The sequence below is a fragment of the Lotus japonicus genome, chromosome 1, assembly GCF_012489685.1.
Source record: "Lotus japonicus ecotype B-129 chromosome 1, LjGifu_v1.2".
Lineage (NCBI taxonomy): Eukaryota > Viridiplantae > Streptophyta > Magnoliopsida > Fabales > Fabaceae > Lotus > Lotus japonicus.
In genome coordinates, this window is record NC_080041.1 from 106,594,506 (window position 1) to 106,738,283 (window position 143,778).

At 37.0% G+C, this 143,778-nt stretch overlaps 9 protein-coding genes, 1 long non-coding RNA gene and 3 pseudogenes across 22 annotated transcripts; 4 read left to right on the forward strand and 9 right to left on the reverse strand.

Annotated features, from left to right (window-relative positions):
• Positions 1-8,467: 8,467 nt before the first annotated feature.
• Positions 8,468-11,512, reverse strand: LOC130728839 (heat shock 70 kDa protein 18-like; annotated as a pseudogene).
• A 180-nt stretch (positions 11,513-11,692) lies between these two features.
• On the reverse strand, positions 11,693-18,251 carry LOC130728832 (heat shock 70 kDa protein 18-like). 12 transcript variants are annotated; one of them, XR_009015799.1, is made up of 8 exons: positions 17,937-18,251; positions 15,040-17,752; positions 14,087-14,242; positions 13,243-13,297; positions 13,043-13,081; positions 12,862-12,934; positions 12,465-12,774; positions 11,693-11,971 (listed from the first exon to the last, which is right to left on the reverse strand). XR_009015799.1 is itself a non-coding variant. In XM_057580414.1 (3 exons), exons 1-3 carry the CDS (start codon positions 18,154-18,156, stop codon positions 14,155-14,157), a joined length of 3,021 nt encoding a protein of 1,006 aa, XP_057436397.1. In that variant the 5' UTR covers positions 18,157-18,251; the 3' UTR covers positions 13,997-14,154. The 12 variants fall into 12 exon arrangements, 1 of the variants encoding a protein (XP_057436397.1); XR_009015800.1 differs by having other exon boundaries at positions 13,243-13,307; XR_009015796.1 differs by having other exon boundaries at positions 12,862-13,081.
• Positions 18,252-24,289: 6,038 nt separating this feature from the next.
• Positions 24,290-27,616, reverse strand: LOC130717461 (heat shock 70 kDa protein 18-like). Its single transcript, XM_057567692.1, has 2 exons — positions 27,293-27,616; positions 24,290-26,895 (listed from the first exon to the last, which is right to left on the reverse strand). The coding sequence occupies exons 1-2, from the start codon at positions 27,504-27,506 to the stop codon at positions 24,290-24,292; spliced, it is 2,820 nt and encodes a 939-aa protein (XP_057423675.1). The 5' UTR covers positions 27,507-27,616.
• A 1,592-nt stretch (positions 27,617-29,208) lies between these two features.
• LOC130717472 (uncharacterized) lies at positions 29,209-31,778 on the reverse strand. Its single transcript, XM_057567707.1, has 4 exons — positions 31,436-31,778; positions 30,859-30,998; positions 30,513-30,774; positions 29,209-30,338 (listed from the first exon to the last, which is right to left on the reverse strand). Exons 1-4 carry the CDS (start codon positions 31,776-31,778, stop codon positions 29,209-29,211), a joined length of 1,875 nt encoding a protein of 624 aa, XP_057423690.1.
• Positions 31,779-51,877: 20,099 nt separating this feature from the next.
• Positions 51,878-58,592, reverse strand: LOC130728852 (heat shock cognate 70 kDa protein-like; annotated as a pseudogene).
• Positions 58,593-71,168: 12,576 nt separating this feature from the next.
• Positions 71,169-73,805, forward strand: LOC130728888 (uncharacterized). The gene is made up of 6 exons (XR_009015809.1): positions 71,169-71,387; positions 71,481-71,519; positions 71,710-71,750; positions 72,058-72,145; positions 72,978-73,027; positions 73,562-73,805. It is a non-coding gene; the product is annotated as an uncharacterized LOC130728888 (long non-coding RNA).
• A 1,267-nt stretch (positions 73,806-75,072) lies between these two features.
• On the reverse strand, positions 75,073-79,908 carry LOC130728833 (heat shock cognate 70 kDa protein 2-like). 2 transcript variants are annotated; one of them, XM_057580416.1, is made up of 3 exons: positions 79,570-79,908; positions 76,780-79,375; positions 75,073-75,383 (listed from the first exon to the last, which is right to left on the reverse strand). In XM_057580416.1, exons 1-3 carry the CDS (start codon positions 79,787-79,789, stop codon positions 75,293-75,295), a joined length of 2,907 nt encoding a protein of 968 aa, XP_057436399.1. In that variant the 5' UTR covers positions 79,790-79,908; the 3' UTR covers positions 75,073-75,292. The 2 variants fall into 2 exon arrangements, with proteins under 2 accessions (XP_057436399.1, XP_057436400.1); XM_057580417.1 differs by having other exon boundaries at positions 75,073-75,340; positions 79,570-79,906.
• A 16,947-nt stretch (positions 79,909-96,855) lies between these two features.
• Positions 96,856-101,328, reverse strand: LOC130728887 (heat shock cognate 70 kDa protein 2-like; annotated as a pseudogene).
• An 11,846-nt stretch (positions 101,329-113,174) lies between these two features.
• Positions 113,175-115,670, forward strand: LOC130728842 (heat shock cognate 70 kDa protein 2-like). The gene is made up of 2 exons (XM_057580426.1): positions 113,175-113,512; positions 113,721-115,670. The coding sequence occupies exons 1-2, from the start codon at positions 113,299-113,301 to the stop codon at positions 115,454-115,456; spliced, it is 1,950 nt and encodes a 649-aa protein (XP_057436409.1). The 5' UTR covers positions 113,175-113,298; the 3' UTR covers positions 115,457-115,670.
• Positions 115,671-119,044: 3,374 nt separating this feature from the next.
• Positions 119,045-120,906, forward strand: LOC130728865 (uncharacterized). Its single transcript, XM_057580452.1, has one exon. The coding sequence runs from the start codon at positions 119,872-119,874 to the stop codon at positions 120,679-120,681; it is 810 nt and encodes a 269-aa protein (XP_057436435.1). The 5' UTR covers positions 119,045-119,871; the 3' UTR covers positions 120,682-120,906.
• A 3,507-nt stretch (positions 120,907-124,413) lies between these two features.
• On the reverse strand, positions 124,414-128,344 carry LOC130728860 (geranylgeranyl transferase type-1 subunit beta). Its single transcript, XM_057580447.1, has 12 exons — positions 128,076-128,344; positions 127,643-127,866; positions 127,456-127,531; positions 127,245-127,303; positions 127,015-127,154; positions 126,756-126,811; positions 126,594-126,670; positions 126,394-126,439; positions 125,732-125,856; positions 125,454-125,521; positions 125,275-125,362; positions 124,414-124,739 (listed from the first exon to the last, which is right to left on the reverse strand). The coding sequence occupies exons 2-12, from the start codon at positions 127,781-127,783 to the stop codon at positions 124,590-124,592; spliced, it is 1,026 nt and encodes a 341-aa protein (XP_057436430.1). The 5' UTR covers positions 127,784-127,866; positions 128,076-128,344; the 3' UTR covers positions 124,414-124,589.
• A 5,494-nt stretch (positions 128,345-133,838) lies between these two features.
• LOC130728862 (uncharacterized) lies at positions 133,839-137,762 on the forward strand. Its single transcript, XM_057580449.1, has 9 exons — positions 133,839-133,995; positions 134,117-134,178; positions 134,374-134,464; positions 135,013-135,099; positions 135,301-135,354; positions 135,837-136,018; positions 136,459-136,541; positions 136,628-136,728; positions 137,303-137,762. Exons 1-9 carry the CDS (start codon positions 133,948-133,950, stop codon positions 137,522-137,524), a joined length of 930 nt encoding a protein of 309 aa, XP_057436432.1. The 5' UTR covers positions 133,839-133,947; the 3' UTR covers positions 137,525-137,762.
• A 1,165-nt stretch (positions 137,763-138,927) lies between these two features.
• LOC130728843 (heat shock cognate 70 kDa protein 2-like) lies at positions 138,928-141,754 on the reverse strand. Its single transcript, XM_057580427.1, has 2 exons — positions 141,464-141,754; positions 138,928-140,837 (listed from the first exon to the last, which is right to left on the reverse strand). Exons 1-2 carry the CDS (start codon positions 141,675-141,677, stop codon positions 139,108-139,110), a joined length of 1,944 nt encoding a protein of 647 aa, XP_057436410.1. The 5' UTR covers positions 141,678-141,754; the 3' UTR covers positions 138,928-139,107.
• Positions 141,755-143,778: the final 2,024 nt, after the last annotated feature.

Sequence of the window (143,778 nt, forward strand, 5' to 3'; positions counted from 1 at the left end):
CCATTTGATGCGCAGCATTGGCAACATCCAGCAGCGGAATGAGCATCTACAGGCTCAGTTAGATTTCTACCGTCGCGAGCAGCGAGATGATGGAAGCAGAGAAGCAGATTCCGTGGCTGAGTTCCGTCCGTTCTCGGAGGATGTGGAGAGTGTGGCGATTCCGGATAATATGAAAACGTTAGTTCTGGATTCTTACAGTGGAGATTCCGATCCGAAGGATCATCTTCTGTATTTCAATACGAAGATGGTGATAATTGCGGCGTCAGATGCGGTGAAGTGCAGGATGTTTCCATCGACGTTCAAATCGACGGCGATGGCGTGGTTCACAACTTTGCCGCGCGGATCGATTTCAAATTTCAGAGACTTCTCATCCAAGTTTCTAGTGCAATTCTCGGCGAATAAGAATCAGCCGGTGACGATCAATGACCTATACAATATTCGCCAGCAAGAGGGGGAGTCACTGAAAGAGTACATGGCAAGGTACAGCGCGGCGTCGGTCAAGGTAGAGGACGAGGAGCCTCGAGCTTGTGCTCTAGCATTCAAAAACGGTTTGCTACCGGGAGGGTTGAACAGCAAATTAACACGTAAGCCGGCGCGCTCGATGGAAGAGATGCGTGCTCGCGCCAGCACTTATATTCTTGATGAGGAGGACGACGCTTTCAAATGAAAGCGCGCGAAGTTGGAAAAGGGCGACACGTCGCCCAAGCGCGCGAAAAAAGATAGAGGCGGCAAAGATAAGGGGGATGGCAAGCAGCAGAGACCAGATAAGGGGAAGGCGGTATTCAAACCGACCAAGGAACAGTTGTATCCACGGCGCGATGATTATGAACAACGTCGGCCTTGGCAATCTAAGTCTCATCGCCAGCGGGAGGAAACTGATATGGTGATGAACACAGATTTATCGGATATGCTCCGAGGGGCGAGGGACGCAAATCTAGTGGATGAACCGGAGGCCCCAAAATATCAGCCACGGGACGCCAATCCCAAGAAGTGGTGTGAGTTCCACCGGTCCGCCGGGCACGATACGGATGACTGTTGGACTTTGCAGCGGGAGATTGATAAGCTGATTCGGGCGGGGAATCAAGGAAATCGCCAAGGTCCGTGGCGCAACGGTGGCGATCAGAACAAAGCGCATAAGCGGGAGGAGGAGCGAGCGGACACTAAGGGCAAGAAAAAGCAAGAATCAGCGGCTATCGCCACCAGAGGGACTGATGACACGTTCGCTCAACACTCAGGACCGCCCGTCGGGACCATAAACACCATCGCCGGAGGATTTGGCGGCGGTGGCGACACCCATGCGGCGCGGAAACGCCATGTTCGTGCCGTTAATTCCGTTCATGAGGTCGCTTTTGGATTCGTACACCCTGACATAACAATCTCGATGGCAGACTTTGAGGGGATAAAGCCTCATAAGGATGACCCGATCGTGGTGCAGTTAAGGATGAACAGTTTCAATGTTAGAAGGGTACTCCTGGATCAGGGTAGTTCGGCCGATATTATCTATGGTGATGCATTTGACAAGTTGGGACTAACTGACAATGATCTGACTCCATATGCGGGAACCTTGGTAGGTTTCGCGGGGGAGCAAGTAATGGTGCGAGGATACATTGATCTAGACACGATATTTGGGGAAGATGAGTGTGCCAGGGTTTTGAAGGTAAGGTATCTGGTTCTCCAGGTGGTGGCATCTTACAATGTCATCATTGGGCGAAATACATTGAATCGCCTTTGTGCTGTAATTTCAACAGCCCACTTGGCGGTCAAGTATCCTCTAAGCAGTGGAAAGGTGGGAAAGCTGAAGGTGGACCAGAAGATGGCGAGGGAGTGTTACAATAATTGCCTTAACTTGTACGGCAAGAAGAGTGCGTTGGTCGGTCATAGATGTTATGAAATCGAAGCTTCGGATGAAAATCTTGATCCCCGGGGCGAGGGGCGAGTAAATAGGCCCACGCCAATTGAGGAAACGAAGGCGCTAAAGTTTGGCGATCGCACTTTGAAGATTGGGACCAGACTGACGGAAGAGCAGGAGACGCGCCTGACAAAACTGCTTGGGGAGAACTTAGACTTGTTTGCTTGGAGCTGCAAAGACATGCCTGAAATTGATCCAAACTTCATCTGCCATCGATTGGGTCATCCGCAGACGAACGGGCAGGTGGAATCTGCGAACAGGGTAATCCTACGAGGACTAAGACGACGGCTTACGGAGGCTAAGGGAACTTGGTTGGATGAACTTCCGGTGGTGCTGTGGTCGAACAACACCACTGTGCAATCCACTACAAGGGAAACCCCCTTTAGAATGACCTATGGGGTAGATGCCATGTTGCCGGTGGAGATTGACAACTTTACATGGCGGACTCAACCAGGTTTTGAAGGGGAAAACCAGGCCAACATGGCGAGGGAGCTGGACCTTTTGTCGGAAACGCGCGACGAGGCGCACATTCGGGAAACAGCGATGAAGCAGCGCGTGGCGGCAAAGTTCAACAGCAGGGTTCGCGTCCGAGATATGCAGGTCGGCGACCTGGTCCTTAAGTGGCGATCGGGGGCCCCTGGGAACAAGCTTACTCCTAACTGGGAAGGGCCCTACCGCATTATTAAAGTTCTTGGTAATGGGGCCTATCACTTAGAAGAGCTCGATGGAAGGCGGTTATCTCGGTCGTTCAATGGTTTGAGCTTGCGCTACTATTATAGTTGATTGCAGGCGAGAAAGTAAACAAGGCGGAGTCGCCGGAGCCAGATATCTTTAAAATTTTCTGAAATGTTTTCAAATTCTCCAATGTATTGCAATAACAAAGCGTGCTCTTTTTCTCCGAAAGGAGTTTTTTAATGAGGCGCTATGTCAATAAAATAAAACGAAAATTCACGAAATTCGTGTCCAAAAATTCCAGGGATTCCCTGACGATCGGAATTGCCGATCGACATAAAGAATTACGGCGATCACTAAGTGGGACAAGCTTGATCCCCAAAGGGGCTTGCTGGAACCCTGAAGGTGGCGGCGATTCCACAAATGGCCTTTGAGGCCTGGGAATCACCCCCCAGAAAGTCTGACGTGATCGCCGGTCCCGTAAACGATGTGCTGGGTAAGTCTCGCCAGAATACGACGAGCGCCGTTAACTAGGCAAAAGTCTTGGGACCCCCAAATGGCCATTGGGATCCAAGCATTGTAAGCCCCGAGCGGGCAAAGCCCCGGGCGAAGCCCTCGAGAATGGAGGCCGTTTTCTTCCTTTGGGGAAAACGTCTAAAGTCTTGGTGGTGGAATACCAAGCAACAAGTCCTAGTTAAAATTAATGCACGAAATCGTTAGGCGTAATTCAATCATATGACACGTGAAAAACAGCGCAAGATATAAGGTCGGCGAATGAATAAGGTGGAAGGCGAGTGCTTGGTCACTCAGGATGTTGAGTATTTTACTACTCCGGCGTGTTGGGGGGGTTAAACTATGAAACTCGTTCTTAAATTTTTTAAGCAATAAGAATACGGCGACCAAAAAATGTACGGCGAAGAGCATTCCAACATGGTTTACAAAATATCCAACGGCGATATAAAAAGCTATGGCAAGGTGGCGAGGTTGCTTAAACATAGATGCATGGCGGAAAAGTACGCTACAAGGTGGCAGTAAAAGCTAAAGTAATGTTAAAATTACATTATTCATTGTTTTCTTTCTCTTTCTCTTGTTCTTCTTCTTCCTCTTCTTCTTCAGTCGCTGTCCAGAGGTGTTGGTCAATCAGGGGAGGATCGTCGGGACCAACCAGTCCTTCAGCGGTTATCTCTTTCATTACTCCCATGGCGCTAAAGTCAAAGTTCGGGTACAAATGTAGGGCCTGATCTTTGGCGAGATAGAAACCGCGCTCGCGGTTTTCGAGGGCGATGTCAGCGGCTTGTTCCCTCGCCTCAGTGGCTTTGGTTTTCTCCGTCGCCAGCTCGTCCTCGAGCACTTTGATTTTTGCCAGTTGGGAAGCAATCTCGGCATCTTTCGAGGCGAGGGCCTCGGCGTGAGCACCAGTCGTTTTCTTGATTTCCTCAGCTGTGGCTTGCATCACCGCCTCCATGTCAGACCTCGCCAGGGCCAGGGACTCGGCAGACTTTTTCTCTTGCTCCGCCAGCGCCTTCTTCACTAACTCCAGCTCAGTGCGCAATATTGCGAGCTCCGACTCCTTAGCAACCAGCATCTCGCCTCTGGCGATCAAGTCCTTCTCAGCTTGCTCTTTTTCCTTTTTGCAAGCTTGAAGGCTTGCGTCAAGACCATTCGCTTCCTCCTTCATCAGCGCCAGCTGATCATCCAGTTCGCCGATTTTAATTCCCGCCGTGCCAATCATCTTGTCGGCATAGACCTTGTATTTTCCTGCCTGCGTCGCCAGTTTGTCGAAACGCTTTTCCCAAGCAGCGGCGGCTTCTTGATGCTTAGCACTCTCGGCCTTCAATCGCTCAGCTTCGATGGTGGCGACGTTGAACTTTTCAAACGCGTGGGCAAAGATGCACCCAGCGCGTAGGAGGCAAGCGAGAGTTTCCTCCTTGGTTTCATTAATACCCCGGCTCAAAACCTTTTTCTCTATGACTTCGCGGTTGAGGCCGGTAAGCAAGAATTCTGAAGGTTCAATGGCGTTAGGAAGCATGTTGAAGTAGCTGGAGGAACCGCTCTCTTTACCAGGAGCTTGCTCAATCTGGGTTGCGGCGACATTAGAAGATCCCTCTTCGCGGCGAGGTGGAGGAGACGCAGGGCGCCCATCATTTGTTGGGGGCGGGCTAGGAGGTGCGTCCTGGCGAGGAGGAGACTGGGGGGCTTCATTTTCTTTCCTTTTCTCCCCGGCAAGAGCATCAGAAGACGTGGCGGCTGTTGTGGCATTGACGGTGACAGATTTCTCAGCAGCTGAAGGTTGGGAGATGTTGGCGGTCGAATCAGCGGTTGGTGACGGATCAGCAGAGGTAGTTGTAGCACCAGCAGAGGTAGTTGTGGCATCGGTGGAGGCAGCTGTGGCACCTACAGTAGTGGACTTGGTGGCGGCTGCAGAGGCCACGTCCGCGGTAGCAGATTTGGGGGCCGGGACAGTGGTTGTCTCGGTAGCTGCGGCGGCGGAGGCTTTAGCAACACTTTTACCTTTAGACGCAGCGGCGGTGGTGGGTTGAGCGCCAGGGTTGGAGGTGCCGGCGACGGAGGAGGCTTTGACCAATTTTCTCCTTTTGGGAGCGTTGGCGCCCTCACCTTGGTTCTCGGCACCGCCCCGCTTTTTCACGTCGCCCTCAGTGTTGAACTTTGGGGAAAAGCGGGCCATTCTCCTCTCACGAGCCTTCAGGAGCTCGGCGTTTGTAAAGTTCATATCTTCTGCAACAAAGAAAAATATCAGTAACAACATAAGAGGCGAGAAAGAAGATGTCGATAATAGAAGTAAGCCATGGACGACCTAGGTATTTGGGAGTCCTTGAGGAGCCAGCGCCCTCAAGGACTGTTGAGCAGTCAAGGATGGGGAGTGGGGCAAGGAGATGCAGAAAAGCTTTGTCGTTAGCGGACAAGGATTCCTCGGAAGGATCAGTAATCCCATTAGGCTTCTCCGTCCAGTAAAGAGGGAAAAGGGCGGTCCCGTCTCTAAGGGTGAAGGCCTCTGGGTAGGCGGGATGAACCGCCACACGGAAGTACTTCCGCGCGAAGGAAGACTTCGCATTACTTTTGTGGGGATGCAAGCACTTCCGGCCGGCCCGGGCCTTCAAGGAAATCCATCCTTTGTTTTTGATGAACTTGGGGTCGACGTCGTAGAGGTAGAAGAAACTGGTGGGGGATGGGGCGATGCCAACAGCGGCGCTTAAGATTTCAAAGCACCGAATGAAGGCCCAGGCGTTGGGGTGGAGTTGGCAGGGAGCCGCGTTGATGTCGCGGAGGACGATTTGAACAAAAGGCGAGAAGGGAAGCCTGATTCCAAGCTCGCTAAACATGTATTCATATGCAAAGAAAAAATGGGATCTCTTTACGTCGCCGTCTGGCTTATGAAGCCAGGGGCGATCCCCAGGACTGCAAATCCAGATCCTGAGTTTGGCGTTAAACTCATCGTCATTAGACAAACCACCCAAGGAGTTTACGAACTGCACGATGAGATCGCTATCCTGGAAAATAGAAGGTTGGTCTATAGCCTCGTGAGTGGGGGCTATTTGGACTGGAAGGGGCAGAGTGGCGTAGGTTTTTAGTCGGTAAGGAGGGATCTCCGGGACCTCTAAACGGAGGCCGCCGGCAGCGGTGGCGTCGGGGTCGCTTCCGGAAGAGGATGAGGAGTGATTAGGGGAGGTAGGGTTTGAAGCCATTTTTAGAAGACAGCGAGGTGAAAGAAAGGAAAAGACGAGTATGTGTATGATGCAAAGATAAAGACAGTAGGACTCACCGGAGTAAGATGTGAAGAGTGGGTAGCGGAAAGGGTGGTACGCAACGGCTCCGGAACGGAAGTGGGCAGAGGGGGTTTGGTAAGCGATTAGGGAAGTAAAGAGAGGTCTCGGAAAGGGGTGATTGTGGGGAAGAAGGGTTTTTATAGGAAAAGGGGGGAAGCTGGAAGGGTGACGCGTGTTGGACGCGTGTGGAAGGTCGGAAGTCATGATGGTTTTGGGAAAGTGGGTCGCGTGTAATGGGGAGTTACTGCGCACGATGGGACGGTTATGAAAAGCGAAGTGACGGTTCCGGAGAAAGAGGAAATTGATGTAACTGACACATCACGTGGGGCAGTCACGTGGGGCAGTTTGGGATTTGAAAGGGTTTTAAAATAAGGGAAAGCGCGAAAAGCCTCGCCACTTTAAAAATCAAACACCATCGCCTGACAGGTGACACCAGCAACAAAGTTTAGTCGCTCGTCGGGGATACCATCAGGCAATGATTGAATGATCAGCACATGACCCATGCCTGCCACCAATGATTGAATGATCAGCACATGACCCATGCCTGCCACCTTTCCCGCCGGCGAACGGTCATACACCTGCTCCAGCTAATCGCCAGTACGAAGGGATCGCTCTCGCCGCTTGTGGACTTGTGGACTCGCCGGCTCGGGTTGCTCGCCGAGCCAGTGCACGTGGACTTGTGGACTTGCCGGCTCGGGTTGCTCGTCAAGCCAGTGGACTGGGTAACTGAAAATGCTAGTTTCCTTTTGCTCACGCCACGTTGGCGACGTAGTTTGCTTTTGAGTAAAGTACACTCACCCCCCTCAAGGTTTATTAGAATTACACTCCACCCCATTCTTATCTAAAATCTACACCCCACCCCATTTTATATAGAGGCAAATTTAGTGACGAAAAATATTCTTCATTAGTAATTAGTTATTATTTAAATTGTTAATCAATAATTTCAAAAAATATTTTCAATATAATCCAATAAATTTAAAAATGTAAACATTACAGTCCCCCTCACTCTCTCAATCGTGTTCTTCTTCCGCAAATTCACAATGCAAATTTTGCAATAGCACACCTGACCGGTTGACAAACCATATCTCAAACACAGTGAAACATGCTTGTGTTTTCATATTTGGTAATAATTCAATTTGAATTAAAATAATCTCTTTATACCTCTAATTTTCAAAATTGGATTGTAGACCCTAAAAGCAACACAAATGGGTGAAGAAAATTGAGAAACAAAATTAAGAAATATGAACTGGATCAGAGGTTATTAGAACCCTCAACGGTGCGGTGGAGCACCGTTTTTAACAAAATCCAACAACATCTTAAACCAACAGAGCGTTCACTCACAACTTAAAGGGGTAAAGTTCACAAGAAGTAGTTGAACAAGTGGCTTTGGGGATGTGCGATTCACGTTCTGGGGTTCAGGTCGCAACAAAACTTTGAGGCATGGTGGTGCCATGGGGTTTCACATTCTGGGACGGTGGCCACCGTGTTAAAGGGAGAAAAGGCTTGGTGGTGAGCGTTTGTGGTGAGAAATATGATTTGGAGATAGATAAGACGTGGACTCAACAGACAGAGTTGATGGTTTTTTTAAATTTAATTCAGTAAAATTATTTTCATAAATTAATGTATGATATTGTATATGCATTAAATTTATTTAAATTTTAACTAATTAGTAATTATTTTTTATTAGTGACGAATTTGTTTTCATCACTAAATTTTGCCTTTATAAAAAATAGGGTGGAGTGTAGATTTTAAAAAAGAATGGGGTGGAGTGTCATTTTTGCAAACCTTGAGGGGGGTGAGTGTATTTTATTCTTTGCTTTTCTTTTCTTAAGCCATGTTGGCAGCTCAAATCCCAGTGTATTATAGCACATGTGAAGGCATTTAAAAGACACACTTAGCTCTCATACTTCGAGCTCGGTGTCTTGTGGACTAGTGGACTGGGCGAGCCCCTAGAGGGGCAACGCCCAGCATATAGCCCGCCCCGAGGCGGGGCCCTGGCCTTAAATTGGGCCTTGATCTTGGAGGCCCAATTGGCCCAATAGGTAGTACCCGAGCTCTATAAATAGGAGGTAGTTATCAGTTGTAAGGGACTTTTGGCTCATTTGATGAAATCACGCATAAAATTCAGCATTCTCTCTCTCATTCTCATTCTCTCTCTAGCACAATCCACCACTCTCTAGGTACTATACCTTTCTTTAATGTTCATTGCTAGAACAAGTTGTTTTACCAGAACCCTTCTTTCCATATAATCCAATTACACAACAAGTATCATCTTTTAGTGCCTCTATAATTTTTTTCGAAGCCTTCTTTGTAGAGTTGAAATAATACCCAAAGTTTCCGGAATGGAAGGAGTGGAAACGTTGGGTTGGTAGTGTAATCTGATCTAAAGTATCATGCTCTACTTGCATCTCATGCACCATCTTCTCAATGGTGGCAGTATTGGCACTGACCTTCTTCTTGTCCTCCTCATCCCCAGGCTTGTTCTTTTCCATCTCTTGCACCATCTTCTCAATGGAGACATTCTTGGCATTGACCTTCTTATTATGCTCCTCATCCTTAGCCTCGTACTTTTCAGTCTCCTGGACCGTATTCTCAATGGAGGCATTCTTGGCATCGGCCTTCTTCTTGTGCTCCTCATCCTCAGCCTTGTACTTCTCTGCATCCTGCACCATCTTCTCAATCTCCTCCTTCGAGAGCCTGCCCTTGTCATTTGTAATAGTGATCTTGTTCTTCTGCCCAGTAGTCTCATCCTCAGCAGACACATCTAAGATACCATTGGCATCTATTCCAAAGCAAACTCTGATCTGAGGAACACCACTTGGAGCAGGAGGAATGCCAGAAAAAATGAATTTACCCAACAAGTTGTTGTCCCTGGTCATGCCTCTCTCACCTTCGTACACCTGGATCAACATATTAGGCTGGTTGTCTTCGACGGTTGAGAAAACCTTCTCCTTCTTGGTTGGGATTGTGGTGTTTCTTTGAATGAGTACAGTCATAACACCGCCGGCAGTTTCCAAACCAAGGGAAAGGGGAGTAACATCCAACAACAGAAGATCCTGAACCTTCTCATTACCCTCACCAGTCAAGATAGCAGCCTGAACAGCAGCTCCATAAGCAACAGCCTCATCTGGATTGATACTCTTGCAGAGCTCCTTCCCATTGAAGAAATCCTGCAACAATGACTGCACAATGGGGATCCTAGTAGACCCACCAACAAGGACAATATTTTGGACACTGCTCTCATTTTTCCCTGCGTCCCTTAAACATTTCTCAACAAGTTCCATGCACTTCATGAAGAGGTCCATGTTGATCTCTTCAAACCTTTCACGAGTGACTGTGGTGTAGAAGTCAACACCTTTACACAATGAGTCAATCTCAATGGTGGTCTGTGCGGTGGATGAGAGAGTTCTCTTTGCCCTTTCACATGCGATCCTCAACCTTCTTAAGGCCCTCACATTCCCACTAATGTCCTCCTCATGTTTTCTCTTGAACTCCTTAACAAAATGACTCGTCATCCTGTTATCAAAGTCTTCACCTCCAAGATGAGTTTCTCAAGTAGTGGCCTTTACTTCAAGGATGCCATTTTCAATGGTGAGAAGAGAGACATCAAAAGTACCACCACCAAGGTCAAAAATCAAAACATTATCCTCACCATTGCTGGTGGCCTTCGTGTCAAAGCCATAGCCAATGGAAGCAGCAGTAGGTTCGTTGGTGATACGCAGGACCTTAAGGCCCGCAATGACACCTGCATCCTTGGTGGCCTCGCGCTGAGAGTCATTGAAGTATGCTGGGACAGTCATAACGGCCTCATTCAGCGATCTTACGCATCTTCATGAGGACCATGGAGGAAATCTCCTCAGCAGTGAATTGTTTCTCCTCATTCTTGTAGTTAACAACAATCATGGGCTTGTCGCCAGGACCAGGAATGACCTTGAATGGCCATACCTTCATGTCACTCTGAACGGAAGCATCAGAGAATCTCCTTCCAACCAAATGCTTCGCATCTACAACCACGAATTAATTCGATTAACCGATAAGCATCGAATTCAAGGGAACAAATAACTCCGACAAACAACTGCTGCATAATATTAATAGATTCATATATTAAATTGAATAGAATCAGGAAAAACAAAACAACCAGAATCATGAAGCTAAACATAAGTTGAATAGAATATAATCAGTTGTTAACAACTTGTGTACTAGAAAAAATAGCAAATACCATTTTTACATATACTATCATAAATATTAAGTGACATAACAAAGCTAGAAGTCTGTGAAATTTAAAACATATAAATAACATTAAATAAGGATGGGGATGCTACCAAAGACAGTGTTGATGGGGTTCCTGGTGACCTGGTTCTTGGCGGCATTGCCGATCAAGCGCCTGTAATTGGTGAAAGCCACGTAAGAGGGGGTGGTCCGGTTGCCCAATTCATCGGCGATGATTTCGACACGGTCATGCTGCCACACTCCGACACAGGAATAGGTGGTGCCGAGGTCAATTCCGATAGCGGGAGCCTCTCCTGTTCCGGCCATAGATATCTGAGAATGCAGTGGCACAGAGAGAATGAAGAAAAGAGAAGAGCAAAGGAATGGTTAGTGTAATAGTGTGGTCAAAGAAATCAAGCCTTGGAGTTGTAGTCTAAATCTGCTACTCTTAACTTAAGCCAAGTTGAATTAGAATATTAGCTTATACTCTTAGCTTACTCTCATATAATAAAATGCAGCCACATAATTTGAATAGTAAAAAATTAGTTGTTAAGTTACTGAAGAAACAAAGACCAAAAAGAAAGACTGAATAAACTAGCTATGCTACTGTGTACAAATTCATTGAAGTCGTAATATTATATTAGAAGTGTCCAGCTGATCACGTTACTTGTTCAAATGCAACTTGATTAGCCAGCTTTCTCCTCTAGCTAGTTCCTCTGTAAGAGACAAAGTATCATTTTCAATTACTTCTCCTTCTGCAATCATACTTTTTTAACTCAACAACTTGGTCTGTATTTTCATTTTAGTAACTAGTGATTGTATCAACTTCCTTTTGCCATCGATAAACTATAAGTATACTTTTTTATTTTCTCAATTATTTGCATTTGATCTATGTAGATTGCTTACGACTGTGATACAAATTGCACCATTTGCTTACGACTGTGATACAAATTACAAGCAGAGGATCATAAAATTCTGAAATTACTCAACCCAATAATCTACGAAACCTGGTGCTCCACGAGGGATAAACAATACCATTGTCTATTAATTATCTAAACTATTTCCATAAAATGGTTAGGCACCCAAAGTGTATAAAACAGATCAAATACTTGTAAGATTGAACAGTAAGAAATGCTCATTTCACTCCATGAGTTCACAAACTACATAGCAGATAACACTAACGCCATCAAACATGTAGTGATTCATGTACAGCCTAAGATATCATAAACCAGCTTACTAAGAGTCCCTGGCTTTATGATGTCAACAATCTCTTCCAAGGAACAGTTTCCTTTTGCCTCCACAAACAGGGCCCCCTATCCTGTGCAGTCTAATATGTGTTTACCCTCTGAGCTGATACTCAGCCTCCCAGCGTTGTAAAGTCAATTATGTTAGCATCCTATGGATACAATAAGAAAGCAAATGCACCTATAAGAAGCTTGTAATCAAATAGGTGAAAAAAGACAACTCATAAGGAGTCATAGGATATAGGAATTACTTTATAGAAATTAAAAAACCATTCATAACAGATAACACCAATCTTTCCATATATGATAAAACTTAAAGCACCAAATATAAACTTTTCGATCAAATTCACATTTAAAAGTAAACACAGAACACTTTCCCTACAACACAGAACTTTGAAATTCTCACATGATTGTTTCTCTTACATATCATTTTCACTTATTTTTCTTCCTATCTCTCTCATCTATTCTATCACATCACTTATCATATCACTAATTTCTCTCTCCTCTATTTCTACATCTCTCTAGAGGTGGAGAGGTGTGTAAGCAACATTTTCCCTACAACATATCATATCTACAGTGTTAACATCATTCTCATATAAACCTCGCTTAAAATCAACTGTGCTCAGAAAAAACTCAGATTCTTACTTTTGCTAACCCCTGGAGTCCTTCTTGTAGCTACTTCCGATAACAACCTCCTATCCTCTTCAGAAAGCTGAGTGCTAACACTGTCCAAGGATATAAATTATCACATCTTTGACTGAAGATGAAGTCTGTTGGGAGAACAAGTAATTCGTTTAGGAACTGGCCTTGTGCCAATATTATTATGTATGTATCCCAGAAAGGTAACCAAATGGTGAGGCTGAGTCAACAATTCCAAGATGTAAAAATCCATCTTCTGCTTATCAGCGTATTAATCAGGTTACTTTCTTTGCCTGTCTTTTGGCCAAACTCATTTCTGCAAAACCACAAACTAAATTTATCACAAATACTACTCCTACACTACATCTCAAATCAAATATAGGGAAAAGGTTATCTAACTAACCAATTACAGGGAGAAGCTTCTATAATTAACCAATTACAGCCAAAACTCAACAGCATAGTGACTTAAGATTAAGCTGGTTGTCAAAATAAATAATAATCATGTAGAAATGAGAGAATTATTCACAGATGTGGTAAACAGTTAACAGATATGATTGGAAGAAAATAAGGGAAGAGATACTCACAATCTTCATCCATCCAGAACTGATTTAATGTTCTGTCTCCTATTATCAAACATGGAAGATGCAACCAAGGGCATCCAAAATTGAAAAATCACAATGAATTAAGGAATGGGGAATCGTACACAATAACATAATACAGTCATCAAATGAAAGATAACTAAAACCTACAATGTACACCATAGAGAGGAGAGTTGCAACAAAACCTTGCAGTTATCTTCAATGGTTAGCGAGTAGGAAGAAGAGACTTGCAATGGAAACCTACAACAAGCTTTGGTGATTTGGGATTAGGGAGAAGAAAAGAGAGTTACAACTCACAACATTATAGACTTCAAGCTGGGCACCTTCTAAACCTCTTAGATTAATGAATTTAATGTGGATGGTATTGCAAAAGGAAATTTGGCCTCATTGTTATTGGTGGCGTTATTAGAAATGATAAAGGTGTGATTCTTGGTTCCTTAATTCCTTTTCAAAACATTTAGGGTGGTCAAGAGCTTTTGATGCTGAGGTTCATGCTATTTTAAATGCTTTGCTTTTTTTTGTTATGATTTTGAATTCGGCAATGCAATTATTAAAAGTGATTCCGCTTTAGCGGTTAACTGAGCTAATAATGATAATATTAGACATCAGAAATTATTAAATATATGTGCTCAATAGGATTGTTGTATTGCGTCAAGAGGTTTGTTGCCTAGCTGTAAAACATATCTTTAGAGAATAAAATCATATTCCTGATTGTTTGGCTAAAAGAGGATGTATTAGAACAACTGATTTATGAGTTAGGTGGTGATTTATGGTCTATATCATCCTTTCATGTATTCTCACCTATTTGGGAAGGCTGTTCCCAGTATAATTTAGTGAAACATATTTTTATTTCCAAAAAATAAAATCAAACAAACATATAGCAGAAAAAACAAACATATAGCAGGTATATTATAAGTTTGCTTATTTAAAAAAATGCACTTTAAAAAACTACTCATCTCCAACAAATTTATTACTCATGAGTAAATAATATTAAAAATGTGTAAATTACAACCAAAATCCATTTCTGACCTAAAAACCATGTGCAGCAAGCTCTGCCTTATGTTGCACTCGCTTGAAGAGAAGCTGAAGTCTTTCATCTAGTTCATGTACATGCTTTGTATATGCAAGCGGTGTTTGTTATTATGGGCAAATCTTATGATCTTTCCAATAAATTGATCTCTGTCCCTGTAAAAAGTATATGCAACACCTCATCACTTATGTTTTGCATATATATTACTTATTGAAAGGCCAACAATATATACCAATAATAAAAGTGACTACAAGATGTACCCAAAATAAGATACAAAAATAAGGTCATGAAAATAGGAACACGGCTAAATGAAATAAATAAATAAAAAACACTAAAAGTCTCCAATGAGCTAGTCAAGCTCCTATTTTTCAGCCCATACATCATTCTTTTAATACTTCTAAAAAACATATATTATGCTTTGATTCCCAACACACAAAAGGTAAACAAAATCTTGTACCTTGACCTCAGATTTTTTAGTAAAAGTAATATTATTGAATTCTCCAAAAATCCTGTACCTTTCTTAGGTCAAGGTACTTTTTTTTATTCAACATGAAATGTAATTATTGATCGTATAATTTTTAAAACACATACATCTAATTAAGTTCGAAAATATTTGGTGAACATGAATATGGTGTAGACACTTTGAGTGAGATAGGAAGATAATAGAAATAAGTGATGATAAATATGATATGTGATGTGATAGGAAGAGGGAATAGAGAGGAAGAAATTGTGAGTGGGTCTAGTTATTGTTTTGGTGTGCATGAATCGAGACTCAATTAAGCTTTTCAATTTTACCACTTCATAACTTAATTAAATTAAAAATATAAAAAATGTAAATAATAAAATATAATTAGCTGTTTGTGTAAAAAAATTACGTTTAAAATTTAAACATAACTTGTACAAAATTTTAGTATGGAATTTAACTAAAAGTGATTGAAAGTTTACTACCTACCTTTCGTAATGCTCTCGTTTGAAGTTAGAAATGTAGAAATGTTCCCCTTTCAATTGGGAAATATCACTCAAAGCCAGTGTCCATTCCAGTACTGTCTTAGAATCTTTTGCTAACTTTTTTTCATGTTCAGCCATAGCTTCACCATACCTCCCTTTTAGATGCCTTATGTCGGTTGGTTCCACTTCAACAAAAATTGGCAAAACCAATTGTTTCTTCCTCTTCCGGCAGTCAAGAATCTTGACTAGTTCTTTAAGACACCATTTAGAGTCTGCAAAGTTTTCCGACAAAACAACAATTGCAAACCTTGATTCTTCAATGGCTTCAAGAAGTTTCTCAATTGGGGCTCCACCCTCCAATGCTTCATTATCTTTGAAGGTCTCAAATCCCTCTTTGCATAAAGCATCATAGAGATGATTTGTGAAAGTCTCCCGAGTATCCTTTCCTCTAAAACTGATAAAAATTTGGTAGCGGGCTGTTGAGTGGCTTAGACTGACTAATGATTCTTGCCACTTCTCAATAGACTTATTTTTCAAGGAAAACGCCACGTCTTTAATTAAACCCGGTAAGCCATTGCATTTAAAAGCAACATCCTGTACCACTTTAAATAGATCAATCTGGGAGTCAACGCCTGAAAGTTTTTGTAGCAGGGAAAAAGCTTCCTCATTAGATAAGGGCTCGAGAGGAATCAAATGATCACATCCCATCAAGATGCAGTCTGTCTCATTACGTGCAGTCAAAAGGAACTTGTACTGTTTACTATTATAAGGAACACCTAATTCTTGCAGTTTAGACTTCGACGGAAAATTATCCAAGATAACAAGAGTAGTTCGATCCTTCCTTTCTAATGCCAAAATTATTTTCATTATTCTCGCACCATCATTGTCATCTTTTTCAAACACGTTCAAGGAGCTAGCAATTCCCACTCGAATGCTCTTGATATCTTGATTCTCAGACACGGTGAGAAATACCACTCTACGAAAAATCTTTTCATACTCTTCTATCTCAGCTTTCAGTAATGCTGTTTTACCAGAGCCTCTCTTTCCATACAATCCAAGTACATAGCAATTATCATCTTTTAGTCCCTTTATAATTTTCTGTGAAGCCACTTTTGTGGAGTTGAAATAATACCCAAAGTTTCCGGAAGGAAAGGATTGTAAACTTGAACTAGGAGTTGGTAATGCAATCTGATCATGGCAAGTATCATGTTGTACTTGTGCCTCCAAGTGTTGATATGGACTATCTTTTGAAGAATTGTACTTCTCCCCCTCCTGCACCATCTTCTCCAAGGCTTTTTTGGCATCGACCTTCTTCTTGTGCTCCTCATCCTCGACCTTGTACTTCTCCGCCTCCTGCACCATCTTCTCAATCTCCTCTTTCGAGAGTCTCCCCTCGTCATTTGTAATAGTGATATTGTTTTTCTCACCAGTAGTCTCATCTTCAGCAGAGACCTTCAGGATACCATTCTCATCAATGACAAAGCAAACATTGATCTGAGGAACACCCCTTGGAGCAGGAAGAATGCCACAAAGCTCAAATTTACCTAACAAGTTGTTGTCGCTGCTCCTTGTTCTCTCACCCTCGTACACCTTGATCAACACACCAGGCTGGTTGTCTGAGTTGGTTGAGAAAACCTGCTCCTTCTTGAATGGGATTGGACAGTTCCTTGGAATCAGGACAGTCATGACACCACCAGCAGTTTCCACACCAAGTGAAAGGGGAATGACATCCACCAACACAAGATCCTTAACCTTCTCATGACTCTCATGACTCAAGATAGCAGCCTGAATAGCAGCTCCATAAGCAACAGCCTCATCTGGGTTGATGCTCTTGCAGAGCTCCTTCCCGTTGAAGAAATCCTGCAACAGCTGCTGCACTTTTGGGATCCTAGTAGACCCACCAACAAGAACAACATCATGGACACTGCTCTTGTCCATCCTAGCATCCTTCAAACACTTGTCAACTGGCTCCATGCACTTCGTGAAGAGGTCCATGTTGAGCTCTTCAAACTTTTCACGAGTGATATCAGTGTATAAGTCAACACCTTCATACAACGAGTCAATCTCAATGGTGGTCTGTACAGTGGATGAGAGAGTCCTCTTTGCCCTTTCACATGCGGTCCTCAACCTTCTTAAAGCCCTCGGGTTCCCACTAATGTCCTTCTCGTGCTTCCTCTTGAACTCCTCAACAAAATTGTTCACCATCCTGTTATCAAAGTCCTCACCTCCAAGATGCGAGTCACCCGCAGTGGAATTAACTTCAAAGACACCATCTTCAATGGTTAAAAGAGAGACATCAAAAGTACCACCACCAAGGTCAAAAATCAACACATTGATCTCATCATCACCGGTGTCACTCTTGTCAAGGCCATACGCAATGGCAGCCGCTGTAGGTTCATTAAGTATACGCATGACATTGAGGCCTGCAATGACACCAGCATCCTTGGTGGCCCGGCGCTGGGAGTCATTAAAATACGCCGGGACAGTAACAACAGCATTCTTCACAGCAAAACCAAGATAAGCCTCAGCAATCTCACGCATCTTGCTAAGGACCATGGAGGAAATCTCCTCAGCTGTGAACTTCTTCTCCTCATTCTTGTAGCTAACAACAATCATAGGCTTGTCGGCTGAACCAGCAATAACCTCGAATGGCCATAGCTTGATGTCACTCTGAACTGAATCATCAGAGAAACTCCTTCCAATCAAACGCTTAGCATCTACAACCACATATTCAATTCAATTCAATTCAACTAACCAATAACTCCATCACACAACTACTTACTGCATAATGTTAACAGATTCATACATTCATTCAAACAGACATTTCGTCGAACAATTCGAGTGCATTATCAAAACAAGCAAAATGTGAAGCTAAAACAGAGGAAGGGGATGATGCTATACCGAAGACAGTATTGGTGGGGTTTCTGGTGACCTGGCTCTTGGCGGCATCACCGATTAAGCGTTCGGAATGAGTGAAAGCGACGTAAGAAGGGGTGGTACGGTTGCCCTGGTCGTTGGCGATGATTTGGACGGCGTCGTGCTGCCACACTCCGACGCAGGAGTAGGTGGTGCCGAGGTCGATTCCGATGATAATAGGACGCTTTGCTTTACCGGCGGCCATAGATATCTGAGAATGAAGAAAGAGAAGAACAGAGAAATGGTTGTTAGTGTGAGAAGAGAAGGAAGAAGAAAAGTGAAGTGAAGAGAAGAGACAGAGTAATGGTTAGTTATTTAATTGAACTCCTGTGGGGTCTGAATCATTTCACGCCACAATCGTTTTGTTACTTTTAAAAGTCTAATGAATGCAACACGGTTTGCCAGCTCATCCCGTTACTTAGTTGACATTTGGGTTTGGGTTTTGGTTAACTATATGGAGACTACACTCTACATAGCTTTATTTATACCAATAATGATTCTTTCACACCTCTAAGAGAGGTGGAAAGAGGTGGAATGAGGAGAGAGATAGGAAGAAAATAAAAAGTAAGAGAGAGAAAGTATGAGATGTGATAGATGATAAGAGGAGAGAGATAGAAATAAAAATAGGTGGAAATGAAGTGTTTATAAAATGAGGTGTGTACATATCATTACTCTATCTATACAAGCAGCAGTAATATGTAAATAGTATTGACCACATTCAAACACCTCATTTTTGTGGTAGTTTTTTAGTTACTGTTACTAAATGAAAAGCTTTGTTGAAAATGCTGAAATGTTTAACTGAATTTAGTACAATTGATAATCTCTCTATTTATAGAGAGCTAACAAGCTTGCATAAGAAGCTAACTAATTCTGTTATGCCAGCTCAGCTTAACAACTAACTCTGTTATACTAACAACTAATCTTGATAGCTAGAATAACTAACTTCACAGCAGTAACTTATCAGTTACTTATCAGAAACTATATAGTATACTCTAATAAGCTTTGATAAAACATGTGTTTCTTCTGCTTTCTGCTTTCTGGCGATTAAGAATCATGACAAGTTCTTTATGAGACTATTTAGAGTTTGCCAAGTTTTCAAACAAACAAAAGTTGCTAATTAACCTTGATTCTTCAAGGGCTCCAAGAAGTTTCTCAAGTGGGGTTCCGTCTTCCAATGATTGATCGATCAACTTTGAAGACCTGGAATCCCTCATTACGCAGAGCATCATATAGATAGATGCTTTGTGAAAGTTTGACTGTTGTGTTGGGGATTTGTTGGGCGACTAGAAAAAACAGAAACATAGACTGAACAGAACATAAAGTTCCACAATACACTTGACTGATTAGAAAAAACATAAAATTTGAATTGTTTTCGAGAAGTCTCTCAAGTGGGTAGGACACACCCACAATACAGTTCCACAATACACTTGACTGATTAGAAAAAACAGAAACATAGACTGAACAGAGCATTGCTACACAACACGGGTAGCACACAGCTTGGAGCCTGCTAAAACCCGAATCACAAACCAACCATATTCAAACAATTCTTTCTTTCATCAGAGAAGAGATCCACGCATCCTCCAAGCAAGCAATTTATCCACAACTAAATTCAACAAGCCAAGGTACATTATATTCAAAAACATCCCAGGCAGTACCGTGCATGGATTAACGCTCATTTGAATTGTCTGTGTCTTGCTCTCAGCCAGTTCCAGGACCTTAGTTGGGCCAACTCAAACATCCTTTCTGAATCCTGTTGACCATTGCTAAAGATAATACAATTTCTTGTCAGCCAGATGGTCCACGCCATTACCAACCAAATAGTTTTAGCACCTTGTCTCGATTTGCTTGTCAAGAGCTCATTCCCAAACTGAACGAAATGCAGGGTACACGTCTCTGGATCTGCTGTGAGGATTCCCAGCCATCTATGACAAAGCTGCCAAATATAATTAGAGATCGGGCAGTGAATGAGGAGGTGCTGTAAGGTTTCTTCCCCGATTGTGCATAATACACAAGTTAATGAATCAGTACTGTTAGGCAGCATCCCCCTTCGTAGTAAGTTATCCTTTGTTTATAATCTCCCCCACGGCACTCTCCAGTCAAAAGCAAGGATACTTGAAGGCGCTGCGCCTCGCCACAGAGATACAAACTTTAGAATTGGCTCTTCATCATCCTCCAAACCCTGCAGGAGGTTAAAAGCAGATTTCACTGTGTAAGGCCCTTCAGGATTTGCCAACCAAATCCAGCTTTAGTCGGTCCTTTTGTTATCCTTTCTATCTTGTGTTGCACTCACCGAAAGAGAATCTGAAATCTCTCTTCTGGTTTATTTTTTTTAAGTAAAAAATTATTGTTATAGTAATATAGAGGCTTAAAAGCACATTTGGTCTCCCACGAATGAGATTTGTGCAAAATGAGTCCCTAAACAATTTTTTTAACATTCTCAGTCCCCCACGTTAACTCCCGTTACCAGTTTTGGTCCTTATTGTTTTTCTGTCAAAAATCTAACGATTTCTGGAAAATCCAGAAACATTCATGCACTATTTTATCTTCTTCATACATCATTCTATGCTCTTCATACGTTCTTCAATATTTTTCAAAAAAGAAGGGAAAAGTGGAAAAGAAAAAAAACAAAATTCATAAAGCCATAACCCCACCCAAAATCTCCAACAACGTCAAAACCCCAAACCCAAAACTCCAACAACATCAAAACCCCAAACCCAAAATCTCTTTCTCAAGAGCCACCACCTCATCTCCAGATCCAAAATCTGAGCTGCCAACCTCAACCACCACAACACGTCCTCTTCTCCTTCCTTCCATAGCAGCCTTCTAACATCCAACCTTCAAAGCTCCTGCTCCTCTTCTCATAAGAACCACGACCACTTCTCTCCCCCGAATCACCACCACAGCCGCTTCCTCTATCCAAATCGCATCGCCGCTGCTCTGTATTCCCCTTTCCAGCGCCGTCGAGACCTCACTCAGCCACCTTCGACCCAAATCGCGGCCTTCTCTCTCGTTAATGGTGTTTTATTTCGAGTTTTCTTTTCAGATCTGGATGGTGGGTTTGGTGTAGGTTGAGGATGGGTTTCCAGATCTGCTTTGTTGGCTCGTTTTTTGCTCCATTACGAGGATTTGCTGTTATGACTTTTGGTGACAATCTCACTTGGCATCATCTTTTGGGATTTGGATGCTTGCTGATTTGTTTTTTGGTTGAGTTATGATTTTTTTGCTGCTGTTTGTGTCCATGAATTGGGAGTTGTGATTTGGGATGAGGAAACCCTAGATCTGGTTCTGAGCATGAGTTTCTGATCATTGATTTTAAGGTTTTTGGTGAATTAAATGGAAGAAAGGGTTGTGATGATGAATTATTTTATTTTCTGGATTTAATGTTGGAGAAGATGATCAACATAAAGGAGGATGGAGATGAAGATTCAAGATTATTTTAATTTTAATTAAATTTATCAATTTAAATATTATTAAAAAATTCCACGTAGGCAAAAACCGTTAGTTTTCTAACGGAAAAGATAAAAGGGATCAAAACTGATGACGGAGTATAACGTTGGGGATCAATAATGCTATTTTTGAAGTTTAGGGACTCATTTTGCACGAAGCGCATTTGTGGGGACCAAAAATGCTTTTAAGCCTAATATAAACTTACAAACAATATCAGAAAATGTATGATATGGTCACCCCTTACAAACAAAAAATGTCAGAAAATATATCCCCACCATCATAAGAACATCTTACAACTGAAATAATTATTGAAATAGTCTTCAAACCATTAAATCACGATTCCACCAATAGATTAGAAGCGATCTGATTGATTTCTATATACACCAATCACACTTGAATTAAAGCTTAACCCTTACCAAATCATTGCCTGCTGATGGGATCCAGAAGGAATAGCAATCTCTTTTCTAGTTCATATACATGCTTTGTATATGCAAACGATGTCTGTGATCACAGGCAAATTTGACAATCTTTTCAATAAATTGATCTCTGGTCCTGAAAAGGTATATAATATTTTGTCAATTTATTATAACCCAAGTGATGCCTGTTACATGCTGCCCATTTTATAAAACGTATATACAGTGGCGGAACTTCAACAAAATTACTGGGGGAGCTCAAATAAATTTAAATATATAAAATTCGAAATATTTTGTTAACAGCAAAAAAGTATTTCATAGTGAATCAAAAGTCATTTAGTCTAAGTATATATGTATTTTAATTTATATATTGATATCATATACTAAAATCCAAATCACATAAAGTGTTGTTAATCATAATGAAATAACTAAATTTCCTTACATAAAGTAGCATAATCAAAGTCCAAGTTCAGCATAATCAATGTCAATTGTATTGAGAAAGTACTAAAATATTAGTATTTTATTTTTTTTATAAACTTGTTGGGTAAGTCCCCTACTTTTTCTCCTTTTTCTGGTACTATGAGTCTATGACGTTTTTTTTAAAGAATTTGGTACTTGAGTCTGTAACATTGACATAAGTTTTATTAGTTTTAAATTTTTTTTTATGTGTATTAAATTACTCTCACAATTTTAACCCGTGTGTGGTGAAAGTTAAATATATTTTCAAAAATGAGGCTCCTAAGGATCAAAGACTCAACATATAATTTAACAACAACTTTTTACCACTGCAACTTACACTTGTTAGATATTATATATATGATTTTATAGACTATAATATATATCCTATATACTAAAAAAAAATTGGCCAAATCTGTGGGGGAGCTACAGCTCCCCTGTGTCAACCTTAAGGTCCGCCACTGCGTGTATAAAACTAAGTTTGATTAGATTTCACAGAAATATATGCTACCACGTACACAAGATACCAAACTGCATTGAAGCTAGATAATTGTAAAACTTTGATTTTTAAGTTAATTAAGAAGTAAAACTTGAACATCACACTTGCAATATAGCATGTCCGACAAAATTCTTTGTTAACAAAGTCGCGTTAAATAAATGAAAATATAAAAATTAGAGAAGTGCTTGCAACTCTTTTTTTTGAAACACTCTCTACAACAATCTTTTATTAATTGGTTGAAATTTAAGTGAATTTTATATTATTAGTGGACCATCCACAAAATTTAATCAATGAATATATGAGAGTACCGAAGAAAATGTTAAAAAAGTGTTATTAGCCTTTTCCATATAAAAAATGGGTTAGTATTAAACAGCTTGTGTCAGTAGATGAGACACCATTTATGAAATTTAACTAAGAATGATGTATTTGGGTAATAGATTTTAATGGATTAATGTATTAATTCATAGGATTTTTTTTCTAAAAAAAGTGTGAAATCCAGTTTTTTTTTTTAAATCAAAAGAATATACTACAAATTTATCCACAAACAAAAAGACTATAGAATATTAAAATTCCCCTGCAGCTACTTTTACCAGATAATTTTAGTGCAAAATAAATTATTTCAAATTCTACATTATTACTTAAAATTTAAAAAATCTACCATCACTACCAGAAAACAGTCTAGTAGCGACCATCGATTTATCCTCTCTCTCACTAACACCTTCATTTTAAAATATTTCTTCAAACAGGTTTTATAAATGATACTAATAAAAAGTCATAAATTTTATTTTTCTAAATTTTAAAATAACTAATCCAAAAATAAACTGATATTGTAAACTATAAATTAGTTTCAAAAAAACCTGCATTTCACCCTATATATTTTTTTGGAAAGTGCATTTCACCCTATATTAATTACCTAAAATCTAGTGTTTGGGTCGATAAGGTAATTTTTGAGAAAAAAAATTAAATCGTTGTCATATGAAATATAATATTGAAGGACTAAATTTAATGAAAGAGAAATTTAAAATAACTAAATTTGATGAAAGAGAGTTTTTATAGACTAAAAATCATGTGAAAAATATACGTGGACACCTATATGTAATTAGGATTGTCACGTGGGTTGATGATTGGATAAAAAATATTTCAAAAGTAAGATTATACTGATCAAAAAATTCCAAGAACTAAAAATTATGAACTATTTTTATATGGACCGTTTTACATTATGGTGTGTAAGTAAGGGACCAAATACATATTTAATCCAAATTTTAAAATCACTCGTTAGAATTATTTTATATATCCAAACAAAGTATTTCATAATTTAAAATTCCTTCAACAGACACCTAACCTAGTTAAAATTAACTACATAATCACATGCTAAATTTTAAGTTATAAAACAATTCATTCAACCGATAAATTATTCGTGAAGTCTAATTAAAAGTGTATCATGTATTCATGTGCATGGTCTTTTTTCTGTTTTTTTTAAGCTGCTTTATACCCAAAAAAAAAAGTATATAAAAGTATACTACTTACCAATCGTGAGGCTTTTCAAATCCCGTCAGCGCACAAACATCATACAAAGCCTTCTTCCATGCTTTGATTGCATATAAATCTTTTCCATTATTTTCATGTTTGGCCATAGCATCAGCATAACTGTTTCTTACATGCCTTACGTCTGTGGGTGGCACTTCGTAGAAGATTGGCAAAACTAGCTGGTTTTTCCCCTCTTTATCCTTGCACTCAAGAATCTTGATAAGTTCTTTAAGACACCATTCAGAGTCTGCATAGTTTTTAGATAAAATGACAATTGCAAACCTTGATTCTTCAATATCATCAAGAAGTTTCTCGATTGGGACCCCACCCTCCAATGACTCATCATCTTTGAAGGTCGTGAACCCCTCCTGGCACAAAGCATAATGGAGGTGCTTTGTAAAAACATGTCGAGTGTCACTTCCTCTAAAACTGATAAAAACCTGGTAGCGGGCGGTTGAGTCGTGGCTTAAACTAACTAATGATTCTTCCCACTTCTTTAAGGACTTCTTTTTCAAGGAAGTCGCCACCTCTTCAATAAATCCAGGTAAACCATTGCATTTGAATGCAACTTCTTGTGCCACTTCAAATAGAGCAGATTGAGAATTAACACCAGAAAGTTTCCGTAGTAGTGTGAAAGCTTCATCATTAGATAAGGGATCCAGAGAAATTGAATGGTCACATCCCATGCAGATGCAGTCTGTCTCGTCACGTGTGGTCAAAAGGAATTTGTATTGTTTGTTGTTATAAGGAATACCTAATTCTTGCAGTTTAGACTTTGCCGGAAAATTATCCAAGATGACCAGAGTAGTTCTATCCTTCCTTTCTAATGCCAAAATTATTTTCATGATTCTTACAGCATCAGTGTCATGTTTTTCAAACACGTTCAATGTCCTTGCAAATTCCTCTTGAATGCTCTTCGTGTCTTGATTCTCGGACACAGGGAGAAATATAACTTTATGAAAAATAGTTTCATACTCTTCTATCTTATCTTTGAGTAACGTTGTTTTACCAGAGCCCCTCTTTCCATGCAATCCAATTACGTTGAAATTATCATCTTTTAGCGCCTCTATAAGTTTCTCTGAAGCCTCTTTTGTATTGTTGAAATAATACCCAAAGGTACCAGAAGGAAAAGACTGTAAATTTGGGGTTGGTAATATAGGGCAAGTATTATGTTCTGCTTGTGCCTCCAAGCGTGAATATGGAGTATCTTTTCTAGAATTGTACTTCTCTGCTTCCAGTGCCATCTTCTCAATCTCCTCGTTCGAGAGTCTGCTCTTGTCATTTGTAATAGTGATCTCATTCTTTTTTCCTGTTGTCTTATCCTCAGCAGTGACATTCATGATACCATTGATATCAATACGAAGGCCAACAGTGATCCGAGGAACACCCTTTGGAGCAGGAGGAATGCCAGAAAGCATGAACTCACCCAACAAGTAGTTGTCCCTGGTCCTAGATCTTTCACCCTGGTACACCTTGATCAACACAGCAGGCTGATTGTCTGAGGATGTAGAGAAAACCTGTTCATCCTTGACCGAGATCGTAGTGTTCCTTTGAATCAGGACAGTCATGACACCACCACAAGTTTCCACACCAAGTGAAAGGGGAGTGACATCCACCAACAGAAGATCCTTAACCTTCTCATTACCCTCACCACTCAATTTAGCAGCTTGAACAGTAGCTCCATAAGCAACAGCCTCGTCAGGGTTGATGCTCTTGCAGAGCTCCTTACCGTTGAAGAAAACCTGCAACAATGACTGCACCTTGGGGATCCTAGTAGACCCACCAACAAGAACAACATCATCTATGTCACTCTTGTGTATCTTAGCATCACACAAACAGTTCTCAACAAGCTCCATACACTTCATAAAGAGGTCCATATTGAGCTTTTCAAACATGTCACGAGTGATTGTGGTGTAGAAGTCAACACCTTCACACAATGAGTCAATCTCAATGGTGGTTTGTTCGGTGGATGAGATAGTTCTCTTTGCCTTTTCACATGCGTTCCTCAACCTTCTTAAAGCCTTCGGGTTCCCACTAATGTCCTTATTGTGCTTTCTCTTGAACTCCTCAACAAACTTGTTGACCATCCTGTTATCAAAGTCTTCACCTCCAAGATGGGTGTCTCCGCCAGTTGCCATAACTTCAAAGATACTGTTTTGATCAATGTTGAGAAGAGAGACATCAAAAGTACCACCACCAAGGTCAAAAACCAACACATTATTCTCATCGTTAGTGGTGGTTCTCGTGTCAAGGCCATAGGCAAGGGCAGCAGCGGTAGGTTCGTTGATGATGCGCATGACATGAAGTCCCGCAATGATACATGCGTCCTTCGTGGCCTGGCGCTGAGAGTCATTGAAGTATGCTGGGACAGTTACAACAACTTTCTTCACAGTGGAACCGAGGTAAGCCTCAGCGATCTTACGCATCTTCATGAGGACCATGGAGGAAATCTCCTCTGCAGTGAACTGCTTCTTGTGATGCATGTAGCTGACAACAATCATGGGCTTGTCGCCGGGACCAGCAATGACCTTGAATGGCCATAGCTTCATGTCACTCTGAACGGAAGCATCAGAGAATCTCCTTCCAATCAAACGCTTCACATCTACAGCCACAAATTAATTCAATTAACCAATAAGCAAAACTGTCTCATTAATTAAGCATAAATATGATACATCCTGTTCCATCAAAATAAAGAGAACAAGAACTCCAACACACAACTACTGCATAATATTAATATATTCATAGATGAAAACACACGAACAACGTTTATGCAAAGCGATTTATGCAAAGTGTAATGATTTCATGAAAGCTAAGTTGAATAGAATAAGTTAATTAATTAGTAACAACGTATGTACTTGTAAGTTGCAAATAACAGATTAATTATGATATAGTATGATCGCAAGTAAGTGACGTAACAACGCTAAAAGTCTATGAAAATTTGAAATGAAGTAGTGGAACTTTAAACATATATTAACATGAAATAAGGAGGGGTATGCTACCGAAGACGCTGTTGGTGGGGTTCCTAGTGACCTGGTTCTTGGCAGCATCACCGACCAAGAGCTCGTAATCAGTGAAACCGACGTAAGAGGGGGTGGTCCGGTTGCCATGGTCATTATGGATGATTTTGACACTGTCATACTGCCATACTCCGACGCAGGAGTAGGTGGTGCCGAGGTCAATTCCAATAGCAGGACCCTCTCCTTCTCCAGCCATGGATATCGTGAGGATTAATGCAGCAGCACAGAGAGAACGAAGAAAAGAGAAGAGCAGATGAATGGTTAGTGTGGTCAACTAAATCAAGCTTTTGAGTTTAAATGATTAAATCTAAATCTGCTACTCTTAGCATGGGCCAAGAATCCAAGATGAATTAATTAGAAGATTTATAATGTATCAGTTGAATGAGAGAGAGTGGTGAATAAAAAGTTCACATACACTTTAGACTCTAAGAATCAATTGAAGAGCGAATTAAGTAATTGTGCGCACGTGAGAATGAAAGGCATTTTATGGCGAGTTGTTTCTCGAGCTAACACCGAGAGTGAGAGAATTAGTTACTGTTGTCGATCGTGAATATCCTAGTTGCACAAAAAAGCAATGGTTAATGTGGTCAAATAAATAAACCAAGCTTTTTGAGTTGAAAACTTGAAATCAATGATATCTACTACTCTCAGGAAAGGACAAGTTGAATTATAAAATGAGGCTTCTTTCATGTCATCTTGGAGGCAAAAATAAAAATTAAAAATTTAGGACCCTAACCTCGTCTACCGACTACCATTCCTAAGAGAGTCTTCCCCGAAACCATTAGTTCTAGCCGTTTGTTCTCTAGGTTCCCCTAGATTTTAAAATGTTTTAAAAAAAAGAGAGGGATTTCGTGAGATCGAAAAGCTGAGTGAGGTGTTAATTTAAAAAATCCGTTAAGTAACTAATAACGGTATCTGCGGGGTTTATTGAAACATCACTAAATAAACCCCATTAAGTTACCATTTTTTAAGTGAAAGTATTAATAAGATGTAACACAATTGGTAGATAAATGAACTCTTCAATTATTTATTTTAAAGTTCGATTTCTGGACGGCAGGCCTATCCCATTTAACGTGATCTCCAAGACTCGATGAATTAACCTCATAATTGTCGGCGATGAGAATACCTTAAAATTGTGCAGTTGATTATTTGCGCCCTTTTGTCTCTTTGCAGCTTATGTAGTTAATTTATATGTCAAATTATGGATTATACAGATCATCATATATTAGCCTTAATCTTTTTTACATTGGCTTTTGCCGTCTTGGGTCTCAGTTCAAATTTGAAAGCGAACACACTCCTTTGTATATGCTATCTTGTACTTAGGTTCGGTTAGTTAGTTTTGTTTTTCTGTAATAAAAAATAATAAAAACTCAACTACTACAGCAAAAGTCCACCAATAACCTCTTAAAACCCTCCACAAGCCAAAAGCATATATATATAGACACACACGCAGGGGCGTAGGCAGGAATTTCAGAAGGGGTGACTAGGATCTAAATAAATATAATTTGTACGAAAATTTCAATTCTTATCAAATAAAAAATTTGCTAAAAAAACACATAGGTATTTTGGTGTGAACAAAAAATTAGTTTGAGTGCAAGAGATATTTAATAAAAGCATAAGAAACATAAGATTAATTTGGGTGCAAGAGATACTAACCGGCTCATAAGTATTTTGGTGAGAACAAAAAATCATGATCAACAAAAAGACTATCTTGTAGATAATTGAAGAGAAGAACCACAAAATATCTCTTCCACACCAAAAAATTATCAGCACAAAAGTGCGTCTACCTTGTAGATAAAGATGAAACCTGCAAAGTATAAACAATTTATTAAGATACATTCATAGTTAATATTCTCAAACATATAGTAAGATCAAACATATACCTTCACACTTGAAGGCTAAAGTTGTGCTCGTCGTTGTTTCATAGAGTAAAAATCATCAATTATCATATCGCTGGTATATTTTTCAGCAATTTCCTTTTCAATATAAACAACCATGTAATCAGTGAGAAAATCATCTTCCATCTTGTTGCGCAACCTTGTTTTTATAACTTTCATAGCTGAAAAAGCACGTTCAGTGGTTGCTGTTGATACAGGAAGAGTCAAAACAAGTCGCAACAATCTATCAAGTAAAGGATAGACAATTGATTTTTCACTCTCAACTAACTTTTGACACAATTCACCAATAGTGGACAAATTCTGAAAGTTGACATCTTTGATCACATCAAATTCATAATGTTGCAATTCATATGGTAACTGAATCTTTTCTTGGCCAGAAAAATCCGAAGGATAGAATTTCTCAACAAGACTGCAAATATGCTCAACATTAAATGACTTGAATGAATCCTTAGGATCTAAAGCTGTGCTCAATTTAAGAAGTTCAGTTGCTTGCTCACTGAACCTGCTATTCAATTTTTTCAACTGATAATCGATGACAACATTAAATACATCAATACGGTAATGGTGCTCTATTGTCACTTTATCCTTTTGACGACGAGATCGAATTATGTCAGAGAAAGAAGAGCTCATGTCTGGAACTTCAATAGATCGACTATCACAAAAAGATCTAACATTTTGTAGAAGAGAATCCCAACCAAAATCCCTTAACTCTCGAATTAATGATTTTGTGGTAAACACCAAACAAATAGCATTCAAGATGTCTTGAGTTTTTTTTTGTAAAGCTTGACAAAGTTTGTCACAGATTCCCGTAAGTTCTTTCATCAAGTGTAAAATGAAAACAAATTCAAATGACATTAATGATTTGAAAGCATAAGTGGCATCACCTCGTTGAGAATAAGTAGATCCTTCAATGGCCAAGTCTTCAAGAACCGTAGTTGTTGCATTATACAATCGTAAAAGATGGGTTATTGAATTTAAGTGGGAACTCCATCTAGTGTCACCGGGTCTTTGTAGTGTGCTAATTTGATTTGCCCCCCTTCCTGTTTCAATCTCATCATTTGCAACTAAATGTGAAATTTCATTTGCATAAGCAGCTTGCAACTCATCATTGCGTTTACAAGAAGAACCTACAACATTGACAATCATATTCAAGTTTTGATAAAAAGCATGAACATCAACTACTTCTTTAGCCGAAGCAACGAGAGCAAGTTGTAACTGATGAGCAAAACAATGTACATAATATGCATAAGGACATTCTTTAAGGATCAAAGCTTGTAAACCATTCCACTCTCCACGCATATTACTAGCCCCATCATATCCTTGGCCCCGAACACTTTTAATGTTGAGATTATGGTGAGATAATATAGAACAAATTCCTTCCTTAAGAGTATGTGAAGTAGTATCTCTCACATGTATCATATCCAAGAAACGCTCCTTAACATATCCATTCTTGTCAACAAATCTAATGACAAGAGCCATTTGCTCCCTCTTAGATTCATCACGAGCTTCATCAACAAGTAAACAAAATTTTGCATCACCAATCTCTTTACGAATATCACTTTGCACCTTCCTTGCAAAAACATGTAAGATTTCTTTTTGAATAGTGGGTGATGTGTACTTTGCATTTTGAGGGGCATTTTCCAAGACAACTTCATCTACTTCTCTATTATAAGAAGCCAAAAGTTTTATCATCTCTATAAAATTTCCCCGATTTTTAGATCTCACACTTTCATCATGCCCTCTAAAAGCACAAGCTTGAAATGTCATCCATTTAACGGCATCCACAGAAGCTTTAAGACGCATGCGATTACATGAAATTTGTTGTGAAGTTTGCTTTGATAGAATTTATCAATATGACAATACTGATTTTTGAAATCTTCACAACATTTAAGAGCAACATTATGAGATGAATTAGGACCGTCTCCTACATGAGTTAAAAAAGAACAATCTTTTCCACTATTTACTTTTCTCCAATTTCTAAATCCTTTTGAAGTGAAAGGACTTGATTTTTTAGAAAATAAATAGCAAGGAAAGCAATAACAAGCATCCATTTCAGGCGAGTACTCTAACCAAGGAAAAGTTTCAAACCAACGAGCTTGAAATCGACGATGTTGATCTTGAAAAACTGTAAGAGAGAATAATAATAGTTAATTACTAAAAATATAAATAATAATAGATGTTCATATGATATTAATAAAAAGAAAAATGGATAATGTAGAGTACATACCAGAAAACGGATATTCATCCATCAAAAATTGATACGGTCCAAACTTTATGTATGCTCTTCTAATTTCATCTTGTTGATTAACAAGATAATCCAAAATTCTTGGACGCTTTCCAGGATCACGAATCAAAGCATCAATATTGATTCTTTCTTGTTCAATCCTCAAAGCTTTTGAAGGAGGTGGTTGGACAAGTTGCTCTACGGTTGATTGTGTTGGTTGTCCAACTTCAACGATATTTGAAACATTAATATCTATTGAAGTTGGTGAAACAAGTGAAGGTTGTGCTTGTTCATCATCTCTCTCTTTTCTCTTAAAGAAAAAGTCAATAGTTTTCTTCTTCTTCATTTTTCAAGCTAATAAAATAAACAATTTGAGTAAAACAATAGAGTTTGAGTAAAACAATAGAATGTGCAAATAAAAAATGAATTATATAGTAAATTTATCACTAGTGGAATAAAATTGATTATAATAACACAATACATGACTTTGATTATAACTTCGAAGTTCTTTCTATATTTAATCTTTTTCTTAACATTCAAATAAACAATTAACACTAACAAATTCATCAAAAAACAACAAATTAAAGCAATAACATAACAAGAAGGAAGCAACGAAAGCAAAAACTCTTTATTGAAGGCTAAATCTTAAAGGGAACTTTTTACAAACACTTGGTGTGCATATATTTTTCACTTTTTTTTCAAGCAAAACACAAGCACCACAAATTCAATCTCATATAATCAGACCAATTAAGCAACAAAAAAGAGAATTGAACCAATAAATTTGAGTTTGAACACATGAAAATTTGAATTTCCATAAAAAGTGATATATGAAAAAGTAATAGCAAGAAAGAAAGTAGATTATAGAGAGGTTCTAAATGTTGTACCAGCAAAATCTCTTGTTCTTTCTTGCTTTGTTTGAGTTGTTTCTTCAATGTCATAAATCCAATTAGACAATGAAGTCTTATTCTCTTTGCCTTTGGCCTTTTCCCTTGTTTTTTTCCTTCTCTGTTCTTCTTCTGTTTCCTTAACCAGCAGTAACCACGCTTTTGTTTCTTTATTTTTAAATTGTAGTGTCTTTGCTTTAAATTGTACTAGTGTGTGGGACCCGCATATGTGTTATTAAAAGAAAAAAAAATAGAAGACTAGGTGCTCACGTGCAGACAGCAGTAAATGGAAATAAGAAAAGAAGAGGTGTCGTGTAGCCTTGCCCACTCACTCACATGCTATGTCCCATGGGGTGACTACATTCAGCTTCAATTTTTTTTCCCTTAGAAATGTTAGGAAGCCAGGGGTGACTAAGCACAGGGAAGTCACCCCTGTGCTTCCGCCACTGCACACACGCATTATGCATTGACGCCAAACCAACAACCCCTAACGTCTACATCCCTGGTAGGGGTCCCCATTTAAAATCGAAATAGGCGATAGGTACTACCAGACGGATCCTATCAATAGGGTTATGTATAGGCATTTTGGGGTCTAAGGCGAAAAATGTTAAAGTGACTTTCCTTTAACAAGAATCTTATAGAGACTTAAAGGAGTATATCATATAAATGATTAAATTTTTATATTAATATATCTTCTAGTTTTTTGAGCTGAGAAATCATTTATTAGAGTTTTACAATTAAGCAATTCTTACATTTCACATTCAATAAATAAGATAGTTAACTCATTCAATATATCTTTGTTGACCTTATATATATATATATATATATATATATATATATATTTGAAAATGTTGACTTTATATTTAAACAATTTTAATATTGAAAAACTTCTTTTAACAGTAGCTGAAGGAATAAGAATGAAAATCACAGTATCAGGGAAAAGAGAGAGCGTGAGAGAAGAATCAAAATGGGGAGAAAAGTGTTTCTATTATTCATTGTGAGAGAAAAATACAATAAGGTCCTTATATAGACCCATTCAACTAACTAGCTTACAAATCTGTTAAGCCTTAACTAATCACACAATTAACCCCGTGAACATTGGGATTAACTACTTAACACCCCCCCTTAATTCCAATTGTTCAACAGACAAACAGAAATCAAATTGCTGAAAAAGTAAACAAAAAACAGCAAATTCAGTAGCAAAAACACATCAAATTCTGCAGCTCTTCAAATGTTGCAATACTTCCGGAACATCAAGCTGCAGACTCTGCAGTCTTCATCAAAAGCTAACAACATTCAGCATAGCTCTCATGTTCCTGAACCTCTCAGTTTTCAAACCCTTAGTCATAATATCTGCCACTTGCAAATCAGTTCCACAGTGCTTCAAGCTGATCTTTCCTTTTGTTACTTGATCACGTAGGAAATGGTATTTAGTCTCAATGTGTTTACTACGTCCATGGGAAACTGGATTCTTAGCCAAGTCGATAGCAGATTTATTATCCACTTGCAATTCCACAACTTCACCAATATCCACATTCAATTCACTCAACAATGAGGATAGCCACAGTGCTTGACAGGCTGCACTACAAGCAGCTATGTACTCAGCTTCACAGGTTGAAAGAGCAACCACAGATTGCTTCCTTGAGCTCCAGGAAATAGGGGCACCGGACAAGAGAAAGACATACCCTGATGTACTTCTTCTATCCACCTTATCTCCACACCAATCCGAGTCTGAAAATGCTACAAGTTGTAGCTTAACCTTCCCTTCTTGATGTGGAAATAAAATGCCATAGGTCAATGTCCCTTTCAAGTATCTCAAAATCCTTTTCGCAGCAGCTAAGTGTGATTGCTTTGGCTGAGCCATGAATCTACTAACAAGCCCTACTCCATAAGAAATTTCTGGTCTGCTATGACAAATGAATCTTAGACAACCCACAAGCTGTCTAAACAAAGTAGCATCAACTGAAGCTTCATTCTCTGAAAACTCCAGTTTCAAGTTACCTTCAACTGGCACTGTGACTGGATTACAATCAATCATGTTGAACCTCTTTAGAATTTCAGAAACATACTTCTTTTGATGCATAACTACTCCTTTCTTGGTTTGAAGAAACTCAATACCAAGAAAATATGCTAATTCACCCAGATCAGACATCTCAAATTCTGATTTCAGATTCAGTTTCAACTTCTCTATCTCAGTTTCATTACTTCCAGTGATTACCAAATCATCAACATATAAACACAATAGTAAGACATCAGAGTTACTAATTACCTTGATGTAAACACCATGCTCTACTGTGCACTTCCTGAAGCCAGTTTGAGTGAGGAAAGAATCAATCCTTTTGTTCCATGCCCTTGGAGCTTGCTTTAAGCCATAAAGGGCTTTCCTCAATCTCAAAGCCTTTCCATCACTATCAGCAACCTCAAAACCAGGAGGTTGAGAAACATAGACCTCTTCTTCAAGAGGACCATTTAAAAACGCTGATTTCACATCTAACTGCCAAAGTTTCCATCTATGCCAACTAGCCAAAGACACAATTAATCTTACTGTTTCAAATCTGGCAACTGGAGCAAATACTTCACTGTAATCGAACCCTTCTCTTTGCATGAAACCCTTGGCAACTAGCCTTGCTTTATGCTTGGCTATACTTCCATCTGGTTTCAGTTTAATTCTAAAAACCCATTTTACAGCAATTGGAACTTTCCCTTGAGGCAGAGGTACTAGCTCCCATGTTTTGTTCCTTTCAATTGCTCTAAGTTCTTCTTTCATGGCTTCACACCAAGTGTTATCCTTTATTGCTTCATGGAAAGTCACAGGCTCAGCTTCAGCTGAAAGAGCCAAGTGAATCAATTCTCCATCATCAGTGATTGCACTATCTGGAAAAACATTATAATCATTGAGTCTTGAAGGCATGCTTCTATTCCTTGTTGACCTTCTTTCAGCTGCAACTGGAACTGAATTGTCAGCAGTTACATGCTCATTTACTTGCTGTGTTGTAGTATTATCTGAATCAAGAAGCAGCTTGAGGACTGGCTCACTTTCTTTGTTGAAATTCTTCCAAGTGCTAGCCTCATCAAAGTAGACATCCCTGCTGTAGACTACTTGCTTGGTTTCAGGATTCAAGAGTTTGTAGGAACCTGTTGGATGATATCCAACAAAAACCAACTGCTCACTCTTGTCGTCAAGCTTTCTCCTCCTTTGATCAGGCACATGTCGGTAACAAACTGAACCAAACACTCTCAAGTGTTTCACTGAAGGTCTCCTTCCAGTCCATGCTTCTTCTGGTACTTTTCCTTCAAGCTTGAGTGTAGGACATCTATTCAGCACATAGGTGGCAGTAACAACAGCCTCTCCCCAGAAACTGTTTGGCAACCCCTTACTTTTTAGCATACTTCTCACCATATTCATTATGGTCCTGTTTCTTCTTTCCACAACACCATTGTGTTGAGGTGTATAGGGAGCCGTCACCTCATGAGCTATTCCATTCTCAGTACAAAATCTTTCAAATTCAGTGGAAGTAAATTCACCACCTCCATCAGTTCTAAGCACTAAGCTGTTTTCCAGATTGCTTTTCAGTCAGAACTTTGAAGTTCTTAAAATTGTAGAACACTTCACTTTTAGCCTTGATCAAATAAATCCACATTTTCCTACTGAATTCATCCACAAACAGTACAAAATACTTGTTTCCACCAATTGAGGGAACCTCAAATGGTCCACAGACATCAGCATAGACAACATGCAACAAGTCACTTCCTGAAGCCAGTTTGAGTGAGGAAAGAATCAATCCTTTTGTTCCATGCCCTTGGAGCTTGCTTTAAGCCATAAAGGGCTTTCCTCAATCTCAAAGCCTTTCCATCACTATCAGCAACCTCAAAACCAGGAGGTTGAGAAACATAGACCTCTTCTTCAAGATGACCATTTAAAAACGCTGATTTCACATCTAACTGCCAAAGTTTCCATCTATGCCAACTAGCCAAAGACACAATTAATCTTACTGTTTCAATTGTATTTATTTGTGGCTTCCGTTTCTTTACCTCTTCAAATAGATTAATTGAGTTTTAAAGTTTTACCTTCAGTTACATACTCACATGAATTCAACCGTTAAATGTCTTGTGGTATTAGAATATTAGCTTTATTCCTCTTAATTGGACGATACGTTGGAGAGCACCAGTTTCATTTTGTACTTCAAGTTTCAATCATCCTTTTAATAACTTTAAAATGCTATATCTCCTGTTCAAAAAAAAATGCTATCTTTGTTGGGCTTGGAGAATAGCATAATGGTTGGAAGTAAAAAACGCTTCACCATCTTATAAGAGAAAAATGAAAGAGAATAGTGGGAAAGAAAAGGAAGTATCTTCCTCTCCCTTTAGTGATGGAAAATGAAATAATGTCTTCTTCTCATTTTCTTTTCTAAACATTGTTGTAGAGACTCCAACATGTTTAGATTATGAGTGCACACAATACCTTGCATGTGACTGTGTTAACCTTGGGAAGCAAACCCGACATTAGATTTCACCGAAGGTCTACCGGAAATTTTACTTTTTCAAAGCAATGGTTCTTCCACTTTTGCAACATTTCTTCCTAATTTTCCAAGAGTAGCAACTGTTAAGAATATATATATATATGAAAACGCAAATTTCTACCTTGAAATTTAGCTTATGTGCGACTTAAACTCTTACCTTTTAAAATGTCTATTTATAACCATAAACTTTTTTAAGTTCTCAAAATCAACCCTCTGTTAACATTTTTGTTAAATTTTGTCACATGAATTGCACATGACATTTTCTCTCCCAGAATTACCCCTCTTAATGAATAAATGAAAAAAAAATGCTTGGTTTCTTGCTAGATTTTTTTCCTCACCTTTTTTTCTTGTATAGCCATGTTTGGTAATTTATTGGTTACATACTAATAAAATAGCAAAGTAAATTCTAGTATAGTATTCTTCTCAATAGCACATCCCTAAATCTACCACATTCTTCTGCTTTAGCTTAGGAGTTAGGACTACTACTCCCAACAATACTTACATATCCTTCCTCTAATATCCTATCCAAACCAATATAAAAAATAGTCTTTCAATTTAATGATTGAAATTGAAATAGACCTCGATAACAAGCTTGTCTTCATTACCATTAGTCAGTTCATTATCAGAAATCGTCTCAGTAGATCTTATAGTAGAAATTGAATTATGTGATGAATGTTTAGGAGAAAAAAGCCTTTAACAAACTAGTAATTAATAACTCGTTAATAAGAAACGATAGATGTGTTGTCATAAATCTAATAAATTTCCAAACATGGCTAAATGAAAAAAAATGTAGGAAAAAATGTGGAAAGAAATTAAGCATTTATCACTGATTCATTTATAGAGGTAATTTAGGGAGAGAAAATGTCATGTGACAAATTTTGTTAAAATTTAACAAAAATGTTAACAGAAAGGTAATTTTGCACACTTAAAAAGCGAAAGGTTATAAAAATATCTTTTAAAAGTTGAGGGCTTAAGTCGCAGGTGAGTAAAGTTCAAGATAGTTTACTGCAAAATAAATAAATAAATTATGAACAATAGGGTGTCCACTAGGGTGGACTACCTAAAAGGTAAGGAATGAAACAATGAGAGATTTTACAACACATTGATATCAAGCATCTCCTTTGATGATTTAGTACAAGGTAGAAACATTGAAATTTTTTTATTTCTTAGGAGTGAATACCCAAGTTGGTCCTTGAACTTAGTGCAGTCTGGTCCCCTCTACTTGAAAAATAGCTCCATAACTCCTCCAACTTGCCAAGTCAATTCAGGTTGGTCCTTTTCACTATTTTCCATTCGTCCTTGGAACAACAAAGCACATGTGTCAGTTGATCCTCGTGGCACCCAATACATTCCCCCCCCCCAAATCTTTCTTTCAGATGAGTCCTTGATGCGGTGGCAGGCATGCTTTGATTTGACCATTATTCGGGCAAATACGTCCTTGCCACCTTTGGTACTTGAAACGAGTGGTTCTAAAAGAGGAAACTTCAGTCTCCATCTTCCTTGCCCGTTCCAGAAGCAACAAGCATTCCTTGGGAGAGCAAAGAGGAAATCTAGCGAATGGGGCTTGACATCGCAATGGAAGAGTCTTCGATGCATTATGGTGGTTGTAGAGGAGGAAGGAACGAAGACGGTTGCACTAGGTTCTTCGTCCTCGACGTGAAGGTATGCACTTGTTATTTTAAAGTCATTCTTTGTTGAGGTACGGTAGAGTCTAATTTCAACATTTTAGTGTGTTAGTTTAGCATATAGCTTTCGTTTAGGGTTTAGGAAGAAATGGTATAATGGTTGTGTTGGAGTGGTGGAAAAATTTTGGGTTTTGGGTGGTTATCATACATGGGAATGAGAAACAAATTCTCTTACAGTTTGTGAGGATACCATCAGTTGGTTTTGTGCTTCGAAGGTTATGATTGTGTTCTAATCAGAAAACCCCCAAATTTGTAATATTGAAACTTTGATGTTGTTACTTTTGTGCTTGTGTTATGTTCAATGTAAATGGATTACAAAATGACACGTATATTACACCATGGAGGAAAGCTTATGGTGGAGGAGGATACTGGAGGTGTGAGATATTATGGTGGTCAGATGTGTGTTTGGGAAGACATTGGTTGTGACACCTTTAACATATTTATGTTGGAGGACTTGGCTGAAACACATTGTTATCCCAGGTTTGAGAAAATTTGGTGGAGGAATACTTAAACTGATGTTAAGTTGATCTAATTCAAGTTATTGGAGATGATTTTATAACATACATATTTATAGTAGCTAGGTCAAACAACTGGGAGATTAATGTGTTCTTTGAGCATCATATTGAGAGTGATAAATATATTGTTGAACCTGCACCTGCACATGATGATGCAGGTACTGATTAGATGTTGGAAGGTGATGATAGTGAAAATAATAATGCTGACAAGGAAATGATGGATGAGAAAGGAAAAAAGGTTTGTAAGGGGACGAAGCCCAGTAGGGGGTAGAAGCCCATGCCAGAGGTTGATAGCATTGAAACAAAATCTCTTGATTGGGGGCGGAAATTATGAAGGTAATGCTAATTCTGAAACTGACAGTGGATATGAGCCATTAGAGGTTCAACAACAGGAGTGATCTTGTGAAAAAGGGGGCTTGAGTTATCATAGTGAAGAGCTACACAACCCTGCCAGCTCAGGTGCTGAAGAAAACTCAAGCAAGAGATCAGTTTTCCCTCAATATAGAGACGATGCTAGGTTTGGGAATGTGTACTTAGAGCTTGGGATGGAGTTTGCTGGCTTGGGGTCATTCATGCATGTTGTCAAATTGTCAAATACTACACTAAAGATGCAGAAAGACAGATCAGATGGGTGAAAATGACAAAGAGAGGGTCAGGGTTGTTTACAAATATGATGAATGCCCTAAGAAGATATTATGTGCTTGGAGTAAGCCACAACTAAGTTTTCAAGTGAAGACATTTTATGGAACACACACTTGTTGTAGAACATTCAAGAATAAGCAAGCAAACACAAAGTGGGTTACCCAGTGGACTGGGCGAGACCCCAGGGTCCCTCGCCTAGGAGCGCTAACCTCATACAGGGAGCGCGCCAGGGACTTGGGTCTCTCTCCCCGAGGCCCAACTGGCCCATTTAGATATATTAAAGGCGCGAAAGCCCAACTCAGCCTCTATAAATAGGAGGGGGACACCAATTGTAAATGACTCTTAGCTCATTGGAGAAATATTAAGATTGAAATTCAGTTATTCTCTCTCTCTCTAAGCGGTCAGAGCTTCTCTCTCTAAGGCATTCATACCGTTTTCCTCACACTTTGGGTACTCTACCCCATTCAATGTTCACAGGATAGAACATTTGGCGCCGTCTGTGGGGAACGGTAGATTTCGATTCCCGGACTACGTGGATCGTGATTCAGTTGCGTGAAGCTCGATTTTCTGTGCGATTTCTCTTCAGTTTTTCTTGGTAGATCGTGATTTGGTTCCCGCGCGATTCGCAATTTGATTTCGGGAAGTTCAAGTTTCTGTGAAAATTCGTGCGATTCAGAGGCTTGCGGTTGAATTCTCGGTTCATCAACAGAGCCTGATGGAGCCATCTCGCCAACGACGTGGCAGGGAACCGGAGCGAAGTTACATTTCTTCCCCGCGCACCTCGAGATTGGATAGACACCGCCGTGCAGAAGCACGTCGTGCTCTAAGCGGTGACTTACGGTTGCAAAATGAGTGCCTGCAGGAACAATTGAGGTACTATCACCTTCGGCAGTGGAATCAAGAAGAAGAGGAAGCTGAGGCCGCTGTTGAGGTCAAGCCTTTCTCGGCAGCAGTACGAGAGGTGACTGTGCCGGACGGTATGACACACCTCGCGTTGGAAGCGTCCGACGGGAAAACCGATCCGAAGGATCACTTGCTTCTTTTCAATGCAAAGATGGCGATGAGCGCGGTTTCCGACGCAGTAAAGTGTAGAATGTTTCCTTCCACACTCCGAGGAGCAGCTATGGATTGGTTTGTGGCTTTGCCTCAAGGATCCCTAGCCAAGTTCCGCGACTTCTCATGAAAATTCATTGACCATTTCTCCGCGAGAACAATCGAGGATCTGTTTGACATGCGGCAGCAGGAGCGTGAAACCTTGGAACAATATATGAAAAGATACAGTGTTGCATTCGCAAGGTTTGAGGAACTGGAGCCACGCATGTGCGTGTGCGCTTTCAAAGGCGGTTTATCCCGGGGAAAGTTTAGTCGCGAACTAAGTAGGGACCTGGCATGCTCAATGATGGAAGTCCGCGCCCGAGCGCAAGACTGCATCCTAGAAGAAGAAATTGAAGCACACAAAAGGAAGCAAGAGAGGGCGGTGAATGTGGCGCTGGCGAGAAAACGGGTACAGGATGAGGAAGCAAGTCGCGAGCAAAAGGTTAAAAAAAGTTGGTCGATCTGTTAAGAATAACAAGGGAGGACGACTCAATCGGCGTTCTCGCCGAACAGCCGAGGCGAACCAGCGAACGAGGCCGAAGGGGCGCTCAGGTAAGGAATTGACAAAATTACTCTTGAAAGCAGGAATTGAGGACATGAACAGGGAAGGCAAGTGCAGAATGGACCTAGGGTGCGAGGCGAAGAATCGGCCCAAATGGTGTGAGTACCACAACTTGGAAGGCCATGACACCACCGACTGTTTTACGCTTAAGGGTCAAATCAGACAGCTACTCAAGGCGAGACAGCCATGGGCGACGAAGAGGAAGGAAGCTGAGGAAGGCGAGAGCGGCGAGGGCGAAGGAACGGTGGAAACAGCTAACGTGATCATTGTCGGGGGTCGCGAGGGTGGCGATGGCGTATCAACAATAGGGCAAAGACAGGCAGGGGTAACAACATCGATGCCAGGCTGTCCAGCTCGGCCTGGATACGAACACCCAGACATAGTAATATCGTCCGCAGATTTTGAGGGAATCAAGACCCATACAGATGACCCCTTAATGGTAATGGTGAGAATCAGAGGTTTCAATGTGCAGAGGGTGCTATTGGACAAAGGTAGCTCGGCCGACATAATCTACGGGAACGCATTTGAGCAGTTGGGACTGAGGGACGAGGATTTAAGGCCATACACAGAAAATTTGGTAGGATTTTCGGGGAAGCAAGTTCAGGTGTGAGACCCAAGTTTTTAAGCTTAGAATAAATCGATAAAATTCCTATTCACGATTAGTTTCGATGTAACGTGAAGGAAAACTGAACAAGTGTTCATCAAATGGAATAAATTTATGAAGGAGAAAGTTCAGGAAAAGGCTAAGGATAACATTAGAATCGATATAAGTTATAGCGCAAGTAATATTCGCTTATACCTAGGACTAGAGCGTTAATAAACGACTAATTTACCTTTAAAGGCACGATAGAAACTAATTCAAAAAATCTTCAGAGAAATGTTAGAACTTCTCTTAATCCTTTCTATGACAAGCGTTTCGATACGAAACCCTGTAATGTATGAACGTCCGAATCTAATTCTCGGAAGTTTGCCGAAACTAAATCCCTGATAGCTCAAGAACCTTAAAATAAACTGTCGATGAAGACTTTTTCTATTCGGAGCTTCAAACGAAGATTCCACACGTGTGTACCTATTTCTTTCGATATTTCTAATCTTTCTTCAGAAAGAAGTTTTCTCATCCGACATCAACTGCACAAAGTAGTTTTTCGGGTAAAATAGATTTACACCGACTTTGGATCGTTTGCTTTAATTCTGAGAAACCTGTTTCGAGTTCTGGAATTCTGTCTCCAGAACCTATCTTAGAATTCACAGAGGAATGCACAGGAAAAATCGGAATCGCGAAATTTTCATTTTTCCCGCGTTTTCCATCTTCTATAAATAGCATGAAAAATAAAAAACTTCATCACCACCATCAACACTAAACCCGCGAGCTTGAGAGGAGAAGGGGAGGAAGTTATTTTCGCCGTTTCTTGCCTGATCGTTGCACCGACAGTTGCTACGCGAAGACCTCGAGGTATAGATGTTATTCCTTACCTCTGATCGTCAATTCTGTCGCTTTTCTCTATGTCTTTCTGTGCTCAAAGTTTCGAGCTTTTTGTAAAACTGTCCAAATAACTTGATTTCTCTGTCTAAACCTATTCTCTACTAACCCAAGAGTACTTCTAGCGGATTACATTTCGCCGAATCTCGCTGAATCGCCGCCGAGCTTCAATTCTGCTCAAAAACCCATTTTTCGGCTAAAGTTTCGCCCTTTAGACTTAAAACTCTCGACTGAGCTTAGCGCCAGTAGGATTAGTTGTCATAAACGTCATTGGTGACGTCCCCATCTAATTTGTTTTTCGAAATTCCAATTTTGAATTTCCGAGCTAAAAACACTGACCAAAATACCCCTGCGTCAGTTTTCGATCCGATAATTTTTCCGAGCTTTAATTTGCCTTAGTTACGACTAATGATAACCTAGGAATCAAGTTTGATCGAAGAAAAAGCGCCGGACACATTTGCATGTGTGTGGCCGAGAGCACCTCAAGGGGGGGAGGAAAATTTCTCTTTTTCGAAAACTCGTCTTATCGCGTTAGATTATCGTACTTCGGAGTTTATAATTCTTCGTGTAACCTTAGTAATTATTGTTTGCTGAGTTTCTGACTGATTGTGATTGAATTATGTGATTTCGCTCTAAGGTTCGTTTGAGGAATTCCGTGGAGCGGAAGGAGGAGATCGTGAAGGAACGCTGCAGGATCGCACTGGAGGAACTACAGGTGAGGGCTACTCACTGAATACTAGCTAATGCTTTAGGCGTCGACGAATTCGACTTGATTTATTGTTTATGCACTTGATTGTGATTGACTGGGAAATGTTTTCTAGAGGCTTCGGCTTAGTGAACTAATTGAGACGTGTGTCTCCGTTTTCTAAGGCTTCGGCTGACATTGTTGATTATTTATCGCTTGAATTGTTGTTGATATTGATTCACATGCTATGTGCTAAATGGTTAATCTAGGATGTGTTGATATATGTGCCATGACTGTTGGGTTGTGTTACTTTGATTACGCAATTACACATATATTTGTTGTACGTCAGAGTGAGGATAACGGGCAGTTATGCCACACTCATCATGAGATTTTGGGAAAGTTTGACGGGACGAACGGAGGTTCGGGCCTTGTTATTTTTTTAATGGATCAAGACCTTCTCTGGGAGTTACTTGGGATTATGGGATCTTTTAAACTCATAAGATTGGAGATAAAACTAAATGGAAACTATTTTACAAGGAAAATTCATAATACGCTAAACAACCTCTGAACCCTTTAAATAATGATAACAATCTCAGATGAAAGCTTAGGGTTTGAATATTAGTTTTGGAAAATGAGAAGTGTCGCCGAATCCAAGTTTCGGAGAAATTAATAAGTTTCTGAGTATGTTGATACTCTTTTTCTCGATGAGCGGTTTATTTGTTTGGCTATCTAAAGGATAAGCCGGGGAACTATAAGTCCCAAGCACATTAGTACTCTTTGCTCGCTGAGCAGTTTTTGACCATCGGAATTAGATGAGTCGGATGACTTGAGAAGTTATCACGAGTGATTGCACTCTTTTTATATTTAGTTGTCTTTTGTCACAGAATCGACATTTACCTTAGGGTATTCTTTTTAGAGACAATAAGTTAGCTAGAACACGTGACGACGTGATGAGTGAGGTCGGAGACGTTGTTTGGCTAATCACGTTGCATTCATTCACACATTTTGAGGTTTATACACGGTGGGATGCCGGACCTCGGTGGATTCCAAAATGGTCATAAGACCCGGATTTCCACATAAGAACACTGCGGTGATTCTTAGTAGCATACAGAAATGGCAGTCCTGCGGGTATACTGCTGATCTGACTACATTTTGTTTGGTGTAAGAGACGCCCGAGCGGAAATGGTCCCATTGTGGCCGGTGCTAGGATTGACTCGTTGGTGCCCATCCTTCCGGATTGCATCTTGTTCCTCGTCATATCATTCATGCACCATGCATACTGACTTAGTTGCCGAGTATGATTGTTACTTGTTAATCTTACTTGATATATGTTATTTGTCAGTAATTATCATTTACATTCAATTGGAAGATACACAATTTATAATGCTATCACAAACTTCTAAGCTTAAGTAGTTATCCCTTAAACTTTATCTACTGGGTGTATTACTTATGTAATTCCTTGAGTTGACCCTCGCATCTGCTGTTTGTGTTTTGGCGGACTACGCCCATTGTCAGATGTCCATGGCGGATTGGTTTACGATGGTCCACCCTTCGGGGGGGACTAGGTTTAAGATGCTTGATCAGGAGATCCCCGACTCATGGGTGGTCGACCCCGCTGGCCACAGAACGATCTACTCGGGGAGAATAATGGAGGATCGTGTCGACAGTCTGGGACATTTGACGGAGGGAGTACTGAGGCGTTACACTGTCAGCTTTAACCTGCCACCCGGCGTGCACTGTGGACCCGGTGTAGAAGCACCACCACCACCGTCGTCTTCCGACGACGAGGACCCCTTGGAGGAGGAGCCTGTGGGAGGGATTTCATCGGACTCTAGCTCACCTACTGTTGTTGTTATTGATGACTTTGGATCAGGTCCCGGACCCGCGAAACCAGCCCAGGAGCATGTTGCAGTAGCGAGAGAGGGGATGGTTGCAGACATTGACCTAGTCGTCCTGGATTCTGATTCAGACGACGATCATGCCAGTATGTAGTTGGGAGTGCTGGGGTGTACTCCTCTGGACAGGATTAGGGTAGGAGTAGCGTTATAGCTTTGGACGTCATGTTCATATTTTGGGGCAGGGTAGGTCCCCGACCGTTAGCTTTTTGTGTGGTTTTCTTTATGGAAATCACAGAGAGTTGGTCGGACTAGGAGGTCTTGTTTAGGCCGTTTTGGGCTGACATACTTTTGTTTTGGAGGACTGTATTACGAACACTTGACCTTTTATTTTGGTTTGTACATATTTGCCCACGGGCACTACTTTCTCGACACTGGAGGATACTCGTGACGTGGCTTACTACTTACAGCGGGGGCTGTAAATATATTTTACATTTGTTATGTTTATCTTTCGCTGTAGAGTCTTTATTTCGACAAGTCTTTATTTCGACAAGTCTTTATTTTATCATTTAAACAAATCGAAAAAAAAATATTCACATTTTTCCGCTTCATTTTCATTTTGGTTACTAAAGTGACGCCACCGAAATCAGGGTGTTACATCAGGTACGCGGCTATGTGGAATTGGACACAATTTTTGGAGTGGGCGAGGACGCCGAGCTTTTGAAGATAAGATATTTGGTCCTACAAGTCGTGGTAGCTTATAACGTCATCATCGGGCGAAACACCTTAAATCGCCTCCATGCAGTTATATCCACGACCCACCTTGCAGTAAAATACCCGCTACCCTACGGAAGGGTAGGGAGGATAGCAATAGACCAAGAAGGGGCGAGGAAATGCCGCAACCATTGCCTTAACTTGTATGGTAGAAGGGGAGCTGACGGCGGACACAGGTGTCATGAGATTCGAGTGGCTGGAGGCGAGCAAGGGCATCCAGCGGTACGGAGCCAGAGCACCTCGGGCGAACTAAGAAAGCAGGTCGGCAAGAAGATGAACGGGGCGAAGAAAGGGAAAGAACAGGACAAGGGGAATAGTGTACCCTCTACCCAAATAGACAGTGAGTGGTACAACGAGAGATGGGACATGAACGATACCAGTAGAGGTATATTGGCGATCGAGCCCAGGCTCACCATCGAGCAAGAGCGACGCTTAAGTAAGCTGGTAGAGGACAACGTCAACCTCTTTAGTGGGGAACAAGGAGGAACCATTTCCAGGGAGCTGCCCATATTAGACCAGCTCTCTAGGAAGGCTGGAGAAAAGGACAAACAACGGGAGAATCGCCAGGATAAGAGGAAATGCGAACAGTTAGTGGATGGAAGTGAGAGGTCAATGAAGTCAGCCCGGCACGCCGAGTGGGAGGACGAGCAACGATGGATTCCTTCCTACGACAAGAAAGTCAGGCAAGGCGACGAGGATGGAATACTGGGTGTAATACTCTGACCAAGGAAACAACCAGGAAGCTAGGACTAAAAATTAAGATGCACTCCTTTTCTCCGACACGGGAGTTTTTTAACGAGGCATCCCTTGATGTAAAAATTTAAACAAATCAAATACAAAAGGATATTCTTAGCAATACTCCTAGCTATCGAACTGAGACGGCAGCCTAGTGGGAAAAATTCCCTGAAGGTGGCGATCCCAACATGACCTTGATGTCTTGGGATCGCTCCGGAAAGTCCGACGCTGACCGTAGCCCCTGCAGACGACGTGTGCGGATGAGCTTCCCGTCGCCACTCGTTGGCGGCGTGCGCGAATAAAGCTCCTTATCCGAAGAACCTCCCCGAAATATGGGCGAGTCGAGTCTTCTTGAAACGCGGGAAGCATTTTTAACTAGGCCAAAAGTCTCGGGTAAACTCGTATGGTCATTGGGCCCCGAGCAATTGTAAGTCCCCACCTAATAAGGCTGGAGGGGCCGCACCTGCTCTTACGGGAAATATTGGTGCGAACAAAAGCCTCGGTAAAATACCGAGCGAAAGTCCTAGTTATACGTAGCACACTCTCGAAAATTACTCATACAAAACTGGGAGACTAGCACTGAAAACATGAGCTAGGCGACGAAGAACGAAAGGCGAAGATAAGTAGCGGGCCGCCCGCCTCGCCCGCTTAACTATCCTTCGCTCATTTAATTATTCCTTCATTTCTTCATTTATCTGTTTACGTCGTGACGATTTACTAACTCGGTTATTTTTTTACTCGCATGATTTGCAGCACAGAACATCCTTGGCGGGATATCCATGCCCAAAGATTGTAACAAGAACAGCATCGGCAGAGAAGATGGACAAAAGGAGAAATAGACATAAGATGCAAAAAGAATTTGGAATTCTCATTCAAGACAACAAGGGAACAAATTATCGGTACAGAATTGACCTATTGCTCTACATCTTCTTCGGTCAGGAAATGCTCGGCGAAGAAGCCTGGGGGATCCTCGGTCCCAACCAATCCTGAGGAGGTAACCTTTTTGAACGCCCCCATCTGGCGAAGGTCGATCAGTGGGTGGAGGTGTTCAACTTGGGCTTTGGCGAGGAAAAAGCCACGACCTCGCTCGAAAACGGCATTTGCAACAGCATCTGATGTCATCTTATCCTCCAAGGCCTTCACGTCAAGTTGGGCTTGAGTCTTCGCCAAGGATAAGGCCTCGTCTCTCTTCGCCATTTCAAGGCGAAGGTTTTCAAGGTCAGCCTCCAACAAAGAAAGGGCTTGGTCTTTGGAAGCTACCATGTCTGCCTTCGCGTTAGCTTCCAGTTGCACCTCCTGTCGCAGCTCCGCCAGGGCTTCTTCCAAATCGGAAATTCTCTTATCTCGGAACTTTAGGCTCACCGCCGCGCGGCTGGCCTGCTCGGCCCGCTCTTGGGAGCAGGAGGTTTCTTTGGCAATCAATTGAGCATGAAGCGCCTCGCCTTCTTCGGATAATTTAGCATTAAGAGCGCGGAGGCGAGCCACTTTCGATTGCAATCCATCAGCATCCTGGGCGGACCGGTTAAAGCAATGAAAGGCGTGGAGAATTGTCGCCAATGCACCTTTTAAAACTTTGTCTAGGCCATATCGCCTCGCTACCTCATCCATCCTCGCCACTTGAGCTGGTGTCATAATTAGGGACGGTGGAGCGCTGGTAGGAGGCGCAGAGCTTTGACCGAGAGACGGCGGGGCAACCGCTGAAGGGGAGAAGGGTTTGTCAGGTAAGTTGCTTTGGATGTTCGGCGGAGGGGCCGGTATCGCCTTCGAAGGTTCACTAGGGTGGTTTAACTTGGGATTAGAATCTTCCTTACCAGAGGACGATGCAGCAGGTGCGGTGTGTAGTCTCTTTGGGGAAGGGCAAGGGTCTTCCTCGCCAATAGGCTGTTTCCCACTCGCCTGGATCTTCAGCAGGGACGTCTTGTCGCTCTTTAAATTCACCCGTGGAGGAAACGAGACATTTCTCCTCTTCTTAAAGGAGGTCAGAAGCTCCCCGTTGGCATGATGTAATTGTCCTAAGGCAAAGAGAGCAAGGATAAGCTAGCAGGAAATGAAAAACACGAAATAAATAGGGAAGAAGGATTTACCAATCACGCGGGAGCAATCTAAAACCGGAAGTCTGGCCAGGAAGTCGATGACAGCTTTGTCTTCTGGGGTCAGGGAGTCCCCGGGTGGGTCGATTACTTGGCACACCTCCTGAGTCCAGTAGAGGGGAAAACGGGCAGTGCCATCCCTATGAGTGAAAACTTCGGGATACTCGTGGGACACTACGACCCTGAAGAACTTTCGAGCCAAGTCAACAGTAATGGTGGGCTAGAAAGGTTTAAAGCGTTGGCGACCCTCTCTGGCTTCCAGGGAAACCCAGCTGCGCGGTGGCGACGGCGGAGCGGACACGCGATAGAAGTAAAAGAAATGGGAAGGATGCATTAAATGAAAAGTTACCACAGTTAAAGCTTATTGGGCCAAATTCGGAACGACAGGCTTCACAAAGATTCGAGGGGACGTTTCAGAGATAGCGGGATAGCGGTTGGGATTCTAGGGATTTGCTGACCTTAACACTACGTCAGCGCTCAACACGTGTCTAAGTGTTGCGGATCAAAACACGTGCATGGCTACGATGGGGCGAGCGCGCCAAAAGCTATTGCCACAAGACCACTTGTAGACACTGTTCGCCCGGAAGGGGGAGACGCAGAAAAAAGTCTGGAATGTATAGATTTTAGATGCTTTATTCTCTAAGCCATGTTGGCTACTGTTCTCCATTTTATTAAAAACTTTAGGTTCTAGCATTGGCTAGTTTTTCTTACGGCGCTCGCCTTAGCTTTTCTGCTTAAAGACACACTTAGCTGTCATGCTTCGAGCTCGGTGTCTTGTGGACTGGGCAAGACCCCAGGGTCCCTCGCCCAGGAGCGCTAACCTCATACAGGGAGCGCGCCAGGGACTTGGGCCTCTCTCCTCGAGGCCCAACTGGCCCATTTAGATAGATTAAAGGCGCGAAAGCCCAACTCAGCCTCTATAAATAGGAGGCGGACACTAATTGTAAAGGACTCTTAGCTTATTGGAGAAATATTAAGATTGAAATTCAGTTATTCTCTCTCTCTCTCTCTCTCTCTCTCTCTCTAAGAGGTTAGAGCTTCTCTCTCTAAGGCATTCATACCGTTTTCCTCACACTTTGGGTACTCTACCCCATTCAATGTTCACAGGATAGAACACCTAGAAGCTTGAAAATAGATTCTAAACTCAACCTACCCTAACACACCATGAAGCCTTTGATATCATGAAGAGAGATTTGGGGTGCATTTGAATGACAGCAAGATTTTCAGATCATTGAAACGGGCAAGGCAAGCTGTGGAAGGCAGGAAACCTTAAAATCAGCCCTAAACCCTAAAATCAACCCTAAACATTAAAATCGACTCAAAATTCCAAAATTGGTCTGAAAACCTGAAATCGACCCTGAACTTTAAAATCATCGCTATAAGTGACCTCGGTTTGGATCATTGAAACGCAGTCATACAGTTTATGAGGTACTTACAAAAGACAAAAGATTACATGAGCATATAAGAAGTTAGAAAATTTGGAGATCATTAGGTATTCTAACTCTGATCTTACGGGTTGCCAAGGAATAAATGATCCACTTCTGGTTGTGTTTACATGCTATATGGAGAAGCTATATCTTGGAAAAGTGTTGAGTTAACACTTGTAGCTCTCTTCATTATGGCGGTATAATGCATAGCTTGTTATGAGGCAACCATTATGTGACATGGCTGCGAAATATTGTCACTAGGCTGTGCGTGTATGTGTTTTCTTATGAAGTTGAAAGACCAATAAAGATTTATTGTGACAATTTATTCACAGTCATGTATTCGAATAACAATAGAAGCTCTTCAAAGTCTAAACACATAGACATTGAGTTTCTAGTTGTTAATGAAAGGATTCAGAGTAAAATAGTGTCTATTAAGCATATTGGAACAAACTCAATGCTAGCAGACCCACTTACTAAAGGTATGACACACAAGGTCTTTCAGGAGTATACTGCTCATATGGGTGTTGTCATAATTGATAATATGAAGTTTTAGTGGGAGTTTGTTTCTATGATTGATAGTTTTCATTGACACTATTGTATTACTTTATGTATGATCAGTTTTTCTGCAGAGTTAAGTTGATGGTTTTATTATGTGTATTACTCTGAATGTTTAATCTTTCAATTGTGGTTTGACATCAAGTTTGAAAGACTAAGGTTTGATCTCACTCAAGAATAAAGGACCAATTGGAAATAGGCATGATTAAGATCACATTGCATGTAATTTCCAGTTACACATCCATACCTGATCTATGTCATTGAATATATTTGATATGGTGGTCATTGATGGATCTAGTTACGATAAATGTAATGAAGGTCGCTTTGGTCTCATATTGGTATAGGAGATGGACCAGATTGATTAAAGATGATGTTTTTTTTAGCAAGTTTAGTGCGCACCTAAGGTTGTCAAGCGTAATTGTCATTAGAATTAATTTGTAACCCAAGTGGGAGATTGTTGGGTTATTTTTAAATAAGGTTTACAAATTAAGACATTTACGCTTAAGCTAATAATAAGTATTGGGCTGATAGGGTGATCTAATTAAGAAGCTCAATTTACATCCTATGCCGGTATGGGCTTTGCAATGTATAACCTCCCAATAGTAAACCTAATTAGAGTTAATGGGGCTCTAATTAGATTTTTATATAAAGATCATAGGGTTTGGTCCCCAAGGCTAATCTTACAAGTCACTCATCTCCTCCATTCCCATCAGTAGAGAGAGAACCCATTGAGGAAGAGACTAGTCTGTGGAAGATCATAACCCACGACCAGTTCATCATCACATATCCAATGGAGACAGGTATGTCTACTGATTCCAATTCATTCCCTGATAATCTGACATGAGTATCTAATTAGGACCTTTAGTTATTTTTTCCCATCATAAACAATTAATTATGTCATAAAACAAGCTCAAATAAATTCTTCCAAATAGAGTACTTAAAAAGAAATAAAAAACTCGCGTTAAAAAAAACTTTTCTCCAATGAGTAAAATAATATTGAATAAATGTGTAAATAATTACAACCAAAATCTATATATGACACTAACCATTTACAACAAACTCTGTCTCGTGCCACACTCGCTGTAAGAGAAGCAAGAGTCTTTCATTCTAGTTTATATACATGTTTTGTATATGCAAACGATGTCTGTTATTATGGACAAATGTTATGATCTTTCCAATAAATTGATCTGTGGTCCTGTAAAAATGTAACACCATATCATTTATGATTTACACAAAGATTACTTATTAAAAGTTTTTTTTTTAACTTTTATAAAACATTTCTCCCATCTTTAAAATTTGATTTGATTTATATAAACAAATAAAAAATATTTGACTCTTTTCTGATGTATAAAAAAAAAAAGTATTTGACTTTAGTTCATAAATCGTTTTAAATAATGGGTTAAATACGTTTCTGTTCCTACCAAACAGAGAATTATTGGGTTTGGTCTCACAAAAATTTATTCTTTGAAATGCATCCCCAACTTATGAAAATACTCATGTTTTGCCCCCTAGAACCAACACCTAAAAAATGGGCATTGCTCCAGAACCCATTGAAAATAATAGGGTATAGTTTTTTTTGATAAGCCATGATTTATTATTAAAGGGCACAAGGGGTGCAACTCAATTACAAGATAGATAATTCAAAACATTACAGAAAAGTAGATAGAAAGCAGGGGATAGCAAAACAAAAAAGAAAGAGTTACAGTATAGGGGAAAAAGAGCAAAAACGTAAAAGCCAAGACTATCATCACTAATTCAAAGTAATGCTCCCTGCTTATGTGTGTTATGATCCTCCAAAGGACTATACTCTTTAGTTCATTTTTTACCATATAAAGGACTAATTTGTTAATCTTAAAAAGTTTATTATGGAGAAAAAATGACTAAAATGAATGAAACCCTTCACATTTAACGGGGTACTAAAGAGATTGTCAATTTTTTTTTAAAGAATTACTTCTTTAATATTTTGATTCCTCGAAATTGTATATGCATTTGAATTTTGGTTTTAGTCCCTTTGGAGGACTCAAACATGTGTATTTTCAAAATTTGGAATTCATTTCAAGAAAAAATATTTGAGAAACTAAAATCAACCAATAACTTATTTAACCCTTAAATATTTTATCTTTTATGATCAATTTTTAAACGATTTTTTTTTGAACTTCTTTAATCAACATGAAATGTAATAAAATATGATTTTAATAACTGATCATTGACCGTATAAAATTTTTCTTACACAAACATCATCTTAAAGTTTTTCAATTTTACCACTTCATAATTAAATTAAAATTACAAAAAAAAAAGTAATTGATAAAATATGATTAGACGTTTGTGTAAAAAAATTACACTGCAAAATCTATATTTTTTCGGTACAAAATGCTCAAAGATGCAAATCTATATTAAATAAACTCATCAAATATTTAAGTAAGATCATTTTTTAACATATTTATTATAACAATTTTTAGCATAAAAATAACTTTTAAGCTAAAACAAACAAAAAGCTCTTACTTAAAATTTTAACTTGAAAGTGATAAATTTTTAATTTAAAATTTGAAGGTAATAATTTTTTAATTGAAAATGAATTGGGTAAAACGGTAATAAAATTTAGGCAAATATGTTTTTGGTCGTTATAACATACCCACTTACCGTTTGTAGTCCTTTTAAAATATTTTTTTTTTTCATCCTCAACATATCAAACGTTCTGTTTTTAGTCCTTGACGTCAATTTTTTCATCAAATACTAACACAAGCAGATCCAAGATTAAACCCCTTCCATCTATGAGACTTTGTGTCATATCTTCCTTCTTAAACCTCTCAAACCTTAGTGTAGTAGAATCATCACCGTTCTCATCACATGCATCACTAAGAAGTTCTCCAGCTTGATAGTCATCATCAATCTCATGCACTATATAGACACTGACTGCTTCATCACCACCGTAAACATATACCTTGCTTTTATTTGGTTGTTGACTAACACTATTTGAACCTTATGGGCTCTCTTTTTTGGTGATATTTCCATTGTAACCTTCTTTTTGGATGAAAAACTTGACATTAAAGACTAAAAACAAAACGTTTGACATGTTAATGATGAAAAACGAAAAAAATATTTAAAAAAGACTAAAACCTAAAGATAGTATATTATAAGGACAAAAAACATATTTAAGCCTAAAATTTAATACTTTTTTGACGGGATACAATATGAAAATTCCATATAACAAACATTTAAGATGAGTTTAGAAAATTAAAGTGATAATTTGAATATAAAAATGAGATGATTAATCATTAATTTTAGTAAAAGCTTGTGCCCTAAGGAAGGTGTGGGTAAAAGAGGAATTTAAATGATTAATGTAAAATACACGGTTCAGGAGTTAAAATAAAGAATATTAAATATATCAACTATTTTTCTTGATAATTTTTTAACAAATGTTTTTTCAAATTTCAACATTATTAGAAGAAATTTCAAATAACATTTTTACTTGAGACAAATAAAAAATTAGTTTTTTTTTTTAATTTATGAGATGGCTTTTTCAAAAATTTAGTAATATAACTAAAAGTAATTGAAAGTTTACTACGTACCCTTTGTAAGGCTCTCCTTTTAGGTAGGAAATATCAATCAAAGCTTGTGCCCATTCTTGTACCATCTGAGAATCTTTTCCTAACTCTTTTTCATGTTCGCCCATGGCTTCACCATACCTCCCTTTTAGATGCCTAATGTCGGTTGGTTCCACCTCATAAAAAATTGGCAAAACCAATTGTTTCTTCCTCTTCCGGCAGTCAAGAATTCTGACAAGTTCTTTAAGACACCACTTAGAGTCTGCAAAGTTTTCAGACAAAATAACAATTGCAAACCTTGATTCTTCGATGGCTTTGAGAAGATCCTCGATTGGGGCTCCATCCTCCAATGATTGATCATCTTTAAACGTCTTGAATCCCTCCTTACACAAAGCATCATAGAGATGCTGTGTGAAAATATCACGCGTATCTTTTCCTCTAAAACTGATAAAAATTTGGTATTCGGCCGTTGAGTGGCTTAGACTAACTAATGATTCTTCCCACTTCCCAATGGATTTCTTTTTTAAGGAATATGCCACATCTTTAATTAAACCAGGTGAGCCATTGCATTTAAAAGCAACTTCCCGAGCCACTTTAAATAAATCAAACTGGGAGTTGACATCTGAAAGTTTTTGTAGCATGGCCAAAGCTTCATCATTAGTTAAGGGATCTAGCAAAATCAAACGGTCACATCCCATGGCCTCGCAGTCTCCCTTGTGACGTGTGGTCAAAAGAACCTTGCACCGTTTTCTATTATAAAGAATCCCCAATTCTTTTGGTTTAGACTTTGTTGGAAAATCATCCAAGATAAAGAGAGTAGTGCCATCCTTCCTGTCCAATTCAGTAATTATTTTCACTATTCTCATGAAATCACTGTCATCTCTTTCAAAATGCACATTCAACGAGCTAGCAATTCCCTCTAGGATGCTCTTGATATCTTGGTTAGTGGACACGGTGGGAAATATAACTCAAGGAAAATTCTTTTCATACTCTTCCATCTCAGCTCGCACTAAGGTTGTTTTACCAGAGCCCCTCTTTCCATATAATCCAATTACACAGCAATTATCATCTTTTAGGGCCTCTATAATTTTCTGTGAAGCCTTTTTTGTAGAGTTGAAATAAGACCCAAAGTTTCCGGAAGGGAAGGACTGTAAACTTGGAGTTGGTACTATATTCTGATCACAGGTATCATGTTGTAATTGTGCCTCCAAGTGTTGATCCTGCACCATCTTCGCAATCTCCTTCTGCCTAGTACTCATATCCTCAGCAATGACATTCATGATACCGTTGGCATCAATGTCAAAGGAAAAATTGATCCAAGGAACGCCCTTTGGAGCAGGAGGAATTCCAGAAAACTCGAATTGACCCAACAAGTTGTTATCTCTGGTCCTGGAACTCTTACCTTCGTATAACTGGATCATCATACCAGACTGGTTGTCTGAGGAGGTTGAGAAAACCTGCTCCTTCTTGGTTGGGATTGTGGTGTTCCTTTGAATGAGTACAGTCATGACACCACCGGCAGTTTCCAAACCAACTGAAAATGGAGTAACATCCAACAACAAAAGACCCTGAACCATCTCATTACCCTCACCGCTCAAGATAGCGGCCTGTACTGCAGCTCCATATGCAACAGCCTCATCAGGGTTGATGCTCTTGCAGAGCTCCTTCCCTCTGAAGAAATCCTGCAACAATGACTGTACTTTGGGGATTCTGGTAGAGCCACCAACAAGAACAACATCATGGACACTTCTCTTGTTCATCTTGGCATCCTTCAAACACTTCTCAACAGGCTCGATGCACTTCCTGAAGAGGTCCATGTTGAGCTCCTCAAACTTGGCACGCGTGATTGTGGTGTAGAAGTCAACACCTTCATACAAAGAGTCAATCGCAATGGTGGTCTGTGAGGTGGATGAGAGAGTCCTCTTTGCATTTTCACATGCGGTCCTCAACCTTCTTAAAGCCCTCGGGTTCCCACTAATGTCCGTCTTGTGCTTCCTCTTGAACTCCTGAACAAAATGGTACACCATTCTTTTATCAAAGTCTTCACCTCCAAGATGGGTGTCACCGCGCGGCAGTGGCCTTAACTTCAAAGATACCCTCTTCAATGGTTAGAAGAGATACATCAAAAGTACCACCACCAAGGTCAAAAATCAACACGTTCTTCTCACCGTAACTGGTTGCCTTCTTGTCAAGGCCATAGGCAATGGCAGCAGCGGTGGGTTCATTGATGATATGCATGACATTAAGGCCCGCAATTAGACCAGCATCCTTCGTGGCCTGGCGCTGGGAGTTGTTGAAGTATGTTGGGACAGTGACAACGGCATTCTTTACGGTGGAACAGAGATAAGCATCGGCGATCTTCCGCATCTTCCATAGGACCATGGAGGAAATCTCCTCAGCAGCGAACTGCTTCTCCTCGTTCTTGTAGTTGACACCAATCATGGGCTTGTCGCCAGGACCAGCAATAACTTTGAATGGCCATAGCTTCAGGTCACTCTGAACGGAAGCATCAGAGAATTTCCTTCCAATCAAACGCTTCGCATCTACAACCACAAATTCAATTAACCAATAAGCAAACTACCTCAACATTTAACGACAGCAAAGTCAATTCCAACCTACCATATCCTGTTCCATCGAACAAATAACTCCAGCACACAACTACTGCATAATATTAATAGATTCATAGATTCAAACACAGATTCAGACTAACAACACGAATTCTGTGTAGAAAAACAATAGTGCGGTAAGAAAAAATTCAAATCAAGAAGCTAAAACAAGAGTGAAAAGAACCGCATGAAAATCCAAACTCCAAATTAGATACTTAATAACAATCTAGGAGCTAGTAAAAACAACAAGGAACAATAACGTGCAACTTCTGCAAATTATAAGGCAAAGCAATTTTGGAGAGCAAAACAACCAAAGTCATGAAGCTAAACAAAAATTGAATAGAATCAGTTATTTAGTAACAACCTATGTACTAGACTACTAGTAAAAATTGCAAATAACAGTTTACGATGTAGTATCATAAGTAAGTGACATAACATAGCTAGAAGTCTAAGAAAAACTAACATTTAAAACATAAACATTAAATAAGGATGGGGATGCTACTGAAGACAGTGTTGATGGGGTTCCTGGTGACCTGGTACTTAGCTGCATCACCGATGAAGCGCTCACAATCGGTGAAACCGACGTAAGAGGGGGTAGTCAGGTTGCCCTGGTCGTTGGGGATGATTTCGACACGGTCGTTCTGCCACACTCCAACACAGGAGTAGGTGGTGCCAAGGTCGATTCCAATAGCAGGACCCTCTCCTTTTCCGGCCATCAATATCTGAGAATGCAGCGGCACAGAGAGAAAGAAGAAAATGGTTATTGTAATAGTGTGGTCTAATAAATCAAGGTTTTACGTTGAAATCAAAGTCTGGTACTCTCAGCTTGTGCCAAGTTGAATTAGAATATTACTAATTGTATTTCAAAATTCTAAATGAAACACTGTACGTAGTTTCACAGCCTAGGAAGTATCATTTGAATAGTTCAATTATCAGTTGTTAACTTCATAATTAGTTGTTAATTACTTCACTATATTAAAACAAAATAATATCAGTCACTATCCAATGTCAACTTCAGATTTCTTTATTTCCTTCCCATTTGTGCACTCATTCATTATTTGAAATATTTGCTTTCATGATCTTAACTCTAAGCTTCAATTCCCACTAAAAAAAATGGGGATTCACTCTTTCTATAATTCAGATTAGAAAATAAACTAAGTAAGGAAAATTGACTAATATACAACACAATCATCCAAAGCCCACTGATTAATATTAAGCCCCAAGAGACAACCTTAAAAAGAAACATAGGAATTGAAATGAGGTATTTCAGTAGAAATGGAAATCAGAGCGAACCCTTAATTGGCGGAAGCGTTCGAATTTGGGGCCGTGTTGGTTTGAAGCAGTTCGGAGGGGACGCCATGAGGAAGAGCAGAAATGAATCTTCAAGATGGTTGAAGAAGAGAAACGAGTCTTGGTCAAATCGTTTGTTGCAGAATGCGACCGTTTTCATCTATTGTATGCAAGCTCTACACAGAAATGTTGGAAACCATTAGGGACTGTAAAGTATCCACAATAACAGCAATTTTACACAAACACCCAAATAAACCATTCTTCGACATCCCACTTTTGTAGGGTTTTTTTTACAGCTAGTACACTTTATGACGGTTTCTAACCGTCGCAAAAATGAGTGTCTGATAGTGGTTTACACTACTTTTGTTTTACATTATTTTAGTGTGCACTGCCACCCCTCCGGCAGGGATGAAAACCAAACGTCGGCCATAGTCTGAGGCCTTGATCCGGAAGTTACGCTAGTGAGGGACGAAAACCAAAATTCAGCTAAAATTCATGGACCAAAAACATATTTAACCCTAATTTTTTAGAATGTTACCAAACATGCACATATAAATGCTTGGTGTCAAAATCCTGGCTCTGCCCTTGAATAGAGCATAATGTTTTGTTCACACTTCACTGTAAATGAAAAAGAAGTGGATGGGGGGAAGAGATATGATGAAATGAGAGAAAAAATGAGAGTGTGATTGATGATATGATTGAAAGAGAAAAGAGAAATAGTTAGAAAGTGAAACGAAAATGATGGGGAGATGTGAATTAATGATATCTTTGTAATAAAACATCTACATGGCAACTGCAGCCCAACTAGACCCAAAACCAACCAATTCCCTACTAGTTAATATGGTTAAATATATTTTTACTTCCTGTAAAATAAGGGTTTAGGGTTTAATATATTATAACCGTTGGGAAAAGTCCCTCTTTTCTTTAGCTTTCACATCGGTTATATTACAACCGTTGGGAAAAGTCCCTCTTTTCTTTAGTTTTCACATCGGTTATATAACAACCGTTGGGAAAAGTCCATCTTTTCTTTAATTTTTACACAAACGCTGAAAGCTTTCTTCCTCAGTCATTCACGAAAAAAACAAGAAGCTTTCTTCCTCAGTCTTTCTTCCTCAATCAGTCCTTCTTTCCACTGCGCGTTTGGTTCTTCTGTTGGTGGCGGCGTCGTTGGTTTTGGCCATCTTGACGGCGGAGTCGTCCACCACATCAAACAAACTCACCTTCCTCTTCCTCTCTGTACCCATCAAAACCCTAATCTTAAACCTCTTCGACTCTTCCGTTGGTGGTGGCGCCGTTGGTTTTGTGTTCCTGCTTCGACACTCAATTCCTCTCTGTACCCATCACTCACTTCAGATTTCTAAAGCGGGACATCAATTCCTCCTCTGTGGTGGCGTCGTTGGTTCTTCTGTTCGCTTGCACCAGGTTCCTACTTCTTCTCCTCCTCTGTTATCTTGTTTCCTCCATTGGTTTTGTGTTATTCACGATTTTCAATTTTCATGCTCTGTTTTTCTCATTTCGATCAATTAGGGTTTTTTCTCAAATCACTCTAGTTACAATTTCTGATAACAAATTGTTTTTTCTCAGAAACTGAATCAATTTCTAGCTCGCTCACATGTACGCTTGATTTGCATTTGCAGGAAGTGACAAGGTAATCAATTTGTGTTTCGTTCCTGCTCTTGTTCAGTTTCCGTTCCTGCTTTGAATCGATTTTGCACTGAGTTTTCGATCATGCTCTTGTTCAGTTTCCGTTCCTGCTTTGAATCGACGCTGCTCCTGCTGTGACTCGCCGCCGCTCTTTCTTTGTGGCTCGCCACCGCTCCTGCTTCGACACTATCAAGGTAATCAATGTTGTTGCCTTCATGAACATTCCATCAAAGACTGAAGGCAAGTTTAGAATAATCACTGATATTGCTCTAATTTTTAATTCAATTGTCCTGAGTTACTCTAATTTCGAATAATCAAAATGTTACAAAGTTTATGCTTGTTTGTTGTGTTGTTCTGTTCACCTAAGTTTATTCTTGTCTACAAATCACTCTAGTTATGTTCACTGATAAACACCCTATTTTTCTCTTTTTTTCACTCATGTTTGTGGTCTCTTAACAGAGTGGATATCCTCAAATCATTAATCTAACTGAAAAAATACGGGTGTTGCTTGAGTTAATGAGTATTAATGGTGCCAAACAAGCTTAAGTGTATCTTAAGATCAGTGCTTATCACAAACATCTGGTGATGACACTAATAAGTATCAAAGATTAAGTTATACTAAGTTAACTAATGGACAGAGAAATAGTGCAAGTGATCTGGTAAGTACACATTTCACATCGGTTATCTGGTATATATAAACCGATGTAAAATGCTTTTTTTTTTACACGATTTTTACATCGGTTATATCGGTTATCTGCTATAACCGATGTGAAATGTATACATTTCACAACGGTGTTTTTGTCTCACCCGATGTGAAATATGTACTTACCACATCGGTTGTATAACCGATGTGAAAAGTTGAGGACATACCACATCACCTTTTTTTACATCAGATGCAAACCGATGTGGAAAGTCAAAAATAACCGATGTAAAAAGTACTTTTTCTAGTAGTGCCTTATTCACTCACTCAATGGTTCGGAGGAACATTTAGTCTTAAGCAAGCAGTGCTTATGGTGTAGGGAAAAAAGGTGGATCATATTAAATGTTTCGTTTCTATTTAATTGTGATGCAATCAAGAACAATGATTTTAGTCATGTTTTGTATCCTCTTCTGTGATAATAATTTGGTTTGCTTTTGTCTTAATTTAGTATATTACTAGTTGCATTTGGTTAGAGTTGAATTTTTAGGCATAAAATATACACTTACACTTCGTTTGGTAGAGAAGAGAGATAGAGAAGAGAGAGTAAGAAAGAGAAAAGTTGAGTAGAGAGAAATATGTGAGAAATAAAGTAGATTTAGAGGTTGTTTGGTATGATAAAAGGAGAAGAGCGATAGAAAAGAAAGAATGAGCTGGAGGAGGGAGAAAAACTAATTTTTATTGTGTCAAAACATTTATGGCGGTTTTTGACAATTTTTGACAACTTGTAACCGCAAAAAATATTAAAATATGAATAAATGCAGCAACTCTCCTCTCTCTCTCCCCCCCCCCCCCCATTTCTCTTCATTTTGGGGAGACCCAAAAACCCACATTCTCACCTCTCTCCCCCTACTAAACAAGGGTGTTTTTTTTTTCTCTTCTCTAACTCTCTCCAACCTATCTTTCTCTTCACAAACTCACCTCTACCAAACAAAGCATTAGTGAAATAAGATTTACTTTGAAAAGTCAACCCATGCATATGTGTTAGGAATATTTTTAGTTGCAGGTGCAGATTCTAGCTCATAAACTAGACACAATGGCTGGGTCTTCACATACATCTCCAAAGTCCAAACTGTCAAGTTTAATCGGTAGCAATTTTAGACATGTCACTTGCAAATAGAATTAGATTTATTTTTGTTGCAGATGCAGATTCTAACTATTTTATTCTTCTATTCTTCAGCACTTGGACTCATTGAGAGGCCTGCTGAACTGATTTTCAGTCGTGGTGCTATATACCTAAAGAAGTCTTCTAAAAGTTGTATTATTGTAAAGAAAACATGTTTTTTGCTCTATAGTCACATGCTTGCAATGTCACTTCCATTCACTTTCTTAGATATTAACCAATGCTCATTTTGTTTTCCCTATAGAAATATATCTCGCGACTTAAAAATCACGAAATGAAATGTCCGTTGGTAAAAGTTTTTAGGGTTAGACCAACGGTTTTAAACTCTTTACCAACAATTTTCTGCCGTTGGTATAGGCAAATTTCTTGTAGTGGCACTATCTGGGTGGCTCTCCATTGTAGGTGTCGTGCGACTGATAGGACTATACTTGTCCTTATTTTCGGCTTTGGGCCTCCCCTAAGGGTGTAATCGTTACGGGTTGTTTGTTTGTGGGTTCTCTAGAGGTGTATGGGGTCTTTGATGTTGTGACGAAGTTTTTGCCGGTTTTTGTTGGCTTGGTTAGTGTACCCATGTTGAAAGGAGATATATCTCAACTTTATCTCTATATATATTGCAAAATCTCTCATTGTTTCATTCCTTACGTTCCAAGTTCTATTATTCACCATTTTTTATTTATTTTGCAGTATTATTTTATTTATATTTCTTCATTATTTTATTTATATTATTTTATTCTTATTCTTTGCAAGAGAAAATATCAAATAGAAATTATGAATATAGTTTTAAAAAATTGAAGAAAAAGAAAAGAAAAGATGAAAAACTGATTGAAACCGAATGTGTAGCGTTCATGATAAGTTTGTTATATCTATAATCTATCTATCTATAATCTATCTATAATATATATAAAAGCAAAGTTTTTGCAACCTTGGGGGTAAAACAGTAATTTAATACTTTAATACACATGGGTTGAAATTTTTCCATGGTCATATACGTAAATTTATGAGTACTTCAATATGAAATCAATTCTGGCCATTCATTGCTTCTAATCCTAACCGTTGATCATTTTCTTATGAAACTCTTTGTACAATCTTTTCATATTCTTGGTCGTTTTATTTGTTGCTTTTGTAACTCCTGATTATGGATTATGGTTACAAAATCACCAAGAGTTTCTTCCTTCATCTCCCATATATAAAACATTTTTCCATTCCCCTTTCAACTTATTTTCATCTCTCTCATTTTAACCTTCAGCATCTCCATTCATGGGCAGGTCATATCTCTTCGATTTGGATTCTCCAACAGCATCATTCCAGCACAAGAAGATTTTTCATCAGGTTAGAAAATTTTCTTTTGCGTCTTTTCTTCTCCATCAGTCACTTCTTCTTCATCAATTTTCATTCTCAGGCATTGAAGTTTTTCTCCATCATCATCTTCCATCCGGTAAGAGCTCTTCTTTTTTCGCCTTATTTATCCTTTTTGATTTATCTGTGATGATTTTGCCATTTCTTTTTCTTCAGATTTTCTTCTCATATTACGTTCTTCCCAAACGGTCTTATTTTTTCTCATTCGTTCTTCTCATTCTTCATCTTCCACTCCTGTAAGATTCAGTCTTTATTCGCAATATGCACGTTATTATCGCTTATTAAATAGATGAAAATTACAAATTTTATTTTACTTTTGTAATTTATGCATGTTTTGTTCTTTGTTGTTGATTATCAATATTATTATGATCTATTTGTAACTTCTATTTAATTTCAGAAGTATTTTATCTTCATAAACTATGAAAGTCATCTCCTTGATTATTTCTCTAATTGTGTTTCATTATTTTTCTTGCACAATTTTATGATGTTTACTTCCATTTCTTTGACAGTTTAATCTTCAACCAATGTAAGTTTTTTGCTTTCTTTTAATTTTGATTAATTTATTATCAACTTAGTTGACCAAATGATAATAGTTTCTTCTAATCCGGTACAATGGAGCCTCTTTTTATCTTTTACATTTCATTGATTTAATTTCAATTTGTTTCTTTTTTCAGATTTTCTCATTGTTGTTTTCCATTCTTCCATTGTTACATCTTAAAAACATGTAAGTTTCTTGCATTTTCCGTAATTTTTATTGTTTCATTATGAACTTAGTCGACTAAATGAGAGTCACCTTTATTTTATTTCATAACTTGGTGTTGTCATCTTCATCGTCTACCTTAAGCTTTATTCAATTTATGTCATTTTTAGGTGATATTTACACTATGAATGTGGTCACTAATTTTACATTATTTTTTCAGTTTTCAGTTTTGTTTTTCCTTCTTATTTATTTTTTCTATCAACTCTATTTGGTGAGTTTTGTTTCATTTTTGTTTATTTTTCGATTGAAAGTAAATTCCTTGATTTAAAAAAAGGTTTCATATATTTGTTTTTACCTATGAGATTTTAAGTAATTAATCATACATATTATTTCATATGTGATTTTTCCGAACCCGTTCGATATTCACCAGACTTTAAATTTCAGTCGTTTGATATTCCCCTTGAACTTCCTCCATCAATGTTAGTATATAACTTTCAACTATTAAGGTCAAAATTATTTTAAATGAAATTATTATTATTTAATTTATATGAGTTATGGAATGTCTTAGGTCAACATTAATATTAAATATGATATTAGTTATGAATTTCATAAGACGCATATCATTAGTTTAGGTTTGTTGAAGTATTAATCAATTAATATTTAATATTAATAATAAATCTTAAAAGTTAAAGGTCACTAAATAAAAAAAAACCCCTACCTCTTCCTCTTGAACTTCCTTCATCAATGTCATTCTATAGACTTCTACTATTAATTGAAATAAATAAATTTATTATTATTTATTTCATATGATTTATGAAATTTAAAAACAAATTTATATTTATTTATATATTGAGAAGTTTAGTAACCTCAAGGGCAAAATAGTCTATCAATAAACAATGTTTCATATATTTATTTTTATCTATGAGCTTTTAAGTAATTATATGTATTATTTCATATGTGATTTTTTAGAACCGTTCGATATACAACAAACTTTTAATTTCAGCCGTTCGATATTCCCCTTCAATTTCCTCCATCAATGTTAGTTTATAACATTCTACTATTAAGCTCAAAATTATTTTAAATAAATTTATTATTATTTAATTTATGAGTTATAGAATATCATAGGTCAAAATTAATATTAAATATTATATTAGTTATGAATTCTATAAGACACATATTATTAGTTTAGGTTTGTTGAAGTATTAATCAACTAATAATTAATATTAATAATAAACCTTAAAATTTAAAGGTCACTTAATAAAAAAAACTCCACTATCCCTTCCTCTTGAACTTCCTTCATCAATGTCATTCTAGACATCTACTATTAATTGAAAATTACTTTAAAACAATTTATTATTATTTACTTCATATGAGTTATGAAATTCAAAAAAGTATGCTTAATACTAAATAAGATCTTACCAAAAAGAAAAAAAGACTATCACCAACCCTTTTCTCTACAACTATATAAATTAATAAGTGTTAATACTCATTCAACTTGTGCACTTTACATAAGTTTTGTTGAAGCATTTGCTTTTGTATTTTCAAAGGCTCAAGCTTCAAGACATTTTTCCAGGTACATATACCCAACAATTAACTATTGATGTACTAGCCTAGAATGTTAACACGTATTCTAACATTCTTTTTATTTCATTATGATCTTCAACTTGATTTCATCATCTAAAATTGAAATACCTAAAGAATTATTTTCTCATTAATTTGCTCAACTTTTGTTATGTAGGATGACTCAAACAGTTTGTATGTTCCATGTGTGTGAAACAAGAGATTTCAAAACACCTCAAATTGTTAATAGTATTGAAGTGCTCTTAATCGTTGAAAATGTATACAATTTCTTTGTTATCCTCACTTTCATGGTACCTAATTCAAACTATTTATTGTTACCATAGCAAAGTGAATTTTTAAAATTGTAGTTTTTCAAATGCCCACTACAACAAAACTGCCATATACCTACGGATGCTTATAAATATCATATACTGACAGATATATTATAAAGTGTGGGTATAAGTAGTTTATAGCGACGGTACTTATTATGGTCACTAATTGTTTTAGTGACAAAAAGTGAAATTATAGGAATAGACATATCAAAAATGTTAGTTTTTCGCGTTCCCGCAATACATTTTATTACCCTCCAACTTGCTCTTCTTTCTTTCTCAAATTCTTTCTTTCCCCTCATCCTTCCAATTCTAGGGTTTAGTCTCATCTTATGAAAATGGTCCTACATTCTGCCCAACCCTTACAAGGGCTCCACTTGCGAGCTCTGTTGCGCTAGATCCCCTCAAAATGAAGTGATGGTGTGGGTCGAGAGAGAGAGAAGGAGAGTTGCAAGGAGGAAGATCCTCTGGGCCTAGATTTGAGACGAGGTGCTGTTTTGGGTCGTGCGGTGGCTCCTGGTGCAATTCAAGACATAGGGGAATCGAATGCGGTAGTGCGAGGTTGGGTTTGGTCTGGACTGTCAGCGCTTCTGGAAGCGAGGTCGATATGCGATGGTTGCTGGCTTGGTGGTCTGAATCATGATAGGGGTTGTTGGCTGACTCTCGAACGATGGTTGATTTGGGTCAAAGAAGGTTGGGTTTTGTGAATTGGTTGTTTCTAACTTTACGTTTGTTTTATACTCTTTGATTTCATTGTCTGTAATTTGCATTTTTACCTTAACAACTTTAAATATTTGGTCACAGAGAACATTGATTCAAGAAAATAGGTCATACTTTAGATTTGAGACAGTTGAATCCATATCAGGCAGATTAATTGAGGTTTTAGTTTTTATTCTTTATCCATTAAATTCTTCATTGATGTACTCTTTATTGACAGAATGGGCTAGCATTGGATGAAAAAAACTATAAAGAAGCAATGGATCTGTTTGGAGAAACCAAGTATATTCTACTGACAAATGTTTCATCAATGGGGAATGCAATGGTACGCAAGTTCATTTTTATTTAAGTGAAAAATATGACTTGTATTGAAGTTTTTTATTTGAATTCATGAGGTTGTATAATCCTTTTCCAGTCTGAAGATGCAGAGCAGTACTGGTTTGCTTTTATTTTATACGCAAGCAGGAGATTGACTTAAGTATTTTACTGACTTTTCTTTCTAGTATCTAAGATTGGGTTGGAAAGGCATTAAATTGGAAGGCTTGACAGAGACACATATCTCTATGGCATTGGAAGATCTGGTGAAAGTAGGAGAGTCTTTGAAAGTTTGATGTCACTGCTTATGGAATACATGCTCTCATGCTGCACTTTTTATGACAGATTGTCTTGGTTAAACATATGTCAGATTTTTTCCTTCTGTTCCATTGATCTCTGATACCAGTTAGTCTCTTTCTGCATGTTATAATAATTTCAACAATGAACCTGTTAAGTTGGAAGTCCTAGTTTTGCATGTTGAGCACACTTGTTAGAACTTTACTCCGATTTCAGAACACAGATCCATATTAGATTTGGTTCGTATAATTAATCTTTCTCTATGGAAGGTTGATTTGCTAGAGAAATTGGTAATGTATTGAGTCAGTCAAATAATGTGGTCTAAGGCAAATTTATAATATCTTTCTTCAAATCTAAGATTGCAGTTCACTAGCTTTTCCGTCTACTATATAAGTTTGTAGATTGTTATATTATTTGTTGTGATCATTTATTCTGTATTAACATTGCAGAATTTTTCAAATAGCTTTCTCAGTTTTTGCATTCAGCCACTCATGCTTTCTTTGCATTCAACGGTAATTCATTTTCCTTATACTCTTCCTAACTTAGTTATATTAGATAACTAGGCAATATCAGTTTCATCTAGTATAAAAAGATTGCTAGGAATTAAGGTGTATACAAACAAAAAGAGTGCATAATAGTATTATATGAGCAGGATTTATGTATAGGTTATTTTGGAAGTAACCATACATAAATAGTTTCCAATCATGATGATTAAGAAAGTTGTTTTTCCGAACATGAATGCAGGCACAACAGGATTTGGAGAATTGCTGCTATCAACGAAGCAGGAGGGTGGAAAGATAGAATAACAATGGAAGATACTGACCTTGTTGTTTGTGCCAATCTTAGGGGATGAATTTTTTGCACCTTGGTGACCTCCAGGTGAATACTGTTCTTTCTACTTCCTTACCAAATAGATTAGAGATTCTAGTAGTAAGAATAGTTCAAAGTTCAAACTATTATATGGTGTAAGTATAATAGTTTATGTATTAAGTTTATCATTCTCTGTTTTCTTTATCATTTTTTGTTCAGTTGCCTTTGATACAGCTTGGCTTTGGAATTTCCAAATGGCAACGGAATTGGATTCAGATTGAAATCGTCTACAAGTGTTTTCTTTAATTAGTTACCAACTTGTTTGTTAAAATCAAGTTGTTATTCATGCTATAGGGAAAAAAGAAAATGACCCTATCTTTTGAGTTACTTTATGTAAGCTTTGTTATCTTGTTTTATTTAATAAAGTAGTATTAAGTGTTATCTGATGTTACTTTCAAAAAAAATGAAGTGTTATCTGATGTTAAGATATTTTTATGTTTGGTTTAATTGTTAACTTTATTTTGATGTTGTAAATTACCATACTTGAATGTCGGTTTTGAAAACTTATGCAATTGCAGCGGTCAGAAACCGCTGCTAAAGAACATTTTTTTTTATACTACCAATACCTATACCGACGGAATAGAAGTTGTAGGTATATATGAAAGTGTTTTACCTACGGATTCATAACTGTCACTATAGGATATACCGACAAAAATTTATCCGTGGGTATAGCGAAATAAAAACCACGAAATGAATTGTCCATCGGTAAAGGTTTTTTGGGTTATACCCACGGTTTTAAACCCTTTACCAACGGTTTTCTGCCGTTGGTATATGGCAGTTTTCTTGTAGTGGCCACAGTTTATTGACACACTATGTGCAGGACAAGTTTATGCGATTCAAAATTTTATGGTTCAAGCACCTGCTAGAAAATATAGAGTCACAAAGCGCAAATACATGATTACTTGAATGAGCATCTCAAGAACTGAAGAGGCTACAAGTGAAACTACTTCTGAAGCAAAATATAATTTTATACAATTTAATATAGTTGACATCATTTTCATGTAATCGGTCATCTTTGAAGAAGCCAAGGTTTATAGGGCTAATTTGTTTTATAAAAGAAAGGACATATAATACCACATGGAAAATAATTGCATCTTCTAAACTACAATAATCCATATGGCTTAATCTCTAACATTGCTTCCTTAAATGAATGACCCTAATACTATGTTGTTTCTTACCTTTCTTTTTTCATTCTTCATTACTTTACTCTGCATATTGCATCGTTCTCCTCAATAGCCACTAATTAATACTCAATTTCCCCAAAATGCATATTGCATATATACAAAACTTCTTAGGATATAACTTTCAAATGTCCATGTTCATAAATAAGTATTCGTTGCTTACTACTTCTCTTATTTTTTTCTTGAAAAAATGTCATGGTCCAAATTTACTTAGATTGTGGAAATTTTATCTAGACGGATTTAACTTGATTTCATCCTACTTTATATTTGGTTTAATATGAACAAACTATGAATTATTTGTAACCAGATAAAAGACAACGAATTATTTATTTTTTACATATTTATTACTTTCAAGTTTATATATCAACGTTAATATAATTATAATTTTTACCGATACTTAATTTTAAAATAACGAATAGCAAAACCTAATATTAACAAATTACAATTTTTTATTTAAGCACATATATTGTTGAATTCGTATGAGTTATGAAATTTCATAGGAAAAAATTTACATTAAAACTTAGGGAATTTCATAAGACACACATTAATAGTTTAAATTTGTTGAGTCATTAATCAAGTAATAATTAATATTAACAATAAACTTTAAAAGTTAAAGATCATTCAATAAAAAAACTATATTCATTTCATTTTGGACTTCATTCATTAATGTTAATTAGTCTATAGTTTTCTACTATTAATCTCAAAATTATTTTAAATTAATTTATTGTTATTTAATTCATATGAGTTATGGAATGTCATAGGGGTGAACTTAATATTAAATATGATATTACTAAAAAAATATACATAATAAATAAATAAAAAATAACAAACATGTGATGCCAAAAAAATCCTCCCCTTGAACTTCCTCCATTAATGTTATCCTATACTAGCTTTCTACTACTAACCTCAAAATTATTTTAAATGAATTTATTATTATTTATTTTGTATGATTTATGGAATGTCATAGAGTACACTTAACATTAAATATGATATAACCCAAAAATATTATACATAAATACCAAAATAATATCACAATATCACAAATATGTGATGCAGAAGAAAAAATCGACTAATGTCAATAAAACCCCATTTCTCTCTCTTTCCCCTTGAATGTCCTCCCTCAATGTTAGTTTTTAACTTTCAACTAATTTATTATTATTTAGTGTATATGATTTATGGAATACCATAGCGTAAACTTAATATTAAATATGATATCACTAAAAAAAATATACAAAACTACCAAAATAAATATCACAAACATGTGATGCAAAAAGAAAAGGAAAACCATCTCTATCTCTTTACTTCCTTCATCGATGTTAGTCTTATAACTTTCTATTATTAACCTCAAAATTGTTTTAAATGGTTTTATTATTATTTAATTCATTTGAGTTATGGAAGGTCATAGGACAAAATTAATATTAAATATGATATCACTAAAAAAATATATATAGGGAATTTCATAAGACAAGTTTAGATTTATTGAAATATTAATCAACTAATAATTAATATAAATAAAAAATCTTAAAAGTTAAGGTCAATCAATAAAAAAACTCCCCTAACCCTTCCTCTTGATCTTCCTTTATCAATGTCATTCTATGAACTTATACTATTAACTTCAAATTGCTCACAAAAAAAAACTATTAACTTCAAATTATTATAAATAAATTTATTATTATTTATTTCAAGGGTTATAAACCTCGAAAAAACAAACTTAATATTAAATAAGATCTTAAAAAAAATACTACTTCTATCTGTAAAGTACAATAAAATCTATAAACTATATAAAGAGAGAGTTTTTGCAGCCTTAGGGGCAAATCAGTAATTCAACAATTAATTTTAAATACTATGAAAGTTGGGCATGGTTATTTTAGTAAAAATGAAATTTATTTCACTTGGATTGGATCTCAGCCATTGATTCCATTGCAAAGATTCAATCTCAGCCGTGTATTCCTTTCCAACCTCTCGCATTTCAGCCGTTACTGCATCCCCATTTAAAACGACTTTTTTTGTTGAGAGAAATTTAGTTTCACTTACTCACACTACATCACCATTGCAGTCGTTACTGATTTTTTTTCGTCTTCACGTCTTCCATCCGTTTTAGTTCTTCAACCTCTTTTAAAGGTGTCGCGCGTTTTTCCCTTCACAGCTTCCATTCGAGTTGCAGCGAAATTTCGAGACTGAGGCAGGTGCGTTAAGTTGAAGACTTGAAGCTCCCTTGCTCTCTCCTTGATTTGCTCACAGGTACCAACACCCTAGAGGAGATGAAGCATTGTTTTCCCTTTCTGTGTCATTTTTTCTGCTTCTTTTGCTCACTGAATTTTCATTTACTTGCAGAAACGATTTTCTTCATATGGATTGGCTAATTTCTCATAGGTATTTTTTATTTTAAAACTTTTGTTTTCTTTCAGTTTGGTTCTGTTCCAATTTTGGGAAAATTATTATGTGGGTTCATCATTTGGTTAAGGGATGTGTATAATTTTGTATTGCACAATTTTCTTAAATTGAAGGGTAGAGTGTTCTTTGGCAGATTGAGGAAAATGACTATGGGTTCATGATATTGCAGGTGAGACAAATGTTTTGAAGAGGGTTCATATGTTATCCCAGGTGAGAGAAGAAAGCTATTACCCTTTTCCTTTTATAATGCATGTCAAAGGAAGATCACCGTATTTTCCCTTTCTAAACTCTCTTCCTATATATATCTTTTCTATCTATTTCACTTTCTTGAATTTGTTTCAGAACTTTTTTAGCTAATTTAACCTGCTCGGTTTTATTTAAGAAGAAAGCCAATGTCAATTCCCAGGATTTTCATGGGGTTCTTGGAGTTTGATGTGTTCTCCATAACATTTATAAGATCGATAGAGGAAATGGATTTCTGCACTAATGTTACCGGTTCATATGGTTGTATTTCTAGGTGCAAGAAATAGAAATTGGGGTTCTCCACTTGCAGTTGTTATTTTCTTTTGTCCATTCACCTTTTCTCCCCCTTCCCTTTCTTCCAGGTAATACTTTACTTAGTATAAACCTCTTTGATATACATACTTAAAGGATTGAAATATTCTATATAGTTTAACTAGAAATCACGGCACTGATTAATAAATACGGAATTAATTCACATATAGCCAATATAGCAACATGGCTTGCATTTCACATAAGCCAGTATAGCAATTTCAGAGTTATATTAATTCACATATTGAATTCATGGTACTGATTATATTCAAAATTTACTATATATAGTTTAAAATCAGAACATTGGGGGAAGAGTTTACCTATATGCTTTACCGTTTCAATTCTATTATGGGTAATCTATTGTTTTATGAGGATTTGCTACTCATGACAGTTACAAAGAATGATAGACTAATGAGGACAATCCACAATCTGCTCCGTTCAAATATACATTGTTGCTATAAACTTTTTATAAGATAGGCTAGGCATTGAATATCAACAACACTAATCCTTCTATTTCAATAAAAACAACCCCTAAGTGAGAAACTTTGGAAACTAACATCATAGTGGATATGGCAACGGGGAGAAAGAGAGGCATACGACAATTCATGCATTACTGGTATGAATTTGTCCAATAAGTTTAGAGCATTATTTAGAGCCACCAGAAAGCTAAATGTGCATATGCACCTGGGACTCAAAAGAATGTTTTAGGTGAAGTCATTTGGTGGAACAATGTTTGCAAGTCATGTTATTACAAGTTAGAAATGATTGCAAAAACATCATAGTAAAGTTGGCATCTCATTATTGGATTGCTTTTACTTGGATATCTAAAGTACTTTGATATGAATTGCTTGACTAATTGTGTTTGTGGTTGTTTTCCTCTTATAGGTGTGAAACAACATAGATTGATTTCTGATTTCTTGTGCTTGGCTGAACAGGTAATGTGTCTCCCCATTTTGCAATGTCATCCCATAGCAAGTTATTTTGTAATTTAATTTTTTGTTCTTTTAGTGAACCGGGGTCCCAAGCTCAAATGTAATGTCTAAGCTTAGGGACAGTGGATAGTGTATGAGTGAAGTGTAGAGTGAAGAAGATATCTTTTTCCTAGCTCAAATTATCATCTTATAGGCCTCCTTCTTGCCCCTTGGACTTCTGGAGGTTTCTCCTCCCCATTGCCTTATAAATGTGATGGTAGTGGCTCTTATGATTTTGGGGGTTATTGACGACCATTTATTGGTAGAGTTTGAGCCAAGCATGAATTTCCATGTGTGTGCAATTTGCAATGTCTCTTTCAATCCGAGATTCAATTTCTTAAATGTTAACGGGGTATAGTTTGAGTAGTGTAGAGAACAATGCAGAATATTCTGAGGCAAATGTTGGTACCTCCGAGGACACAAAACCTTTAGTTGTTTAGGAAAATATAGAATTTCTTCTCCTTCATTTTGTTTTCTGATTTGTTTTTTGTGGTGCAGATATGAATGATGTAATAGATGGAGAGTTGCTGGGTGGATCATATCATCCATATGCTTAGGGGAGTTTTCCTCACATATGCAGCTTCATATAGCTTTTCTCAATCTGTCTGCACATGCCCACATTGTTTCGAATCCTATGCTTTCTTTTTCTTCAATTGTTGGTTCCGAATCTGTTTTTCCTTTTGTTCAATTGAACAAGTTTAACTTTTTTCAAACTATTTTTTTTATTGTTTCTTACTTTCAATTTTCGTTTTTTTTTTGTAAAGTTTTTTTGTCTGTTATTTGCTTTTTAAGCTAGAAACTAAGTGAATTTTTATGGTCTGCTATTTTCTTACTTCAAGTTATTTGATATTATATTATATCTCGCTATTTTATCTCTTTCTAATGATTACTATAACACCTCTCCCATTTTCCCTCATTTCGCTTTGACAACAATCAGACCCCATTCACTATGGGTGGAACTACCAGAAGACCATGGTGACGCTCAATATCGCTTTTGAGTTTAGCGTAACCATATCTTCTACCCATTTCATACTCATTCAAAGGCGATAACTTATTCAAAGATAATGTGGAGCCTTAGTTTATAACCGATATCCAACTTTATTTGCCTCATGATTTATAATTGACCTGATTTCTTCTTTATTTATGAGGTCCATTTTGAAAATAAAATTCATTCAAATATTCAGACCGTAAAAGAGACATTACTCTACTTAAAATTCATATGTGTTATGATTGATTCCAAATATCCTCACCGGAACACAATACTGATTGAGCTAGGAACATTAATATCATGGTGGTGTTGGGGCAAAAAATATGTTTAAAACTTTGAGGGATTATCACATCATCACATTGAGGTAAATAGTAAACACAAGTGAGTTACCACATTTTTCACCAAAAACCGAAGACATTAGGTGTATGAATTATCTTACTTGTAAAAAGCTCAAAGTTGTCATTTTCCTTCTTTGTTAAACTTACTCACACTTGATAGTGTCTTATATAATTATTTGAATAAACATAATAAAACTAACACAATTTTTTTAAAAAAACTTCCCGTAATAAACAAATAAAGAAGATTCCCCGTGCATCGCACGGGTCCAAAGTACTAGTTATTCATAAAAATGATGTCGAAGCAAGTTTAATAGGTAAAAACGTGATATAACAACCACCTATAGATAATACCGACAATAAAAATAGTCATAATTCCAATCAAGATTCTTATCAAAAGAAAGTTATTTTAAAATTTTCGTCTTGGACTCCAAATTGTCTATACACAGCTCTACTTATAAATAATCATATTTTCAAAATCAAGAAAATATTAAAGGTTAATGCTTAAGGTTATAACTAAACCGCCGGTACAGAAAAGGGACTTATAGTTTATTAATAATTTTTTTCGGTGTTAATCAGATATTCCCACAATCTATAATCGTGAGACTAGTCATTCCAAAAATAAAGTGGAGTTGCACTTTAAATTTTAGACTTTTCAGTGAGTTGAAATAAAAATACAGTTTAAATCAAACAAATATATAGCAAGTATGCATATTAAAAGTTGCTTGATTAAAAAATACACTCACTTTTAAAAGTACTATTCGCCGACAAATTATTGTTTGTGAGTAAATAATATTTAAAAAATGTGTAAATTACAACAAAAATCCATTTCTGACCCAAGAACCATTTGCAACAACCTCTTTCTTCTAGTTCACATACATGCTTTGTATATGCAAGCGATGTCTGTTATTCCGGGCAAATTTTATGATCTTTCCAATAAATTGATCCCTTGTCCTGCAGTAAAATAAATTTGTTCAAACCCAGCAAGAAATAATACCTGAACCACACACAATAGATCACAAAATTCCTTTCAATAAAGTCACATTTAAAATAATAACTAGAATATAAAAATGAGGTAATTAATCATTAATTTGAGCAAAAAGTTTGTGCTATAAGCAGTGGCGGAACTAGAAAAAATAATATGAGAGGGCCAAAATAAAAATTTAAGCGTAAATTAACATTTTTAATTAGCAATAAATACATATATGCACAGAAAATAATAATTACACAAATTCATATACTTATTGAAAGTTTTCAAATTTTTTATTCTCGGATTATTTTTATATATAATTATATTATTTTTATTTATCATTTTTAAAAGTGTTTTTATTAAAAAAATATTATTTTACTCTTAATATTAGTTTTTGAGAGAAATTTATATATTAATGTTATCTCTAAGACTATTAGTTTTCCTCTTGTAATAATAAAAAGTTATTCTAAAACCATCAAAATTTTAACACTCATTTTAATTTGTAAAGAAAAAAATATATCATTGTGATTGTTTTGATACTTGCACTAATTAATAGTATATAATATAATAGTATATAATTGTTCATAGAACTTTTGGGAGGGCGAACCGGCCCTCCTCTGCCCCAACGTGGCTCCGCCACTAGCTATAAGGATGGTTTGGGTAAAAAAGAAATTTGAATATCAGGAGCTGTATAAATGACTCATGGTAAAGTTTGAGTTAAATAATTTAGAGTTTAATTTATATGCACTTACATCGTCAACTAATTAAATTTTAAGTATGTGAGAAAATCTCTCTTTTTATTTAATTTCATTAATTGACGTGACACATTCTTGAAATCTGATTGGTTGACGGTGTAAAAACACTTTACACCATTTGGTGCATTATCTTTTTTCTCAATAATTCATGGTTCTAGGTGGACCAATCACATTTAAGATAAGTGAATTGTAATTTTATATTTTTTAATTAATTTTTTTATTAATCCAGTTCAGGCATTTCAAAAAAAAAAAACACACGGTTCAGCAATAATTTTTTTTAAATATATCAACTATTTTGCTCGATAGTTGTTTAACACATAATAAAAGATTTCAAATGTCGATATTATTAGAAGAAATTTCAAATTTTAAATTTGACAATTTATTTTCAAATAAAACTTTTTAAGTAAGACATATTCAAAATTTAATTTTTAAAATTTAAAGATAAATTTTTGAAAAATTTGGTAATATGGAATTTAACTAAAAGTAATTCAAAGTAACCAAACAAACATTTATAGTACGTTAAATATCTTTTTATGGTAAATTAAAAAAATGTTAAGAATAAAAATGTGCAAATTTAACTTTTTAAAACATTTAGTAATATGCCTTTAAAAAAAAAGCATTTAGTAATATGGAATTTAACTAAAAGTAGTTGAAAGTTTAGTACATACCCTTCATAAGGCTCTCCTTTCAAGTAGGAAATATCACTCAAAGCTTGTGTCCATTCCAGCACCGTCTTAGAATCTTTTCCTAACTCTTTTCCATGCTCAGCCATAGCTTCACCATACCTCCCTTTTAGATGCCTCACATCAGTTGGTTCCACTTCATAAAAAATAGGCAAAACCAATTGTTTCTTTCTCTTCCGACAATCAAGAATCTTGACAAGTTCTTTAAGACACCATTTTGAGTCTGCAAAGTTTTGAGACAAAACAATAATCGCAAACCTTGATTCTTCAATGGCTTCAAGAAGTTCCTCAATTGGGGCTCCATCCTCCAATGATTTATCATCTTTGAAGGTCTCAAATCCCTCCTTACACAAAGCATCATAGAGATACTTGGTGAAAATCTCTCGAGTATCCTTTCCTCGAAAACTGATAAAAATTTGGTAGCGAGCCTTTGAGTGGCTTAGACTAACTAATGATTCTTCCCACTTCCCAATGGATTTCTTCTTTAAGGAAGACGCCACATCTTTAATTAAACCAGGTAAGCCATTACATGTAAGAGCAACTTCTTGTACCATATAGAATAGCTCAGACCAAGAGTCAACACCTGAAAGTTTTTGTAGCAGGGCCAAAGCTTCATCATGAGATAAGGTCTCCAGAAGAATCAAATGGTCACAACCCATGAAGATGCAGTCTATCTCGTCACGTGCGGTCAAAAGAACCTTAAGTCGTTTGCTATTGTAAGGAATACCTAATTCTTGTGGTTTAGACTTTGTTGGAAAATCATCCAAGATAATAAGAGTAGTTCCATGTTTCCTTTCCAATCCTGAATTTATTTTCATTGCTCTCACGACATCACCGTCATCTCTTTCGAAATGCACATTCAAAGAGCTGGCAATTCCCTCTTGAATGCTCTTGATATCTTGGTTATCAGACACGGTGGGAAATATAACCCTATGAAAAATCTTTTCATACTCATTTATCTGAGCTTTCACTAGTGATGTTTTACCAGAGCTCTTCTTTCCATGCAATCCAATTATAGAGCAATTATCATCTTTTAGTGCTTCTATAAGTTTTTGTGAAGCCTCTTTCGTAGAGTTGAAATAATACCCAAAGGTTCCAGAAGGGAAGGACTGTAAACTTAAAATTGTGGTAGGTCTTGTAATTTGATGGCAAGTGTTATGTTCTACTTGTGGTTGATCTAGAGCATGCTTTGTAGAATTGTATTTCTCGGCCTCCTGCGCCATCTTCTCGATATCCCCCTTCGAGAGCCTGCCCCTGTCATTTGTAATAGTGATCTCGTTCTTCTGCCCAGTAGTTTTTTCCTCAGCAGAGACACTCAAAATACCATTGAAATCAATGCTAAAGCAAACATGGATCTGAGGAACACCCTTTGGAGCAAGAGTGATGCCAGAAAGCTCGAACTTACCCAACAAGTTGTTGTCCCTGGTCCTAGAATAATCACCCTCGTAAACCTGGATCAACACTCCAGGTTGGTTGTCCGAGTGGGTTGAGAAAACCATCTCCTTCTTTGTCGCAATCGTAGTGTTCCTTGAAATAAGGACAGTCATGACCCCACCAGCAGTTTCCAAACCTAGTGAAAAGGGAGTGACATCAACCAAAAGAAGTTCTCGAGTCTTCTCATTCCCCAAACTAGTCATGATAGCAGCCTGAACTGCAGCTCCATAGGCAATAGCCTCGTCAGGATTGATGCTCTTGCAAAGCTCCTTCCCGTTAAAGAAATCCTGCAATAGTGATTGCACTTTTGGGATCCGGGTAGACCCACCAACAAGAACAACATGATGGACTCTACTCTTGTCCATCTTAGCATCCCTCAAACACTTCTCAATAGGCACCATGCACTTCATAAAGAGGACCATGTTGAGCTCCTCAAACCTGTCACGAGTGATTGTGGTGTACAAGTCATCGCCTTCATACAAGGAGTCAATCTCAATGGTGGTTTGTGTAGTGGATGAGAGCGTTCTTTTTGCCCTTTCACAAGCGGTTCTCAACCTCCTTAGAGCCCTTGGATTCCCACTAATATCCTTCTTGTGCTCCCGCTTGAACTCATGAACAAAATGGTTAACCATTCTATTATCAAAGTCTTCACCTCCAAGATGGGTGTCACCGGCAGTGGCCTTAACTTCAAAGATACCATCTTCAATGGTTAGAAGAGAGACATCAAAAGTACCACCACCAAGGTCAAAAATTAACACGTTCTCCTCCCCACCAACACGGGCTGTCTTCTTGTTAAGGCCATAGGCGAGTGCAGCAGCAGTGGGCTCATTGATGATACGGATGATGTTAAGGCCGGCGATGGCACCGGCGTCCTTTGTGGCTTGGCGTTGAGAGTCATTGAAGTATGCTGGGACAGTGACAACAGCGTTCTTCACAGTGGAGCGGAGGTAAGCCTCGGCGATCTTACGCATCTTCATGAGGACTATGGAGGAGATTTCCTCCGCGGTGAACTGCTTCTCCTGGCTCTTGTAGTTTACAACAATCATGGGCTTGTCGCCAAGACCAGAGATGACCTTGAATGGCCATAGTTTCATGTCACTCTGAACGGAAGCATCAGAGAATTTCCTTCCAATCAAACGCTTCGCATCTACAAGCACAAAGTAATTCAGTTCACCATTAAGCAAAACTACCTCTATAAGCATAAATATGAGATATCCTGTTCCAGCCAAATCAAAGGAACAACGAACGCCAACACACAACTACTGCATCACAAATAAGTGACATAACAAAGCTAGAAATCTGTGCAAATTTGACATTTAAAAATAAGGATTGGGATGCTACCGAAGACGGTGTTGAGGGGATTCCTGGTGACCTGCTTCTTAGCGGCATCGCCTATCAAGCGCCCGTAATTGGTGAAACCAACGTAAGAGGGGGTGGTACGGTTGCCCTTGTCGTCGGCGATGATTTCGACACCATCATGCTGCCACACCCCAACGCAGGAGTAGGTGGTGCCGAGGTCGATTCCAATAGCGGGAGCGGGACCCTCTCCTTCTCCGGCCATAGATATCTGAGAATGCAGCGAGCGACACAGAGAGAAAGAAGAATAATAGAGAAGAGTGAATTAAAGGAATGGTTAGCGTGGTCAAATAAATCAAACTTTTGAGTTGATGTATCTAACTAATCTGCTACTCTTAAGTTCTAGCTTGTGCCAAGTTGAATTAGAAGATTACAAATTGTCTTTTAAAATTCTAAATGAGGAACAATTTGCCAGCTGATCACGTTACTTAGTTGAAATTTGGTTCTAATATTATATGGTAACCTAAGTATCTAGATAAGAGTCATATAATAAAGAACTTTTTTTTAGGTCTACTCCATAAAGAGCTTTGTATTTTACAGGCTATAATTATAATTATGTATCGAATGATCGATTAGTTCCCACTCTATTTTCACCCTTACTGAAAGTTAGATAGAAAGGTAAATGACAGAAATTAGTCATATGATAAACAAAGTGGTAGAAAATGCAAAAAGAGATAAGGAGAAAAATGAGTGAAAATGAGATGGAAGAAAAAATATACTCTAATGAATCATTACTCATGACTTCATGAGTCCTTTGATGTATCAAATGAATGAGAGTGGTGACTTTTTTAAAAAAAATCTTCTCTATGTTTAGAAATATTGTATATTGCAGTCATATCAGATTGGTATCATAGGCAGTGTTGTTAAGATCCCGATCTGGATCCCAAGATCTTACAATTTTTGGATCTGAGAAAGCCCTAACTATCTGGATCTATTACAGGATCGGAGAATAAATTGGATCTCACCGGCCAGGATCCCGATACGCGAAGCAAGGATCCCTCGGATCCCGATCTTGCGATCCTAAAAGAGAGAGTTTCACACTTGAACTTTTTACAAGGTCCCATTTCAGAATTGTGAAAAAATAGTACTCCAATTTCAGCCAAAATTCATAAGGTTTTTAATAAAAATAAATAAAACTGATAATCCCTAAACAACAACCCCTAACTTTCCCTATGTTTCGTTCAATTCAACCAATACAGTGAACATGCACCTTGGATTATGATTCTTCTGTTATGCATTAATTATGTCATTATGTGTGATTCTTTATGTGAATCATGAGTTATTTTTCTTATGTATGTGAATTCTTATGTATATGTAATTTATGAATTATATATTTGCATTTTTATTATGATCTTAAAGGGTCTACGATCCAATCTCAATCCTAGAATTTACGATCTTTTACTCCCTGACTGATCTTAAGAAGAATTATGATTCTGACAACATTGATCACAAATTCATGAGTTTGATAGTGTGAGCCTCAAAAATATTTAAGTGTGTGAGGAAACAAGAAATTATCACTTTCAAATTTTCTGAGTGTTAGTTTTATTTAGAGAGAGTGATGGCGAGTGGCGACCAATCTAAATTCGCTTAAAAAATTATTTGGGGACAAAAATCACACTTCTCAATTATAATAGAGAAACAAAAAATGCAAGTAAACCTCATTTTTATATGAAATTATACATTCAATTCTTGGTCTTAAATCTTAAGTTTAAATTTGGCAGGCAAGCTCTGGAACTACTTGTACTGGTGGCTCGATTGGTACAATAACCGGTCTAGTTCTAAAAACACTTATTCATGCATGTTCAAGCATGTGGAACAGAGATTTTACCATTTAGGAATCAGAATTGTAGATCTGGTCCGCGCTCTTTGGGTTTATTCTCTTTGTTTACAAATTGTTCTTTGATCACGTAGCCTCTTTAATCAATGCTAATAAGGTAATCAGGTCTGCAGTCAAGTGGTTATATATAATTAATATTCTCAATTATTGTCTTCCAGCAAAGAAAATTTTAGTAATACTTTTCACACTTGTCTATGTTAATTAATCCACTCTTCACCATAAACTGCGCCCTTTTGTTTATGTGCAGTTGACATGTTTCACATTGGATTGATCACTTTATTTTGGCTTTTTTAGTGGACACATTCAAACTGCCAAGCATTAGAATGTAGACTTCATGTTTGCGTCAATCTTCTAATCAACTTGCCCTCTTAAGATTAATTTTAGCGACTTATATGGATCGACTTTGGATTTAAGAAAGACTATTAGGTTCTTCAAGTCTTTGAAATTTATTATACTAGGATTATACCCGCGCGATGCACGGAGGTTTAATCTCTGATTTTATTTGTTTCACAATCTTCAGGGGGAAATGGGCTCCACGTGACTAATCTGGTTCGGGATACGGTAGTGATGTACCTAGGCACAAATGTATTATTTTTTACCTCAGAGGGAATCGAACCCGGGCCAGAAGCCTAGGCGAAATCCCTTAAGGAAATGCACATTCACCACTTGTGCCACCTCTTGTGTTTTTTCTATTTCGATTCTAATACATAGTTAAAGTAATTTTTTAAATTAATTAAATTTTATATAGGATTTAGATACATAGTAATATTTAAAGTACATCTAAAATTATATTGGAGCTTTTCTAAGAATTATCATTACTTTTATATGATAACAAAATTAATTTTGTTAGATACTGCATAATGTTTTCTACAGCTGAAATCTTAAAGGTTTCATAAGAATTTATTAGATAATTAATTTAATTTATATATGAAAATAGTTCCATTATTATTGATAATGTGACTTCAAAAGAACTTGCACTTATCTAAAGCAAACATAATTATTAATTAATTGAATATAATAAAATATCATTTGTGGTCACAAGGATAATAGTCTGTGTTCGTGCGATGCACGGAAAAACGATTCTATGTTTTATGATTTTTTATTCTATAATTTTCTAAAATGAACAATTAATTTGCATACCTTTAGTAATTTGTAATCTACACAATTATCTAAAATGAACAAACTTAATTGTTAACTTTGCTAATAGATAGATGACAAAAAAAAAAAAACCGATAATTAACTTTAAGGTATATGGAACACATACATGTGGAGTTTTTACAATTTTATTATAATTACTATACAATATTTGTTGATAATTCACAAATGATAAAATGATAAGTTAAGAGATATTTTAATGTACAACAAACACAATTAAACTGTTTATAGTTAATAACACAAATAACATTTTATCAATTATCCTACATATTGGCACACCTTCAACCATATTATCCTTCAATACTAACTAAATAACGGTATAATATAACTATTTTGGAGAAGAAAAAGGTCACATCCATTTATCAACTGCGTAGAACGATTATAGAAAAAAAAATAGTCACAAAATAGACTAATCGAATTCTCTTATAAAAAAAACAGACATGGAGCAATCATGTAATTGCTCTCCACATTACACAACTTTCATAGTCACAACAAATTCAAGTTCCACATGTATCGACAATATTTGAAACATTTTTATCTCATCCATTCGGGATTTGGATTCACTGCAATCACTTGATTCAGCCTCTCTCCACCCTTTGGTTTATCTAAAAGCTCGAATAGTGCCAAGTCATATATTCCCCACTGAAGCACTATCGTTTGCAAAACACATAATCGGTAAACTCACTTACCCAAATGTACAACATGAATCATATATTAGGACTTTAGCAATGAATTATGCAATGGAATGGAAACAGAAATGAAAGTCATGAGGAGAGCAAGTGAATATGTCCAAAAGATCAATTATTTCTTACTCATGGATTTGAATTATGTGCTTATCATTTCTATCAATGTTTATTTCGATGGTTTCTTTCAATGTTTATGAGAACAAAAAAGAATCAGGTTCAGCTCCCACAACAATGAAAATTGCAAGTTCTGACATGTTTAGTCATTCGAAAGACACCGAAGAAACAATTCATGCACACCCTCAAATTAAAGTAAAATTAATTGTCCTTTTCTATGGAAAAGATCTGAAATGCTTGACATCTAGCTCCGAAAGCCATATAAGCGACACAATGGAGCAATCACATTAGAGAAATAACGTAAAATGAATGACGAAATCCCGTTGAAGTCCATCCCACTTCCATGAGACCCCAATTCTTCCCTAAAATTAAAGTAAAACTGATTTTAAAGCTAAAATGGAATGAAGTCTTACATATCAAAGAAGGATGACACCCTTGAATCAAGCAGCCCAAAATTCATACAGGTAGTTGTAAAATAGAAATAAACTTTCATCGTTTCATTTTTATGATCATCGTTTGTTTCTCGAGTGAAAGGAGGTGTATAGTAAAACCTATAATAAAATCTGATTGGGGAAAAAAATAAGGTCAAAGCAGAAAATTAATTTCAGGTTAATTTGAACTTACCTTTTGATCACCTTGATAAAAAAAAAAAAAAAAACTGGGTAGAAACAATAGACTTGGAAGGCACAAATGGATTTGACCAACCCACTTAGCAGAGGAAGTCTTTCACCGATCTGAAAGAGACAAATGAGTGGACCAAAGTTGGAAGCAACAAAAAAAAAAGTGGACTTGAGAGCAAATGGAAGAGACCGAAAACTTGAAGCAACGAATTAAAAACTGGAGAAGGCCATGAAAACACGTTAGAGAACATATTAGTAGAGCATATGTAGCATTGAATCAGGTATATTTGACATTCCATTAAACAGACATCACCTTACACTCTGCATAATTGAGATGCCAATTATCATTATAAAACACATAATGATCGAGAGTTCCAGAAAGAAATTTATATTCAATTGAAAATATTTAATTCCATAGGACAATTAAGTATCAAACATCCATAAGATCAATTACAATTTGGCTTCAAATTTTCTCAACAAAGATGGAAATCAAACTTAAATAAAGGCTGATAAGTCTATTATTTTTCCTTATTATTTTCCTTAAGCAGCTTTGGCATGCCAGTGCCTTGAACCTTTCCAATTGCTACGTGAGTCATCAACTTTGCGGGCGCTATATCATATTCTTGAAGATCTTCTCCAAGAGAAGCTGCTGTTCAAACTTTGTCCTCACTCCAAATAGGAAAGCATTTAAATGAAAAGTGTCTCAACCTAGTCCAAGTTCATGGATGCCATTCTCAACAGAAAAATGATTCAGCAGATCCTAAAATACAAATAGACCAAAGTAAGACTCAGTAATAAATTTGGTTAATAAAACACTCGCATATAGAAAACTGAGGATGATCGCTAGAAGCATTGAACAATGATGTTTGCATTCAATTAAAAACATCCATAGTTCAACCAAATATGGCTGCAGAATTTTTAAACGAAACTGGGAACAACAGTTAAATGAAAGTCTGATAAATGAGCCAACCAATGCTCCAGATTCAATTTAGTCTTCAAACTTGGCCCCTAGGGCTTGAGGTTGTTTTCTTTTGCTACTGAACATTCCTTTTTTAAAAGTACAAAAAAATTACTCATTTAACTCCATCCAAATTATACATAAATGCTAAATGTAACGACATCATAGTAAATTAGTAATACCCAGGCCTATTTTAAAATCCCACATAAACTTATATTTTCATGCAAACTATGCTGAAAAAGTTAATGTAAATAGCATTTCTTCAATTTTTAGTCTGCTGAGCTGGCTCATAAACTGCACAGGGACATTGGCCGTACAAGTGATGTGCAATTGTGAAACCTGTTGGCGTCTCATTAAAAAAGTGGTTGGAATTGTCTTTAATTGAAAGCAGTGGGATGCCCTGCTCATGCCTGAAAAAAATTTCAGGATTTACTCTGGTCTTTATCTTCACCAACCTATTGAAGTTATCCTTAAATGTGTTATGAGAGTATTTAAAAATTAAAATCAAAGGGTAAAAAATTAGGCAGCAATAAGTGAATCCTGGAGGGGTCCTTATATAAATGTCTAAAGATATAGTACTAAATACCATCAATTGTTTATACCAAAGCAATAAAGTTTAATCTTAAATTTTAGTCTTACAATTTCCCATGTCATATTGTCATTAGAGCAAAATCGTACAGGCTAAGGAGAGACAATCACCCAACAGAGGCTATCCAAAAAAAACCTTGTACCAACAGAGGAATAATTAAAAGATGAAAGCAAAATCAAGAAAAACCTAAATGATTGAAGAACATCAATAACAAACAGACATGAAAGAAGTCATGCTGCTTTGCCTTTTAAATTACAGTTTGCTGCTCTTAGTCAAGAGCATAACAAATGAAATTAATTTACAGAGTCTACAATTTCCACTTTTCTTAGTAAATAGTCTATGCAGAATCACTATGACACAATAAATTACCTTATGATATCCCAGAAGATTGAAACTGCTTAATGTTAGGTGGCTGCAGCTAGATTAGGAAAAAGAGAAGTACCGCATTTCACCGGACATGGGCTCAGTTAAGTCATCGATCAAAATCTCTTATAAAACAAAGGCTCAAATCTCAATCAAAGCATCAACCAAAATCGCCTCACTCAATAGAATTTCATATTCCTATGTAGAGAATCATGTAGCTGAAAAAATTTCATCGACCAAGATAGCCCGCCAACTCTACTAAACACAACACACAATTTATTCTTCTCTTGGCTTTTACGCTCACAATTTTTTTCCAGTTTTGTAACCTGCAATCTTAGCCTAAAGTGTATGGCAAAAGTATAACCAAAATCTCCTCTTGAAATCTTAGATAAAGAGGATGACAAAAGTATAAGGTCTGCATCAAGAATCAATTATTGAAGAAGGGAAAGCCCATCAAAGAAACTATGGGAAGAAAAAATCACTAACTCATCAAACTAATAGTCTAAATTTCATTGACTTGTATGGTCTGCCAATGATGATAAGGAAAAGTAAATTAGATATAAGAATAATGATATAACTTCCTATCCAAAATGAAATTTAAAGAGGCAAAAACATACCAGAATGATGAAACTACTTAATACATATCCATTCATAAAAAAAAATTCCAACTGCCAAGAAACACCATCAGCAAAAGTCAAATGTTAAGCAAGCAGTTGAAGAAGAATTTAAAAAACTTTGAAAAACTGTAGAGTGATCTACAGCAAGGAGAATGGCTTACCTCAGTGTGGAAAATGATCCACCTTCCATGAATGAGCTAACACTCCTGAATCTGTGTATCCTAAAACGTCCGAGAAAAAAGAAACCAAAAGCACTGACACGAGAACTCATATCTCCCATTCAGAACAGGACAGTAGACTGAAATACACACAATACACAAATTAGAGACAATAGACACAAATCAACAAAAATGAACTGATGAAAGTATGAACTGATCAAAGTATGAGCAGTTATATTTATAGACAGGAACTGCAAGCTGTGGCCAGCCAAATTACAACTGTAAATGACTACGAAAATGGATTATAGCTAATAGATGATAGCATATGGGGTAGAGAAGGACCAAACAGACTGTAAAGCAGCAAAGAAATCTAGAAGAAGATGATTGAAGGTGGAAAGTACCATTGATTGTAGGAAAAACTGCCGGAGGATAGGCAGTAGATCACCTCCTTAGGGATCGGCCTTCGATGCAACAGCACGACAACAGCTGGCCGGTGGGACGTCGAAATAGGTACAGCGGAGTCTCGGTGAAGTAGGGTGACGAATGAGGATGGTAATCACGGGAAGATGCAAGGTTGGAGAGAGAGCTGCTAGCGACCCTCCTTGGTAACAAAAAAATAATGGCACTTTTGAACAGTAACAAACCTTGAAATTTAAGTTAGAAGATGGAATGGTGCTCACGGGGAGCTGACAACAAAAGGGAGTGATATATTACAGAGTATAGGGTATAGATTGGGAACCTATAAGAGAAGCCGAATAGCTGGAAATTGCAGGTCGGAATTACCTTAATAGTGTAGCATAGGCAGATGATAGGGGGAAATGGCAGATAAAGGAAGATGAAGGGCGTGGATGCTCCATGAACACGATGAGTACAACGTAGCTTCAGATGATAGGAAGAGGACATGCAGAGAAAAGCAGAGAGGACTGATGAAATAGGTTACAGCTACAGTACAGGAGACGTGTAACATAGGGAGAAAAAGTCTCAGTAGAAACAACCCAATAGGCCCAACAAACTTTAACTTGATAACAAAAAAAAAAGATGGCCATGAACAGTGAAATTCGATTTTGAAACTTAAGTTAGTAGATACAAATGTAAACCGTGTTATCAACTCAATTAGCTTAACAACGCGCTGATTGGTGGGCCACAATTTTGGTGTAAACACACCCGAAGTCTGCAACTTGTGGCGAGCTGAACCCACCACAAATTATAAAGCTCTGCAATTGCAGGTGTTAAGATTCCGTCCTAAAACCGTGATCTACAAATCTTTCTTGTTTAATTAATTATGACTTCGATTATTTTTTTTAATTTTTTTTTAATTTAGATGAGTTGGAGTTTTAAGTCAGCATGGATCTTGCTTAAGAAGGTCTAAAGAATACTTCCACTTAATAATTGAAGGAAGAGGATGCATCCTATGAAATAATTCCTTCATAATGTGATGTCATATATTATTATATATTTTTTTAACAAAGACCCAATTTTTTTTTAGAGATATTCCTAAAAAAAATATCAGATTTAAAAGTGGAATGGCAGGCCCAACCACAAAGTGATCAAACTGAACAAGTGGTTCAGACCATGGCTGAGACGGAGCAACAACAACCCGATGTTTTGTTTGAGTAGGAGGAAATTAGAGATCGTGATGATAACGGTAGAGTGGGAGGAAGATAAAGAGATTGCGACTGTTCTGTCTAGATATTTATGTCTTTTTTTCCTTTTCAGGACAAGTTGTTGTTGTTGAGTCTGTTGTTACTTTTTTTTTTACAACGAGTCTGTTGTTACTTCCTTGGTGGCCAACAAAATCTCATCTTAACATCTTCAGATTATATCAGAGCCTTTTACAAAAGAGCATGTAAAGGATGCTCTATTTCAGATGCATCCAACGAAGGCGCCAAGAAGGGATGGCTTGTCTGCTTTATTTTATCAAAAAATCTTGCATATTATAGGGGAAGATGTTGCACATTTTTTTCTTGCAGATCCTTCATAGCAGGGTGTACATAAGTAATATTAATCGGACTATGTTGCTTCTTATACCGAAAGTAAAAAAAAAAAAAAAAACTCAGTATGCATGATGCATCCTATTTTCGTCCTATTAGCCTGTGGAATGTCGTTTAACAAAAACTATGGCTAATAGGTTGAAGTTAATAATTTGTGATGCACAAAGTGCTTTTGTCCCTGATTGATTGATCACAGATAATGCGCTCATTGTGTCTCAATGTTTCCATTAGGGCTGTCCACCGGAGCTACGAGCGGTTTGGCCCCAAACACCGTTTTTGGTCGGGTGAAATTACACCAAACCACCAGCTTGCCGCTGTCCGCCAAGCAGCATTGGATTTATCGGGTTCGGTTTCGTTGGGTAGCGGTTTACATCAGTCGGGTCGCACGGTTATAGATCTAGAAAAAAAATTCACAAGGGTATCTGATAGTGGTTTGCGTTGTTTAAGTGTTTATTAATTATTTTATAATAAATTTATTAATAATATTTTTGGTTCATATGAGTTTTTCCTGATCAAATTCTAAATAATTTATTTAAGGATTAAATAAGTTTTTTTTTCTCCGGAAATATACCTTATTTTCACTTTTAATCCTTGCAAAAAAATTATGTTTTTTGTTCTCCAAAATTACCAGCTTCGTTTTCAGTACTTGACGTTAAACTTCTCATCCAACTTTGATAGAAGTCCATATGTACCTGACATGTTGCATTTTTTTATTACATTTGAATTACACATAAAACATAGACCCACCACACACACTCTCTCTCCTCTCCCCAACCTCACCTCTCTCTTTCTCTCCACTTCCCCCACCCCTTCTTGCATGGCTCATCATCTTTGTCGTCATCCTCAACCACCTCCTCCCCCTTCCCTGCTCAACCTTTCTCCTTCCTCGACTGCAACCCATCCTTGGCTCTCTGTGTTCCCCCACTTGTTAGAACTCCTACATTGGTTAAAGATATGACACAGATAGTCTTCATAAAAGGTAGACCAACCTTGAACTCTTGAGATAACTTTTGGGTTGAAATAGGTCTCCCAAATTCTAATATTATATCAAAGTATATCATAGATTCATTTGTTGGTGGAGACCTCTCATATTTGAGCCATCCTGCAGATGTCCAGTCTTGCGAACTCCACACTCTAGATGTCCAGCCCTGGGCGTGAAGAGGTGTGTTAGAATTCCCACATTGGTTAGAGATATGACATACATAGCCTTTAAAAATGGTAGAACAACCCTAACTCTTCAGCTAGCTTTTGGGTTGATTTAAGCCTCCTAAATTCTAATACCACCTTCTCCTTCTTCCCCACCCATTTCTCCTCCTTCTCAACCCCCATCTTATCTCCCCAAAGCCACCCACCCCGTTATTCTCCCCTCACCCTTAGCAAGAACCTTTTGACTAACAGTTTTGCATCTCCTCTGTTGTGGCGTTGAACAACAACACCTTCGGGAGAGAGAGAGAGAGAGAGAGAAGGGAGAAAGACGGTAGAAGGAGAGGGAGTGCTACAAGAATCTTATTATCGACGACCTTTTGGTAAGCCAAAAAAAATGTCGGTAATGCTTAATTACTGATAGCCACAGAGCTGTGAGTATTTCACTCGTCGATAACTATCTATAAATGCCGAAAGCTTTTTTCATCGATAACTTACCTATGACTTCTTTTGTCAGGAATTGATTTGGTCTGTACAAAAAAGTTCATTTTATTGTGAATAAAATGTCGAAGTGACATTCTTATCTCCAATAAAAGAAGCATTTTGCGGATTCTAAAACTATCATTATTCATAAGTTCTACAAAAGTGAGGAGGGTGAGGAGGATGAGGATGAGGAGGATGAAGTGTGAGTAAGATGGTTTGGAAATTCTTATTTACAGGGTACCATAGGGTTTTAAGTGTCGGTAGCCTACATACGACTTTTTTCATGAGAATTTTAGGTTACCGACGACCAAAGTGAACGGTAAAGCCTTGATAACTAATTTTTGATTTTTTTTCAAGTCTGTAGTAGGAAATAATTTCAAATTTTGAAATTACCGATGTCTGGTAACTAATTTTTAAATTTTTTAAAAGGTCGCCAAGTTATCATTAGGCGGCAATTTCAAATTTTTTAATTATCAATGCTTTTGAAGTTAGTAATTTGGTGATAACTAATCCCGCAAAAAAATATTGCAGCCCAATTATGAATGACCCAGGTCGTCGGTAACACACCTTTTGGTTTTTTTAACAGCCTAACCTTTGGTAATAGCGAGATTTTGCGGGGGTTTTACGGCTTTTGGTAAATCAGTGTTTTCTTGTAGTGGAGCTCCCCTACTCCAATGATCTCGTAGGGTTCTAACAAAGACATCAGGAGCTAGATCGATAAATTAAAGGGTTTTCAATGGGTGTGGAGATCTGAAGTTGAATTGTCTTCCATTTCATTAATTGATAGGTTGAAGGTGGAGGTTAATTTATTGAGGTTGGTGGCTCACATGGTGGTTGGAAAGTAGTGATGGATGACATATGGTCAAGACAAAGAGGGGTGACCAGTGGTTTCTCATGTGATGGTAGAACGTCTTTCATTGTCGTTGTCGTGAGGGCGGTAGCGAAGGAGGAGAAAGGTGGTAGAGAAGGGGAAGTGTAAAGTGACCTATTTACGTGGAATAAAATGAGGGTGAGAAGGGGAGCGGTGGGTAAGGGGAGGGAGAGAGTGGGGGAAGAGAGAGCTGGGAAGGTGGGGGAAGAAGATAGGAAGAAAATAAAGTAAGGGTAAGGGTAAGGGGAGAGCATTAGGGAAAGGATCGAGAGGAGATGGTGGGGGATGCTAGCGAAGATGTGTAGCCATTCGGGTCAGGGTGGGAGCAGGTGGAGGGAAGGTAGAAAGGGAGGTGAGGGTGGGGGAGAAAGAGAATTGTGTGGGGGTGATGGAGAGAGTGGGTGGTGGTGGGTTCATGAATGTAATAAAAAAATACCACATGTCAGGTTCATGTAGACTTCTATCAAAGTTGCATAGAAAATTTAACGTCAATGACTACAGATGAAACTTGTAATTTTGGAGGGATGGACAACACGGAAATAATTGCAAGGACTAAAAAATATGGGAAATATTCCAGGGATCAAAATCTTATTTAAGTGTCTCATATGTCAGGTTCAAGTGGACTTTCGTCAAAGTAGGATGTGAAATTTAACGTCAATGACTAAAAGCGTAACTCATAATTTTGGAGGAAAAAACATAGAAAAAAATTAGAATGATGAAAAACAAAATGAAATATATTACAAGGACAAAAAAAATTTAGTACATCAGAAAGATAAATTACATCTATCAGGAATTGATCCCTTGACTTTTCACTCCCACTTATTTTTAATTATTATATTAGAGGAAATAAAATTTTAATATGTTTCACATGATTTAAGAGTATTCTATGTTAATTAATCCACCCTTCACCATAAACTGCGTCCTTCTGTCTGTTTACAATTGCCATCTTAATGGTGAAGGAAACCGAAGGATGTGGATCTCGGAAAAATCAAAACTTTGATGTTGGAGGAAGGAGATGGAAGCCAAACCAACATAGATTTGACATGTAACTCAGAGGTTTATTTTTTGTGATGAGAAGTACGGTGGTAATCTTGGCCAAGAAGTTGCGACCTTAGAAGAGAGACATGCACACCATGAACTAAGATGATGATGAAGATGAGGTTTGATGAATGGTGGCACCATGTTGAAGAAGAAGATGAAGATGAAGAGGCTTGATGAATGTAGATTGAAATTTAATTTTTTAAAAATACTATTTGAAATTTATATTTTTCATAAGAAAAAAAAACGGAGAACCCTCCTTGTGTAACTTTACACAACAGAAGAGTTGTGCACTCTAGGTAAATCCAAATATTTATTGCAGAATTACCTTAATTTATAATTTATAATTCAATAGCTGATTTTCATTTAAAAATTTCCTGCAGATTTTGTTATAAATTTTTCCCATGAATTTACCTATCATTTTTTCCCTAATGATTTGCCTATGAAATAGTTTACCCAAAGGTATTTTTAATGGACAAGAATCCGAAGGAAAATGATTTCCTGTGGATTTTTTTTTTGCAAAAGTCTCCAGAACTTTTTTGTAGGAAATAACAACTTTTTTAGTAATGAAGGGTAGAAGGAGATGAAGGTGTGCCAGTGGGAGGTACTAAAGAGAAGCTCCATAAGGAGCAAGAGGTGTGTCAGGAATTGCCTGGCCACCTAAGGTGCAACAACTGCACCAGAAAGAGTGTCATCATATGAAAGACACCATGAATGAGAGTTGAGAGAAAATTAAACAAACTTCAACAAGATTGAGTGTGTTACTTCTGAGTATGTAACATGGCTATTAATTACAAAGCTAAAATTTATGTGATAAATTATATGTTCCCTTGCCTCAACATTTATTTTATCCAACATGGAGAAATGACATATTGCAGGCATCACATGGTGCATCAAGGAATTCTATATTGATCTATGACCTAAATTAAGTTGTTAACTATTTTTTGTTTACATGTGGAAACAAATAAGTTGTTACCTTGACTGTGCGTCGGAGGAGGGGCCGACCAAGGAAAGGAGGTGCCTCTGGTAAGTAAGTGGTGGCTGTAGAGGTCGCCGAGATTCCGAGGGTAGGAGAGTTGTTTGAAGAGGTCGCCGAGATTCCAAGGGTTGAGGTCTCACCGGAGAGGGGTCCTTCTCTTATTCTTCCTGAAGCCTGCGGGTCTGATCGTGCTTTGACGAGAGCTCAGGGGATCTTTTTAATTGCCAAACAAGTAGGAGTTGTCCCCGTTGGGTCTGAAGAGGAAGCCATCCAAAACTTAGCTGACCATCTCATTGCTAATCATCCAAGACTCTATGGAGATCCTTAGCGGAGCTTTCAGGTGTTGGCCCTTTTTGGTTTTTTATTGGTCCTTATCTAGTTTACTTTGGTTGTTCTGAGCTATTTTTTCTGGGGCTCTTTTGGTTATTCTCAGGGGTTTTGTGTTGGGGTTTTGCTGATTCTCTAGGTAGCTTTCTTTTAGGTATTGAGGTTGTTTATTCGTTGGCTAGACCGTTTTTTGATCCCTTTGAGGAGGGTTGTGTATCCTGCATATTTCCTCATCTTATATTGAATATATTTCAACTTTCTAAAAAAATAACTCACTTTAAAAAACTAGTCTTTTCCAATAAATGTAATATTTATGAGTAAATAATATTAAAAAAATGTGTTGATTACAACCAAAATCCATTTATGACCTTTGCAACAATACTTGTCTTGTGCTGCACATGCATTAAGAGGTCTTTCGCCTAGTTCATATACATGGTTTGTATATGCAAGCGGTGTCTGTTATTATGGGCTAATCTTAATTATTTTTTTTTTTGATACATTGATCTTGAATGACAAATCTCATGATTGTTCCAGTAAATCGGGTCCTGTAAAATAAAAATACACAGTTTAGGAATTAAATCAAAGAATTTTAAATATATCTTCTATTTTGTTCGATAATTTATCAACATTAGATAAAAGATTTTAAATTTCAATACTATAAGAATATATTTCAAATTCTGGCCCCTTTCTGATAATTTCATCGGACAATTTTTTTTTTCAAATTACATATTTTCTAAGTGAGACATACAAACTTTAAATTTTTTAAATTTAAGGATAACTATAAAAAAAATTAGAATATGGAATTTAACTAAAACAAAATGAAAGTTTAGTGCATACCCTTCATTTTTTTAGATAAACCAAATTTGCATTGATCAAGAAGTACAATGAGTACTTCAACCCAATACATGGGAAAAAACTAAGAACAAAACAAAAAAAACTGTTTGATAAAACTGTTTTTCTAAAATTAATTTAAAAACTGTTTTCTATTTTTCTGTTTTAAAAACAAGAAAACCAAAACAGAAAAAAGTTGGGCCGGTTTGATTTCTGTTTTTAAAAAAAGTTTTCTGTTTTATAAAATAAAAAAACAAAAAAATCTGTTTGATAAAACTGTTTTTTGAAAATTAATTTAAAAACTGTTTTCTATTTTTTTGTTTTAAAAACAAAAAAACCAAAACAGAAAAAAGTTGTTTTTGTTTTTTTATTTTCTAATTTCTGTTTTGGAAGGGAGAAAACACGGAGAACAACCTCTTTTGTGTTTTTTCATTAATGGCACAAATGTAATTATTAGCAATTAGAAAAATAAGGGTTTCAACGCTTCTTCCTTCTTCTCATCTCCTCTGCTTTGCTTCTTTGATTTTTCTCCCTGTTTCTATGGAACATGAAGCTTCTCCACAGAACCAAAAGTCTACTTCACCCACCATAATTTCCGTCTTTGCTTTCAACACATCAGACCCTTCCCCTCCAAGTTTCAGATCTGAAATACAAAGCCCGCATATATCATCATCCCATTCCGGTTACAGTTCACAATGTCATTTGGCCTAATTTTGATCTAAGTTAATTTGTAGTATTTTTTTTAATTTGTTCAGTTCCATTGGACAAGGGAAAAGGAGAAAGGATAAGGGGCCTAAACCCTCAAATTCTAAAAAGCATGGTGAAATTAGAGTCACTGCTTTTGATGTTGGTATCACACGTCTCCCACAAACTCATAAGTTAGAGTAGATCTGAACTCAATTGACTATGAACACATGGATGGGTGCCTTTTCTTGATGCTTAAATTCATATAAATGGGTTGAAGTTTGAAGGTAGGTAGCTATGCTTCTTATCTCGCATACAAGTACTGCAAGGTCATTTAATGGTTGGGCATGGATCAGATCCAGAAGAAATTTAGCACACAATCAAACAGTTTTCTATTTTTTTTGTTTCTAAAACATGTTTTTGGAAGAAATTTATCAAACAAGTTTTTTTGTTTTTTAATTCCTAAAACTATTTTCAAAATTATATTACCAAACAGATTTTTTTATTTTATTGTTTTGAAAAGTAGTTCATAAAAACTATTTTCAAAAACTATTTTGAAAACAAAAAAATTGAAAACACAATCAAACAGGCTCGTTGTTTTTGTTTTTTTATTTTCTAATTTCTGTTTTGGAAGGGAGAAAACAGGGAGAACAACTTGTTTTGTGTTCTTTCATTAATGGCACAAATGTAATTATTAGCAATTAGAAATATAAGAGTCTCAAATGAACGCTTCTTCCTTCTTTTCATCTCCTCTGCTTTACTTCTTTGATTTTTCTCCCTCTTTCTATGGAACGTGAAGCTTCTCCACCGAACCAAAAGTCCCCTTCACCCACCATAATTTCCGTCAATGATTTCAACACATCACACCCTTCCCCTCCAAGTTTCAGATCTGAAATACAAAGCCTGCATATTTCATCATCCCATTCCGGTTACAGTTCACAATGTCATATGGGCTAATTTTGATCTAAGTTAATTTGTAGTATTTTTATAATTTGTTCAGTTCCATTGGACAAGGGAAAAGGAGAAAGGTTAAGGTGCCAATTTTTAATTCCGATTAGTCATCCAGCAAATAACTCGTGGACCTGAACCCTCCAATTCTAAAAAGCGTGGTGGAATTTGAGCCGCTGCTTTTGATGTTGGTATCACACGTCTCCCACAAACTCATAAGTTAGAGTAGATCTGAACTCAATTGACTATGAATACATGGATATGGGTGCCTTTTCTTGATGCTTAAATGGGTTGAAGTTTGAAGGTAGGTAGCTATGCTTTTGATCTCGCATACAAGTACTCAAAGGTTAGGACTAAAATTGTCATTCCATTTAATGGTTGGGCATGGATCTTCAGATGCAGAAGAAATTTAGCACACAATCAAACAAGTTTTCTATGTCTTTTATTTCTAAAACATGTTTTTGGAAGAAATTTATCAAACAATTTTTTTTGTTTTTTAATTTCTAAAACTGTTTTTAGAATCATATTACCAAACAGATTTTTTTCTTTTATTGTTTTGAAAAGTAGTTCTTAGAAACTATTTTAGAAAACAGTTTTGAAAACAAAAAAATTGAAAACACAATCAAACACACCCAATAATTTGTTTCTATGTAATTTGCAAGGAAGGAAGTTGGTGGGTAGGAAAATGAATGGAAAATGGAATCTTGACATGTTTGGAAGAGGCATGAAAATAGAGGGGGAAGGAAAAGGGAGGATGAATAGTAGCATGTCAGATTTCTAATGACTTGGGAGAAGCAATTAACAGCATAATGACATTAGTACCCTTTGTTTTGTCAAAGTATTTTGCAAAAGTGAACTTGCTGCCAGTGTGCATGTTCTCTTCGGTCTTCACATATCCTTTCTCTTTTTATAACTTTTTTTAACTTGCGGTTCATCCTTTTCGTAAAGCATAACATCAAATAAAATGTAATAATACAAAAATTTGATTGCTTTTTTAATTTACGTAACATTCATAAAAAAAAAACAAATAATGTGTAAGGGTGAACTAGTAAATACTTAATCACCTTTATTTCTCTTTTATTACTTTTCCATCATCTTTCCTTTCATTTTCTCCTAATCCAAACAACTCAAAAATCACCTCATTTTCCACTTATATTCTTTCCTCTTATATTCTTTCCTCTTATATTCCATCCACTCATTTTCACCTCTCCATCAATACATAGCATAAAAGCACAAGTGCTGCGAAATTGGTAGCAGTAATTTTAAGTCCACCCTCCTTGCAATTCCAACAAAACACGCATCATGGCCCATCGCACAACCCAGCAACAATACCCACGGAGAGATCATCATAAACAAGTTGCAGCACCCACTAAAAGAAGATACAGCACCAACTTTTATTGCAGCAACTAAGAAGAAACAACACACAAAAGAGGATTGGAGTGTCATTCAAATAGAGAATAACATAACCCTTTCATGTTTTCCTTGTTCCATTGCCATGAACGCCACTTTACCAATTCCAAAGCCTTCTCCCAGCAAACTTGCTCATTCCTGAACACAATCATGTTCCTAATCAACCAAACAGTCCAAACCGTGACGCACCAAATTGAAATCATTCCCAGCTGATGTTGCAAAAACGATCTCTCAAATTCCTTGGCAGTGCAGTTTGGCAACCTATCCAACAATAGCAGTCCAGCCATAAACGCATTGAACTAGGACAAGACAGCAAAAGGTGAGAAGCTGTTTCAACCTCCCTCAAGCACAACTTGCACAACTCCGCTCCATTCTAGATGCTCTCCTTTCAAGTTGGAAATCTCACGCAAAGCCTCTATGACTCTATCCATTCCTGTACCGTCTTAGAATCTTTTCCTAACTCCTTTATATGTTGGGTCATAGCTTCACCATACCTCCCTTTTAGATGTCATATGTCTGTTGGTTCCCCTTCATAAAAAATTGGCAAAACCAATTGTTTCTTCCTCTTCCGACAGTCAAGAATCTTAAAAGTTCCTTAACGCACCATTTAGAGTCAGCAAAGTTTTCAGACAAAACAACAATTGCAAACCTTGATTCTTCAATGGCTTCAAGAAGTTCCTTAATTGGGGCTCCATCCTCCAATGATTTATCATCTTTGAAGGCCTGGAATCCCTCCTTACATAAAGCATCATAGAGATGTTTTGTGAAAATCTCCCGAGTATCATTTCCTCTAAAACTAATAAGAATTTGGTAACGGGCGGTTGACTGGCTTCAGCTAACTAATGATTCTTGCCACTTCCCAATGGACTTATTTTTCAAGGAAGATGCCACCTTTTCGATCAATCCAGGTAAGCCATTGCATTTAGAAGCAACTTGTCGTGCCATTTCAAATAGACCAGATTGAGAGTTAACACTTGAAAGTTTTTGTAGCAGGGCCAAAGCTTCATCATTAGATAAGGGATCCAAATAAATTGAATGATCACATCACATGAAGACGCAATCTGCCTCGTCACGTGTGGTTAAAAGAACCTTGCGCTGTTTGCTATTATAAGGAATGCCTAATTCTTGCGGTCGACACTTTGTGGGAAAATTATCCAAGATGACCAGAGTGGATTTGTCCTTCCTTTCTAAGGAAAAAATTATTTTCATTATTCTTACAGCATCGGTGTCATGTTTTTCAAACACGTTCAACATCTTAGGAAATTCTTCTTGAATGCTCTTGGTTTCTTGATTCTCAGACACGGGAAGAAATATAACTTTATGAAAAATCTTTTCATACTCATCTATCTCAGCTTTCAGCAATGCTGATTTACCAGATCCCTTCTTTCCATGCAATCCAATAACAGAGAGATTATTATCTTTTAGTGCGTCTATAAGTTTCTTTGAAGCCTCTTTTGTAGAGTTGAAGTAATACCCAGAGATTCTGGAAGGGAAGGACTGTAAACTTGGGGTTTCTACTGTATGGGAAGTATCTTGCTCTTCTCGTGCCTCCAAGTGTGTATTTGGAATATCTTCTGTAGAATTGTACTTCTCTGTCTCTTGTGCCATCTTCTTAATCTCCTCCTTCGAGAGTCTTCCCTTGTCACTGGTGATAGTGATCTTGTTCTTCTTCCCTGTAGACTTGTCCTCGGCAGAGACATCCAAGATACCATTTGCATCAATGTCGAAGGAAACAGTGATCTGAGGAACACCCCTTGGTGCAAGAGGAATGCCAAAAAAGTTGGAATTCACCCAACAAGTTGTTGTCCTTGCTCTTGGGTTTCTCACCCTCGTACACCTGGATCGACACACTAGGCTGGTTTTCTGAGGAGGTTGAGAAAACCTCCTCCTTCTTGGTTGGAATTTCAGAGTTCTTTGGAAGGAGTACAGTCATGACACCTCCAAATGTTTCCAAACCAAGTGAAATAGGAGTGACATCCATCAATAAAAGATCCCGAAGCTTCTCATATTTACATTGACTTACGATAGCAGCCTGGATAGCAACTCCATAAGCAATAACCTCGTCAGGGTTGATGTTCTTGCAAAGCTCCTTCCCATTGAAGAACTCCTGCAACAATGACTGCACTTTGGGGATCCTGGTAGACCCACCAACAAGAACAACATCATGAACATTCATCTTGTCTGCATCAGCTCTTATAAAGACTCTTGTCCATCTCAAGGTCCCTCAAACATTGCTCAACAATCTCCATGCACTTCGTGAAGAGGTCCATGTTGAGCTCTTCAAACTTCTCACGAGTGATTGCAACGTAGAAGTCAACACCTTCATACAATGAGTCAATCTCAATGGTGGTCTTTGCAGTGGATGAGAGTGCCCTCTTTGCCTTCTCACATTCGCTCCTCAACCTTCTTAAAGCTAAGCCCTTGGGTTTCCACTAATGTCGTTCTTATACTTCCTCTTGAACTCCTCAATAAAATGGTTAACCACCCTGTTATCAAAGTCTTCACCTCCAAGATGGGTGTCTCCGGCAGTGGCTTGAACATGAAAAAAACCTTCTTCAATGGTTAGAAGAGAGGCATCAAAAGTACCACCACCAAGGTCAAAAATCATCACATTCTTATTATGACCAATGGCTTTCTTGTCAAGGCCATAGGCAATGGCAACAGCGGTTGGTTCATTGATGATACGTATGACATTAAGGCCCGCGATGGCGCCAGCGTCCTTTGTGGCCTGACACTGAGAGTCATTGAAGTATGCAGGGACGGTGACAACAACATTCTTCACGATGGAACCAAGATAAGTCTCAACTATCCCACACATCTTCCACAGGACCATGGAGGAAATTAAATCTCCTCCGGCCAGAACTGCTTCTCCTCATTTTTGTAGTTAACAGCAATCATGGGCTTGTCCCCGACACTAGGGATGACCTTGAATGGCTATAGCTTGATATCACTCTGGATGGAAGCATCCGAGAATCTCCTTCCAATCAAACGCTTCACATCTACCACCACAAATCAATCCAATTAATCAATAAGCAAACTACCTCAATAAGCATATCATGTTCCATCCAAATCAAGTGAACAGATTACTCCAACACGTACACGTACACATCTACTACATAATATTAATAGATTCATAGATCAAAGACAGAAAGATTCAGACGAACAACGTATTATTAGGCACTGCGATTTAGGAGAACAAAACAACCAAAATCGTGAAGCTAAACAGAAGTTGAATAGAATCATATATTTAAGGTTGGTTAATGGTCATATGAATGATTTTATATTATATTCTAACACGCCCTTCATGTAAGAGTTCTTTGGGCTTGAAGCGTGGATAATGCATAATCTCGACTTATTGACCATGTCAAATAATTAACCAATTATCTCAAAAGCTTAAGTTGTTTAGTAAAAACTATATGAATGATTTTATATTATTTTCTAACATTTAATAACAACTTGTGCACGAGTAAAAACTGCAAACAGATTATGAGATACTTGATAGTATCATAATCTAAAGAAGTAACATAAACAAAGCTACAAATCTATGAAAAAGTTGACATTTAAACATAAACATTAAATAAGGTTCCTGGTAACATATAAGCTACCAAAGACGGTGTTGGTGGGGTTCCTGGTGACCTGGTTCTTGGCGGCATCTCCGATTAAGCGCTTGGAATCGGTGAAAGCGACACATGAGTAGGTGGTACTGAGGTCGACTCCGATAGCGGGAGCGGGAGCCTCTTCTTTTGGGACCATTATATCTGAGAATGCAGCAGCACAGGGAGAACGAAGAAAAGAAGATCAAAGGAATGGCTTTCTAGTTCACATCTAAATCTGCTACTTATCTTCTGTCAAGTTGAATAAGAATATTGTTACATATATTGGAAGCAAGCACCAAGCTGCAGAGGGACAAAGTCAATCTTTTAATCAACTTGGCCTCGATCTTCAAGATTTGTTTTAGTTATTATATGTACTTTGCATTTAAGAAATGCAGTTAGGTTTCTGAAGTCTTTGAAATTTATTAGAGTAAATTACACTCCACTACCTTGAGGTTTCCTTATATGACACTAAACTCCAAATTTACTCAAATATTACACTCCACCCCACCTACTATTTATTACCTGCAAATTTTGTTAGCAATTTATTTCACTAATATTTTCCTACGAATGTTTCTTCAAATTTAAGTAATTTTTTTGCAAAACTATATCTACAAGTAATCCCACAGATGATTAGTGCAATTCCGCCAATTTTTCCTTTTTTTAAGTCTTACCTTCTTCTTATATTCTTTTAATATGATTCTTATAAATTTTTTATGCAAGTGTTTTAAGAGTTAAAGTTTAGTTTATTTTAGATTACTAATGTAAAGACTCAAAATTCTGAACTGCTATAATTCCAAATTTCAAATTAATTTTATTGTGTTACTCTCCAATTGTGTTTGTTTGAATGATTAATATGAATCGTTGTGCCTTTTCCCATGTACCAAAAAAAAAAAGAATATGAATCGTTGCACTATACTATTCTCATGGTTGATTGCTTAGATTTTGAAATCGCTTCAGATGGTTGATGCCTTTGAGTGAAATCTGCGGAAGTTTATTTGATCGAGATGGCAACTCGAACGAATCCTACCTTTAAATTAAAATTAGTCATTTCAATTCATTGAAACACAACCAAAATGTTTGGAGAATAACACAATAAAATCGATCTAGAATCATATAGCAATTTAAAATTTTTAATCTTCACAAAACTAATCTAAAACAAACTAAACTTTAATTCTTAAAACACTTGCATAAAAAATTTAAAAGGACCATGTTAAAAGAAAGAAAAAGGAAAGATTACAAAAAATAAATAACAAGAAAAATTGGAGAAAATTGCCCTATTTTATTTGGAATTTAATTAAAAATATTATTTTGTAATAATTTTACTCAATTTTGAAGAGAAATTCGATGGAAAATATTGGTGAAATAAAATGGTAACAAAATTCGCATGTAATAAATAGTGGATGAGGTGGAATGTAATATTTGCGTAAGTTTGGAGTTTAGTGTCATATAGGGAAACCTCAAGGTAGTGGAGTGTAATTTACTCAATTTATTATATACAAATGCAAATCATGTTATCAACTTAGCTGGCTGGTATATATAGTTGAATAATGGATTCAATCATTCAATAATATTTCCTGAATTTTTATTTAATTTTGATGGCATGGAGTTTAAAGTCATCATGGACCTTGAAGGGTGAAGGGTCTCGGGTTCGAACCCGGATGATGGATTGATTTACTAACATTTGCTTATAAAAAAAAATATGGACCTTGAAGGAAGATGCACTACTAAAATTTTGGCTATTTCCTTAAGATTTTGCTACAGAATTTTACTAAAAATCTGCAGGAAAGTCATTTTCTTCAGATTTTCCTACAGATTTTTGTCCATTGGTAATATCTCCGTAGGTAATTTATTCTGTCTAATTCCATAGGAAATGTTCGTAGCAAAATTTGTAGAAAAAATTTATAGGTAAAGCAATAGGAAATATTTGTGGCAAAATCTGTAGGAAAGGTTAATAGCAAAATCTGTAGGAAACGTTTATAGCAAAATCTGTAGGAAATATCTGTCCCTACATCTGTGGGAAAAGTTCTTACATAAATAAATTAAAGAGGTTTATTTGGAGTCAACTTGCGGTTTGGTTCAAAATCTGCAACCAATTTCTCATGGATAAAGCAATCAGTAAATTGCAGTTATTCAATCATCATCTGCAACTAAGGTATGCTATGTAAATTCCAATTTCTACTTAAGTGGTAATGTAAGCCTAACACATGAGGAAATAGGAATTAATATTAGAGATCAGAAGATTACAACACTATTTAGGAATTACAGATTTGGCTCATGTAACAAATAATGTAAGCCTACAATGAGTTGCTAGAGAAGATTTAAGAATATCTTAGCATCAAACTAATTACAGCTAGAACATTGAAAAGAAGAAAGAAGTGTGATTACAAAACTAATCTCGCTGGCCTATAGAAAGCTGCTTCCATGATGGATGAGCCTCCTCTAACATACTTCGTATAATTGCAGCTATAGCCCCAACTACCATAAAAAATAAGTTTGCTTTCATTTGTTGTACTCTCGGGAAGTCTTGGCTTTCTCAGCATATTGATCAAAATCCTCCTGCAAAACATTAATTAAGGGAGTGTGTGATGCTTTGTTAGCAAACCACATTAACAACCAAATCAAAATTTCATACGCACTAACTTACCTTGCATCTATGGCTTGGTCTAACATCTTTGAATTATCTTGAGTCTTCTAGGAAAGATAATCAATAGCAGTGCTGATTTTCTTTTTAATATTATCAATGTCATTTTCAACATCTGGTGACAAACCAACTCCAATCACAATCCGCTTAGCTGAATCAAAATAACTTGACACATTCCTGAGATTTTCAGCAGTAAATTCCGCCTAACTATCCAGTGTGCTTGAGGTGCTTCCATCATTCCATCAAACTCCCCCTTGGCTAATGTACAGGACAATGCATCCAGCTCTGAAAATAAGTAAATAACCAAACACCATATATGCTTAGAGAGTATACCACATGCTTCATGAAATAAACAACATTAGAGATTATAAGAAAGAGAGATTACATTGCTGCAATAGTGCAAAGGATAAGGATGGTCAAGGAGAAAGCATAGCCCAATTTAGAATAGCCATTAGGCTCTCCAGCTGGGAAACAACAGTAAGAGGCACAAATAACACTTAACATAAGTCTAAGGGCTCGTTTGGCACGCCGTATTAGGCATGATAGTATAAGCTTATACAATTACATTATGAGTTTATCCATTGTTTGGTGATTACATTGTATTGTATAAGCTTATCCATCAAAGTCCCCTTATACGTTAAAATGACGTATTATTTAATCCATCATGTGAGTGATGGATAAGGCATGATAAGATTGTGACGTATAAGTCACCATCACCACCACCCTCCATTGCTGCCAACTTACACCACTATTGGCACCACCACCGCCACCGGTGTTGCCGCCACCACCCGATCACCGCCTTATCGTCACCACTGGTGTTGCCGCCACCCCCACCGCCGCCGCCCTACCGCCACCACCACCATAATCGCCGCCACCACAACCCTATCGCCACCACCACCATAATTGCTGCCACCACTCTATTGCCACCACCGACACCACAACCACCACCCTATCGCCGCCACCACCACCATTGCCTCCACCCTCCACCATCGTCGCAACCCTACTAAGCCGCTACCGCCTTACCACCACCCTATCGTCGCCAACACCACAACCACCATCGCTGCCACCACCACCACCGGTGTTGCCGCCACCACCACCACCGACACCATCACCGACAACACAACCGCCACCCTATCGCCAACACTCTATTACCACCACCACCACCAACCTATCTCCACTGTCACCACCACCGCCACCAACACCAACCTACCACCATTTCCACCACCACCACCAACCTACCACCACTTACATCATCACCGCCACCACCGTTATAATCACCTCCATATTTGATTTTTATTATATATCATTTTTCAATACTTCATTAAACATAAAATTGCATTAATTTAAACGATATGGTAAATTATACAGAGTATGGTCAAACGCTTGATAGTATAAGAAAGTTATCAGGGCTTATACTATCAGACCTTATATTATACGTCGCACCAAACGGGCCCTAAAAATCACGAACCAGACCACTCTGTTTCCTAACCTTAGCTAACGGTGAAAGGTGAAGCCTTATCGTATCATATAGTCTCTATCTTGGTCATCAAACAGAGCACAAAGACACATCTTTTCGGAACTCAATCATAAAGTGGAAAATCTCTTTGGTCACGATTTCATATTTTTTGGTATGCAGTTGCTTTGGAGTTGCTTTGGAAAAAGGGATGTCTAAATGACCCATGATAAAGTTTGGGTTAAATAACCCATCATCCAATCACATTGGAGATAAGTGAGGTGGAATTTCTATATTTTATTTATTAATTTATTTCCAACTCATTTATCTCTAATGTGATTGGATGATGGGTTATTTAACCCAAACTTTATCATGGGTCATTTAGACAACCCCTTGGAAAAAAGGCCTACAGAATAACTTAAGAAAAGTCGCAAACCATCGTGACTGCCCAATAATCAACATTATATTGGGCTTAATTAGTTTGGAGACAATTTCAAAAATATTTTTTTTTTACATCGGAAAGATAAATTGTGTCCGCTAGAATTTGATCACTGGACCTCCCCTACCCAACTCATATGTCCTCCAGCTCCTACCACTTGAGCTATCCTACGAAGACAATTTAAAAAATATTAGTTTGGAGACAATAATATTTTTCTTTTACACTTAGAAAATAGAGACAATAATAATATATGTTCTCCCCTCCAAAAACATAAAATAAAACACTACTAGTGTTTTTTTACCCGCGCGTTGCACGGGAAATAGGTCTATTGTATTTGATACATCAAACTAAGCTTAATCCAAATCAACAGAAAATAGTTTCACATTCTTCATGAACATGAAGACAATAACACAAAACATAAATATAAGAAATCACGAATAAAGAATTCAGAACACGTATTAATCTTAAAAACAAAGGTGTGATAGTAGCACAAATCAGGATTGTGAAAGGTAAATCATAAAGGATTGTGAAGGAATCGAAGAGTAGTCTGAACTACTGTGATCAATTGATCATGTCCATTGTATATATTTTATACTTGGACTACTTTGCTTGATACATCTATATTGGGAAAGTGATATGAGACATTTGATGTTTACTCTTATCTGACAATAATAGATAAAGGGAAAATGAAGTTGGGCTTAAATTTATGTGTTTCACTTAAAGATTGGACATTTTGGTAAAGGAGTGTGCAACTGCTGGACCATCCTATAGTTACATGGTTGATGTAAGTAAAAGAATTTACCATTGAGTACATAAATGGAGATTAATCAACAAAAAACCCAAAGTCGTTTTTACAGAATTGGTGTATGAGGAAAAACATAGAACACCTACTGAAGTTCTAAAGGTAAGTTCCATAGATATAAAAAAAGAAGTTAGAGTACTTTTTGCAGATTTTTTTATTCTATTTATTTGCAACTCTTAAAACTTAAAAGTAATTGAAGAATCAAAGATTAGAGATTGAGGTGGTCATTCTCATGAATTAGTAAATGCTTGACTAACTTGACCAAGTTTAACCAGTTCCAAAACATGGGTGATTTTAAATTGCTTCTTGATCTTGCTTATACTAATTCTGAATTGACAACACTATTGATAGAAAAGTTTTGCCAAACCTATCCTTAACATATGTATTTACATATTGACGCTGGAAGCAACTACCATCAACTCCATATATGATAAAAAAAAATTCTGTCCGCATAATAGATATAATCAATAGCTAATTTTACAGAAGAAGGTGGAGAACGTTGCTTCCCAGCAGCCACCTTGGACCAACGCAAAATGCAATTGAAGCAAAACTCATTTGCAATATTAGGAATGAAAGCATAGCTGCATCAGTAACATGGTTCAGTTAGCTCTAATTGTTTCTGAAATTTCAACTAATGAAATAGAGAAAAAAAAGAGAATAAAACATCATAGGTCAAAAGTTGACTTAAAAATAGGCATAAGAACATAATATAATTTAGTTCTTGACATAGTTCAATGCAAATGAACTTTAGGCAAGGTCTTGCAATAAGCAATAGTAGGGAGGATTTCACACACAACCGAAGTTGTTTAGTTATTACTAATTGATACTGATAATTAAGTTTCTTTAATCATCATTTCAAATTTCAATTTGCCCACAAAGGAAACAAACTTGATTACCATGGTGGGGGCACAATAGGATTAAGAAAATGAGGGAATGAAAGTAGTACCTGAAAATGGAAGTTGTTTCAACTGCTTCAGCAGTTCACGGTGACACCATCCACTCTCAAGCCCTGCAACTGCCAGCTCAAACCAAACAGAGCATCAATGATTAAACCTTCAATTATCACTTCCCCCCACCAAAGTCTATCAAATCTAATTTCTAAACATATACTTGGTAGTAAAGCAACTGTTACAACGGGCAGACATGGACAAAAAGAAAAACATTGGCAGATACACAATAGTCAGATCAATGATCAGAAGAGGTTCTTTATTTGATAAAATTTGATCTTGAACCATGTTGCAGTTGGAATTCATGTTACTGTGAATATAAAGTGTTTGGTTAAAACCCCACACATAAAATGCCTTTTAGGGGCTGCCTTGGGATCCATGCTACTATCTAATGTTATAAAAACATACCTGAGTATCATTTTTAACACTCATCATCAAGACAGATGAGCATCATGTTATAACTACTAAAGATAATGAAGACCTTTAAGCATCTCGTATGGAATTTTTTTTTCCAGAAAACTTATATAAGAATTAGGTTGTTAATGGCAAACCACACAAATAACATCAGATTGACATCAATATGAAGAGAAAGAACCCACCCCAACTTTGGCACACAAAAGTGCAATATTAGACAATCAAACTAACATTGACAACAAATTCATCTATACCACGGAATAAAACAGTAAATCAATGTTCAAGAAACCAAATAAACTTATGAAAAGTGAAAATAAAAATAGAGATCAATTAGTAGTTTCATAGGAAAAAAGCTAGCTAATCCTCCTTGTTATAAGTTGAACGTTGAGATATGGCAAACACACAACTCTCTAGACTATAGAAGATAAATACCATCGCTTTACTGGCAAAATGTGAGATGATTTCATCTGTATTAGTTTAAAAATTAAGTTAAAAAATCCAGACACGGTACATACACAAAGAAATAGAACTTGGATAGGAAAATGCAAGATTATTTACTACACCAACATGAGCATCAATTTAGAAAACAAATTCATAGGTAAACAATGACAAAGATGCATCTATATGTGTTCGTTGGGTGTACCTCCAGGTGCTGTTATATTTCGTCCCACCATGGTAAGAGTACATCTGAACAATATACCTAAAGTAAGCAACTCCTGTAAATTGATCAAGCTCAAAAATTAGTAATCGGTCCATTTGACATTTAAAAGTATATAATTATGTTATCATATCAGTTCTTGACAAAAAAAAGAATTAAAAATTCTCAACTCACCAAATAAACTCAACAGAAATGGCAATCAAAAGACACACATGGACCATTATTAAAAAGACAGAGAAAGAGGTTAAAACTCAAAAAAAATTAAACAGAACGAAGAACAGTAGGGATGATGAAGAAATATTCTCGGATGAGCCACAATTTTGACGTACCTGAGAATATTCGAACAAATATATCAAAAGAGGATAAGGAAAATAATCTAATTACTCAACAACAATTGTGGCAAACACTTACATAATTATCAACTTATGTAAGATCAAGATTTGGTCATGTGGTACAACTCTATGTTTTGATGATAACAAGTATTTATTTGTGGATGAACAACTATGATACTCTAATGTTTGTCTTGAGTGTTTTGACAAACAGGTTCTGATTCTGACACCAGAAGATATATTCGTCAGAAGTTCTGAAGATCAGAAGATTTGAAGATCAGAGGATCTGAGGATCAGAGGATCTGAAGATCAGAAGATCTGAAGATCAGAGGATCTGAGGATCTGAGGATCTGAGGATCAGAGGATCTGAGGATCAGAGGATCTGAAGATCAGAGGATCTGAGGATCAGAAGATCTGAGGATCAGAAGATCTGAAGACCAGAAGCTCTGAGGGACCAGAGGCTCTGAAGGTCCAGAAGCTCTGAAGGTCCAGAAGCAGAAGTTACGAAGGTTAGAGGATCCAAGCATCCCTCTAACTCTGATCACCAAGCTTCACAAGTTCCAACACGAAGCATAACTCTGATCAGAAGTCATTGGTTAAAGGCAAATGTCTCTATCAAGAAGTACAAGAGCAGTGTACTATTCTGACAAGCCTACCTACCAAGGTTCAGCCACAGCAGGTTCTGGAAGTTCCAGAAATGCCCTCCAACGGTCATATTCTCTCAACAGAAATATCCTTTGCACCTTGGACTATAAAAGGCTGAAGAAAAGAAGAAAGCAAAAAGAGAGAGAAACCAAGAGCTTCAATACAAGAAAAGATTCAAGCCTCTACTTTCTTCATCTGTTCTTATTTGGTTTACACTCAGCTTATTTAGAAGCAAACCTTTGTAAACACCAACCTCAAACAGTTGTTTGATTTTCCTTAAGGGACCGGGTAGGTCAGTATCCTTAAGAAGACTAAGAGAGTGAATCTTAGTGGTGATTCCTTTAGGAGATCAAGGTTGATCGGATCCTAGAGAAGACTAAGAGAGTGAATCTTAGTGATAGCTAAGTCAGTGTATTGTTAGTCACTTGTAGGTTTCAAGTGCAGTTGTAACAATTATCTGATTAGTGGATTGCCTTCATTCTAAGAAGGAAGAAATCACCTTAACGGGTGGACTGGATTAGCTTGAGGGATTTATCAAGTGAACCAGGATAAAATACTTGTGTGCTTCTCTCTTCTCTCTATCTTTATCCGCTGCACCATCTATCTTAGAGAAACCGAAAAGATTTACTTTAAATCTTAAGGGGAAAGTTTTTATATTGAAAACGCTATTCAACCCCCCCTTCTAGTCGTTTTTCACACCTTCAACTTACACAATTATCAGCATCACTTGAAGCAAGTTGCATACTCGAGTGATCTTCCTCATTTTTCCTCCATGCCAACCGGTTCACAGTAAAGGCATATAGGGGAGGAGATGGTTGATGCAATATTAACAATGAGTAATCTAGGTAAATCTTAGATAATTAAAGCAAATCTTTTAAAATTTTAATATTTTATAAAAACGTTTCTCAGATTTAAAATTACCTTTAAAAAATCAGTTTCAAGATTTGTTATGGAAATAAATTTTAGGTGAAGAAAAATTTTATTTTTAGAGTATTAATTAAATTTTATGTTATTTTTATTGAATTTTTGGATTTTTATTTAATTAAGGATTTTATGAGTTTTTATTGTGATTTGGTAGTTTTTATTAATTAATTTTATGGTATTTTTATGGAAATTTTAGTTTTTTATTTAATCTAGGTAAATATAAGATAATTATGGCAAATCTTTTAAAATTTTAAAATTTTATGAAAAAGTTTATCAGATTAAAAATTGTCATTAAAAAACCGGTTTCAAGATTTGTTATGAAAATAAATTTTAGGTGAAGAAAAAGTTTATTTTTAGAGTATTAATTAAATTTTATGGTATTTTTATTAAATTTTCAGATTTTTATTTAATTCAGATTTTTTGAGTTTTTATTGTGATTTGGTAGATTTTGATAGTTTTTATTAATTAATTTTTATGGTATTTTTATTATTTTTTATTTAATCTAGGTAAATCTTAGATAAAATAGGTCAAGATTGATTTGATTTTGAAACAAAATATGTTAAGATTTTATTAAGTAATTAAGGTGTGACACGTGTCAACAAAAGAGAAGCTCAAATGAGAATTAATTTGGGAGTGAAACCTCATCAAATTGGTCTGGGAATTAATCTGAGAGTGACACCTCATCAAATTGGCCTCATGAAAGTTCTTCTTTAATATGTCTATTGTATTTGATATATCAATTAATCATGAATGTGATTAATCGTGTTTGTTTAAATCTTAGATAATTAGGGCAAATCTTTTAAAATTCTGTTTCAAGATCTGTTTTGGAATTAGGAAACACGTGTCAACAAAAGATAAATTATCTAATTCTTTTCTAATATATATATTAACATATAGAGGAGGAGATGACCGATGCAGTATCATAGATTATTAGGAAAAATCTTTTAAATTTTAATGGATTATATAGTCTAAAAATAACTCTAAAATAAATAAAATATTTCCTGAAATTAACATTAAAGAAATAATAAGATAAAATCAAGAAATAAACAAACTAAATCTTAATCAAATCTAAAATTTAAAAAGGTAATAAATAAAGATAGATAAAAACTACAAAAATCTAGCAAATCACAATAAAAACTCATAAAATCCTGAATTAATTAAAAATCCGAAAATTCAATAAAAATACCATAAAAATTAATTAATACTCTCAAAATAAATAATAAGATAAATTAAGAAAAAATAATGAAATAAACAACCTAAATCCAAATCAAATCTAAAATTTAAAAAGGTACTAAATAAATATAGATAAAAATATCAAAATCTAGCAAATCACAATAAAAACTCATAAAACCCTGAATTAATTAAAAATCCGAAAATTCAATAAAAATACCATAAAAATTAATTCATACGCTAAAAATAAATCAAAAATAAATTAATATAAAATCAAGAAATAAATAACCTAAATCCTAGTCAAATCTAAATTTAAAAATGTATTTTTTTATGAGAATTAACCTGAGAATGACACGTGGAATTTTTATTATGAGAATTAACGTGAGAATGACACCTAAAAGTAAATCTAAAATAAAATAAAGTATTTCCTGGATTTAAAATAAAATAAATAATAAGATAAATTAAAATAAAATAAATAATAAGATAAATTAAAATAAAATTAAGAAATAAACAATCTAAATCCCAATCAAATCTAATATTAAAAAAGGTATTAAATAAAGATACATAAAAACTAACAAAATCTAGCAAATCACAATAAAAACTCATAAAATCCCGAATTAATAAAAAATTTGAAAATTCAATAAAAATTAATCAATATATTCTAAAAATAAATTTAAAATAAATTAAAAGACCAAATCTTATCTTTTAAAATAATATCAATCAATTATTTTAGAATATATAAAATTAAAACATATATCAATTGAAAATTATATCTTCTAAAATAATATCAATTAATTAGGTTAGAATATATAAAATTAAAACATATATCAACTGAAAATTATATCCTCTAACAAATTGACACGTGGAATAATTTTTATGAGAATTAATCTGGTGCTGACACGTCACTAAGAATTAATCTGGTGCTGACACGTCACTATGGAAGTTCTTCTTTTCTAATATATTGATATTGATATTGATTCCTAATATGCACCACTTTTAAAATTATGCAATTTTACACCACTTGCTGTTTTGATCGGTTATAGCAGGTCAATACATTTAAAAAAAATATTATTAATCTTATATCATATTTTTTTTAAAATAATGTTCTAACCTGCTATGACTGGTCAAAACAAGTGGTGTAAAATTGCACCCCTCTAAATGTGGTTGTGTCTATTAGGGAAACCTATAATATCACAAAGATAATAATTTGAATTTAACCTTTAATTTGAAAAAATAATTTTTTTTGAAATGAAAAAATAATTTAAAATAAAACAATATCAAAATCTGAAGTCTCACTAATTTATAAAATTAAAAATATTTTATTTAAACTTAAAGATAATAACATAATCATACAAATATGTATTAAAAAATTTTTTTTGAAATGAAATTTGTATTAAATTTGACTCAAGATAAAATAGCATGAAATCTAAAGTTGTTAAATTATTACTTGGCAAAATCAAATAAAATTTGATTTAAAAAAATAAAACTAAAATTTGATTTAGATTTAGTATTTTTTTATAAGCAATGGAGTAATTTTTTGGTTACATAGTTAGAATATCTTTTTCACGTTGAAGATAATTGAGATTTAGTATCCATTAGTTGAATAGTGATTCATATTTAAAAGTAATGCTTTGGAATGAGATTGATTATAGCTTTATCTATATATATTTGATTTTGATTCAGAAGAAACCAGAAGCCCCAAAATCTGAACCAAATCACAAAAATTCCACGGAAGCGCGGGAACAGAACCTTCTAGAATCAAAAAATCACCACCTATATAAACCCACACAAACCCCCTTTGCTCTCTCATTCTTAACCTAACCATTCTTTCACTCTTCTCTGTTCTCTCTTCTTCGCCGCAACGCAACAACCCTAGCAACGTTCTCAGATCACGATGGCCGCGAAAGGAGATGGTCCCGCTATCGGAATCGACCTCGGCACCACCTACTCCTGCGTCGGAGTATGGCAGCACGACCGTGTCGAAATCATCGCCAACGACCAGGGTAACCGTACCACCCCCTCTTACGTCGGTTTCACTGATTCCGAGCGTTTGATCGGTGATGCTGCTAAGAATCAAGTCGCCATGAACCCTGTCAACACCGTCTCCGGTAACTTCCTCATCCCTGTGTCAATTGTGCATAGGTTTCTAGCTTGTTATTTCAACTATTCATAATTTGGGGTTAGGGTTAGGGTTTCTGTTAGTTGCTGCTTTTACTAGTACTACATGATATGCTAGATTGGAACTTGCTTTGTTGTTGTGGTTATTGATTGTTTGAGGTGAGATTGCTGATTGGTGAATTGGATGTTTGATTGTAGATGCCAAGAGGTTGATTGGAAAGAGATTCTCTGACGCTTCTGTTCAGAGTGACATGAAGCTATGGCCATTCAAGGTTACTGCTGGACCTGCTGACAAGCCCATGATTGGTGTCACCTACAAGGGTGAGGAGAAGCAGTTTTCTGCTGAGGAGATCTCCTCCATGGTCCTCATTAAGATGCGTGAGATTGCCGAGGCTTATCTCGGTTCCACCGTGAAGAATGCTGTTGTTACTGTGCCAGCTTACTTCAATGACTCCCAGCGCCAGGCTACTAAGGATGCTGGTGTCATTGCTGGACTCAATGTCATGCGTATCATCAATGAACCCACTGCTGCTGCAATTGCTTATGGTCTTGACAAGAAGGCAACCAGTGTTGGTGAGAAGAATGTTTTGATTTTTGACCTTGGTGGTGGTACTTTTGATGTCTCTCTTCTTACTATTGAAGAGGGTATTTTTGAGGTTAAGGCCACTGCTGGAGACACCCATCTTGGAGGTGAAGATTTTGATAATAGGATGGTGAACCATTTTGTTCAGGAGTTCAAGAGGAAGAACAAGAAGGACATTAGTGGGAACCCCAGGGCTTTGAGAAGGTTGAGAACCGCATGTGAAAGGGCTAAGAGGACTCTCTCATCCACTGCACAGACCACAATTGAAATTGACTCCTTGTATGAAGGTGTTGATTTTTACACCACAATCACCCGTGCTAGATTTGAGGAGCTCAACATGGACCTCTTCAGGAAGTGTATGGAGCCAGTTGAGAAGTGTTTGAGGGATGCAAAGATGGACAAGAACAGTGTCCATGATGTTGTTCTTGTTGGTGGGTCTACTAGGATCCCCAAGGTGCAGTCTCTATTGCAGGATTTCTTCAACGGGAAGGAGCTTTGCAAGAGCATCAACCCTGATGAGGCTGTTGCTTATGGAGCTGCTGTTCAGGCTGCTATCTTGAGTGGTGAGGGTAATGAGAAGGTTCAGGATCTTCTGTTGTTGGATGTTACTCCCCTTTCCCTGGGTTTGGAAACTGCCGGTGGTGTCATGACTGTTCTCATTCCAAGGAACACAACAATCCCAACCAAGAAGGAGCAAGTTTTCTCAACTTACTCGGACAACCAACCTGGTGTCTTGATCCAGGTGTACGAGGGTGAAAGAGCCAGAACCAGAGATAACAACTTGTTGGGTAAATTTGAGCTTTCCGGTATTCCTCCAGCTCCAAGGGGAGTTCCTCAGATCACTGTTTGCTTTGACATTGATGCGAACGGTATCTTGAATGTCTCTGCTGAGGACAAGACTACAGGGCAGAAGAACAAGATCACTATCACCAACGACAAGGGCAGGCTTTCAAAGGAGGAGATCGAAAAGATGGTGCAGGAGGCAGAGAAGTACAAGGCTGAGGATGAGGAACATAAGAAGAAGGTTGATGCTAAGAACGCCTTGGAAAACTATGCCTACAACATGAGGAACACTATCAAGGATGAAAAGATTGGGTCTAAGCTTTCTTCTGATGATAAGAAGAAGATTGAAGATGCAATTGACCAAGCAATCCAATGGTTGGAGAGCAATCAGCTGGCTGAGGCTGACGAGTTTGAAGACAAGATGAAGGAGCTTGAGGGCCTTTGCAACCCAATCATTGCCAAGATGTACCAGGATGGAGGTGTTCCTGACATGGCTGGTGGAATGGAAGAAGATGTGCCACCATCTGCAGCCGGTGGTGCTGGCCCTAAGATCGAAGAAGTCGATTAAACTATGTTGATGTATGAACCATTTAATTTCAGAACTTTTTTAGCTTTTTTTATTTATCTTGTTAAGAATATTGCCAAAATTTTGAGGTCTTTCTGATATTGGCTGGCTTATTCATGATTGTCAAAGCCGCTTCCTCTCTTTTTGCTTTTGGATACTTTATGCAGATTTGAAGTGTCTGAATTTTTTTGGGAATGGAAGCAATTATAATTGCCAATGCGAAATTGTCTTTGCAAAAATCCTTTTTGGTTTAGGTTTCATGGTTTTATCTATTCGATCGTAGGTTCTTTTTGTTCTGGCTTACTATCATAAACAAGTCATTTTCAGAGAAAAATCTATTTACTGTCCTTATAATTTGTTTAAGCTTTAGTTTATTTCGTAACTTTCATTGCTTTGGGTAAATTTTAATACAGGTAATGCTTATTATAGAAGCATTTAGCATCAGATAATTTTGAGCTAAAAATAGTTAGTAAGTCATTGTTATTTATATAAGCTTTTTCAAATACCTGTATAAATGTTTATGTTCTAAGGTCAAATTCACTCTTTAGAATAGGGGTCTCATTCCAAATTCCTCGGCCTGCTGACTTTATTTGAAAACAGAGCAGACTTCAGTATACATAGCTCCACATAAAATTGACTTTATTATGATCTTGTTTTTTTGAAAAAAAACACTGATTCTAAATATCACTTAGAGAAAGTCGGCTGCAAAACTACTCTATCAATATCAAGAATAAGAAGACTATAAACAATTAGACTGCTTCAACTTTTCTCCTATTGAAGGAGCTGGCAATTCAATGATTGGCAAGAATAGAGCAGGGTGTTAGGGTGTGCTCTCAACATGGTTATTGGATATAAATTTATAGGCATCATTTTAGATGCGAGTATATGGCATAGTTGACTATTAAAATTTATAGGTATCATTATAATAAAATATTTTTTTTATATTTATTCACTTGCATATTTAGTTTCTTGTAAAATCAAGCTCATAACCTACCTGAGTTGGAGACATATAGGTTGGGATGAGGGGAGGGATCAATTTTTTAGGGTTGTAATTTATCTTTCCTCTCATATTCTACCATGAGACATAGGGTGATATCTCATCTCCTCTTTTAATTGTAAAGGATTCTTGTTTATGAGATTAATTAAGCACATTTTAATCTGCTGATATGATTAGTTATTTTATCGGCAGTAGAAATCTTGATCTCAAGTTAAGCAACAATAAGGATGCTCGTGAGTCGTGACTCCTACACTGAATGTTACTATTACTTTTTTGTTCTTAACTTCATGTGCACATATAATCAGATATTGATAATGGTGACCAACCAGTCCATTATTGTTATTTGTTCCACATCCACTCGTTTAGGCAGGCTTAAGAGTTCAGAGTCACAGGCTTTGGATTATTTCTCCTTGGAACGAAAACATGTCAGTGTAGAACATGAAAACCATAAAAAACTATGTTATAAGATGATTCGACAAAAGAGACATTTTCTTAGTTTACATCTTGCAATTTTCTAGCAGAAAAACACAATGGTTTTGTAAGGATTCTGCAAATATAGCATCAGTATTGCACTCACTCTGCAACTATTATTTGCTGTATGATTATATTTAGATTTTTTCCCCTATTTCATCACACATTAGAGTCTCTTGGCTTACATGTCTTGAATTTTTGTACTTTTAACTACCTTGATTCGTCATTCATTATTCTTAGCTCTGATAATTCCTTGGATTTTGAATTATCATTAACACATGATCTGCCCCTCTTAGACCCAAGTGGTAGTCCAGGTCTCTAAATACTTCAATAGGAGATGAACAATGGGTTTTGAATTGTGAAAACAATCATTTAACACATGAGCTGCCACATACATTATTAGCCTTCATGATATTATCAAAGTGAGTTTAAAATTTGATGACATTCTAATGGAGAAAAAGTACATTGATTAAAATTGAGCAATTGAAAGCGAGGTGTCAAAATCAACCAAGGTTAAAAAGTAAGGGGATTACAATTGAGCAATTGAAAGTAAGAGGACTAAAACCATTTGGGAGCAAAAGTAATGAGACTAAAAATGCATTTACGACAATATGTTCTAAGTCATTGTAAAACAGGTGTGATTGCATAGGTTTCCCAAAAAATTCATAGCTTTTAAGTCTCTGACGTTATTGAGATATGTGAAGTTTTTTCAACAATTTATTTTATGATGTTTTTGTGCATTAGTGAGCCAGCAGTAAAATGTGTTGGTAGCGGTTTAAATTGCCACAAAATGCATCATATGGACTAACATTCTTTACTTTCGTTTTGTTATACTTCATTAACATAGGGGATTAAAAGTTATGAAATTTCTTTCAAGTTCTTTCAAGGGAGCAAATCCAAACCCCACCTATTTTACGACACTAGTTACTAATTACTAATGTAATTCAATATATACATTTATTTCTGATTTCATAGAAATCAAATCTCCTTTGAATGTTTTTCCAATATTATGAATTTGTTTTTTTGTTACATTCGTAAGTATGATTGACTATTGATTGTTTCTTATTTACAGTGAAAATTATTTTTTTTGAAAGGAAAGTGAAAATTATTAAAATAAATAATTTTGATTTAGACAAGAAAAAAAATGCATATGAGCTGTCACGTGATATGGTCTATGTGTCAAAAAAATTATTTTAGTGAATATAATATATATTAAAAAATTAAATATAATAAATTAACAGCAACATGTTGAGCTTGATTTAATTCATTGTTTGATACTTCATGCGGTACAACTAATTCATTATACTGTGGTTAATTTAAAGCATTAGTATCAAGTATCAACATATATTGGCTCAATTAGTAAAAAAAAAATCACTTTTCTTTATAAGATTTTGTTTTCAATTTCAAATGTAAATATAAAAATTGTGTTGATAAATGATCTATAAATACTTCTAGAAACGATTTATGATCTCAAATACATATTTTAACATAACTATAGCTGAACCCCAAACTTTCATCCATTAAAAAAAAAATTGGATTCATTAACTTATATTGACTATAGTTAAAGCAAACATATAACCGTCCTATCTAGCTCTTCCTGACACCCTAGGGTGTTGTGACCCATCTTCTTATATTAATTAATTCAGGAGTTAATGTAAGTGTAGGATTCTCTAATGCAAAGGACTCAACCCAATAAATTACTCACCCTTCAAAAAATCCAATTAATTAATGAGTATTTTTTTGGTAGTCTTCTTCATCAATAAACTATGTTTTTACGACTACCATTTAATACTTAATATATTTCTTAAATATTAAAATTAATTGCAGAAATATATTTTAACTTATGAATCATATTTTAAAATTGTTCACGGTAGAAACAATTTTTTTTGAGTTGTTTTAAATTATCATGATCCACTGATCTAGAGAATCAGATGAAGAAATAGCAATGTTGCTTCACTTCCAAATGATCTTTATGAGTCAAAACAAAAATCATGCCAGGAAAAATAAAAAGGATGTCAACAAAAACCATGATTAAATTCTTTATTAAAAACAGGAAGCATTGTAGGAAACTTTCTGATATGGAATCATTGTCCCTCCTACATTGTCAGTTAGTAACATAACACCAAAGTACCACCAACTAGTGTTATGGGAAAAATCTTCCCCTATTTGAAGGATCTTACATGTTTTGTTATATTAAAAATGTAATAATGTGGCATATTGACAAGTCATTTTCCTTTTCTTTCTGATCCCATGTGAGCTTCTCTTGAAGGAAGAGAACCACCAACCATAAGCCAGACAGGTAAATGCATCACTCTCTCTCACCTGAACTCTCTTTCTATAGTTATTTTCTGGCTCCTGGTTTTTCAGCACCTCCACAAAGTGGTTTATGGTTTAGGTGATCTTCCTTTCTCTTTTTCTCTTTTAACTTGTTTAAAAATGATACTATCTTTGAGGGCAATGATGGGACTAAAGGCTAAAGATTGAGGTGGTGTTCAATCTTAAGTGGGGTAAAAGCTAAAAGGCTCATGCTTATGATTTGCATGTGCTGCTTTTAAGAAGGAGAGAGAGTTTTTTGGTTGGCCCTTTTAGCAGATTGGTGTTCTTCACTTTGCAACCAAGGTTTGTTTTAATGTCAAGCTTTATTGGTGGGGATGGGGTGGGTGTAGTTACAATATTACATTGAATTCTAGTAAAAAATATATCTAGATTATCAGTGCTTGAGTTCAGAATCAAAGCATAGTGTTGTGCCTTGATACTATTTGTAAATTGTCCTGTAAGAGCTTTTCATCTACTTTTAAATGTGTCTTTCTCTTTATTGAAATTAAGTTTTGATTCTGTTTTTGTAATCCCTTAGTCAGTTTGATATGAGTATCTAGATTAGGTACTAATTGCGTTGGACATTGAGCATTGAAAAAGTTGAAGTGTAATTCAATGTTTTGAGAGAACAAAGATGAAATCTTTGAGTAGTGTAGGTCTTGGTCTGAGTATTGTTTTTGGTTGCCTTCTGTTGGCTCTGGTAGCTGAGGTTTACTACCTGTTGTGGTGGAAGAAGAGGATAATCAACAGAGAGATTGAAAATGACTATGGTAGCCCTGTGAAGGAGCTTTTCAACATGTTCTGCTGGAAGAGACCATCATCATCTTCTTTGAGGCAAAATGGTTTTACTCCACCAGAGCTTTGTTCTTCAGTGAGAATTGGTGAAAATCTTGTTTACAACCCAGAATTGCAAGCTCAGTCACAAACTAACAAGGGTTTTCTTTTCAAACCCTTTGGGGAAGATGGGTTGGAAGAAGAATACATGAGGCAACAGGGTCTCTTTGGTCCTCCAAGGTTCTTGTTCCCAATAATTGAAGAATCAAAGGAGGATCTAGAATCTCAGGATAGCAAGTCTAGAGGTAGAAGCTTGGGTGATTTGCTAGTTGTGGAGACACCATATTTGACACCTAATGCATCTCCACCATTTTTCACTCCACCTTTCACTCCTATCAGCCCCTATAGCCAGCATGGATTCAATCCTCTTTTTGAATCAGCAACTGATGCAGAGTTCAACAGAATGAAGTCATCACCTCCTCCAAAATTTAAGTTCTTACAAGAAGCAGAAGAGAAGCTTAGAAGAAAATTACAAGACAATGAGGGAAATGGAGATGAGGTTTCCATCACAGTAGTTGTTGACAAGAAAAGTGAAAGGGATGTGAATCACCAATCTCATCTACCTCAGTACCATTCAAGCACTTCACAGGTACTTCCCTTAGGTTCTTGACACCACCACCTCTCAGCTTAACAAACCAGAAGAAACCATCTAACACCAAAGTTCTGCAGCCACCAGGAGCTTTTTTTATTTTTTTTCCTCTTCATTAAGCTTTCTAATTGCATTGTGAAGAATTCCACTTTTTTTACTTTGGAATTTGTTTCTCCCCTGTTGAGTTGTTTTGGAATGGAGCTATAGTTTATAACATGTTTTAATGAGCTTATATTTCTTCAGAAATCAGAATCATCCATTCTAGCACTCAAAAGCTAGGTAAGAGTTTCTCTCCTGTATTGATGTTAGTTGTAGAATCAATTGTAGAATAATTTCCAAAAATGCTATAAATCAGCTGAGCTAGTTGTGGCATGTAGCATATGTGGACATTATTTTCTTGCATTAATGCTTAAAAGGTGGATTAATAACAAATTCATGTGGTTTTTAATTTTTATTGAACTTTAGTTGCTCACAAATAAAATGTCAATTTTCCTAATGTATCTGGATTCTGACACTTTTCATTATTAAGATTATCATCATCATTATCAATAATTTCTTGTGTGTGATGAGATGGTCCTACAGTCCTACTTTTCTATACATGCAGCTGTCTAAAGGACATTGAAGAAATTCAATTCAGAGTCTTTACCATTTCTTTTTCTTCTCTTTACAAGCCTGTGAATAAGACATATTTTAAATCAGCATTGTCCCTTGTCATGTTTTTGTGTTTCTTTGTCTCCATATTTTACCCACTAAGCTTTTAGCATAAAATTAAATCAGCCGTGTGGTCAAACAAGGGTAAAGAAGGGTAACATGTTTGGATCTACTTATATGTTCTCAGAATCAATTTCGACACTCAGAATTTAGTCGTAGAAACTTCATCTTAGAATTGATTTTGCTTGGGAATCAATTGTAGAGTAACTTACAAACATGCACATCAACCATTGAATAATTTCATGGTAAATATTAATCTGCATATTGGTTGGACAAGAACCACTCAACTAAGTGACAGATTTGATAAAATAGAGGCCCAGCATTTTGTGGCGTTTTGCTAAACAACAAAGGATGCAAATGCAATTGCTCGTGAACATGTCTCGTGGGTCATGACCGAAAGGTGCTCTCTTTGTTTCTAACCCCCACTACCACCACGTTGAAGAATCATAGCTGGTCAGAATCAAGAATAAAATATGGCTTTAGCAAAAACTTTTCATGAGATCTTTTTTGTGTTGCTTGCAGAAGAGCTAGATTTTTTATACACTATTTTTCATGACTTAGGTGAGTTGAGTTTGTAAACTTTTTGAAACACTTTATACGAAAGGGTGGCATATATCCCTTTGAGTGAAAGGTTGAATTGAAGGGATACAATAAAAGATACTCTCAGCTCAAGTTTTCTGAAACAATAAGGAGAAAATTAAAACAAACACAGATAATGATAAAAGAGTGTGCAACATCAATTTATCATGGTTCGAACACCAAGCACTTGTAACCTAGATCTAGTCCTCAAGATATGTACTTGAGATTTGTCCACTGATCAAAATAGTATTACATACCATAACCGGATGAGCAAGAGGGGTGTCTCACCCTCAAGCAATAATAAACACACTCTAAATATACAATTTGAAGCTCTAAAATTCAATCAAATGAAGGGTGTACCCTCCTACCTTTAAGTACACATTTCAATCAAGATATCCCGAATCCAATCAAGACTTGTACCCTTAAACCAAGATGTCCCGAGCCTAACAATTTGTAGGAGAAGAGGAACAATAGTACGTACGGAGAATGGACACAAAGGACGTGTCGCGTAGCGATTGGTATACCTTAAAGGAGAAAGAGACAACACTATATGTCAAAATAAAGAGGTAGTTGGGCCGGAGCAAGAAGTGCGAATGGATAGAATAAAAGGAATTAAGAGGAAAGGAGAAGATATGTTCATTCATAACGGCAAAGTCTTCGTAACAGTGACTAAGACTTCTTCCCCTCACGTAGCCTATCAATGTGCTTTGTATCTTTTGTAAGAACATTTGGAGCCCAATGTGGGACTCTAGTAAAACTTTCGTGAACCCTGAGTGAAGAGAAAGAAGGAGTAAAGAGCTCTAAAAAGTACAATCATAACCACAAGATCGAACAACGATTTTACGACTCTTAATGAGCTCATGGGAAAGATGGAGGAAATGTAGCATGACAATGAACATATAAAGAGGAGTTCTTGGAGCATAACAAAAAATGCAACATATGATACAAGAAATGAAGAAACGAAGGGATGAGGAGGAAGAAAGTTCTTCTAGCAACACTAGACAGAACGAAAGGGAGAAACCCAAAAAGGATAAAAGAAATGCGGTAGATACAGAGAGGAGACACCATTTCACCAACATGGCTATGGACAATCCTTTACCAGAGGCGTTCACTTACCTAAATATGCATTCAGAGGGAACTTGTGTCCTCAATAACACCTAACCATGTTCCAAACAAGGATGGTCCCAACTGGAGCCATTGAACCAACCATGTGCATGGTCTTTTCCAGCACCTTCTTGATCACGCCCATCAGTGGTCCACAAGTCTACTTGTAGACTCAGCAGGAAACAAGGGAGACTTCTCCAGACCTTCATGAACCAATTCTCGAACCGAGTTAGGGTTATTCATCCTATTGCAGCACGACAATAAACTATTGAAGGATTTCATCAACAGCAAGGAAGCCATGTAGGTCAAGGATCTGGAGCCCAATAGGCAATAGGCACATTAGGGCCATAAAAATGATCTAAAAGAAGGACTGTTTCCAGACGAACTGACGAAATATCCACCAAAGACTTTGTGCGTCTTCTGATGAATGTCTATTGACTATATAGACGCAGAAGAGGTCATCCTTGCAAAAAGAAGAGAAAAACAAATGTTGGTTAGACGCTCGACCCCAATGTAGGAAGGGAAAAAGAATGAGAGGTCTCACAGTACACTCCCCTCAACATGAGGAAATAAAATTTACTTCGTGAAGAATGCGATGCCCGTCCCAAAGACGATTTCAACGAATTGATCGGAGCGTACTCTATAAGTATCTCGAGGCTTTCAGCCATGATACAAGGGAATGTTAGGCCACCTTATGAGAATCTAGTGTGTACATACATGTGTGTAGGGGGGAGGGGGTATGAACAATTGATTTAACATCTTTACATCACTTAATATTTTTTGGTGAAGATTTTCTTTTTGTTACAAGGAGGAATTTTGGTGAAGAATTTAGGTAACTTTTTGGTTTAAAAGAATAAATAAGTGATTGCAATATTAAATATAATGATAATTTATTCTTTATTAATTTCAATAAAAAATTTAAAAATATTTACCGAAGTTGCTTTTTGTAGTTTCATCTTTGTCACCATCACGGTTATTACAACTTTTATTTATTGATAACATAATATATTTTTTATTTAATAAATTTGAATTTATTAATCATCACATAGAAATTCAGATAAATATGTTCATTAATAACCTCCACCTAAAAGTGAATCAAAGAAATTAGAAGGGAATCTGATTTAGATGTGTAAAAACACACAGAACTTCAAATACAAACCCAAAAAATGCCCTGTTTTTAAATAGCTTTTGTGAAACCTAGTGACCTCTCTCAGCAGACAAGAAACCTGAATTAAAGCATATAAAAATTCAATCAATCCAGCTGGGACCTAGCCTAATGGGATAATATTTAGTTGATGTTGCTACTCATGTATTGGAATTTTATATAACACCTAAAAAATGAAAATAAAAATCAAGGAGTGGATTAGTGGTCAGAGCTTCATATAATTTGCAATAAAACTTAGGTTCAAAGATCCATATGTTATGTACTCAAAAAATCAAAAGCATCCATTTTAATGGACACAGCCATTATAGCAAAAATTAAGTCAAAGACTTGGAAAGCCAAGACAAGACATCTCAAACTTTGAGACTCAAAGTTAGACTCCAATTGCGGCTAAATCAGTAATTCCCAGTTCAGAACAAAGTGACTTCAAGCCAGATTCTTCCAACAAGCTGAAAGCACTAAATCCATAGTAGGTGTGGTATAGGTCTGGAAACTCTTCAGGGAATTTGCTGAAACCACCATACTGGTGAAAAACAAAATAATCAGAAAAATATGAGTTGCAAAAGTTGAACCAGTCAAAGAAAATTTCAAGAGCCATTGAGATTTTAGGCAGGAAAATGTGAGTTTCAAGATTAGTTCAACCAGCTAGAAATATTGAGTAGTGACATTACAAATGGTTTTTCCACCTTCATGTAATCATGTGTCAGCAGGTATTTTCCAGGAGAATTCAAAATCCTCATTTCACCTAGTACTAAACCAATAGTAAAAATAAGCTTTAAACTTAACTTAATTACTATCACTATTTTCCTTTCCCTTGACATGCACAGGGTCCAGGAAAGGGTCTGACCACTTGGTCTATGGTATACAGTCTTACCCTGTTTTTACACAAGAGACTGTTAACAGAACTTGAACCCGTGACCTCAATCACATGGCAACAGTTTTTTACCGTTGCGCCAAGGCTCCCCATCATTATTGTGGTAAAATACACCACCAATTATAATTCTCCCCCCTAAAATCAATTACACATTTTATGGGAAACAGACTGGTAGCTGCAGTACCTTGTATTGGCAGGCAAGCAAAAATTCACGGACAGCATTCTTATCTACAAAGTTGCAGCCCCCTAGAATCCTTAAAACAGCTCCAATCCTACCAAACATATGGGTTCATGTCAAGGATTTGACAACTTACAAATAATACAATAAGATAGAAACTGATAAAGGTTCCATACTGTACTTACCAAAATGCATAACATGTATCACTTGGTTTATTAGGTCTACCTTGAAATCCACCATCAGTCCCCTGCCGCTGCAAAGGAAGACAGAATTAGTGAACTTTGATCTGCGGACAAACACTTCTGTTGCTAAGTGTCAACTTAGCACTAAGTGATCAATGACGAAAAAATCATCAAGCGATTATTTGAAGGGCATTCACAAATAAGCAGCTATCGGGTTCATTATGTTTCTTTACACATGAATACAACCAATACAGCTTATATTAAAAAAATTCAGAAGTTACCTGCAAGGTCCAGTCCAGTAGTAATGGCACATCAATCAAAGAAGACGAAGAACAACTTGAGAGAATACTGTCTTCAATAAATCCCATTAATCGGAGAGATGCAACAGCACAATAAGTTGCACCACCTGTGACACTAAAACAAGTAATGTTGATAAATATCATTCAAGAAATAATGAACACTCAAATAACAGATGAAGATAGCCTATAATGAATACTCGAGTGTAAGATCCAATGACTGACAATATCTATAAAAAAATTGAGAGTTCAAGAAGGCAATTCACAATCAATATTTTGAGAAAAGATACTCTCAAGAGTAAAGTCAAAATCAATCCGTTCACCTAGCCAAAGGGAGAGAAAGAAGAACATGCAAAAAGGCTAAAACTTTATCCTCTTCAAATTTCATAATTAATCAGCAGGATTTCATGAAACAATCTTCAATGTCATGAAGTACATCTTCTAAAAGGAGAATAACACTTGATCAGACAGTACAGCATTAAGTTCAAAGATTAAACAAATTTGTCATGTGGTGTACAATAGCATAACAAAAAAGAGAAACTTCAGGCAGAAGATTAGCAGAACTGATGTGACAAACAACATTGCAACAGATCCACTCACAATATAGAATTACATATAAATTTTGATAAAAGATTGTTTCAACTCACCATGAGATTCTGCACCAGGAACTAATCCAAAGCCACCGTCGTAAGACTAGAAAAAATAGATAAAAGAAAAAGAACGATATCAACTTCATTTGCATACACAGGCTACATACTCAATTTCATGGGAAATGTATGTCCAGAATAGTACAAATCGTAAGATAATACTCTTTTCCATAACCAGTTGAAGCGCTAGTTTCACAAACCTGGCAAAGTAATATGTAATCCTTGGCTTTCTCCTTGTCCATGCCACTCCAGTTATCCAGCATGAAACAGATGGAAGCTGATACAGTTTATTAGTTAAAATGATATAACCAGAATTATTTAATAGTCAATAAAGCAGCACTTCCATTTCATTTTTCTCTTACCTGCACAATATACGAACCTAAGATCTGTTTCTCCCCCAGTATGGATAGGCATGAAGCTGTCATCATAGGTTAAAAAGTTCAGGAATAAGAAGTAATTCACTAATTTCAATTAAGCATATTAGGGCATACATTTTGAAATAAATCTCTGGAATCATGTAGCACAAAATTGAGAAATGGTAGTGGAATTTACTGATTATGAGTATATGACCATAACATAAGCATCAAAGGCACAGTTCTAATCCAAATTTCAAAAGCATACCTTCCATCAGGCTGTTGAAGGTTCCTCATTGAAGACAACATTAACTCAGAATCAAGACTGGACAAATCATAACCAACAATTTTCAAAATTGCGAGGGCACAGTAAGAACTTGCCAAGTGACTATTGTTGTGAAGCAAAACCTTAGAAAAGAGAAAACATAAAGTATTTAGGATACTTCACCAAATGTGGAAAAACAAGTTTAGCACTTCCAAATTCAACCATTTTCTTACCCCATTCTCATCTGGAGGAAACTGTGAAGTCCTGGAACCATGAAAGCCATAGAATTGTCCTGCAAGCAAAACCCTTCAATGGGTCAGCTAATAATCAAATTTTGGAAATCAAGTGCTGCTAACAACTTCATTTGCACAAAAAATCTTCAAATGGGTCAGCTAAAAATCAAATTTTGGAGACCAAATGCTGCTAACAACTGCATTAGCATACCGTTATTGGGGTCAGGTTTGGTTCCAGGGTGAACTTGGAAAGACAAAACCCAATTGGCAACAGCTTCCTTCTCAACCTATGATCACAACATAGATGCAAAAAGGGAAGATCTTAAGATCAGAAACTGAATAATGAATGGTAACAGTGAAGGGCATGCATGAAAATATGGGATGATTGAAGAACATACTGAATGGAGAGCGTTGAGGATGTCAAGGCCAGAGATGATGAAGTAAGCGAGAGTGAGATGGTTGATCTCTTGGGATTCGTATGGGGATGGAAGCAACTGATACATCATCTGAAGAAACGTGACATGAAGATCCTTGTTCATCTTCTCGGAAGAATCCTCCGTAGAATTCGTGGCTGCTTCTGCTTCTGCTTCTGGTGCCGCTGCAGGTGCTCAATTTCCCTGCTCTGAAAAATAAATATGAAAAAAAAAGGATGATTTTTATCAATGAGATCAATTTTAATTTAAGTTAATGATTGTCTAAAAAAAATTGTTAATGATAAAAATAACTATCTATCTTTTTTTTTTACTTTTATGATCTATCTGAAAAAAGTAATGTTTTTGAAATATGTGTTAAAGGATCAAGTTCCTCGTGTTAAGTCTCGCCAAAAATCACCTCCGGAGGTATGTTTCATTGATGGTTGATGGTGCTTATAGTTCCGTTCATCATCACATGGGCATGGGAGGTATTATTCATGATCCTTTAGGAGCTTGGCTGGGTGGTTTTTATGTCGGTGCCTCAGGCGGTGATCCACTTTATGGGATTGCGATTTATTTGGAAGAAGAATTTGAAGGGAGTCCATTGTGGTGTTGATTGTCTTGATCTTATGAATGCGCTTGGAAGGATAGATGTGCTTTCTGTTGTAATATTGTGTAATTCAGAATTAGTCCTTCAGATTTTATAAGGTTTAGAGTTTAGTCCTTTAGTTTGTGAGCTGAGCTGTTTTTAGTCCTCAGCTAATGATTAGCTATAAATGTTGTAATATGCACTGTGATTGTGCGATCAATGTTAATAAAGTTTTTCCCTCTGTTCATTCTTCTTCTGATCTGAATGTGTTTTTCTTGACTTCCTTTCTTCTCTTACAAATTGATTGTTCTTAACATAGCATTGATTGTGATAATCAATTGCTTCAAGGTGATTTCTGAGACTGAAATCCAACAGTGGTATCAAGAGCTTGACGATCCGGCGACCGGCGACGTGAGCCACCACCAGTGCACGGCGATCTACGGCGGAGTGTGAATCAGTCACAACGGAGGTGCTTGCTCCGTTGGTAGCTCCGGTGGAAGTGGACGCTTCTTTGAAGGTGATGGCTGGAACGAACGGCAATTTCCCAGCTTCGTTGCCGGTTCTTGACGGCAAGACTGATTGGGAACGTTGGAATACCCAGATGCTCGTAATCTTCGGGTTCCAAGATGTTCTGGAAATGGTGACTTCTAGGTTGGAGGCTCTACCGGCGGAACCCACGGCTGAGCAGAGAGTAGCTCACAAGGAATTGAAGAAGAAAGACATGAGAGCTTTGTTCATAATCCATCAATGCGTTAACCCTGCTAATTTTGAGAAAATTGCAGCGGCGAAAACGTCGAAAGAAGCCTGGGATATTCTGACCAAGAGTTACGAAGGTGTGGCAAAATTGAAGAAGGTCAAGTTGCAGACCCTCAGAAGACAGTATGAAGCTCTGAAGATGGAGAAATCAGAGACGATTTCTAAGTTCTTTACTCGGCTTCAGACCTTGACAAACCAAATGAAGACGAATGGAGAGACCATGAATGATCAAATGCTTGTAGAAAAGGTTCTTCGATCTTTGACTACAAGATTTGATCATATAGTCACTACTATAGAGGAGTCTAAGGATCTTGAGACTATGAAGGTGGAAGAGCTCCAAGGGTCATTGGAGGCTCATGAAATGAGGCTAAACCTGCGAGATTCTGAGAGAGAAACTGAGCAGACACTGTATGTTAGAGGCAGTACTAGCAAGAAGAAATGGGGTAGCAACTCTAAGACTTCCAAGGAGAAGAATTGGAAGAACAAAGGTGCTGGAAAATCTGCTAACAATGAGGATGATGGTGACTCCAAGAAGAAGGTGGATTCTAAGGAGAAAGGGTATGATAAAGACAAATGGAAGAAAGACAAAGGAAAGAAACAAAGTGTTCAGTGCTATGCTTGTAAGAAGTATGGCCACTATGCCTTTGAGTGCAAGAACAAGAAGAAGGGCAACAAGCAGGATGGTGAAGATCATGCATATTCTGCTCATGATGATGATGATTCTGATGAGGAACAGGTACTGTTTGTAGTTCCTGATGACCCTGTTAATTCTTGTTCTGGTAAATTGCTTAGAAATCCTAGTTGTGAAGTTAGTTAGTCATTCTACTGTGAGTTCTCATAAGCTTAGTGAGAATACCTGGTACTTAGACTCAGGGTGCTCCTCTCACATGTCTGGCCACAAAGAGTGGTTTGTGGATCTTGATGAGGAGAGGAAAAGCAGTGTGAGGTTTGCAGATAATAGCATCATCACTGCTGATGGTGTTGGTAAAATACTGGTGAAGAAAAAGAATGGTAGAAAAGCCTACATTCCAGAAGTCTTGTATGTCCCTAGTGTGAAGCACAATTTGATAAGTCTAGGGCAGCTATTAGAAAAAGGGTATTCTTGGAAGACTAAGGGGAAGAAGCTACTAGTGTATGATCCTAAGCATAATCTGATTTTGCAATCAGTATTGTCTGGAAATAAAACTTTCAGAGTTGATCTAGATACTAGTGGAGTACAATGTTTGTCTGCAAAGATTGAAGAGGTTGATAAATTGTGGCATCTTAGATATGGCCACTTGCACTTTAAAGGGCTGCATCAACTTCATCATGAAGATATGGTGAAAGGTCTACCTCTGATTAAGGGTTCAGGGCAAGTTTGTGAAGATTGCCTGTTGAGTAAGCAACCAAGGAATTCCTTTGCAAACAGCAAGCCAGTGGAGTCCAAGGTAGCTTTGGATGTGGTTTTCTCTGATGTGTGTGGGCCTTTTGAGGTTACATCATCAGGAGGGAATAAATATTTTGTTTCCTTCATTGATGATCACACAAGGATGATGTGGACTTACCTGCTGGAGAAAAAGTCAGAAGTGTTTGCTGTGTTCAGGAAATTCAAGGCCCTGGTTGAAAGACAAAGTGAGAAGAAAATCAAGGTATTGAGAACTGATGGTGGTGGTGAATATGTGTCCAAGGATATGAAGCAGTTTTGTGAGGAAGCTGGCATCTATCATGAGATCACAGCACCATATACTCCTCAGCACAATGGTGTGGCTGAGAGGAGAAATAGAACCATTGCTAATATGGTCAGGAGTATGTTGAAGAGCAAGGGTTTACCAGTCAAGCTATGGGGAGAAGCAGTTTCCACTGCCACCTATATACTGAATAGGTGTCCCACCAGGAAGTTAAAGTCTTTAACACCTTTAGAAGCTTGGACTAGAATCAAGCCTAGAGTGAGGCACTTAAGGGTATTTGGCTCAGTATGTTATAGACATTTACCTGATCAAAGGAGGAAAAAGCTTGATGACAAGAGTGAGAAGCTTTTGTTGGTAGGATATCATTCTACTGGAGCTTATAGGTTGTTGGATCCTATGACTAATAAAATAGTAGTCAGCAGGGATGTAGTAGTTGATGAATCAGCTACTTGGGAATGGAATGAAGATAAATCAGAAGCTTCTAGTTCCAAGATCAGCTATGACTTTCCTGAGTTGAATGTTGACATAGAGAATGAGGGTCATACTGAAGCAGTACCACAAGTGTTGGTACCTCCAGAAGCTACTGTGAACCAGAGAAGTCAGAGGGTTAGACAATCTTCCACAAGACTCAGTGATTATGTTCTTTTTCCTGACAGTGAAGTCACAAATGAAGGTGAGTTGGTACATCTATCATTGTTTGTGGAAGCTGAGCCAGTGAGTTTGGAACAAGCTTTCAAACATGAGAACTGGGTTAATGCAATGAAGGAAGAACTCAGTTCTATTGAAAGGAACAAGACTTGGAGCTTAGTTGATCTACCAAAGGGGAAGAGTCCAATCTCAGTTAAATGGATCTTCAAGACAAAGTTGAAACCAGATGGTTCAGTGTCAAGATACAAGGCTAGGCTTGTAGCTAGGGGATTTCAACAGAAGGAAGGTCTTGACTATACAGATGTTTTTGCACCAGTGGCTAGAATGGAGACTGTGAGGTTGGTTGTAGCTACTGCTAGTTTGAAAGACTGGAAGTTACATCAACTTGATGTGAAATCAGCATTTCTCAATGGTCCTCTTGATGAAGAGGTCTATGTTAAACAACCACCAGGGTTTGAAAGTCCAGAGAATGAAGATAAAGTGTTTAGGCTACATAAAGCACTTTATGGTCTCAAGCAAGCCCCTCGGGCTTGGAACAAGAGGATTGACTCGTTCCTTAGCAAACTGGGATTTCTGAAATGTACATCTGAGCATGGAGTGTAGGTTCAGAAGTCTAAGAAGGTTGGACTGCTGATTGTGTGTTTATATGTAGATGATCTTTTGGTCACAGGAAGTGATGAGAATGAGATAGCAAAATTCAAGAGTAATATGCAAGCTGAGTTTGAGATGAGTGACATGGGTGAACTTTCATATTTTCTGGGAATTGAGTTTCTCAGAACTGAGAAAGGGATTTTCATGTGTCAGAAAAAATATGCAGTGGATGTATTGAAAAGATTCAATTTAGCTGAGTGTAACTCAGTTACTACTCCAGTGGATTGCAGTGTGATATTGACAAAGACTGATCAAGGAAAGCCTGTAGATGAAACATTGTTTAAGCAGATAGTGGGTTCATTGAGATACCTTTGTTGTAGCAGACCTGAAATCAGTTATGGGGTTGGTTTAATAAGCAAGTTTATGGAAGATCCCAAAGAGACTCATTTCCTGGCAGCAAAAAGGATACTTAGGTATATCAAGGGAACCCTTGACCATGGAGTTTTATTTCCTAAGAAGGCTTACAATGTGAAATGTGAAGTGACAGGCTATGTAGATTCAGATTGGAGTGGAGACAAGGATGATAGGAAGAGTACTACTGGATATGTGTTCTTATGTGGTGATGCACCAGTGTCTTGGTGTTCCAAGAAGCAGCCGATTGTGGCACTTTCCTCTTGTGAAGCTGAATATGTAGCAGCTTCGTTTAGTGCTTGTCAGGCTCTATGGTTAAGCATGTTAATGGAAGAGATGGGTCTGAGAAGCTCTAATGTGATGAAGCTGATGATAGATAATAAGTCAGCTATAGACTTGGCTAAGCATCCTGTGGCACATGGAAGAAGCAAGCATATTGAAACTAGGTTTCATTTCCTAAGGGATCAGGTGACTAAAGGAGCTTTGGAGTTGGTTCATTGTCCAACTGAAAAACAACTTGCAGATTTGTTTACTAAACCTTTAAGGGTTGAGAGGTTCAATGCACTGTGTAGAGGATTGAACATTATGTCTGCAACTGAAATTCTGAATTAGGAGGGAATGTTGTAATATTGTGTAATTCAGAATTAGTCCTTCAGATTTTATAAGGTTTAGAGTTTAGTCCTTTAGTTTGTGAGCTGAGCTGTTTTTAGTCCTCAGCTAATGATTAGCTATAAATGTTGTAATATGCACTGTGATTGTGCGATCAATGTTAATAAAGTTTTCCCCTCTGTTCATTCTTCTTCTGATCTGAATGTGTTTTTCTTGACTTCCTTTCTTCTCTTACAAATTGATTGTTCTTAACATAGCATTGATTGTGATAATCAATTGCTTCAAGGTGATTTCTGAGACTGAAATCCAACACTTTCCACAAGTATGGTAATATGTTGATGGATATTCAGCTCTTCCTCTCTCGGAATTGGGTTGTGCGAATTCATCATGTGCACCAGGAAGCAAACGAGCCAGCGGATTGTCTTGCCGAGATGGGTGATGCGAGATGGGTGATGTTCTCTAATGTTCTGTTGCTAATCTGGCGGCTCTCTTGCTTCAGTTTTGCCGCTTCTTGTTAAGATTTAGGAGTTATGTAGTTTTGCTCTTAATTTTCCTGCTTACCAAAAAAATAACCCATGATTAGAAGGGCATCTATCCTCAGAGGAGGATCATCTAAGATTGTGATGGTGCACCAAAGTTCTGCACCTGAAATTCTAAGATAGTCAGCTGACTCATTCGTACTCCTAACAATATGCTTGAGGTGAATCTCCTAACATTTTTCATCTTTATAAATTAATATTGCATTATAAAATTATAGTAAAATTTAAAGATACTAAACAAAGAAATGAAAAAAAACAATGGAATATAGACAATTTTAAAACAGGACATTTATCAATTATCAAATTTAAATCCCATAAAAAAATGTCATAGAAAAATATAACATATAAATATAATTTAGCATCTACTATAGTTGAAGTTTGGTGTTTCGGCTGAAGGCTTTACAAGCTCGAAATCAGGTTGCAGGCCTAACACAACTAACAGTAGTTTCATCGAGCAGGTGGTGTGCACACTGCAACTCCATGAAACGCAACAAAGCAACGGTCTTGACATACGCCGAGAAATGCAAGGTTCTTGCTTCTTCTCTTTCTCTTCAAATTTCACAGCTTCCTTCACATTGACACCAGAGAGAGATGATTCATTTCCTGCTATTGTTTCAATTCTTATATACTTGTGTTTTCATGTATGTAGAATATATTGGCATCAAACTGGCAAGGTTCCCTTAACACTATCAAAGCAGATGCAAAAGGAAGGTACCCTTTTGCCCTTTTCCTTTGCTTCTTCTTCCTCTTCTCTATTCACAATTCACAGACCTTACTTTCTGCACAACTAAGCATGCTGTTTAATTTTTTTTTAATGTTGTGATAATTAAGGACAAGTGATGTAATTTCTGTTACAATATTAGTACTTTGTTAATGGGTCTTTGTTATTTTTGCATGATTCTACAGCAAAGAGAGTATCCATACTTCAAAGGTTAAGTACATAGTGAAAAGGGGGCAGCCATATCTTTGGGTGCCAGAAGATGATTTGCATAATGTGGTATGTTGCTCTCTTCTTTTCGGATTGCTTCTTTCCCTTTTACAGTGTGAAGATGAGATTACTAAAGAAAAGTCTTAGACTTTTGTTGTAGAAAGTATCTTATGTATATAACTGCTTAGTTCATCATAAAAGTATCAGAGACAGCTACACTCTAAGAGTCAGTTTGAGTCCACTTAAAAATAGGGCGAGAATTCAGGGAAAGTTTGAAGTTTGGCAATGCTTCATTTTCTCTTTCGTTTAATGTATTTAAGGATAACTAGTTGCTTTGATTGTGATTTGTGATTACTCTGGCTTCCTATGCCTGTTATTTCAATTAATGTTTGTGATCCAAATTTCATCTGATCAACTGGACCTATCAAGTTCATCATATTGTATAACTTATTAACAGAAGGAATGTTTCGTAGGTTTTTTAGTTTTTGATTTCGGTTTTAGTTTTTCCTATTTTAATGTTTATTTTTACTTATAATAATGAGACTTGATTCGTTAACAAATCATCTGAGTATTTTTCATAGCTACAAGATGACACATTTTATTTTTGTTTTATGCAGAACACAATCATTGATGAGCGCGGTTCATTTGCTGTGACCAGTCCCTTTCCTGGTCCTCTAGGGGTCTTATTGAAATCATTGGATAAGGTTGTGCACGTTATACATACGTGATACGTTTTCTATTGAGACTAAGATAATATCTTATGCAAATATTTTCACCCTTGCTTGATTCTCATTGCAAAGAACTAATCAAGGGCTTTGATACAAATGGTGCCGGCTTTCATATTCTTGTATAATCAGAAGAAATGAACGTATAAGCTTATTAGTTGATTTATTCACATGCTGCAGTTACCAGCACGGATTGCTTTATCTGGGGATATTCGTCCGCTTAACGAAGATAAGGTGATACCACATAAACTTTCCACATGCTTGCTCTTTATGGTTTCACATTCGTTAATATAGTTTACTGAACCTCTGACAGTCCTGACTCCTAACTGAAAGTCTGTGTTTTTAGCTTTGTACCTTTTCAATGCCTTTAGCATGGCCAAAGCCTGATCAGAGCAAATATATCTTTCATGATAAGATTGTTATTCTGTTACATAGTAAAATACTAACTTGTCACCTTCAATATTGTAATGGACAGAGAATCATATTTTATACCAAGATCGTGATTGTTAATTAATATCTAACTTATAAAAGAAGTAATCAACATTTGGAAGAGGGGCTGCTTAACTCCATATTTTGACGACATTATCTTCTAACTGCATCTCTATATTGAACTTTAGTTTTTCTGAAAATTGACTTATCATATACTATTGGCAAGTGATGGCGGGTTTTGATATATTGTTATAGATATTGACATGAAGTCATTGATCTTGGTATAGGCTAAGTCTCTTGCAGAAAAACTTCAGGAAGTCATACTATCTGAGCAAAAAGCGATCAAAGAGTTCACCTACACTGTTTCTGAAGTATTGAGTTCTAGTGTTAGGAAATCATTGCGAAGTGATAATCTTCAGGAACTTCTACGAGACGATGAAAAATACTCCGTATATAGATTTAAAATCAGGTAGGAACTCATATGTTTCAATCTATATCTTGAATTTTGTTATTTCACTTTCTACCAATCCTGAGCAGTTGATTGCAGGTTTTGTACAAGTTCTCGAAATGAGCATACTGACTTATTTATTTCCTTCTATGAAACATTTAGTCTTACAACTTTTTACAAGTCGCTAAGTTTGTGGCAAACTTTGTTATGACACTCAAGCAGTGTTTACTGCTCACTATGCTAAGAGATTAAAATTTTGGTTGCGTCAGATGATTGCCCATGATCTTGTTATGTTTCCATCTGTTAGTAGGTCTTTTACAGAGCCTATTTATTTAGAAAGTTTCTTCCTGAAAAAATTAGCTTGAGAAAACTTTTAACATCATGCATCCAGTAAAGTATTACAAAAGAAATTAGAAAATGTAAAATTTTAGTTCCATCTAATGTAAGTGTTTGATGCTCAGATCTTGCACATTTCTTGATGGGCGTGGAGGCAATTTTGAAGTGGATGTCGAAAATCTAGAAACAACCAAAGCTGATAAACTAGGTAAAGACCTGGTTTGAAATGCTTAAATCCGATATACCGTACTTTATAAACAAAAGATTCACATCTCTTGTATGTTTCTTGTCTAGCTCCTTTTTCTGCCAAGTTGATTGATGGGATTAACCAAAGTGAGGCTAGGCGTAGAGCCCTCGTGCTTCTTTGTTTTGTTGACATGAATGCCCATGCAAAGGTAACTTATCGATCTTGATTATTCCTTATACCCCAATTGTGCAGTTGCTTATTCGCTATTTTCATGATTAGGAGTGTGTTTACAAGATACATTTGTAGTTTTTACATTGTGGATAATCGCTCGGGATTTTAGACGCATAGATGACACATCACCCATCATATCTCTAATTTCCCTCACTTCTATTTTTCTTTGGGATGTCAGTAGATTTGGGGTTTAAAAAAAAAAATTTCATCACAGGTTATTTTTTAAGTAGATTTTAAGAAATATTTTATTGCATATGCCCTCAAACATCAGGGTAATATATCCCTCTCAACAATTATGGTATAACTTCTATAGTTTCTTTTGATTTGTTGGTTTTGTACCTTTGTTCCTTTGAGATGAACACAATTTTTTTTGTGTGTATCAAACATGTCTTATACAAAATTGAATTGAAACCATGAAATAGATCACTTCCATCTGATGACGAAGTTACATTTAGAGCCAATATTCTACCATGAGTTATTTACTTTTTCATTTATTGCTCTCATAATATAATGTTATGAACAATTAACAAGGTCACTGGTGTTGTACTTAGGATGCATATGTAACATCTATTGATCGGAAGGGATTTGATGTCCTGGCAAAAGTTATGAGTCCAGTTTTGAAGGATGGTGTTGGTCACTACCAATGGAAAGAGTTCAGGTTCATGTTCAAGGAAGAGGCAAAAGACGTTGAAATGTTCTGCAGTCAACTAGTCGAAATGGAAGAGGAGGTCATCTATAAGATTTCAACATCCAGTGGACTGAAACTAAAATGAGAGTGACCTTGGTCGCATTCTTGTTTTCTTTTATATAACTTCTTTGTCAGCTAAAATGACAGACATCTTGATTAGTTTTTTGACCTTGTACATTTTATATTATTATTTTTATCAATTAGAACTGTACTAGGCAGTTACTTAAGGGTATAATGCAGGATGGTTTCATGGCATTATCTTCTTAATTGTGTTGCGCGAAAAAGTTACTTATTTGGCTCGTAATGGTTCAGATTTTTTACTACATAGCAGTCTTGATGAAGTAAATTTTCAATTTTGTTTCAATACATCATGGAAAGGTAAACTTGGTTTAGTGTTGTAGGACCAAAGATGACACTTTTCATGGACCCTTGTTAGTCTTACAGTAAATTATCACCTTTTTGAGTTTTTGTTTTATCAACTTAATTAGATTAAGGATATAAGGGCGGCACTTACATTAAGTAGATAGAAAGTCATACTACATGCTACAGAACAAAACACCTCTAATACAAAATATGCTGGCCCACATATTCCCAACCTAACAATAAACTAAACAAGAAAAAAGACCTATAATCCTTCACTATTAGACTTGAAAACAATACCAAACCTCAAGCTAATATGTTTTTAATTTCTCGTCCTTCAGTGGCCCTAAATTCAGGGGTTCATCGACTTTGTCGGGCTGCTAAGAGGGGCGTCGGTCACAAAACAAGTGGTCCAGCACCAAATCAAAGCTTTATAGAGGTAATCTAGGCCAGTGCAGAGGGAGGAGTGAAAAAAAAAGTCACAAATGTTGAAAGAGGGAAAGAAAAAGAACCATACAATTTTTCAGAGAATGATGGTGGAAGTTGGTGGCAAGAGTATGAATAATGATTTAAGAGTAAAAAATACAATCCTACTTTACCGACAGAAAACCCCTCATTGAGGAGGGGAAATCCACCTAAAGTGAATAGGAGTTCTTCATGCAAAGCTGCTGCAAATGTTAAGGGTGGGTCTTTGTTATTACATTATGTAACACTTGGCTGTTATCCCTCAAGATGCCACTATTCCCTCAAGTTTCTGTATCTAAAATTTTATCATCCATCATGGTGTTAATGAAAGCTTAACTAACAAATGTTGATACTCAAAGCAGACTAATTTGAGTTTTGAACTACTGAAAAGGGCATACCAAATAGGCAAATACAGTACAACTAAACTGAGTGCTATTTAGTAAGTGGGATCTGCAAGTTATCTAGGCCAGTGATGCTGTCCACATATCTATGACTGCTGCATTTAACTCTATGGCTCGCATTACTGGCGAGGAAATCCATCAAAACTGTTTAACGGGTCTCTTATAACACATTTAGATTCAAATATTGGAGATGGTGAATATTTTAGTACTTAAACATAAACATGACAACGATAAACCAAGTAATAAGCTTGAGACTGAAATATTGCGAAAAATTAACACTAAAATTATATTATCCAACGTAAAACAACAATGATCAAAGTATACTAAATTTTCAATTGTCAAACCAATGACAATGAAAACAACAACGTAATCAGGAAAGCAAAAAATCTATAATAGCAGTAACCAAAAATACTCATCTCTACCAACACCTAACCAATCTAATTTAATCGACCTCCTCAATCTTCGGGCCAGCACCGCTACCAGCAGCAGGTGGAGCATCATCATCCACTTCAGCACCAGGAGCAGCACCTCCTTGGTACATTTTGGCAATGATAGGATTGCATATGCTCTCGAGCTCCTTCATCTTGTCTTCAAATTCATCAGCTTCAGCAAGCTGATTTGCATCAAGCCATTGAATGGCCTGCTCAATGGCATCGTCGATCTTTGTCTTGTCCTCTGAAGAAAGCTTTGAACTGATCTTCTCATCCTTGATGGTGTTTCTCATGTTGTATGCGTAGTTCTCCAAAGCGTTCTTTGCCTCAACCTTCTTCTTGTGCTCCTCGTCCTCAGACTTGTACTTCTCTGCTTCTTGAACCATCTTCTCAATTTCTTCCTTTGACAATCTTCCCTTGTCGTTGGTAATGGTGATATTGTTCTTCTGCCCGGTGGTCTTGTCCTCAGCAGAGACATTCAAGATACCATTGGCATCGATGTCAAAGCAAACATTGATCTGAGGAACCCCACGAGGAGCTGGAGGAATGCCTGAAAGCTCAAACTTGCCCAGCAAGTTGTTATCCCTAGTTCTTGTTCTCTCTCCCTCGTATACTTGAATCAACACACCAGGTTGGTTGTCTGAATATGTAGAGAACACTTGTTCCTTCTTGGTAGGAATTGTAGTGTTCCTTGGAATCAACACAGTCATGACACCTCCAGCAGTCTCTAAACCTAGAGACAATGGGGTGACATCCAAAAGCAACAAATCTTGAACCTTCTCATTGCCTTCACCACTCAATATAGCTGCCTGGACAGCGGCTCCATAAGCAACAGCTTCGTCGGGGTTGATGCTCTTGCACAGATCCTTCCCGTTGAACAAGTCCTGCAACAGCTGCTGAACTTTGGGAATTCTAGTAGAGCCACCAACAAGCACAACATCATGAACAGTGCTCTTGTCCATCTTTGCATCCCTGAGACACTTCTCCACAGGCTCCATACACTTCCTAAAGAGGTCCATGTTAAGTTCCTCAAACCTAGCTCGGGTGATGGTTGAATAGAAGTCAACACCCTCATACAGAGAATCAATCTCAATGGTGGTTTGGGCAGTGGATGAGAGCGTCCTCTTTGCTCTCTCACAAGAAGTTCTCAACCTCCTGAGAGCTCTTGGGTTTCCACTAATGTCCTTCTTGTTCTTCCTCTTAAACTCCTGCACAAAGTGGTTCACCATTCTGTTATCAAAGTCCTCTCCTCCAAGATGGGTATCTCCAGCTGTGGCCTTAACTTCAAAGATACCCTCCTCAATGGTGAGGAGAGAAACATCAAAAGTACCACCTCCAAGATCAAAGATCAAAACATTCTTCTCACCAACACTGGTAGCCTTCTTGTCAAGCCCATATGCAATAGCCGCAGCAGTTGGCTCATTTATGATTCTCATAACATTGAGGCCAGCAATAACACCGGCATCTTTGGTAGCTTGACGCTGAGAGTCATTGAAGTATGCAGGTACAGTGACGACAGCATTCTTCACGGTCGAACCAAGGAAAGCCTCAGCAATCTCCCTCATCTTTGTTAGGACCATAGACGAGATTTCCTCAGCTGCAAACTGCTTGTCCTCACCCTTGTAGTTAACACCAATCATGGGTTTCTCTCCAGGACCAGAAATGACCTTGAATGGCCACAACTTCATGTCACTCTGAACAGAAGGGTCGCTAATTCTCCTACCAATTAACCTCTTCGCGTCTGCAAAACAACAATAATCCTCAGTTAACAACAATCACTCAAACAACCACTGAAACCACACCAAAAAGAAAACCTTCCACAACACACACAAAAGCATCATGTAACAGAAACAAACAAAAACATCTATTTCCTCTGTTCCTTTCTTATAATTGTAGTCGAATAAATTTTTTCTAGTTATTTTTTTTTGTCACTTCTTGTAATTATTGTTGTTTAAAATTTAAATCAATATTAGTCACATCTTAAGGAAATTATGAAAACAATTAACATTAAAAATTAAACAAATAACTTAAACATCAATAAAATATTAAATATAGGTTAAGTTAAGAAAATTGCTAATCTCTAGTAATAATTTTCACCATAAATAGAATTAGTATTTAACTATGATCATTTAACATGTCAAATTGTTCTAGATTCAAAACCCTACAACACAACACAAATCAAAGAGAAGAACATCTACTACCAACTAATTCAACAAAATTCCTAATCACTAATATTCAACACCAAAGTAACAACAGATTCAATTACTTAAAACGAGGTCAACAATCATTGATAACAATAAAACGTTCAAATAAACAGTACAAGATTCGTGAATCAACAAAAGAAAGTTGGAGAATCAGATGAATTACCGAAGACGGTGTTGATCGGGTTCATGGCAACCTGATTCTTCGCAGCATCACCAATCAACCTCTCAGAGTCAGTAAACGCAACGTAAGACGGCGTGGTACGGTTCCCTTGATCATTGGCGATGATCTCAACGCGATCATGCTGCCACACTCCGACGCAGGAGTACGTGGTGCCGAGGTCGATTCCGATCGCCGGTCCTTCTCCTTTTACGGCCATTCTCCGGCGAAATCAAACCCTGAATTGAAGAAGAAGAAGCGTGTGAGAGTGAAGGTGTTAGGTTATGTGAATTGAACAAGAGGGAAAGAGAGAGGTATTTATAGGTTTAAACTAGAAAGTGTCTAGAATGTTCTATGAGTGTGGTCCCCACTCTAACGTGAGAGACGGTGCCGTTAACTTGGACTTGAGAACAATGCTTGGTTCAGCGTGGTTAGTGGATGATGGACGTTAGTTTCCACCACGTCATACACTAGTTTAAAGGGAAGAATATTAGATTAGGGTGACTAAGACAAACTAGCGAGTTAATTAGTACTCATTGTTTATTGATGATGTAGCAAAATATGTTTTGAGAAGATAGATTAGGGTTCTTTAAGAAGATATAAGAAAAAATCACAATCCAAAGAATATAAGAAGAAATTATTACAATCAAAATTTCAAGATTATCATACTTATCGATGATTCTAATTACATATAATTTTATTTACAATAATAACATATCACTTAGGAATTACGATATCTTCCAATATCAATATCAATATCAATATCAATGAATCAATCAATATCAATATCAATCAATCATCAATATCAATATTATATTAGAAAAGAAGAACCTTCATCAGACCAATTTGATGAGGTGTCACTCCCAGAGTAATTCTCATTTGATATTAAAAATATTTTAAAAAAACATATATGTACATTTAAATTAAACAAATCCGTGAAAAAAAGCATATATAAAATTTTTTTTGAAGATTTTGTTTTGTTTTTATTGTTATTTGTAAGATTTTAGTAGTTTTTATCTATCTTTAATTAGTACCGAATTTTTATAGTATTTTTATTAAATATTTTTTAAAGATTTTGTTTTGTTCTTATTGCCAATTTGTTGAATATCCTCTCTTATGTTGTGTTATTTTATCTTGAAACTTAATTTTAAAAGATTGACCATAATTATCTAAGATTTAACTAAATTTTTTTTAAAGAAGATTTACTACTACTCCTTACTAAATTTATAATGATGGCTTCTACTCTCCTCTTTGTCATGTTCCATGACTCAATTAGAGAGCTGGCTGGAAAAAGTGGTGAGCATTCTCCCTCTTCCTCTTCAAATTCCCTCTTTGCATAATTTTGTTTGTGTCTTATCTTATTTTGACTTGGGTTATAGGTGATGGTTTCGCCAATCTACCTACGCGTGTTGCTCCAAAATCAATTTTGTGCCTTATCTTATTTTGATGTATATTAGTTTCAGCTTTGGTAGATTGCATAGGCTGAACTCAATGTTCGCATGCTATATAAGATATGTTAGTTTGAATTGTGGGGAGGTTTATCACTAATTTTGATTTTGAATTTTACATAGTTCAACTTCTCCTTCTTTGTCTCTCTGATCTAAAGGAATGGGTTAAATAGATTAGACCTGTGTTACTCCCTACCTTTTATTTGATCAATTCGCTTTTAGTTGAATAAAGGTGGTGGAAATTAAAGGTTATAATGACTGTAATCTTCTTGCATGGTGATGTGGAGCATTATGAGGTTCAGCTTTATGCTTAAAATCTTGCAAGTAAATATGACTTTCATCTATCGTTACAAAAATCCCCTGATTTCTCCTTTTATTCTTTCTCATGATTTATAATATAAAAATAAAATATGTTGTGCTTTGATTATAAAAAATTAAAATTTTAAAAGATTTTCCCTAATTATCTAAAATACTGCATTAACCATCTTCTCCCCTATATATACCCGTCAAACCCTCATCTTCTCTAATCACTTGAAATTTTTTTTGAACGTGATAATTGAATCAATCTTGATTTATATAAGTTATAAATATGTTTAATTATTTTGGGGAATTAAAACAGCTATTATTTGATGGATACGAGGAAGGTTACAATATTTGATTTGATTGGTTTCCAGATATTTAAGAAAATGAAAGGTTTTAATAATCATTCAAGAAATAAGAAATTATTATAGAAAAAATGGGGAAAGAGGAATTTGAAAGAAGGGATGAGAGGAAAGAGAGAGCAGCGAATTGGAGGGGGGGGAGAGAGAGAATGGCAATTAATTCGGAAAGAGAAAAAAAAAATAGGGAAACTGAAAATTTAAAATGTCAGAT

What these genes read in the sequence shown, in the direction of transcription:
- LOC130728832 (XM_057580414.1), bottom strand. Translation starts at nt 18,156, where the DNA reads ATGGCCGCCGGTAAAGCAAAGCGTCCTATTATCATCGGAATCGACCTC. An exon ending in CCCCACCAATACTGTCTTCG is followed by an intron (nt 17,753 to 17,936) that starts GTATAGCATCAT and finishes ATGTGGTTGTAG; the next exon opens with ATGCTAAGCGTTTGATTGGA. An exon ending in AAACGAGAGCATTACGAAAG is followed by an intron (nt 14,243 to 15,039) that starts GTAGGTAGTAAA and finishes TACTTTTTACAG; the next exon opens with GGACAGAGATCAATTTATTG.
- LOC130717461 (XM_057567692.1), bottom strand. Translation starts at nt 27,506, where the DNA reads ATGGCTGGAGAAGGAGAGGGTCCTGCTATTGGAATTGACCTCGGCACC. An exon ending in CCCCACCAACAGCGTCTTCG is followed by an intron (nt 26,896 to 27,292) that starts GTAGCATACCCC and finishes TTGTGGCTGTAG; the next exon opens with ATGTGAAGCGTTTGATTGGA.
- LOC130717472 (XM_057567707.1), bottom strand. Translation starts at nt 31,778, where the DNA reads ATGAAGAAGAAGAAAACTATTGACTTTTTCTTTAAGAGAAAAGAGAGA. An exon ending in GGATGAATATCCGTTTTCTG is followed by an intron (nt 30,999 to 31,435) that starts GTATGTACTCTA and finishes TGCGTCTTAAAG; the next exon opens with CTTCTGTGGATGCCGTTAAA. An exon ending in CCAAGGATATGATGGGGCTA is followed by an intron (nt 30,339 to 30,512) that starts GTAATATGCGTG and finishes TTGTCAATGTTG; the next exon opens with TAGGTTCTTCTTGTAAACGC.
- LOC130728833 (XM_057580416.1), bottom strand. Translation starts at nt 79,789, where the DNA reads ATGGCCGGAGAAGGAGAGGGTCCCGCTCCCGCTATTGGAATCGACCTC. An exon ending in TCCCCTCAACACCGTCTTCG is followed by an intron (nt 79,376 to 79,569) that starts GTAGCATCCCAA and finishes TTGTGCTTGTAG; the next exon opens with ATGCGAAGCGTTTGATTGGA. An exon ending in AAAGGAGAGCCTTATGAAGG is followed by an intron (nt 75,384 to 76,779) that starts GTATGTACTAAA and finishes TGTGTGGTTCAG; the next exon opens with GTATTATTTCTTGCTGGGTT.
- LOC130728842 (XM_057580426.1), top strand. Translation starts at nt 113,299, where the DNA reads ATGGCCGCGAAAGGAGATGGTCCCGCTATCGGAATCGACCTCGGCACC. An exon ending in CCCTGTCAACACCGTCTCCG is followed by an intron (nt 113,513 to 113,720) that starts GTAACTTCCTCA and finishes GTTTGATTGTAG; the next exon opens with ATGCCAAGAGGTTGATTGGA.
- LOC130728865 (XM_057580452.1), top strand. Translation starts at nt 119,872, where the DNA reads ATGAAATCTTTGAGTAGTGTAGGTCTTGGTCTGAGTATTGTTTTTGGT.
- LOC130728860 (XM_057580447.1), bottom strand. Translation starts at nt 127,783, where the DNA reads ATGAACAAGGATCTTCATGTCACGTTTCTTCAGATGATGTATCAGTTG. An exon ending in TTCCTCCAGATGAGAATGGG is followed by an intron (nt 127,155 to 127,244) that starts GTAAGAAAATGG and finishes CTCTTTTCTAAG; the next exon opens with GTTTTGCTTCACAACAATAG. An exon ending in TGCTTGCCTGCCAATACAAG is followed by an intron (nt 124,740 to 125,274) that starts GTACTGCAGCTA and finishes GTTTTTCACCAG; the next exon opens with TATGGTGGTTTCAGCAAATT.
- LOC130728862 (XM_057580449.1), top strand. Translation starts at nt 133,948, where the DNA reads ATGAAACGCAACAAAGCAACGGTCTTGACATACGCCGAGAAATGCAAG. An exon ending in AAAGCAGATGCAAAAGGAAG is followed by an intron (nt 134,179 to 134,373) that starts GTACCCTTTTGC and finishes ATGATTCTACAG; the next exon opens with CAAAGAGAGTATCCATACTT. An exon ending in ACATGAATGCCCATGCAAAG is followed by an intron (nt 136,729 to 137,302) that starts GTAACTTATCGA and finishes TGTTGTACTTAG; the next exon opens with GATGCATATGTAACATCTAT.
- LOC130728843 (XM_057580427.1), bottom strand. Translation starts at nt 141,677, where the DNA reads ATGGCCGTAAAAGGAGAAGGACCGGCGATCGGAATCGACCTCGGCACC. An exon ending in CCCGATCAACACCGTCTTCG is followed by an intron (nt 140,838 to 141,463) that starts GTAATTCATCTG and finishes GTTGTTTTGCAG; the next exon opens with ACGCGAAGAGGTTAATTGGT.